Raw genomic sequence first — 121,896 nt, forward strand, 5'->3', positions numbered from 1 at the left:
AAATATATAAAACATATTCAAACTGAAAAGTACCACAAAAGACAGTTTCTGCCAGGATACTCCTCAATTTCTTCCTCTTCCTTCCTGTAAAAAGTTAAGGGCTTGTGGGGTTTGCAAAGTATTGCTATAGACACAATTCTAGAAAGTATTCTTACGTCTACAATTTAGGTGACTGCACCAATCAGGGAGATGAAAAGTTAAAACACTGTCAACAACAGTGAATCACATGGCTGTCATGGGTATCTGCATGAATAAATGAGTAAATGCCAGCTAAATTACATTGCTTTCTGATCACTTTATTGTGCACTTTTTGCACAAAAATGTGCTTATTTTCACTGTGGACATTAAAAAGATGAATGTGTTTTTTCAAGGGTTAAAATCATAGGATAAATTCTTGATTGTCACTTTGAAAAGATTTCTGGACATTTTATGCATATTTTCTGACTCCCATTAAATGCATTTTCTCTGTTTTGAGCCATATTCCTGTGAAATTTTTTTTTGCTTTTTGTTTTTTTGCCATCATTATTTTTTTTAAGGAGATAAAAATATATGGCAACAAAATTCTATAACATAATTTTGGCAGTAAAAATTTTGGGCTGGTTTGGGCTGGAAATCATCAACCCAATCTGGCAAAACTTGAAAAAAAGTTGCTCTGTACATTTGTCCTAGTTTTTGTATGTATATATATATATATATATATATATATATATATATATATATATATATATATATATATATAAAATCTAGGACAAATGTACAGATCTGAATCCTAGAATGTTTCTTTGTTAAATGTGGTTAGATTTGCTTTCAGGCCAAAGCTATTTTTTTGATAGAATTGGGATTCAAAAGATTCAAATAAATGAATATTCAAGGCGCATGTGTATGTATACCTGTAATAGCACATTATTTAAATTGTCATAATCATGTCATCAGAACTAATAATGTGTAGCTATTTCCAATAATAAAAAATATAACCTTTTGGGCATATTTAAAACATTACATATTCATTTTATAAATGGTACTTTTCTTTTAAAACTTAAAAAAACAACCTTGTTTTTCAGAATAGTGTCATGTGTTTGCTGATTATGCTAAAAAAAAGGGTTGTTATTTCTGGGCATATGCATAATGAGACTTTAAACTCAGTTTCTCACATTATAAAATACTAACATTGTCTTCAGAGAGGGTTTGATCTGATGTAGACAAGTGATTTGTTGTTGTGGAAGTTAAGGGATTTGTGCAAATGTGGAAGATGTATTTGAAGAGAATGGGCTTTGGGGAGTGGACAGGTTTAGATCTGGAGATGTAGCCTAATTTTGGGGAAAAGATGGAGATGTTTCAGTAGCCTGGGGATTTGTCTAGACGTCTGAAATGACTTGGTTTGAAATGTCCTTAAAAAACGTAAACAATCCTATCATAATTTCCCCAAGTTAAATGTGAGCCAAATCATCACAATTAAACAAACCAAAGACTTAAACACTGAAATAAACGAACTTTCCCACAACATTCTAATTTAATGAGATGCACCTGTAAAAAGTCGTAGCATTTCTTCAGCCATAGAGTGAATGTATTGTGTTTGTTTATCTAGATTCAACGACAGTGACATTCAAAACTTTCAGCAGCTCCTTGAAAGCTGTGAATGCAGCATCTTTGGAGATAAGGACAGACAAGTTTCCCAAGCAGTTACAGAAGAGTAGGACTTCAATTTGGCATTTGCTGTGAGATCAGCCCTGTGTATCTCATTCAATGTCTTTCAATGTCTCTGTAGATGAAGATCGACCAGTATCTGGAGGACACCTTTTGCCAGATATGTAAACCTCAGCCTGGAATTTTTTTCTGTAGAGCTCAGTTCACTTGGTTTCAGTAAAAAAAAATGTTAGGCTACCATCTCTACCCGAGGAGGACTAGCCCAATTGCTGGTAGGTCCAGCAACACAAAAGTTCTGCATGGCTCCACTTGTGGTCACAGATGAGGCAGTAAAGGCTGCACAAGATGCACTGTGCCCACCCTCAACACCCATTTCTGGCAACAAAGACAACATATACTCAACTTATGGGTGTATAACTCTCACAGGTCAAGTGAAAAAAGTAAGCACCTTTATCATTCTATGTCTCACAATAAATACAAATTCTGTGAAATCATTTTAAACCTAGACATTTCGTACAACATACATTTCATAATTATCACAACAAAATCATATGGTGCTTACCTGTAAAATTTTTGTCACCTTCTCTTTACTTCCACAGCTACAGTAAGTGAAGATGAGAGGATAATAATTTTAACAGTTGTTAATTGTAATTTTTATTTTGTTTATTATTATTATTATTATTATTATTATTTTTTTTTTTTTATTATTACTTTCTGGACTCGGCCGGACTCGACTTGGACTCGGATGTTGAGTACTTGGACTGAGTCCAACTCGGCCCCTTTTGTACTCGGACTCGACTGGTTAAGGACTTGGTCTTGACTTGGACTCGACAAAGATGGACTCAGACCCAACACTAGTGATCTTTATTTCATCTCCCATGTGTATGTCACAGAGAGCTTCATCTCTCCACAGAGAGATATTAAGAAGATCAGGACCAAAGCAGCTTTTTTCTTTATATAAAAGAAGAACAAAAAAAAAAAAATGGTGCGGTGTTGGTGAATTAAGGATGATTGGGACTTTTTTTTTTTATTCTGCGTTATGTAATCATTCTTGCAATGAATTAAAAACATCAGCCCAATGTATGATATATTTCTGAAACCCTACAGATGTTAACTATTTGTGAAAAAAATATAATTATGTTGGAAGAGAAGGTGGTGTGACATACACTTTAGTATAAACTGAGCCAAAAAATTATTTAGGAATGTTTGGGTGATTTGGGACACAGGTTTTGGGTGATTGGGACATCATGTATTATCATTAATCTACACATATTTATTCCTCATGTTAGCTGTTTAATGTGTTATAGGCCAGAATTTCATTTGTTCTGTTCATAATTAAGACTCATTTCTCTTTTCGTAGTTTTTATTATTTAATTTATTAGTCAATATGAAACAAATATGACCCCCTTAACCCCCCACATGAAAACTTTTATGTAAACCTTTGGGTGAACTGTCCCCTGTTTGTCAAACACATTTAACTGAAACAAAAATTTTGAGAGCATGGTCAGAAAGAGGGGTCTCTGACGCTTCCTTCCACCACTCTCTCTGGTGTAGATCCGGCCCTCCTACAAGAATTCCCTGTCAGCTGGATGGAGAATTTGAGTTATATGAGGAGGGAAGCACACAACATGCACACTGTTGTCTCTCATGAGATTAAGGAACTCAATGTTGAATACATGGCTGCTGTGACCATCAAGTAGAAGCACATGTGGACGAGAATCTTCAATAGGCAGGTGAGCTATGAACTGCTTTCCCCAGTCTAAAAACACCTCAGAGTTGATCCATCCATTGTCTAAGATTCTGACAAGGGTGTTGTCTGGTGCCCCAAAACACCATTCTGCCCGAAGCCTTTAGCCTTTAAATATGACGAGCAGTGGCCCATACTCTCCTGCTGCATTGAGACAAGCTAGCAGTGTTGTTAATTCTCCTTTTTCATTAGCCGTGATTTCAAAGCAGGGTGATCCTACTTCAGCCACAACTCTTGAAGACAGGAAGCTTAAATTGAGCAAGGCTGGTTAGGATTGTTATTTATGTTCAAGGCAAAACTTACTGTTAGATTTGGTGTGTTTATTAGGGCTAATTAGCACAGCTAGCTATTGCACAAACTTTTGATACCAACATGAATACGGTGCACTACTGTAAGATATTTGTGGTTGATTAGGGGTTGCACAAATGAGGAGGCATACCGAGCATGTACAATGATTTTTCTATATAAAGCTTTAATCTTTTTCTTGATTAGCATAGCTTTTCAGCACTGTCCCAAACACCCAAAACAATGCTGTCCCATCCACCCAAATTGCGTTTGGGTGAATGGGATAAAATAAAAACAACCTAATACTAAAAATAAAAACATGATATTAACAAACTTTTTACTAATTTTGTTGCAGTAGTACTTCATATTCATGTTTCCATAGTATTTTAGATATAGCAATGTTATTACCTTATTATGAAAACTAGATAAAGCTTGTCATTTTCTTCACCTCATGTGCTGCAGCATGATGTCACACCAATGATGGCATGCAATATTGATTAAATAGTCTCAAAGCAAGGACTTGGCCAAAAAAAAAAAACATATTTTCACTCATTAGGCAAAAAAATAAAATCTGTATGGCTATACTGTCCCAATCACCCTTAATTCACCGTAGTGAATCTCAAGTTCTTAATGCTGATAATGTACAGTGTATCATTCTTAATACGCTTTGAGACAAATCATGTGCAAACTCAGTCAACACCATTGCGGAGTATTTTAACTTAAAACTGCGGAGTACCACAGAAGATGCAGGAAAACATTAAAATTAACCATAGAATTGAGTACATGGGGACTTTTAGATTTATCATTCAAAATTTGCTGATGCTGCTTTCACTCATTCATTAACTATTCAAAAGTGTGTTGCATGTCTTACATGTTTCCCAGATGTCTCAAAACATGTATCTGTACATACTTACCACCAGTGACGGAACAGAAATGTGCTCTGTAACTCCGTGTAGCGTCTCGCCCGGCATTCCTCTGTTGCAATGAGTTCCCCCCTGTATTCAAAGACAAAAGCTCCCGGTTCAACAGGCTGGGTCGCAAACACTCCTCTACCTATAAAGACATTTAATTATAAAGACATTTAATTTGAGGAAAAAGTTGTTGCCTTAATACATTAAAAACATGTAGAGTTACAGTCTATGGTCCAGACTTATAGTGATTCTCGCCCCTCTCTGTGCTCTTTTTGTCATCTATGAAAAAGGACATGAGGCTAGAAATCAACAGCCATAGCTAGGTTTGAGAGAAAGTATGTTTGTGGTATTGCAAGGGTATGCATGCATGCCATACAGTCATATGCTTTATGACAATAATCTTAAGGCACAATTATAAAACATATGTATTTTTAAACCTTTATAACAACTGTAAAATAAAATAAATGTATGGAGTAATGATGCTGAAAATGCAACTTTGATCACATGTATATTAAAATAGAAAAGCTTTATTATGGTAATATCTCACAATATTACATTATTTTCTGTATTTTTGATCAAATACATGCAGTCTTAACAAGCATAAGAAACGTCTTTAAAAAATAAATATATTACTGATCCCAAATTTCTGAATGTCACACATACATTTTCAAGGGATTCATTTTGCACAATTAATGACACTGTCATAAGTTACTTTTTATATATATATATATATATATATAATCCGTCCCTAATAAAGTTGTGATTTCACTGACAAGTCTTGTTTAAATAATATTTTTTTGCTGTGACACTGGGAAACAATAAAGTATAGTTTGTGGAAGAAAAAAGGAAAAATACTTTTTTGCAAACAATATTTAGCCTTTTAGATACAATCTCACGCAATTAGTCAGCATGTTTTTAAACACATTTCACTATCTGTATTAATATTGTTCTTTTAAAATGTATATCTGTATGTACGTATGTAAATTGACATGCATCGAATGGGACTTTTATTTTGGTATAGTGGTGACGTCATGAAGCAGCGCGCGCTCCCGCATCTGTGGTTCAGATCATCGAAGGTTTGTATTTTGAACCATTTGAAATATATAATTAGATATAAACCGTTAAATCTATATTATAGATTTGATTTAAAAGATATGTAAAGTGTATTAACTATTTCTGAATGTAGCATTGTAATATTCTTAACAGTAACTAACATTATTTATGTAAGTAAAGTGCGAATAACAGAAAAGGCACGTCTCATTTCGCTCAATATAATCAACAATTTATTAAATACCAAATATAAAAACAAATAGTAAGTTTCTGTGTAATGTATTCATTATTTTATTAGTTTGTAGTGTTAGTAGTATTAGTAGCAGCATTTGCAAGTGCACTAACTACAGACCTAGGGACCTGATTGAGACACACAGAGAGTTAGTTAGTAGGATTCATTTTTCTTTCTGTTAATTATTTTTATCTTAAACATTGTCCAAACACAGAAAAACTCCTGGTGAAGCAACTGAGATCCACAAGACACTTTTATAAAGATGGAATTAATCAAAGAGGAGAATGAAGACATTAAGATTGAAGAAATATTAAGTCTGAAACAAGAAGATACTGAGGAACAAACAGGTTGGTTTTCATTCTCTAAGTCGTTTAATACTTATTAAAATTTCAGTCTCTACAGAAATGAATGATATTTTAGGAGAGTGTCATTATTAAAGTGGTTTTATTTGAGAGATGTTGAGGTCACATGAGCAGACAAATACTAATACTGCCTTCAAGTGCAGCTGAGAAGATCCTAACACATGATTTTATTATGCAACAGTCCCTGAAAAACATTTTTGCTTCATGCATAAAAATGTTAAATGTGAGAGATTACACATTTGCTCACATATTAGTTTACCTGTAAAAGCGCTTTACTAACATTTTATCATACCCGAACATAAATAGCAATAAATATTAACTAGTCGTGTGTCAAGGAGGAGAGGACAGAAATTGTTTATCACAATATTACTTTTGTACCTTTTGTGTAAAAGCTTTTTAAATGTTCTGACAGTGCACACAGATCTGACCATAAAATCCATCATGATGTGTTTACTGAATAAACCTGCAAATATAAACCGTAAAATTAAAATTTGTAGAGAGATGTTAAAGTGCCCCTATCATGCTATTTGAAATGTTTATAATTTTTGTTTTGGGAGTCCCCAACAACAGGTTCACATACATGCAAGAGATATATATATATATATATATATATATATATATATATATATATATATATATATATAAACACTTTCATTTTCTTATAATGTGCATTTAATATTACATTATTTCGCAAAAAGACTCTTAAACAATTAGTTTAAAGATTAATCTTTCTGGGTTGAGGCTACTCTGCTCTGATTGGTCTGATGACCCAGTCTGTTGTGGTGATTGGTCTACCGCATACAGCGCATGACGTCAAAAATTCCTTCCTCATAATGATAGCGCTCCACTAAAAAAAAGAAAAGAAAAAAAAGATTATTATTCCAAATGAGTAGATGATGATCCACAAATAAATGTGAAGAGATTACCAAAAATAAAACATACTGACAAATAAACAGAAAGAGATCCCGAATAAATCTTAGCATTACACAACCATGAATTAAATTCACAAATACATAAAATGAGACTCGCAAATAAAAAACATTCACCTCACATTCATCTTTTTATGTGACACAACTTTACCAGTCATTCATTTGTGAATGGAATCATGAGCCTTGTTCATAAAACTTAAAGATGCACCGATTGCAACTTTCTTGGCCGACTCAAATTTCCGATTTTTCAGTAAGTGTAATCTGCCGATTTTTTTTCTTCACGTCTCACACACAGCTTTTAACTTAACCGTGTTGGCAAGTAATCATGGTCCAACTCAATGTGAACTGTATACATATTTTTAAGAGCAAGGCCATTTAATGCACAAGGGTCAACCATGTCAATAGTAAAGCAGTCAGTCACCAATAGAATAAGTTTGGGGATGGGGATTAATGTAAACACAGATATCCGATGACAGTTGTGTCTGAAATGCAAACCGAAAAGACAAAAAAAAAAAATGGATATGGTCAAAAGACATGCATTAAGCCTTGCAGTGTAAATAGAGCCAGAACTCCATCCATACACTTTGTGAACATATACAGTCTATGTGAGAAAATAAAAATCCCTCTGATTTACCGCAATATAAATGTTTTGATTTCTGTTGCTTTTTGCCATTAAACTAGAGATAACTTTAATTTGTCTGTTTAAGGCGAGACACGGCAGGCAAAAACATCGTTTTTTTTTTTATTGGTCAATTTTGAGATTTTTGGATATTTGTCTTCAATAACATGTCTTCTTTTAGACTTGTGGTGAAAAAAAGTCCGAAATACACATTTAGGTCTTTATTTTACTGCACTTTGTCTGTTTGCGTCTGTAGATTTCTCATAAATTCAACAAAAGTTGGCGTTCTAAATCAACATGCTGCTCCGCGATCTCTGCCTGTACCCAGTCATCACGTACACTGTTGGAAAGCTCTCTCTCTTCTGTACAATGCTGTCGGATCCAAATATGGTTATTTCCTTTTTATCAGCAACCAATCGTGAAAGTAAAAGAGGGGATTTAACTCTAAATGCGCAATCTCACTGGCTGAAGATAATTTCTGACAACGTGATTCGTTCAGAATCGTCACATGGTATGCTTTGACGCTTCATTGTTTGGTTTAGCTTTCAGCGGTATCTTTTGAGTGAATGAATGAAAATAACTTCGCGTCAGTCATCGAAAAGAGTACAGCAGTTATCACTTGCAAGGGGGAAAAGGAAAATTAGTAATGGATTACTTAGTGAAGTGCCCGCGGGAAGCGCATCTGAACGTAAGCTGTCGATGGGAAACCAGGGTGGTTTAGATATAAGCCAATCTATAAATAAAGTGCACTCTACACAACAATGGCTGCTTGTTCATGTATTTGTGGTTCTCTGTGGTTAGTTGAAGGTCTCATTTGGAAATGTTGTTTTATTCAGTTTACATTGTTATAAATAATGACTTGGCCAGTTGTTTTGCTTGTTAGCAATGTTTTCATATAAAAATGTGTGGAATTTTTACAATATAAATCTTTAAAGCCCATTTTCTCAAAATGACTTTTCTCTCATACTCCAAGTCCGAAATCTCCACTTCAGTAGCACCTATATACACCAAACTTTACAGTCTTGTACCTAGTTATATTATGAAGACTATTACAGAGGGATTTGTAAATATATTATTCCTAGCCTGATTTATATAACATTTTATTCCAAAAAACATGGCGAAAATACATTTTTTAAGGCTATTGACAGTATATTCTGATTTACAGGATAACAAAAGTGGATATCCATAAATCCCTCTGTAATTTTTTTCCCATCTAATATGTGAACACAATGAAAAAAGAATTTTGAACCTGGCTTTATCCAATTCTGAGATTTCGTTTTTTAAAATATAGGCAAATTAGCGCATATTTACTTAGATAATGCCTAATTTGCATATTTAAACATAAAATTACAGAAACTCTGTAATACATTTTTTTCTCATCTTAATGTAGGTAATCAACTGGGAAAGTTTCATGGTGATATCTGCTAGTTAAAAATTTTACCCTATTCACCTGTAGTGTCTCGCCTTAAATCCTAGACCTGATGCAGCTGTAAGAGGAGAGTCAAGAACTGAATAAAAAGGAAGGTGAAAATTTGTATAAAAATTTTGATGCCATAGCTGGAGAAAAAACTCTTGGTTGTTCATCAACTAAAAATACTTCCAGACCAACTAGAAGCCTCTCCTGCGATCAGTGTGGAAAGTGTTTCACTAGATATGGAAACCTTGAATGCCATATGAGAATTCACACTGGAGAGAAGCCTTACACATGCCAACAGTGTGGAAAGGGTTTCACTAGATATGCAAACCTTGAATACCATATGAGAATTCACAGTGGAAAGAAGCCTTTTGCATGCCAACAGTGTGGAAAAAGTTTCACTGGAAAAGCAAGCCTTAACAGACACTTGAGAATGCACACCGGAGAGATGTTCACCTGCCAACAGTGTGGGAAAAGTTTCTTAGATAGGGGAAACCTTAACAACCACATGAGCGTTCACACTACAGAGAGACCTTTCACCTGCTCTCAGTGTGGAAGAAGTTTTGTTCAAAGTCGAATACTTAAAGCACATATGAGAGTTCACAATGAAGAGAAGCCTCATGTATGTCTGCACTGTGGAAAGAGGTTTAAACAAAAAGTAACATGTACCACCCATTTGAGAATTCACACTGGAGAAAACCCGTTCGTTTGTGATCAGTGTGGAAAGGGCTTCAGACGTAAAGAACATCTAATGCTGCACATGAGAGTTCACACTGTCCACAAACCAGACGGACCTCATATGTCAGTTGCAATTCCAATGGTAGCTTACTGTTTTCTATTACAGAAGTAATATACTGTAGAAATAAATGTGTTCTGGGCATTATCCATTCCATTATCTATGATGACACTTTACTGTGAGTTTAAAAGAACCTGTTATTTCCAGTTTGACTAGAAATACCAATTCTGAGTGGTAGCATAAACATGCTATTTTGGTGTTGTTCCCCAACCCCTTTCCAGAATAAGGTTATGCCTTTACAGCTTTACATTTTGGATACTCTGCCAAAATAAATCATATATTTGATATTGATTATCATGAGTCCATTTTTCATCAAATTTCTGTTTAAAATATCCTGCCAGTTCTCATAAGAACTGGACAAAATTTTAAGGAGGCGTAGCAAAAAACAGTACTGTACTTTTCAAAATAGCCACTACTGTAATCGGTGGAGTCTTAATGTAAGCTATTGAATGTGATCAGCATGAGCATCAGCATTTAATTCTTCTAGAACAAAAGGTTCAAAAGATTTAACCATTTGAAAAGTGAATTTTTGAACTGGTTCTGGCCCTATAGAGTTGCTCAGCCCTGGATTATTTTACTGATGGAGCCATCTTCTGTAGATCTATAGATCGCCCAAGTTTAAGAGACGTTCTGTGAGAGTCACCTCACGTAGTCACTGTCTGGACCAAAAAATGCCATGAAAGGCAGCTTGAATCTCGTCAATCCCAATCTACGTCGATCTTCACGAGGGGTGACTTTTTTGTGGAGGGCAAATTCAGACCTTATTATCTTTCATTATGTAACATAAATGCATAGATTCTGAAAGTTTAGATTGTAAGGTTTCAAAAGATACTACATGTGTCTATATTTGTGCAACAATATGTATAACATTTTCATAAAATGACGCAATTCCTATACCGGTACCAGTATTACAAACTTAAGGGGTTACACATTTTTATTAATCAGCCGATCATGCCAAAGATGCAGTTTGCCAACGAATGCACCGACTTTGTGCAAAAACAGCAAGATGTTGGCATCTCACCCTTACATCAATATATTCAGTGAATTTAAATTGTTGAAAATGTCTACAAGGTATGACAACTTCGCTAACCACAGGGTCATCGAGGTATTGCGCAAGGTCGGGCTTCACATTAACAAGAAATGTCTTCATCTCTGAATGCAATCCGTAGAGGCGGTGTAAAACCCGCCCTCTGGATAGTCAGCAAACCCCATTGTGAAAAAGGAGTTCCTCATGTTCAGTTCCCAATTTCTTACAAAGCAAGGAAAACAAGCGTGCTTTCATTGGCTGTGCTTTATTGAAATTGACCATTTGCACTGCCTGCTTTAAAAACTGTCTCAAGACACTCGATGGAGATTTGCGATGAATCATACAGTGGGTCCACATAGCTAAAGGGGCTGAATTCGAGACCACTAACCCTCCTAGTCATTGAACAGGGCCTGTGTAAATCCCAACACATTTATCCCATAACACGCCTGCATCCTGTATATATCCATCCAGGGGCCTCATTTATAAAACTTTCTTACGCACTGATTTGATCTTAGAGTGTTCGTACGATCAAATCCACGTCAAAGTACAGATTTATAAAAACCGTCTTTGACGTGGAAAAGTACTTATCTCCACGTCAGATTCCAGCTTGGCGTACGACCGTTTCCTTGTGGTAATGCCTGGTATTGCAGATAGTTCAGCCTCACTATAATTTGATTTCTTGCGCTCCTTTTTACTTGCCATTGTCACAGAGTTTTGGCTTTAGGAATGAGCTCATTTTATATGTTAATTAATTAAGCAGGGGCGTTTCGACGGCGGAACATTCAGCTGCACACAATTCCACGATCATTTGTGATTTATAACCGAATGACTGGCGTACGCATGGAATTCGTGTGTACGTTCGTTTCTCTGAATCGCTCTTACGATCAAATCAGAAAAGTTCTTAGATAAAATCAAGGATGGTTTCTACGCAAGTCTTTATAAATGAGGCCCCAGAGCTTCAAACAATGCCTTGCCGGTTGTGTGCTCTGGAAGAGACCGACAGAAAACAATGTCCTTCTCAATATTACAGTTTTTTACATATATGACATGGGAAAGCAACTGTGCTAGCCCTGCAACATCAGTTGTCTCATCAAGCTGTAGGGCACAGTACTGGCTTTACATAATGTTAGCTAGCAATTGTTCTTTAACGTTGCTTGCCACGTCAGATATGCAGCGGCTAACGGTGTAATCAGAAATCATGTCACTAATCTGCTGAACGAAAGTATCTCCAAACATAACATGACAGATGTCTTTGGCAGCAGGTAAGATTAGCGCCTTGGCAATTGTGTGAGGTTTTCCTTTTTTAGCAACATGTTTGGATCCATAAACTTCCCAATATCTGTTCTGCTGCTATAGACGTTCTGAATGTGTCTGCACTGACAGCTGGAAAAAAAAAAAAAACAGGTAAATAAGCTCCGCCTCTCCAGACCATTTTTTTACGATTTCAAGGGGCACTCGTCAGGCATGCCTATTGTCCCAGTTACTATTCGCAATAGTTTTAGAGCCTTTGGCTATTATGATTAGGGCAGACCCAAACATGGGAGTAAAGGGGGTAGAGGAGTGGATGGAACACAAATTAGAATAGAATATAGAAGTATCTGCCGTACATAAACTATATAATAACATGGCGATAGAAGAGGGAATTGGTCCATGTCAGTGCATGATTACAGCTCTAGGGAAGAAACTGTCCTTGAATCTTTGTCCATAATTTGATGCATCTGTAGTGCCTGCCAGAGGGCTGCAGTTTCGACAGGTGAGACTGGACTTTTTTTAATATTCTGAGCTCTGCTGAGGCAGCAAGAGTTGTATAGGTCCTTCAGTGAAGGAAGAGAACAGCCAATAATCCTCTGCGTGGTGTTGATGATCCGCTGTATTCTCTTCCTCTCTGCCTCAGTACAGCTGCCATTCCATACTGTGATACAGTATGTCTGCAGGCTCTCCACTGCAGAGTGATAGAGAGTCTCCAGCAGCTTCTCCTTCATGTTGTTGTTCAACACTTTCAGGAAGTGAAGTTGCTGCTGTGCCTTCTTGATGACTGCTGTGGTGTTTGCTGACCATGTAAGGTCATGTAATTAATGCAATTCGCACCTTGCTGGGTTAAGTGTTTCAGGCAAAGACTGCTAATTTGGCAATAAAATTTTAATTTTAGTAAATATTATCTAGGTTTGGTAAGTTTATAGCTACGTTCCACGTGGTCGGGTGATCAGTCCGGCAGCAGAGATGTCTTCCACTGGTGATATAGATTGCGTACAGAGGTGAGGGTCCAGAGTTGCGTTCCAGTGACCGTCGATGCGCTGACCTGGAGGATGCGGAACTTCTGTTGTGCCAATGGGGTCCTTAGAGCATGGACCGGATGCTGAAATTAATTTATCTTTGATTGGTGTAATGTGCAATGTTTTAATGTTGTATTAATATTTACTATTTTCATGACAGAGATGACTTTGGACTGCAGTGAGCCTGGGTCCCCTCTGCCTGAACCTGCTGCTTCTGCTGCCTCTGGCAGCCTTTCCACACCTGCTGCTGTACCCACAGGTGTGTACAGGCAATAATGACCATGTGTACATGCATGTTATATTAATAACTAATAGCCTCATGTAACACTCAAGGTTTATGGATGAGTTTAATCCTTGTCTGCATTCTCATTGTACAAAATGTGTTATCATTTCAGTGACACCAAGAAGAAGGGCTCGGCGAAGGCCCAGAGAGGAGCCATCAGAGGTGGAGCAGCAGCTCCTGGAAGCACTCAGGAGTCGTCCTGTTGCTCCACTGCTGCCTCCACGCTCTGAGGATGAGCTCTTTTTCTTGAGCCTGGTTCCTTCCCTGCAGAGAATGCCGCCTCGGACGAAAGAATTCGTCAAATTTCAAATTCATAAATTAATTTATGAAAGCAGCACAGTTGTGCTTAATTTGGAACATTTGGAACCTGCAAACTAGTTTTAAAAAAGAGGCAGCAATCTCTGCAGGGAACTTTTATTCCTGAATGTAAATAATGTTAAATGTTTAGTGTATATAGTTTTATTGTGCAAATATTTTATATAATTGTAATGTGATTATTTGTTTGATAAAAAATGTGTTTATATAATGACCAAAGGTTTTGATGTTTTACTTTGTGCACAACATAGTAAATCAGACATAATTAATCAGACATTATATTGTTACATAAAAATATTATTATTATTATTATTCTAATTATATCCTATTGCAAATCCACTCAGAGAAGTATAGTCAAAAATTATTTATTTGTGATTGGACCAGTGTTTTGTGTAATGTTCATGGGAATGCAACAATGAGACAGATTACATTCGGAGGCTGGCTCCATTTACTGTTTAAAAATGAGAAAATTATAACAATATAAACTTAAAAAAAAAAAAAAAAAAGATTTAAGGGTGAAAAAACGAATATTTACAAGTGAGGTTCAAAAAATTTGAATATTTACAATATATAAAGGGTATGGTATTATTTATTGCAATGTCAGCAAAAAAAGGCTATCTTCAGGGCAATGTGTGATATTGCATATTTACAAGAGCTAAACATAAAAGACATAAAACAATACAGGATATAATAAACAAAAACAATAATAAACAAAATAACAAAAATAATACTAAAACAATTACCTGGTCAGTTGCCATGGGTTTGCTCCTTCTTCAGAAAAGTGAGCCATGAAATTCTCCCTAACTCGGACAGCCTCTCGTGGACACTATCCAAAAGGAAGTTTCACTGGCCAACCAGAACACAAAAACAAGCACTTCAAGCTCAAGGCCCCAGCCATGATCATAATGGTCATGTAGGAATGTAAAGAGATTTGTCAGTGTCTCTCTTGTAAGCCTGTAGTCTGGTCTTAGATCACTAACTCCATTATAGAAAATGGAAAGAACTGGGATGTGATATGTGATGTGGCAATACCTCAAGGCTGGTGGTCCAACCTAAAAAACTGTGAAAAGATCTCAATAATATGTTACATGCTTCATAATGTTGACCTCAAAACATAGAAAACTTTTTATATTTAAATGTATATAACTCAATGTATATAACTCATTTATTTTTAAATCTAAATGACTTAGTTTAAATGTTTGTAACTTGGTATATGTAACTCATTTATGTTTAAATGTAAATAACTATTTTTGCCCCGTAACTTTTCTGATTTATTTATTGATGTAGTTTTTGCACGTTTTTCTGATCTTGCAGAAAAATTCAGTATTCTGCAGTCTAACTTGTTCCGTTTTTTTGTCATGTATGTCATTTTGTTTGTTTACTTTGTCCTTCCTTTCCAGACTTGTCAGAACCTTCTTTATATGAAAAGTGCTTAATGCAAAATCATGGCTCTATATCCATTTTATACAATTTAATTCTTCCTTATACTTTGCACTCTTTCTCTCGATCAAAACATCAATGGCAGATAGAACTTGGACTTAGTTTGGAACAAGAATGGTGGGATGTGGCTGCTGACAGGGTTAATTCTTCTTCTTCCTGTGCCAGACTAAGTCAGATTCAGGGTATATTCATGGGTACCAAAGACGTCACTTCCGCTATGCTCGCCGCCATATTTGTGTCCGATATGACAACAGACACAGCGCATCTAAATGAGTTTTAATAATAAATTGAAATAAGAAATTACTTTTTACTACTACTTCCCACACTGTGTGTCTGACTTGATTGTATGTTTAGGACAAAAAGTGTACATCATTGTGAACGTAGTCACTCGATGAAGGCTTTAAGACCTTGAAGAATCCTCTGCCGGCTGGTCACTAACTTACTTCACAGCGAACGGGACTCGCGCTGACGGCACTTATCCCCTTACAGACTGCGCTTAGATTTCGGCAAATTAGTTTTGGCAAATGCAGAGAAATGTGATTATTGAGCATAAGACCAACATCCAGCAAGAAAAGAAAACATCAAATTTACCTAATGGAAGACGTCTTTCACGTCTTGTGTATTCCTAAACCTGGATCTCATTATTGAAGCACAAATTCAAGCACCAAAAGCACGAGATTTTTTTATTTAAAATATGCGTTTTTATTCATTCAAGCTATATGGCTGCAAAAACATTTTAGTTTAATTTAGTTTAGTTTATTACACCACTTGTGCAGCCAGTCACAATTCACAATGGTACCATTTACTCGGCAATAATTTTAAGAGTAACTGTACATAAATAGTTTCAGCAAAACAAATATGATTATTTTTGAGAACCTTTTTACATGTATATACTTTACTGCAGGCGTTGCAATGACGAACCCTATGTAGTACAATAGTCTAGCGTTTATTATTTAATTTTCATAATTCACTAAACACCGTATATTCTAAAACACCTTCAACTATAAAACACTCTTGCTCTTAAGCCAAATACACACTGAAACAAATAATTTACTGCATCTGGATATACTGTAAGTCACTATTCTCTGAATTAGCACTGTTTTGAACTTGCTGTTCGAATGCTTTCTTGTTTACTAAATCTTTGGACTTATGAATTGATCGGTTCAAAATTATGTAATTGCAAAAAAATGCTTCTTTTCATTTTAAGGCATTATTTTCATATTAATGTACTGATTCACAATCTTAGTCAATAATTAATTATTATTCCACTACTCTTATTGTGCCGAAAAAAACACCCTTGCTGTGAAAAGCACCTGCGTGAATGACACCAGTAGGCTAAAGACTATATGCATATCGACCCACTTCAAGCACTGCTGAGAACGAATAAAACTGTAGTTCGGTTTTTTTTCTGATGACTGTTGTTACAGCGTACAGAACAACAGATCTTGGGCATATTGAATCCTTGTTGTGAACATTCTGGGACTTTTGTTGATCTTCCTCTGGTAGTTGTGGCTGCTGTGACCATAGACTGAAACAGGTAGCGCGGTCACAAAAATGGCGGCGATAAAGCACAGTGACGTCACATGGTCCCTATGGATACTCATATACTCCCAGTTACTTAAGCCCTGTGTTTCCCTGTGTCTGGCGTCTGCTGTTATACATCCCTGGTGAAAAAAAGCAAACAACTAAAACCAGCCTAGGCTGATTGGCTGGTTTTAGCTGGTCATAGCTGGTCAGCAGGCTGGTTTTAGAGGGGTCACTTTTCCAGCCTGGCCTTAGCTGGTCAGGCTGGGAAACCACCAGCTACTTCCAGCTTAAACCAGCTAAAACCAGCCATCCAGCCTAGGCTGGTTTTAGCAGGGGTTTTTTTCAGCAGGGATGTCATCTTATTCCTTGTTGTTTCCCTTTGGATTATGTTAATAAATATTATTGTATTCTGAAGAACTGCTCATCTCCTTGTTCCCTTGCTCCAGCGTATCGTAACAGAACAGCAGACCTAAAACAAATTAGCAAGCAGCGCCCCTTCAGCTCGCTCTTTTTCCCCCTTGTTTATGAACTCTTTTGTTTAACTAGTTTTTTTCCCCCCAGCATGAAAGTTGCCGCACAATTCTCCTCCAGAGCACCATTTACTGCCTCCTCCGCCTAAGCGCCCTCCAGAGCGCCCTCCAGTGGAGAAGAACCTGGCTGCAGCCTGCAGAACGGGGAGGAGCTGAACCTTGGGCGGGGCCACAAATCATATTATTGGTTAATGAAAATGTGCTGCCGCTAACGCCTCAGCAGGTTTTCATTGTACTTGTTCATCGCTGTACTGGTGAATGGTAAATGAGCTGTGTTTTGTATAATTGTATTAAATTTAATGTTTGATTACAACATTACATTTACTATATGTCATTAAATGAGCGATTATGTAAGGAAATGTGAAATAGTTAAAATAAGATCGCCATCATGTAATGTCATTCACGAGCAGTTTCCAACCTATAGTTTCACTTTATCCTGAGAACACGTATGCTTTGAGACAAAAAATATAGATGTATAAACAACTTTTCTTAGTTTCCATGAATGATTCAAACAATTGGCATCTAATAATCAAGCCATCATTTATTATGAGTTAGTTTAACACTTGTGCTTAAACGCTAATGAAAATTATTCGTGTTTTACTGCGGTAAAGTTGGTTTGACATTCATTAGACATTCGGTTTCATACCAATTAAACTCTTTGTGCCTGTTATGTTCTGAGGCAAAACTAACTCTGATAGACAAATATATGCCCTTTATGTTGCACATAGCTTAATTTCTAGAAAATAATTTCTAGAAAATATGTTTTAAATAATAATAAACAATAACCATATAAATGAATTAAACAAATTTAAATACATAACATTATACTATAAAACAATAGTAAAATATTCAGAAAAAACATCCCTGTCATTGCACAAGGCCCAGTTTTTGGAATTAGGATTTTATGTGTTTTCTAATAATTTTAGAACTTTTAATGTATGCAATAATATAAATCCGTTAAACGGAAATAACATTTGATCTAAAGGTATCAAACCAACTGTAAAAATGATCGAAGTACAGTATGTGTAGATGGTGGTGAGCAATGGTTGGAAATAGTGAGGGCAGATATGCTTCTCCGAATATTAAGGCATGTGGGATGCAGGTTTATTTTACTTTACCTTTCACATTTTGACCTAATTGCATATTGTACATTTGTGTGTTTGTACTGTTCTAGGATTTACAAACCAGGCAACAGAAAGTAGCCAGGAACCTGAGGAAGCTACTGTGATTCTTCATTTAGAGACTTTGGTCAATGCTTCAACAGCAGAACAAGGTGTGTTTGGCCTGGATTTGGCACCTCCACTTTATGTTGTTCCCCTTGAGATCTTTGTGAGAATGTAGTTTAGTGGGGGGTCTCTATTTTCTTTACAGTTATCTAAGCTTTTATGAGAGACAACACAATCTCTCCACTCGTCCTCAGATTCTACAGCCGCAGCGTGTCTGGACCAGGAGGCTAGGACAATGGATGGTCCAGAATTGAATCTTCCCTCCCCTACTACAGGACAAGGTGTTTAACTCTTGCAGCTGTACTGTTTTGTTAATATCCTTGTGAGATGTCCTTCAGCAACTGATCTTTATTTTGACCCAATTTTACATCATGTAATCTACACCGACCAAGCATGGCATTATGACCACCTGGCTAATATTGTGTTGAGTGGGTATATCCCCCTTTTGCTGCCAAATCAGCCCTGACTATGATGCACCATGTATTCTGATACCTTTCTATCAGAACCAGATAGATAGATAAGTAGATAGTTCGTCAGCTTAGAATTATAAGGTTCTATCTGACATTTTTGTCAAAATTGAGTTATTCACATATTCTTATTCTGGGACAATTTATTTACATTATTTGATGTTTCTTTTGTAAGCTGTGTACATTTGGGGCCTTTTTTTAGAAAACAAAAATGGTTCTGTCTACAGAAGTCTATGGAACACAAAAACTTTGAAGCTCAGTATCTCAAAAGTGCTCAGAACGCAGATAGAACCTTATAATTCTAAGGTGACGAGTTGTCTAGCCTTCACAATTTGGCCTTTGTCAAACTCACTCAAATCCTTATGTTTGCCCAATTTTCCTGCTTTTAACCAATCAACTTTGAGGACAAATTCACTTACTGCATAATATTTCCCACCCACTAACAGGTGCTCTGATGAAGAGATAATCATTGTCACAACACAATATTAGGCAGGTGGTGATAATGTTATGCTTAACCAATGTATGTGTGTACACTTCTATGAGACAACACCATCTCTCCACTCATCCTCAGATTTGACAGCCGCTACATGTCCGGACCAGGAGTCTGGGACTATGGATGGTCCAGAAAGCAATATCAGCCCTTCTACAGGACAAGGTGTTGAAGCGTATAGGTCTTCTTACCATAGCCCTGTTATTCCAGTTCACTGTATGCTGTCAGTAGGAAAAAGAACCAGATTATTTGGCGTAAAATAGACCAAATAGTGAACTGGCAGCTAACGTAAAATCTTATAACTGAGTTAGCATAAGCTGCCAGTTTGCTATTCTCTAATTTTTCTTCCAACCAACAACACCTGGTGAGCTTGAACCACAGGGCTCTGGTTTAATCTTTTTTTTTTTCAGATGTCTATTTTGACCTAATTGTGTGTTATGAGACAATGTAATCTCACCTCTCATCCCCAGATTCCACAGCCAACACGGTTATGGACCAGGAGGCTGGGACTACAGTCGATCCAGAACAGGATTTAAACCTTCCTCCTACAGGACAAGGTGTTAAGCTCTTCAGCTTTTTTGTGTTCTTTATCTTTTCAAGAAAATGCTTGAGCATCAAATCTCTATATGCACTGAACCCGAGTCTATTTGTCTATCTAGTGACAAGACGAATTCGGAGGAAGAAAGGTGAATTTAAATGTGACAAAGCTAATATTCTGCCATCTTTTACATTATCAACACAGAGTATAATTGATTCATCATGCAGGTCATCCTAATATTATTGGTTTAGTTAATGCCTACATAAATTGTATGCATAGTGTATAAAGATGCATTTACAGATACCCGAAGTTGTGGAGTTTAGCCACTCCAAAAATACTTATTTTCTCATTTGTGTTTGGTTTTTAATTATTTACTTTTTGGCTACATTTGCATTTGGATTGCCTTCTATCACTACTGTATGTACTTACCCTACACAGTTGGAACAAAACAGAAAGATTGCCCCCACAACAACCGGGAGGTGCACCCATACAAGGGAATAATCCGGACAAGACAGAGAAAGGTAGGACCCCAGCAAACATTGGTCGGACGGCAACGTCGTCTCACCGGCCAAAAGGGGTCGCGGCAGGACGGCACAAATGGTGTACTATTGGTCCGAAATCAACGTCGTCTCCCCGTCCAAAATTAGTCGTGGCTGGATGGCACAAATGCACAACATGTCCTAAAATGGATTTATATATGCTTGTATACATTTGTACATGTCTATATTTGTCTGGGGTTGCGTGTATTCAAAATTTTATGTACGGGTAGTTCAATATATACCATGTCGTGATTATGTCCAGAAGGGACGTCCTTCACACGTCCATTTGTAGTCCTTCATGACCCTCGAAAAAGTCATTAAGTAATAATGAAAAAATGAATGTACTTACACGTGGATATGCCCTACATGATGAATAAACCGCCAAATTACAGTAATAATCCAGAACTTTATTTCTACGATTTTATAATAATAATAATAATTATTATTATTCATTATTATTATTATTATTATTATTATTATTATTATTATTATTATTATTATGTATGCATATACATATAAAATCTAAGTTTCTCGGGTCACCACTTTACGTCTGAGTTGGATCAAAACTGTGCTGCCAAGATCTTTCTCGCCACGATCTTGCGAGAGCGCCAGCATATTTCACTCCAGATCACTAGGTGGCGGAAATTTACCTTTCGGTTTACCTGTTCGCCAAAAAGCACAAGATGAAGACATAACCTCTTTTTTTCAAAACCACGAGGAGACTGGAGAGAAGGAGGCAAAAAGTTGCCATTGCTGTTGCTATTGCGTAAGTACAGTTTCAGTATTATGCTTGAGTTTTTTAAACTTAGATTTACTGGCATAAAACAACTCGAAGGAATTTTGTGCGCATTATTATCGGCAAATTTAGAGTTTTAAAATATTGGTTGGGCTAAATTTTAGCTGTTTGGCTACAAGTCAGCCTTTTGCTTTGTTTTACAAACAAACTACTTTGCCACAGTCTAGCCCTGAATCCTGAATACACTATCTGTTCATTGAATATTTTATTAATAATTGACAGTCTTTTAATAAAAAATGTCGTGTTAATTTCCACACACTTGCACATTAAGGGTCCTTCTGTAGGTACAATACTAATTAAGAGAAAGCTGACTGCTGATTTTACAGCAATCCACATATTTATGACCATCTTAACACAATTATTTTTGTTTTAAATTGCATGTAATGCAGTTATCTTCAAATCCTTAATTCATGAAATGAAAATATAGTTTCATTGTATTTTAAGTTCTAGAATAATATAAAATTATATTGTCATCTTTCAGATGCAGTGAAAAGGTGGAACCCTGATGCCACAGATACGCAAATCGATGCAGCAATGGCAGAGCATCTGAAGCATGCACCTGGAAGAGCTGGAGGGGGGGGGGGGGTATAAAAAATAATTATATATATATATGAATTTCACTACTAGTAAATTATTTTGGTTAACATTGTTGTTTAAAACATTAATACTGTTTGCATTGTTTTTGCACAATATAAAAAAACATTTTTTTATATAAATTTTTTTCACTATTTTAAAATTAGTTTTTATGTTTGTGTTTAGTGGTTACAGTACTGTTTGCATGTGATTTGCACAATAAAAATTATTACAAAAGTGTCATTGTTATAATTACACGTGATTACAACATTATAAAGACGTTCAGGTACGACTGGACCGAATTTGTCTCTTTTAAGAACCTTAATAATTGCCTATTACAACTGTACAAACTAGGCTGTTGTATATGCACGTTTAGGTGAATATAAACCCTGAATTAAGCAGAGACTCATATTAACGTCCAGAAGAGGACATTTTTAGACGTGCACGGACCGTGCAGAAAAGACGTTTTCAACGGTAATCGGACATCCAAATGTTTGCTGGGACAGCAGATGCTTAATTATGTGACGGTTGCTATACTTACAGACAATATTGCCTCCATACAATCAGAATATAGACTGTAATGTTGGGGAATATTCCTGTTAACATCTTTAATCTTTATTTGGAATAAATCTGCAAGTTTAAAGCAATGAGCTTACAAGCAAAAAAAAAAAAAAAAAAATTCTCAGCCTCCTTCACTCTGTCAGAGTACGTGTTGGTTTGATGAGACGGAGAACAGGATTTCAAATAATAATAGTTTTAATGGACTTCTTCAGCAGACCAGGAGACATACACACACACTAGTAAACTTCAATGACCGGAACAAAGGACTGAACTCAAAGACAGACTAATAAAGGCAAACTAATCAAGAAACACAGGTGATACAGATAACACTAACGAAGACTACTGATAGGGTTAAACCAAATCAACACAGAGACAGGGGAAAACCAGAAGGGAGAAACCAAATGACAAACAGTGCAAAACAAAGGCAAAAGACATGGAACATCAGGTGACATGTAACACACACTTTTTGCAGTTCATATAACTCTTTGCAAAACTTTCATGTTCACACTACAAGAACTACTTGGGCCTACTGTATAGATAGTTGCTCTACAGTTCCTAATAAGTGTTTTAGCTCTTACCTTGGGGTATGGTCTTCCCCCTGGGCCTATGAACCATGACTCAGAATATCAATTGATTAGTCAAGCAGCACAATAGCCAACTTGGAGCAGCAGAATTACTATTTTCTAAATCCATGTAGCCCAAAGAAGAATGCTGCCTGTTACTTTATTTTATAACCTATTCAAGTAAAGTAATGTCGTATTTCTATAGCACATGTAAAAACAACAGTAGTTGACCCAACGTGCTTCAAAACACAAGCAATGATTTGACATATATTTAACACAAATTTTATTTAAAAACCTAAATACAATAACCAATGCCTTGGAAGGATACCCTAGTTACAGTTCCATTGTGTAGTCTGGGTAGTTTTGTTGCAATTATTGGAAAACAACACTAAAGTTATTAAGAAACTAGGATGTTTTAGGAGAGGGCAACTAGATTTTATTGGTATAAAATAGGTATCTCTCAAACAATTGTGCATTGCTCACAAAGACACAACAAGTTAAAATGCAAAATAAATAATGGATATAATTACAAAATTGATTACCTATTATTTAATGTTGTCACTCATTCAATGTTGCGATCCAATGCAAAGGTGCGTTGTAAAGGTGTGTGCAGTATTTCTTGTAACGCATTTTCCATGTCTTTTTTTTCCCTTTCACAGGGAAAGACTGAACACATGTATGATTGGATGGTTAGTTAATTATCCTTGGTTATTCAAAATAAAATTGTAGCTTTCCTGCAAGAAAGGGGAAAAAATGTTCCTGCTCTGACCGGGGCTCTCAGAAACCATTTAATGTTATGTTTTTACTAGGGCCGGGACTTTAACGTGTTAATTTAGATTAATTAATTACACAAAAATAACGCGTTAAAATTTTTTAACACATTTTAATCGCACTTAGTTTTGCACCGCAGAACGTTTCTCACTGGATGAGATTCGGCGGACCGATTATACTGGAGCACCAATTAGCGTTCAGACAAGCTGCGTCCGTCCTAAATAGTATTGTATGTCCCAAATCGTAGTATGTTTAAAAAAGTATTCCAAAGATTCCCGGATGGTCTACTACTTAACGATCAATGCACACTCTAACGGCTAATATTGCCCACAACACACTGCGCCATGAACGAGGATTCGATTAGAACTACAAACATGCATAAAAAGTGTTAAAAAACTACAAACATGGAGGATATGCGCGACCAACGGACAGGAAAAGAAAGGGTTTGAGTAATAAATAATCAGTGTGTAACCTGATAAAAAATATTTTTTAAATGTTATCCACGTTATATTCCATGTGCAGTAACATTTATAATGATAGGTTTGGTCATTAACGTTTAAATGCATAATTAAGCAAACACAAGGGCAGAGTTCTCGGCATGAAAGACTCGTTAAAGAACGTGCCTCTTAATTTCTCTCTAATACGGTAGGAAATTAAATTAAACTAAATGTAGATAATGTTAACTGTGATGATTGACAGGGCAGTTTAAACAGTGACAGGATTCAGGTAACTAAGCAACAGAGCGTCCGTTAAAGAAGCAGTTAAGCAGTAAAGAAGCAAGTAGTATGTCCCAAAGCTTGCCTACTATTCTGCTACATACTCAAAAGTATGTACTTTTCTTCACAAAAAGAGTACATACTCATAGGGCATAGTATAAGTAGGCGAATTGGGACGCAGCAAAACAAACCACAGTGAACATGGACAAAAAAGCTGATGGGACCGCTTTGGTTGGCCCTGTGGATGGGAAATTTTGTTATAAAAAACGAATGGATGGAAGCGTCGATAAGAGCATGGTTGTGTGCAAGCTATGCAACAAGGAATTCGCATCTCACCGCAGCACATCGAGCCTATTGCTACACTTAATGGCAATATTGCACTGGTCTGTTGGACTTGGTTGAACAAAAATAAACAATATTTTGTTGCTTAAGCTTATGTATTCAGTCATTATTCAATGGTATACTAAAAATCCATATAAAAAAACTTACTTCTCACTGTTCTCAGGTCAAATATTTATATGCGATTAATTTCGATTAATTAATTACAAAGCCTCTAATTAATTAGATTAATTTTTTAATCGAGTCCCAGCCCTAGTTTTTACATAAAACTTTGCATTGAACAGACAAAAGCTGCCCAACATACAACAGACGCAGTATACCATTTATCATATTGAATGTGCAAAGTATGGGTTTGAGTAAAGTTATAAAATATTGTTGGATCCATATCCTGTACGCCATACCATTATTGACTTTATACAGCTGTTTGGTCCCATTTAATGTGCTTTATGCATTTCCCATTGGACAAATCAGGCCATATTGCATTGCATTATCAGCGTTTTCCAATCTACTGTATATAGTGCTATCACATTTCTACCAGGTTATGAGTAATTGAAACCGTGTCTTTTTCTCAAGAATTCTGAAGTAGTAGTATAGTGACTTGAGATTTTGATGCTCAAACCTTTTGTAAATTCCTTAATTCTGTTTTGAGTTTGATTCTAAAAATGTAGTGTAAATATATTAGCTTTGAATGTGTCAAGAAGCCATTATTCATTACTTTTTCACTAATCATCTACTTCCTTTTTTCTAGTGGGAAAACGTGGCCTCCAACCTGGGAGACTGTTTGATACTTTCATACATGCATTTACTTACTCCAGCTCTCCAGCACTTAATCCTAACATCCTCAGTTAAAGAGAGTGTGTCTCTATCCCACGTTCTCTCTTGCTCTCAGAAAGCTTTCAGACATGCACGCTCATACTGACACAAATACAGTGTTTCATGTTTATTTTAGTTTAAGTATGTCTTTTTTAAAAGATTTGTCTTTACTAAGCTTTCCGATTAGTTTGGCATGCCTGTAACAACACAGTAAACACTCATTAATGTGGATGTTAATTTGCCTGAATCTGTATATAATTGGGGACCTTTGTGTGAACACTGAATGTATTTTATTTTTTTATTTTTATTTTTCAGGGATGCAAACGGCGCGCCTTTTGGCCTTTTTCACGGCTGTGTGGGGGACATGTGTGAATCGTGCAGATCCAAAGAGTTTTTCTTGTTTGGGGGGGGGGGGGGGGGTACGTTGGAGTGTTTTTGCACTAATTAGTTTGTCCACTAGGCGGCAACACTGCCCCGGGCCAGCCAAAAAAGAAAAGCAAGAGAGCCAAGAACAACAACAATCTACCGGAGACCGCAACATCAATAGACGGCAGATTTAACAAGCGCTTGTAAGGCTCCAGACTGCGACCAAATGGTCGCATTTTTTTCTGCCGGTGCGGCGAAATTTTGTGAGCTGTCGCACTGGCGCGACCACCGCGTTATTCAACTCATAAGCGCTGCTATTTCTGTTTCATATGAGAAACATAAAACGGCAAACGAAACGAATGAGAAACCGAAGCGCGTCACGTTTATAAGCTAGGACCGCAACACAAACACGCTTGTCCGAGCTCAGAACAGCCTTTACTCGAGAACCAAAGTTGATTTTGCGACACTGCACAGTGCTGCGAGATCCAGTGAAAAGTGTTTGAATTCGCCCAGAATGAATTAAGTTTGCTGCAAGATCTAGGGAGAATCATTCAAATTCTGCTATAAACAGTGCTGATGTAGGCTATGTCAGACAACCAGAAGTAACACCAACTTAAGCATAGTCGAATGTTATTACTGTATTCAATTCAGGGTTTGTACAACCTTTTGAGAGACAAATTTAAGCACTTTTAAATGACTTTCAAGCTTTTTGCACAACCATTTTCAGCACTTTAAAGCTCTTATGATCCAATTTGAATGTTATTTTGATGGCCAAAATATACTTTGTGGTAAACAAACACTTTTGTCAAATTAAAATACATAAAATCACGATTATAACCAGTATATGGCAATAATAATCTGTATAGTTTATGTATATACAATTTATAGTTTATGTGAAGATCGTTTTAAAATTACCTAAATTAAAAGTTTTTATATATTTCAGAGCCTATTAAATGTTGAAAGTATTGGCTTTCAATTATACTGTAATGTTGAAATGGACATAATTAATATGTAAAACTGAGAGAAAATTCATTTAGTAGAGACACCAGTAGCAGTATTGATATCAATATTTCATTAATAATAGGCTACTTGGTAAAAAGATGACATTGAACACATATTTAAAATATACTTCGTTGTTTCTACCTTAATTTGGAGGTTCAGTGTGAAATCTTGACAATATAAATATATAAATATGCAATTAATCATGATTAATTACAGAAAAATGTGTGATTTTTTTATTTTTATTGATTGAAATACAGCACTAATGTTAACCTTTTGTAGATGCTGGTGTTGGTAATATTAGTTAATTTTAGTGAATATGCATTTCAATGTAATTGTATAAGCCTCCCTAGAAAGAGTTCAGGACGGCCCCCACCCCCTTGGCCCCCTTCAAATTTTCAGTTCGATAATCCGGCCCTCAAATGAATCTAATTGAATAGCCCTGGTATAGGGTATCCAGACGTCCTGATTATATAGATGTCAGGTCGCTTTATGCTACACTGAGGCTAAAATATGCAACTTTTCATTGCAGAATGAGAGAAATTGATGAGAGCCAGGCACTTACAGTGCAGAAATTGGATGAGGGCTGTAAAATTTTTGATGTTACAGAATCTGTGTATTTTCATATAAAGAACTTTGTATGTGTATAGGGGGAGCCCTGGATGGCAGAGGTTGGTGGCAATGTAATTATATGATATTTGCTGTGGGGGCACGGGCTTCGATAATCTCACTCCTTTTTGACCATACCTCTGTTTGCATCCCTGATTTTTGCAAACCCATGTGTTAATAAAAAGGAATGTTTTAATAAAAAGTAGAGTGTTTCATTAAATCTATATAGTACTTTTTAGTTTTTTTTCTTACTGCCAAATATATATTTTATATGCATCAATATATGGCTATACATGCTTCATGAATATATTGCAGAATATTGAAAAATATAAGGACTATAGTCCCATATATCAAAATATATTGTTTTATATATCACATTATTTCTTCCAATATATTCACATACATTTTTGGAAATCTGGAAGGTATAGTCAGTATTGGAACTGTCAAAGACTACACACCCACTATAGGCTATAAGGTATCTTTTGAGTCCCCACCAGTCTTCATTGTGGTAGCAATAGCTACAATTCAGTAGAGTCTGGTATCAGAGGATCACTTCATTTTATCGTCCCAAAGAGGAATTCAGGGTAGATTCTGCTGTCAAGTTAAAAAAGGACAGTGCAATCACACTATAGACATTAATGCTTGACAGAAAATGACACAGATTAACTATTGTACATCAACTTTCTAAGACTGATCCTGTTTCGTAGGACCAGGTATAGAGGTATTGTGAAGGGGGACACTCTTAAGTACCCATCTATTCCGCAGCAACATGGAAACAAGGCAACACACAAGTTGCAAATAAATCTTCTTACTAATAAAACTAACTTTAAGAGACTAAATACAGTTGCTAGAGGTGAATACCTTCTAGATGTGATAATTATGGATTATATTCTAAATCCATACATCTGGTTTCAAATACATAGTTCACGAGTTCGCCCTTACATCTAATCTGCTTGAGCGAGTATTAAGCATATTTTGGCGTGCTGTCCGGGGGAAGGGTTCCAGGCCGGAATACAGGCCGGACCCAGAGAACTCCCCCTGCTAGTGTAGGATAGAAACAGATTAGAAGTGGGGAGTAGGGGTGGAGGAGGGATGCCAAGAAACTATCGCTGGATGGAGGTAAGACGGCTGGTAATATATAGAGGATGTGCTGATTGAATGATTGGTTAAACAGGTTGCACCTGTGCCGAATGGGTTGATTATCTGATCGTGCTCCTCCTGAACCTTGTTTAATCAAACATCATTTCACGAGTTCGCCCTTACATCTAATCTGCTTGAGCGAGTATTAAGCATATTTTGGCGTGCTGTCCGGGGGAAGGGTTCCAGGCCGGAATACAGGCCGGACCCAGAGAACTCCCCAAAGAAGCTTTTATGCATAGGACAGCTGCCACGAAGCAAGAAATTTAGGTAGTCCCCCCCAAAAAATATGCGTAGAACTAAATTTATGTAAGGAAAAGGAGGAGAGTGCCAATTTTTTTTTTTTTTTTTTATTATAAACGATTCGATGGTCGGATGTGGCCCCCTAGCTGCGACCGAAGGGAGCCGCGACTCTGCTGCACTGGGAGGGAAAGCCCATCCGTCGTCGAGTACGCAGCGTAACTCGAGCGACGGATAGGGGGCTCACACTGCGACTGAAGGGAGCCACGACTCTGCTGCACCGGAAGGGGGGGGCCTAGTCCGACCCTGAAATGGCCAAAATATGAGGCGATTGGTGGAGGGACCCTCACTGCTTCCGAAGGGAGCTTCGGCTCTGCTGCACCGGAAGGGAGGGTCTCCCTTGCGAGGTGCCTCGGATGGAGGGCTCCCACTGCGATCGAAGGGAGCCGTGACTCTGCTGCACCGGCGGGGAGAGCCCGTCCGCTGTAGAGTACGCAGCGTAACTCGGCTGACAGACGGAGGGCTCTCACTGCGACCGAAGGGAGCCGCGGCTCTGCTGCACCGGAAGGGGGAGCCCCGTCCGATGCTAAATAAGAAATTGAATTTGACGGCTTGTGGTGACAATGATTAAATTTAACATACAACGGGGTGGTTGGAGTCGACGACAAATTGAGGATACAGTGCAGATTTAGCTTGCGCGTCCCCAAATTGAAAGTAATAAAAGGGGGTGTGATAAGGTTAAATTAGAGAAAGGAGGTTAAATGTCAATGTAGTAGCCTTTTCTTCTTGGTTTGTCTTTGTTTAATCAAATAAGCGATAATTTCATTATCCAGAATGGGTAAATCTGATGCCGTTGAATTTAGACGTTATTGTGGTTTCTGAAAATCTCCAAGCCAAAGAAATTGCTTGGAGGATGAAGTCGAGTGACATGTCAAGGAGCGGTTTCAAGGGATGAGTTATGGGAATATGAGTTGCGAATAGTGAGGTACTGGGGTTGGCGATTGGCCCGCCTCCAGATCCAGTGCTCTGAATTTTTGCAAGAATCTGGAACTTGATGATATTAGGCCCAGGGGGTGGTTCCAGAGCGACAGCATTCAGTGGAGTAAGTAGTGGGACTGCTGTGAATAAAGTGTACCAAGGTTTAGATTGAAAAGAAGGATCAGAATGAAGATAGGGCGGTGCTATAACAGTTTGTGGAGGCAGCCTCACGCATGGATTAGCCCCTGGTTACTGATAGGGAAAAGGAGTAGCAGGAGGGTAAGAGTAAGAGGTCTTGAGCGGCCAGCGGAGGCAGCCTCACTCTAGCGTCTGCTGCAGGAGATAGAAGGAAAGGCATGGGAAATATAGGAGAAAAAGCCATGATAGCGTGCAGTGTGAGGAGTGGCCGAGTCTGGGGCGCGGCCTAGGCTTGCTGATGGCCTGCTTCATCCTGATGCTTAAGAGCCAGAACTTGACCTGGAGAAAGACAACATTATTTTGAATGAAGTAGAAAGCTGTGAGGGAGAGGAGCATGGGCCGCAATTGTCAGGGAGGTAGCCTCATACTTAAATAGTGCTAGTGTCTGCTATGGGAGCTGGATGCCACTGAAAAGAAAGAGGTTATTAGTAACAGGAGGAAAAGTCTGAGATGTGTGGGCCTAAGTTGCAAACACAGACAGCCTCATGCCTCCTTCAATGGGAAGCGAGTACGGTTTGAGACATCTTGAAGAGCCTGTGTAGCCTGCACAGCAAGTGAAGGCGGTCTCGCACTAGCGTCTGCTATGGGAGCTGTAGGCCACTGAAAAGGAAAAGGGATTAGAAGTAACGGGAGGAAAACACTGAGATGTTAAGGCTTGTTGCAAGCGGAAGCAACTTCGCTTTTGTTTCGGCTGCTGTAGCTGTAGGTCACTGAAGCTTGAGATGTGCGGAAGAAAATGCTGGAGAGTCTGTGCAGCCTTCACAGCTTGCGGAGGCAGCCTTATGTTTGTTTTCGCTGTTTTAGCTTTGGGTCACGGGAAAAGGGAGTGGTTTGTGGTGCTATGATACATACCGATGTTTTACTTCTACAAAGAGCAAACATTTCTTCTAAAACTTTGTCGGCTTTGGGTCATCATAGATACTGTGTCTATTAATTCTGAACATGGGTGCTTATAATCCAGTACATTATTTATTTACCGTTCTGTCTATTTGTGCTGGCTGTGCGTTATGACCTTTTTTTTTTATTATTATTATTATAATTATTATAATAATTATTATTATTATTATTATTATTATTATTTAAAAAAATATTGTGTATAGTACGAGCTCTCCTTCGCATTATTAACGTGACAGTGTGAATGTACGTTGAATAATGCGCCCAGGAATAAACATGACAAAATCATAATACAATTTGTTAAGCTTATTTCTTAAATTTATGCATCGACAGGACAAGTATAATTTATTCTTTGAAAAAATGTGCATTTGGATATAAATGCTGTAATAATTTAACAGAGTAAATTGAGAAAACACGCTCAAATTGACCAGAGTTTGAAAACAGAAACCAGCTGGCGCTATTGAGCATATTATTTTGTCAGCGGTCAGCAGCCTGAATGAACATATATATTACAAACTAGTAAAACGTGTCTTTGTTGATAACAACACCTTGAAAAACAGAAAAGGTAAGAAGCATTATTTTAAACGAGGGCATACGACAGGAGCAGACCTGTAGCGGAACAAACTTTACCTTGAGATTGTGTGTGTGTGAAAAAGTCTAAATACCGGTAGGTTGCTATAGTTGAACTCAACAAAAATATTAATGGTTGCCTTATGATGCGCCTTAGTTGTTAGTTTGCCACTTCAAAATTGTTAATTTAAGAACACAGTTTAACGTATTTTCTATAATCTTTATCTTATTTATCTCGGAGTACAATGTGTAATTTAAAAACCCAGCTACAATACTGAAACATCACGCACAGAAAAGTTTAATGATTTCATTTGTGTTCTGGTTACGAAATGACATGAACAAATTATGCATCGCATTGTTTATCGGCTTTTGGCAATAACTGACTGCCTTTAGCGACTTACCAAGTGGTGTAGTAATGCCTGGAGAAGTGGCCATACGCTTTATTTATGAATTTCGTTTTTAACTTTCTATTTGAACGCATTACTGGATCCTTAGACTAAAATGTTTACAGGGGTTCGCTGGTTTAAGAAACTTTTGATCGTAAAAATCGTACTAGTTTTCTTTGTAAGGTGTTGTTTTTGTAGTGATTCAAATGACTAGGTAGCGGGTGTATTAGGCGCAATCATCAAATACATTTCATAGCAAGCCGGCGCCACGGTCCTGGCTGCATTATCACTGTCTTTAGCGAATATTTACATTTATTCACATATGACTGGATGTGGTAGACTGTCATGATTTTGGCTAATGCGGAACACTAACGTTACTGAATAATGCACATCAAAAGGGGTTTTAAATAGTGGGTATACGCCGTATACCGTCCACTAAACTTACCTAAAAATAATTAACAACACGGCCCGTCTCTCGCTAGCGACTGCTACGAGCGCTGGTGGTCTGACTACATGAAGCGCTGCGGCCGGAAAAGGCAGCGGGGAATAGTTGAACCAAAGCGGGAAGCGAGTCGGGTTTGCCTCGGTAAGAAGTAGGGCGCGACCCAGGCTGGTCTGAGGCTTGTCGCTGCGACTCGACGCTCGAAAAGCCGGGTCTCGTGCGGTACTAGTGGTGTCGAGCGAGGCGAAGTCAATCTAAGGCCGACAGATTGCAACGGATGATCCAAAAAACCCGGTACAGGTTTAGTCTTTGACTGTAATATTTTGACCAACGCCAAACCGAATGCCAAGAAACTATCGCTGGATGGAGGTAAGACGGCTGGTAATATATAGAGGATGTGCTGATTGAATGATTGGTTAAAAAGGTTGCACCTGTGCCGAATGGGTTGATTATCTGATCGTGCTCCTCCTGAACCTTGTTTAATCAAACATCATTTAAATTTAAATACTGCATTCATGGGGTGTCAGAATAATCGGAAAAATTATTTCCTGAATGAGAAAACTCACGTGAACGTCGGAAAGCTTTGATATAAATCCAAGACATCATCCAAGAAATACATTTACACATTTCGAATTAAAAGCACAAATCGTCGGGAAATGAAATTATCCGAGAAGCGCGTGAATGCAGCAGCTATCGTTACTCTTGCTCTGACTGCAGCAGCTGGTCTGCCGTTAGCTACATGAAACACGCTTAACTTAAAATGGCAAAAACTAAATGTTCTAAAATGTGGCTATATTTCACGAGAAATGATTCAGACACCGCGACATGCAGCATGTTGTACAACAGTTGTGTGTAAAGGTGAAAACACGTTAAACATTTGAGGGCACATGGAATAAACTTGAAAGCAGAGGGATGGACCGTTTTTGACAGTTTGCAGACATCAGCTGGCTCTATCAGCAGGGCGTGATTTGCTCTAGTCTGTGCAGCCCTGCATTATTTTTATTCTCGGTGGGGATAAAGCATACCATGAAGCTTTCCTGCGTCCTGATCAAATTTTTTGCAATCAGCGCTTTAAAGTCCTGTTCTGAATCAAATGATTCACCGTACTTGCTTTTAAGTTTAGTTTTGAATCAAATGATTTGCGATCTGATTGGAGCGCTTCGAAACAGTGAATCATTTTGCGACGCAGTGGTTTACTAATTCGTAAATAGTTTAAAATAGTTTATACTTTGCTCAATTTCTCTATATAATTTATTCGTTGTTTGAAATGAAATCATTACAATTAATAGGCCTAACTTACAATGTTTTTTATGAAATTGTAATCACATTAGACAGTTCTCATATGAAAAACATTTCATGACGTGACACGTAACAGATTACACAAACAATTTGGTCAACCTCCCACCTATAGGAAGAGAAAAAAGGCTTTCAAAAGCATCCCCCCTCTGCCCCCTGGTTTAGACTGGAAGGGAGACAGATCTGACCACTGGGCATGCGCACATCGATCTAGCGTTATTTTTATCACACTGTGCAACAATAATACTGTTTTTGTATTATAGTAAGGGCTAAGTTTAGGGTTGGGGTAGGTGTAGACAATAAAAAAACACAATAATTTAGGTAGAACAATTAATTTCATTGTTAGTTTCCAGTCGGAGCTGTATCCCTTCTAGCCCCAACCCTGCCCCCTGCCCTAGTCTTACCAGGACATGCAATAAGATAGGAGAGGCGTCCTATTTTTCCAGAGAAGGCAAATATGGTAATATTTCTGCAAAAGAATTGCTGAAATTTGTAGCTGTTAAATTATTGTAGTTGGGTTAGGTTCTTAGGTTTTATTGTTGTTGTGTTTTGTATTTACTTAAATATTAATGTATACTTTAAACTTTTAATACACTTTTTGTTTTAAAGAAATTTTTTGTCCAATAAAAAGATGTTCTTGTGTCATTTTGTGGCTTTTTTAAAAAGTATCAGTTCAGGCACCGTTTTGGCACCGGTACCGTTTTAAAAGTATCGATTTGGCACCGGTATCGAAAAAAAACCCAAACTACACCCAACCGTAAATGACATCTTGTGGTCAAAGGTGGAAAATGTTTCTTTTGCGTCCCAGATGTCCAAGCGATTTTTGGACAGTTTCATAAAATAAATCAATTTGTGCTACGAAAACCATAAGAAATATTTTACTTAAGCAAGGTATAAATTAATTAATCTGTAAATAAACTTATAAAAGTACAAGCATGATTTGTGTAGGCATAGATGATCAAAGTAAATTATGAATATTGTTAAGTTGACTAATATTATTAGTAGAAGTGCTTTTAAAGCAGAGATTACTACAAAATGAACATGCACAAAATTACACATGTACATATTTATTCGTATTATGATGTATTTGTCACGGTACACACATCCGCCGTGTTCTCAGGTCCCGTGATCAGTGTGTGTGTGTGTGTGTGTGTTGTTCGTCATGCTCATCAGCACAGCTGCCGATCATTCCCACCACAGGTGTTCCTCATTATCACGGCTACTTATACTCACCTCATTCTCTCCTTCCCCGTCAGATCGTTCACAGTGGATTCTGTTTCTGTCGTTGTCTTTGGAGTTTCGGTTCGTGTTGGATGTTTGTCTTCGTGTCAACCTTGGATATTCGTTTCTTCACCACCCTGGGACTCATCTGCACGGATCATCACGCCACGTCAGCACGACCATCTTACCTCTGCGCCACGGATCCGAGAGACATTCACCGTCACCATCATCTGTTTGTATCACCTTCACATCTTCAATAAACTGAGTTTTCTGCAATTGCTTCCTCTCTGCCTCATCCTTCCGTTACATTATTCTTAATAAAGAAGTGAATGACACTTCAAACCTGTGGAAGTTGTCAGGGAAACACACGGATTCAGTTGCAGGTACAACTCAAATATTTATTTAACTCCAAAACACAAACACAGCAAGGGTAGAAGGCTGGGAGCCTTAATCAAAGGCTGAGAGGTAAAAAGCGTGGAGAGATTAGAACACAAAATCCTAGCATCAATGCAGATGCGATGAAGGATTGGACAGATAACAGAGTCCTAGTGTTCGTGCTGACGCAGCGTCGGAGCGGGGTGAAACCTGTTGATGCAGCTGAGCATTAAGGTGCGTTCACACCGGACGCGAATGAAGCGGCAAGCATTTACATTTTACATTTACATTTATTCATTTAGCAGACGCTTTTATCCAAAGCGACTTACAATTGGGGATGCAACAAGTGATTCGTCCTAAGGAGGCAGGTCAACCTAGGAAGTGCTCAAAAATACCATATATCGGCATTGTTAGATAAGTACTGGATAGAAAGGGAAGATCAAGAAAAGAGAGGTTTTTTTTTTTTTTTTTTTTTTTTTATTGAGTCAAATAGTGTCGAAAGAGATGGGTTTTCAGTAGTCGCTTGAAGGCAGTTAGGGAATGAGCATTCCGGATATGGGAGGGAAGGTCATTCCACCAGGCAGGACTATTGAACGAGAATGTTCTGGAAAGTGATTTCATGCTTCTCTGTGGTGGTACAACGAGGCGTCTTTCATTAGAGGATCTCAGAGATCTAGAGGGAGTGTAAATTCGTAGTAGTGAACGTAGGTAAGCAGGTGATGAGCCGGTGGCTGTCCTATATGCCAGCATCAGTGTCTTGAACTTAATGCGAGCCGCCACTGGTAGCCAGTGCAGGGATATGAAGAGAGGTGTGACATGGGCCTTTTTTGGTTCATTGAAGACCAGGCGTGCTGCTGCATTCTGAATCATTTGTAGAGGCCTGATTGTACATGCTGGAAGACCAGCTAGTAGAGCATTGCAGTAGTCCAGCCTGGAAATGACCAGGGCCTGGACGAGGAGTTGTGCAGCGTGCTCTGTTAGGAAGGGCCTGATCTTTCTGATGTTGTGCAGTGCAAACCTGCAAGATCGAGCAGTTTTAGCTATGTGGTCTTTAAAAGTCAATTGGTCATCAAACATTACACCAAGATTTCTGGCTGAAATTGAAAGGGTAACTGTTGATGAACCTAACTGGATTGAGAAGTCATGTTGTAGAGTCGGCGTGGCAGGGAAAACAAGGAGCTCAGTGTAACCAGGTCTTACAACGAAGTCTTGGCATAATAATCCCTTGAAATTAATTGAGTCTTGAGATAAATGTTAAAGTTAATTAATCAAACTACATTTTCTATGTACAAAGAGGAAAAATAGTTAAGTGATGACAATGAATAAATGTGTTTTTTTTTTAAAGCAAAAAGGTTGCTTTAAAAAAAACGCCATCTAAAATAAGTGATCAAATGCATAAAAAGATAGAAAAGGAGCGATTTCCCCCTGAAAAAACCATTCGCACTACAATTCCCATGCTCCTTTTTGTGAGGAGCTGACCAATCACTGAGCTCCAAAGCTTCAGGCAGTCAAGCTCCGTCTTTTTTCCTGATTGAAAGATTTCATGGCTGTTTCGTTAACTAGCTGAACTCCGAATGAATTACCATCCTTAGGGTAAGATACATAAATATCATATCAATTATCCACAGTCATTTTATGAACGACATCTCTCAGAACAGGAGATTAAGCCACTCCATGACCTCTTAGAAGTTGAAGGGGCAGCAGGACAGTCTGTCCCCTACTTGGGGTACATTGAACTAGCTGTAACTTTCCTGAAAGAGTTTGTTGGAGCGCCAATTGAAGTAAACACACTTGCATTAGTGGTCCCAAATCTTAACACCATTACAGAACCTCTTGTGCTTATAGGCACCAACACCCTTGATGCCCTTTACAACATCTGTTCTGAATCTGGGGTTAAACATCAGCCTATCCCACACGGCTATCGAGCAGTCCTTAACCCTCTGGGGTCTGAGGGTGTTTTGGGGCCCTGAAAAAGTTTTGACATGCCTTGACATTTGTGCTTTTTTCAGTATGTTAAAAACATATTAATATCCTAAATCTAAATACATTGTATTTAGCACAAATTGGACTACAAAAATATGTAAGCAACATGAATGTACACTTTTAAGTTTTTGAGAAAAAAATGTTTATGCGTGCATATTGAAAAACTAAATTTTTGGAGTCACTGAAATAAGGTCATCTAACACATACAGAATATTTGTTCTCGGGACTTTCGAGAATTGGATGTGGTAGGCTTGGTTTTTTTCTACCAAATGATGTGAAAATCATCTAGTTCACTTGTTTTCACAAAACAGTATATAGATTTACATTTTTGAAGACACTTTTTGTTTCGAATGGCTGTATGCGAGAAGGCGTGAATGATCATGAATAATGCTGTGATTTACACCTGAGAAGACAAAGACCTGCATAATGAGCCGCATAATGAGCCATTCAGTCAGATGTTGACTAAGAGGAAACAACAGAAAGAATAAAGGAAAAATTAAAGGACAAAATGAATATATATTTTGTTTGAAGCGTATTTTGAATATATTTAACTATCACGTAAAACAACTTGAGATTCACTTGTGAGTGCAGTTAAACTTTTTATTAGGAACAAAAGTAATAAACACAGAAGTCAAGATGTCGTGGGTGCAATATCCAAATCACTCGCAGGAAACTTGAACACAGGAAAACGGGGAACAGCAGAAACTGCAAAGAAAACAAGTAGATGTGAGCAACACAATGATCTGACAAAGACAGAGCTAACATGGAGAAAACACATACACTACCAGCCAAACTTTTTTATTAAAAGGTTTTTTTTTTTTTAAGTGAGCAGTTTTTTTACATAGTAAACCTATTTCACAAAATTAGATAATTATTTTTCTTTAAAAAAGTACCTTTGACTGGTAGTGTATAGCATAGGTGTATAACAGTTAGGTGCAAATAAAAACAGTGCAAGATAAATACAGGTGTGAGGTTTGTAATGAAGTGATACAGGAGAAACCACACATCTTCTACCTTTCATACAGATTACTTAAAAAGAGAATATTAGTTTTTTATTTGAATTGGTTTATGTAAAAGTAAACATTTCAAGCTTTCTACAAGTATATGTATTATGTTTGTGAGGCACGTAATCACTGAGATTTAGGTTGTTTCATTTATGTGTCTGTGAAAAGATATAACAGAGACAGTGAAGGCAGAGCGCGTGCCCTGTCTGTTTTCTTATTTTCATAAAAGCACAGTGTATACAAATAAAAATATACCCTCTACAGTTTCGAATGATGTATTGGTTGTATTTGTACGATCAAAACTGACGGAGAATTTTACATTCTTTTCGGCGTTATTACAAAAGCGTGCCTCAAAACGCGCCGGCGCGTTTTTCGACCAAAGTTGAAACATCCTGTCATCATGAGACATTTAGATGCAGTGAAATGAAACATACTTTATAATGTTTCACTTGCTGTAGTCAAGAAATACAGTTGGCAAAAAGTCTTAACTGGTAAAATGTGTGCACATTCTGTCACAGTAACAACTTACAAATATAAAAGAAAAAAACTTACTTGTGTAAATATCTCATCTGCTGGTTCACGCCATGTCTCATTTAATGTTCATCTTCTGAAGTAAGTTTTATTCCTGACAGCCCGTCTTCTTCCAGAAAGGACTAACTTGAAAGAAAAGAAACTGCTTTCTCCTTTGTTTACTGTGATGTGGGCGTCTACTTTTGGCGCGGCGCCCTCACGTGGACGATTTGAATATGAAAAGATTGAATTGCTCTTGGGCGTGATCTAATTAAAACTAATGAACCAGACAAGAGAGAATGGACATCGTGTTGGTTTCATACGGATTACTTTATCATAGAATATTTGATTTCGATAAACATTACTTCATTTGAAAGTATAGATATCAAGCTTTCTCTAGATATATTGCTCATGTCTCTGTGTTGTGTATTGGCTGAGTTATAGTCTATTTTAATGACGCGTTTCTGAATGAAGATCACGGAGATCAACGCGGCAGACAGCACACCCTTTTTGTTTTCTTTATTTTGTAAAATCACAATATTTTTTTGGTTTTGTGAGTATATACAAATAAAAGTAGACCCTTTACAGATTTGATTGGTGTACTGCTTTTATCTGTACAATCAGAAATTCCTTTTGGGAAACTGCCACAAAACGCGTATACGCGTGTTTGGACCCCAGGGGGTTAAAGTACTTGAAGTTAGACACAACCGGACAACCCATCCTGAGCCCCAAGGTGTTGTGAAATTACTAGGGAAGAGTGCTCAAATTGTTCCAGCTGGCAAAACTGTCGTACTTGAGGGGGTTTCCCCCGTTAGTGGATTCCAGAATGAGAAATCTGTCCTGATCGAGCACCCAAACTTACCCTCCTTGCCTGGTGGCTTGCTAGTAAAGGCCATTCTGGTCGATCTTCCCCTCTGGCGACCCTATAAGTTACCAGTCATAATTTGTAATGAGTCTGATCGTGATGTAGTTATTCCCCCGAAGGGCACAATAGCCCAAATGCATACCTACCAAACCATCATGTTAAAGCAGCACAATGCAGAGTCAGCTGAGCCATCCCAAATGATGGCGAAAGCAGAGTCCCCCCAAAAGTCCACTCTGAGCTTTAATTTCGGTGAGTCCCCTATCCCGCCTCTGTGGAAAGAACGCATCACAGAGAAACTAAATAACATGCATGACGTGTTTGCAAAACATGATGCAGATTTTGGGCGAACAGACAAAGTAACACATCATATAAAACTTTCAGACGACACACCTTTCAAACAGCGCGCACGACCAATCCACCCTCAGGATATTGAGGCCGTTCGAAACCACATCCAGGAGCTTCTTGATGCAGGAGTCATCAGAGATTCAGAGTCTCCATTTTCATCACCAATCGTGGTTGTGAGAAAGAAAAATTGCCAAGTCAGCCTGTGTATAGATTATAGACGGTTGAATCTCCAGACCATAAAGGATGCGTATTCTCTCCCAAAGCTAGAGGACACATTCTGTGCACTTAATGGCTCTCAGTGGTTTTCTGTCCTCGATTTAAAATCTGGCTTCTACCAGATAGAGGTTGAAGAGGCAGATAAGCCAAAAACAGCTTTCGTGTGCCCACTCGGCTTCTGGGAGTTTACTAGGATGCCTCAAGGAGTGACTAACGCACCTAGTACGTTCCAAAGGCTAATGGAGAGATGCATGGGGGACATGCACTTGAAAGAAGTACTGGTCTTTCTTGACGACCTGATCATATTCTCCAGGACCCTTGAAGAACACGAGGAGAGGTTGATGAAGGTGCTATCCCGTCTCAAAGAGTTTGGCCTCAAACTTTCCCCAGAAAAGTGTGTCTTCTTTCAGACATCAGTCCGATACCTTGGTCACGTGGTATCTAGAAATGGAGTACAAACTGATCCAGAAAAAACTGCTGCTCTCAAGACTTGGCCCGTCCCTAACAGCCTGCGGGAATTAAGATCTTTCCTCGGGTTCGCTGGGTACTATAGAAGGTTTGTTAAAGGTTATTCCAATATTGTGAAGCCCCTCCATGAGCTAACCTCTGGCTACCCACCTTCCCAGAAGAGAGCTAAAGTGACAAAAAGGGCAGAGTACAGAGACCCAAAAGAGCCCTTTGGGGAGCGATGGACCCCTGCTTGCCAACAAGCATTTGAGGCTGTAATCGAAAAACTTACCACTGCCCCTGTGCTAGGTTTTGCAGATCCTCAGAAACCTTATGTACTGCACACTGACGCCAGCACCACTGGACTTGGTGCAGTTTTGTACCAAGAACAGGAGGGCCAGTTGAGAGCGATTGGATATGCAAGCAGAGGACTATCACGGAGTGAAAGTCGTTACCCGGCGCATAAATTGGAATTCTTAGCGTTGAAGTGGTCAGTCACCGAAAAGTTTGCAGATTATCTATATGGTAATCAGTTCACTGTTGTAACTGACAGTAATCCGCTAACTTACATATTGACCACAGCTAAACTGGATGCGACGAGCTACAGATGGCTGGCAGCACTGTCCACATTCTCGTTCAAGCTTCTCTACCGACCGGGGAAACAGAACAGTGATGCTGATGGTCTGTCACGCAGGCCACACGGAACCTTGGAGGATGACCCTAAGTCACAGAAAGAGAGGGAACGCATTTTCCAGTTCACTAAAGACCATCTCTCTGACCCAGATAATGCCAATGCTGTTAATGAGGAAGTCATACAAGCAATCTGTGAAAGACAACTTATTTACAGCACCCCTGTTGATGACAGTAACACTGGGAACGTTGTTTTAGTCGAATGTCTTGCCGTCTCTGCAGATGCAGTGCCCCAATGCTATCAACAAGCAGACCAGTCTGGTGAACTTCCCGCCGTCCCTCACCTGTCTGAAGCAGAACTGGTGGATAGACAAAGGGCCGACCAGTGTATAAAACACGTCATTTCCCAGATCGAGACAGGTGACACATCGCCCCCTACCTTGCGAAATGAACTTCCTGATCTTCCTCTCTTTTTAAGAGAATTAAGCCGCCTTGAACTTGTGAACAATGTTTTGTACAGACGACGCCAAGAAGGTCCCAAAATAACTTACCAGCTTGTCCTCCCAGCTGAACTTCGTGGCGCAGTTTTGACTAGCCTCCATGACCATATGGGTCATATGGGAGTTGACCGCACATTGGACCTTATTCGGACCAGGTTCTATTGGCCAAGGATGGCTGTGGATGTGGAGAAAAAGGTGAGGACTTGTGGCAGGTGTGTGCGGAGGAAAGCACTTCCAGAGAGAGCTGCACCCCTAATAAATATCAAGACCACAAGACCCCTTGAACTTCTATGCATGGACTTTCTTTCCCTTGAACCTGACAGAAATGGAACTAAAGACATCCCTGTGATCACGGATCACTTCACGAAATTTGCAGTGGCCATTCCCACTCCCAACCAAAAGGCGCGTACAGTGGCAAAGTGTTTGTGGGAGAACTTTATGGTGCACTATGGAATGCCAGAAAAACTACACAGTGACCAGGGACCAGATTTTGAATCCCGCATGATAAAGGAGCTCTGTCAAGTGGCCGGCATTCAAAAGGTGAGGACAACACCCTACCATCCCAGGGGCAACCCTGTGGAGAGATTTAATCGCACCTTACTCAATATGCTTGGAACCCTTCAGAACCAAGAAAAGTCCCATTGGCGTGATTTTGTCAGACCCCTTGTCCACGCCTACGACTGCACTAAAAACGATGTAACGGGGTTCACACCTTATGAGCCCATGTTCGGGCGCCAGCCCCGCCTACCAGTCGATTTGGCATTTGGACTACCGCTGCATGGCAAGCAACACACGTCACACTCCGAATATGTGCAGAACCTTAAATCACGGCTTGAGGAGAGCTACAAGTTAGCCATAAGTAATGCTGCAAAGACTGCACACAAGAACAAAACACGGTTCGACAGACGAGTGATCGCCTCAGACTTGGAGCCTGGAGACCGAGTGCTAGTCCGGAACGTCCGCATCCGAGGGAAGCATAAGATCTCAGACAAGTGGGAGTCTACCGTCCACGTAGTAGTGAACAGGGCAGGTACCCTACCTGTCTATACTGTCAAGCCCGAAGTCAGTGATGGTCCATTAAGAACCCTGCACAGAGACTTACTCCTCCCATGTGGATTCCTACCTATGGAGGAAAGCAGCAAGTCTGCCAAACAACCTACAAAGTGCAGAATAGCAACTCGTGCAAATCCTGTTCTGGATGCTGACCCTTCAGAGGAGGAAGAGGATGAATTCATCCCAATCCAATGGTTCAGTGAGGTCTCAAATGTGTTCATCCCCACAATGCATGAAGGTCTAGCACAGCCCAAAGGATCCTTGTCTAATGAACAACATAGGCAGTATACTGTATCTCCAGGTCCCTGTTCTGTCGGGAGTCCAGTAGATGCCCAGACTGTAGATTGCCCCCCTGAACTGTCTGGTCCATCAGATATATCTACCGATGCCCCAGTCAGTCCTCTGAGGAGCAGTAGACCTACCAACTATTGCAGTAATACAGAACACTTACCTACTGAAAGCACCGCTCCAATCGACCAAGTACCTGAAACAGACCCGATTAAAAGTAACCTACCTGATACCCACTTACCTGAAGTACATCCTGTGGAGAAAGAGACCATACTTGATGCTGTCAATGACATCTGTAATGAACAGCAGTCGGTGTCTTCTGACACGTCAGAGCGTGAGGAGAAAGTAAACAGAACAAAGACTGAGAAATCTGTGGAAGGAGAGAAACCGGAAATGGATGGAACTGAATCCAGAGAGGAAGCAGAGAGAATGACAGTCACAGATGCTCCTGTCAGGAAATCTGAAAGGGAACGTCAACCGCCAAGGCGACTGGATTATCCTGAACTCGGAAACCCATTGGTCACGGTTGTTAAATCATTTCTTCATGGGTTGACCACTGTGTTGTCCGATGTTTTGAATGAAGATCAAGTAGTCTCTGCACCTTCCCTCCCATACCCCCCTCGAATAAAGCACATTTGAGCTCTTCCATGTACAGGGACGTACATGAGTTCAGGAGGGGAGAGTGTAACCAGGTCTTACAACGAAGTCTTGGCATAATAATCCCTTGAAATTAATTGACATAAATATCCCTTCCAACGGGATTCCGTTAAATAATGAGGATGTTAAACATATGATGATCGCTATATTATCATGTTTACACTTTAGGAGAGCGCAATCAGCAGACGGTTGCCGCTGATCAGACAACCAATTTAGAGAGACCCACTCATTGAATCAACGGTGAGTGAAACAATAAAAATAAAAACTCTGAGACCTGTTAGGTTACCTGTAAAGGAACTAATTATGCTGGAAATGTTAACAGTTGATAAGCTGCTGTTTAGAAAGGCTGTTAACGGTTGTAATAGCTACTCAGTGCTGTATCACGATGCTAATGTTGCTAATGTGAGCCTAGCTACCCTGTTAGCTTGGGTGCTTAGTGCTACATGCACTCTTATCCTTGCAAAAAAAATGGATTTATTTCCATTTGAGTTTGCAAAAGATGCAGTTTTCTATATCAATAAGTTTACTATGTGTGAAAAAGGAAAAAGATGCTGTTTTCTATATCAATAAGTTTACTATGTGTGTAAAAGGAAAAAAGTGTTAAATTATATGTATGTGAATTCTTGTCAGTGATTTAAGAGGTCAATATTTAGTGCATTCCTTCACTGTTACCGGTGCAGGGAGGGATGATAAAGCACGCTTAGCCTTACTAGTGCCTCCTAGATCTCTATGAATGTTCTTGCATTATTTGTTTTGCACAAATTGTAGTTCTCATTTGTATTGCATTTGTATTGTGAGTTTGTTACTACTTTGAATAGCAATAACCATTAATACTTGAAATTGGTTTTGTTTAAAATGAATGAACATGGATGTAAAAGCACTTTAGGATATATTTATAGTTCACTACTATAAACACTTGGATCTGATACTTGATATATTATGGTCGTACGACTGAACCTTCTTGAGAACATGATTTGAACCAGTTGATATAAAGTGGAATGTTATTGATTGGTGATAATGCATGAGATAGACAGAATATGAATGTAATGAGCTTTTGGATTTCTTCTGGCCAACCCATAGGTCAGGTTTTTTTGCCAGATTCATTCCAGTGATGCACATGGATCGGAAGTCATGCCCGACCTGGAGCTGAAGCCTTCCGGTTGGATTTGAATTGGATGTTTACACCCTGAAACCCCGAGAGATTCCCAGTGTACGCTGGGTGGCGAGCCACGGACCCACGAGCAAAAGTTTTTGCACAGTCTCACTTTCCCTTCTTCACGGATTTGTGTGGTAGGATCCACGAGCACTGGCATACTGATACTGGAACAGATACTGGTACTGTCATGACACTGATTTAACCAAAAGAAAAAAAGGGCCCCAACGAACAATAGGACTATTTTTGGAACTGAGTTTATTTCTTTTGTTTTAAGGGAAACTTATGCCGGCTTTATTATTTTTTTTATATCTTTATATACATTTTCTGAACTAAATTGTTACACTGTTTGTTATTGTTCCTGTTGTTAAACAAAGAGTGATCACAACAACACAAATTACTGTTTTCTGTCTTTATTGATGTCAAACCACTGGCTCTTAAAGACTTAGCATCTTCTGTTACTGGTCCAAATACTGTTAAAGATAACTAATTGCCTGTTACCTGTTACTCTATCGTAAAAAGGGTTACATCAGTCTTTGCTAGATTGAGCTGGAGATGGTGTTCCTTCATCCATGCAGAGATATCCGCCAGGCAGCCTGAGATTCGTGCAGCTACCGATGGATCATCTGGTTTGAATGAGAGATAGAGCTGTGTGTCATCAGCATAGCAATGGTAGGAGAAGCCATGTGCTTGTATGATGGGGCCTAGAGATGTAGTGTATATGGAGAAGAGGAGGGGTCCAAGAACTGATCCCTGAGGAACCCCAGTAACCAGTTGTTGAGTTTTGGATACCTCACCACCCCAGGCCACCCTGAAAGACCTACCAGTGAGGTAGGATTTGAACCAGTGAAGTGAAGTTCCTGTGATGCCCAGCGATGAGAGGGTGGACAAAAGGATCTGATGATTCACTGTGTCGAAAGCAGCAGATAGGTCCAGCAAAATGAGTACCGATGATTTGGAATCAGCTTTTGCAATCCGTAAGGCTTCAGTGACAGACAGTAGAGTAGTCTCAGTTGAATGGCCACTCCTGAAGCCAGACTGGTTGGTATCCAATAGATTGTTCTGCGCAAGAAATAAAGATAGCTGGTTGAAAACAGCTCGTTCCAGCGTTTTTGCTATGAATGGAAGGAGAGAGACAGGTCTGTAGTTGTCTACAAGTGAAGTGTTTAGAGTAGGTTTTTTGAGCAGCGGGGTTACCCGGGCCTGCTTAAATGTAGTAGGGAAGGTGCCTGTGAGAAGAGATGAGTTGATGATGTGTGTGAGCGCCGGTAGGATTGTGGGAGCGATTGCTTGGAGAAAGTGGACATGTCTAAAGGACATGTCGTCGGATGGCTGGAGAGGAGAAGTTTGCTAACTTCAGCCTCAGAGTGTGGACTGAAGGAGAAGAGGGGAGTTCCAGATGCGGGTGTGATCAATTTTAGTTCCTGTATGTGTGGAGCTGAGAACTGATTGCTGATAGATGCAGTTTTGTCTGTGAAGAATGTGGTGAAGTCCTCAGCTGTTATAGTTGTGGTGGGAGGTGGTGGAGGGGGGCAAAGCAGTGAATTGAAAGTTTTGAAGAGGTTTCGTGTGTCTGGAGCATTGTTGATCTTATTGTGGAAGTATGAAGATTTGGCAGTGTGGACTTGGGTAGAGAATGATGACAGCAGAGACTGATACATACTCCAAGTCAGACGGATCCTTAGATTTGTGCCATTTCCTCTCAGCTGCCCTAAGTTTGGAGCGCTGCTCACGAAGAACCTCGGATAACCAAGGGTTTGAGGGAGCAGCCCGTGCTGGCCTGGAGGAGAGAGGGCAAATATCATCTAGACAAGTCGTGAGAGTCGAGCACAGGGTGTCCGTTGCTGTATTAGTATCCAGGGATGAGAAGTGGGTTTGAGAGGGAAGAGAGGAGGATACTAAAGACGAAAGGCGGGAAGGTGAGAGAGAGCGTAGGTTTCGTCTAAAAGTAACAGGTAGAGGGGTTGGTGGTGCACAGGTAGCTTGATGTAGGTCGAATGTAATGAAGAAGTGGTCAGAGATGTGTAAGGGTTTGACTGCTATGTTATCTGTAGTACAGTTACGTGTATAAATGAGATCAAGTTGGTTTCCAGATTTATGAGTGTGTGTAGTGATAATGCGTTTGAGATCAAATGAAGCTAGGAGTGTATGGAAGTCAGCCGCATAGGGTTTGTCAGGGTGAATGTTAAAGTCTCCAAAGACTAGAAATGGGGTGCCATCCTCTGGAAATGAGGATAGTAGCACATCCAGCTCTTCTAGGAAAATGCCAAGTTGAGTAGGAGGACGATAAATTACCACAACATGGAGTTTGATGGGAGTTGTTATAGTCACTGAATGACATTCGAATGAGTTATAATTGCCAAGAAGAGAATGGGTTGAGTATTTCCAGTTGTTAGAAATGAGCAGTCCAGTACCGCCGCCCTTTCCAGTGTAACGAGGGGTGTGGGAGAAGGAAAAGTTATTAGACAGAGCGGCTGGGGTTGCTGAGTTTTCTGGACGAATCCAGGTCTCAGTCAAACCTAGGATGCTCAGGCCAGATTGCAAAGAAAAGGCAGAAATGAAGTCAGCTTTGTTGACAGCTGACTGACAGTTCCAGAGGCCAACAGTGAAAGAGAAAGTTTCAGTGGAAGAGGTGTGAATAGGATGCAGATTAGAAAGATTGCGTCGACGTGTGCGTTTGATGTTAGAGCGATGTGTAGAGTGCACCGGAATGAATTGGAAACACATGATAGAGGAGGGCAGAAGTAGGAGTGAGATGAAGGAAAAGAATACCGAAGTGCGTTGCTCGGCTAAGTCGCGCAGGACAAGTCGCTGTCTTTACCCTTGTCGGTCTTCACACGAGGAGGCTGAACGCTTCCGCTGCTATGATGCAGTTAAATACACCACCAAATGACTGTTCAGTGAAAACAGCTGGGTACTCCCCCTCTGCTGAGTCAGCCCAAATAGATCGTACGCAAATGGCTCAAATCGAAACTAAGATTGAACGCACTTAGCACATCTAAGCGCGCTCAGGAAAGGGAACCACGTGAGAACAAAAGCTTCCCTTGGCCGTGGCTCAGTAGTCTAATTTGATTAAGTGCAATCAAAACTATACTTTAACACCAAAAAACGCTAGCAATACAAAGCACCAGAACGAATAACTGCTTTCTGAGAGTAATTTAATGTAAATACAATTGAATTAATCCAGATAAATACAATATCTATGTAAACAAACTACAACAGTCCGTCTAGACCCGCGTAAAAATGTACTAACACCAACGAATTAATCCAAGTCTACATATACATATGGACATATATATATATAGGCAGAGATATAGATAACTAGAGAAGTATAAAATAGATATAAGCAAGAACGTCTTATCTAGCAGTAGCAAACGCAACAATTGCCTATTAACATACAGTATTTAAGTACTCACTTGCGCGCTGTCGCTCTGTCCGTGCCCGAGGACTGAGAAATCACTTAACCCGAGTGCGAGTGATTTACATGTTAAGTCAATGCAAAGACGCGAATAGCCATCCTGCGGCGCGAAACACGCGAATGAGGCGGCGCGTAACGCGCGAAAGTGTTTCAAGCGATTGCTGCGCCATTCGCGCGAAACGCGCAAGTTCAAAAATCTGAACTTTGGCGAAAATCCTCGCCGCGTTAACCAATCAGGAGCTTGCTCTAGTAGTGACGGAGGCAGAAATCCGAAACAACAATGGCGGACAAAATCACCGTTGCTGTCACGTTGGTTCCTCAGAGCTGTACGATACATCTTTGGACTTTTGTAGAAACAGGAATAGAAGGGATCTTGCTAGGATTAAAGTGAGAGAAGAGGTCGGACAATCTGGTTAGTTTTAAAAAACGCTCTTTACTCAATTTGACCTACATATACATAAATATTGAGACTACAAGCAAGCTAAAGCTGACAAATTGAGCTCATTCACCTATTTTACAACTACTTTCCCGCTGACGAGTGGCAGAAGCCCCTCCCTTGACGCGAATTTGCGTCTGTTGTGAAGAAAACGTCACGCGCGAATGACGCAAATGTTACCGCGCGAATGGCGTGAGTAAACTCAAATGTTCAAGCGTTCAACTACACGCGAATAGCGCGTTTTTTCCGCGCAAGTCGCCACCGGTGTGAACGCACCATTAGGCTCCGGTGACAACAAGGCAGGAACTGGGGAGCAGGGATCTGGTGTAGCGAAAGGCAGAGAGGGTAGCAAAAGAAAAATCAAACGGTAAAACCTAAATTGTACTTGGAGTCTGAAAAACCACTGCAAGACATAACAGGCCACGAGCAGAGTCTAGCATGATCTCACAACAACGGTCAGACACAAGACTGCAGACGAGAGGAGCTTAAATGGGGGAAGAAATGAGGCCTAACTGGTCACAGGTGTGACAGCAGCTAATGAGATAATGAAGGGGAGGGGAAGCACAAAGAGCACATGGTAAACTGTCAAAACACACATGCTCCAGACAACAAACACACACACACACACACACACACACACACACACACACACACACACACACACAACAAAACCCGCCAATCAGACTGAAGTCATGACAGAAGTGGTATATTGTAGCTCGAACATTCAAACACTTTGTTTCTTTTTGTTAAACTTGAATGTATACATTTTTTCTGCCACTGTCATGTGATGCTATTTTATTTTTATTTTATTTATTTTTTTATGTGTGTGTACTTCTAACATGTTTGGAAGGTAAAATAAATGTAAAATTAAAAAATTAAATAATAAAAGTAATAATAAAATAATAATAAAATAAAAGTCTAATTCAAATTGGAGCATCTTCCATGTCTGGAATGGATGCATTTTTCAGCCTAAAAATAATAATATAATAAGATAGCCTTGTTTGAAATGTGTTTGGCTAAAAGAAAACTTTGATTTCGTCTATACTACTAGGTACTTATACTATATTGACTGGGTTAAATATAATTGCATTACTAAAAATAGACTATACAGTTTTCATTGACTAAAAATAGACTAAATGTCATCAGTTTTCGTCGACTAAAATAGTAATGGGTAATTCTGACTAAAATAAAATGCTCAGACTTTTAGTCGACTTAAATTTGACTAAACTAAAAAGAGTATGAACGTGACTAAAACTAATAAAAACTAAAATCACAGGTTCACACAAAGACTAGACTAAAACTAAAATTAAAATCGGCTGCCAAAGCAACACTAACACCAAGAGATTTCTCAAGGATGTGAAGAAACTGGAGGCCTTTCACAGCCTAATCTTGCAGTTTGCACCCAAGAATGTGAAAGAATTTATGGAATTTATGGGACCCAATTTATGGGAATGTTGCGCAGGTTTGCAATTAATTCAGTAATATCCTAAATCAATAATTATTATTCTCAAGTATTATATTAGTGTGTAAATTGTTTATTAACTGCAGATTATACATGGCGGCGATGCACTACAATGAAAATACAGACAGAGAACAAGCCACAACATCATCTGGACGAGCGGTGTACAAAGTTGTTTTCTCCAAAGTCGAAAAAGCCATCATACGTATGTTGTATGTTGTATAATATTTACTTTAATTTACAAATAAAGTACAAAACATAAATATTAATAAAAGTGTATATATATGACAGTAATGTACTATAAATAAAAGAGGTAGGCTACTGATTATTAAGTTTGAAGGCATTGAATGGAGAACTGCCTAGGACTTTACTGGAATTGGACCGGTGGAAGGCTACAGAACTCAGACAGTTTCTACTTTATACTGGACCAGTGGTTCTGAGAAGAGTGGTTTCACCTGCTGTGAATATTTACTATCTTTCCTTGATGGTTGCAATATCAATGCTGTTGAATTCTGATGATGCATAGCGTGAGAAACACTTGGACTATGTCAGAGAGCCACTCATGAACTATTTGTGGAAGTGTGAGGATATAAATGGAAACACCTTCACTGTATACAATATGCATTCACTACTTCACCTACCAGATGATGTGGAACACTTAATTTCTGGCTTTCCAAGTGAGAACTACCTGCCCAAATTACCAAGCATCTGGCAGAACTAGAGCAATCTACAAAATGTAGGCCCTTGACCAAAGAGGTTTACTCTCATCTTCACAAGGCCACAAGATTGTTGTTTCATTCTTTAGAACAAGGACTATGGCTGCGTTCGAAACCGCATACTTCCATACTATATAGTAGGCAAAAAGCAGTAGGCGAGCAAAAAAGTATGTTTGAATGTTCAGTATTCAGAAAAGAGTAGGCGAGAATTAGTGTTCGAGTGCACTAATTCTCACGAGATTCGGACGAACGTCTACTTAAAGTGCATTCGAATATGCCTACTTACCTACTTTATAGTAGGAAAAAAGAGTACGTGAAGAAAGAAGTACGTTCGAAACCTCAGTATTCATAAAAGAGTAGGCGAGAAATCCCCGGATGTCCTACTGCTTCAGCCCAGATTCTGAAGTGTTCATCTGATGGATACTTTTCAATCCCAGGAGGCCACAGGAGGCCAAAACGTCATCATCGAACGTGATTGAGAACCGCGACAAAGGTGTTTACAAATGTGAGTATTATACTCTTTGGTATTACAAACCAAAACACGGTTCCCTGTCTTAAAATCGTATTTGTTGAGCTGTATCGTAAACTGCTGATTTGCATAAGGTGCCAAGACATTAGACAGTAACGTTAAAGTATATTTGTGATTTCGCTGTAAAACACGTTTTATTACGTATAGCGACCACATACATCTTAAAGATGATTACTAAATGTTTAACAACTGACAGGAACATGTTCTGAGAGAATCAAATGAGCACATCACAACACCAAAGAGACATCTAAATGAGTGATGGACGTTATGTGAGTTAACGTAGAATTCTCTGTTGTCAACACTGCTTTAGATTAATGTAATGTAAATAAACATTAAACATGAGTTATCTACTTCATTTGTCTAATAGTACTGTTGATAAATTCAGGAGCATTTGTATTGGATAAAAAAGCCAATGAACACAACAGCTACCTGATAAATGTAGTATTGAGCACATGAATCAGAGGCAACTGAATCTTGTGTGGATGTTACAGGGACAGATGAGACAAGTATGCTTGTCCGGTGAAGAGTGATTGATGAAGCAGTGCTGCCATCAAAGGCTTTGAGTGAGTACACTACAGACATCTATTTAAACCTTAAGTGCAGTTTATTAATAATAAAAAAATAAACTGTAAGCACTTTTCTGATTCTAGATTTCTGTGCCTTTGTTGCAGATATTTTGCGGTGGAGCAGGACCTGAAAGGAAAGGTGACAGCAGCATTTGTGAGGAAAAAAGTAAAATCTGAAACTTAATATAAAGTTTGGTAATTTTGTTACTTCTAATACAGAGATCTAATGAAATTGTGCTGTTAAAATGACAGCTTTTGTATTGTATTTGTGCATCTTTGTATGATCTGAAATGTCTGCAGACTGGTTTGTGCAGTGAGAAAAGAGAAATCCACAGCAGCATCCTGGAAACAGTCAAGTGCCATCGATGAGACCCTCCATCACTCCACCTGCCCTTTGTCTCATCTGGACCAGATGTTGCTGTGGTCTCTTCATCCTCAGAGACCAAAGAGCCAGCGAGAGCATCTCTAGAGAAAGACTAAAATACCAATATGTCTGAATAAAGCTTTGTTCCATGTGTCTTTATTTATGTTCATGGTTACTTTATTATTTTACTCATTTATCCATGTTGTTGTCAGTAAATAAAATATAAGTTTCATTAACATATGCATTAATTAATTACTTGATTAAAAAAAACATGCTTGTTTTACTAAAAAATATAATTAATTATAGGTCAGCATTTATCATTATTATTGATCAGTGCATTCTGAGGTAATCTTAATTTCTAAATAGTAATACTTACATTTTTTGAGTGTAAAATCCTCAAAAAACACCTCCAAACACAAGATCTTCAAGCAGCTGATCCACGTCTCCTTTGTGCAGATATTGCAAACATGGAGGAAGATGTACTAGGTAGGGTTGTTGTGTTACTGATGCTATGAGGTGTTTGAGCACCTGTTGTGCTTATTTTCATTTTATTACTAATACTACCTAACTTACAATTACATGCTCAGGGTAAGATGGTATTTATCTTTAACAATGAACAATCATAATGAGAAAAACTAAAAACATAACTATTAGGCTTGCTTACATCATAGTATGCAATTATATACACGGGGAAATATGATTAAATATCTCTGAATAATCAAAATATTCACATCATCATTAATCAAAAATTGAATTTGTTTTTGTTATTGATAAGCCTCAGGGATGAAAAGAGAAATTCAACAAGAATTTAAGCTAGCTTTGCGTGTGGATAAACAATTTTGAATACAAAACAAAATAAATAACTTATTTAAAAAATAAAGAATTTGGGTTTTCCTGACAAAAATTATTTCTTTAAGAATTAAAAAATACAAAAACCTAAATGAACCCAAAACGTATCTGTTATACTACAATCACAATAAAAGAACAGCTGTTTCTTCAACATGACCACAAAATGAACAAATTTCATCAATATCAAAATATTTATAGAAAGATGAATTAAACCTGTCGCTATATGTTAAGTTGTTGCACTTGTTATAACGTCGTTGGTCACATGATAACGTCAACATGGCGGAAGACGTGCAGATCACATCCATACTCAACGAGATTTGGCTGTAGAGTACGTACTCTTTTAGCGCTCGTTAAGTAAGTACTTATTGAAATTAAGTACCTACTCATTGAGTATGCGGTTTCGAACGCAGCCAATCATTTTGTGAATCGATTGATTCAGTTGACTCGGAATTTCGAAAAGATCCGTTTCTATCAACACTATACTAACAGTAACCGAATTCTTTAGGAAAAATGATTCACTATATAGGGACTACGTGTCACTAAATAAAGCATTACAGTGGCTAACAATTCATTTCACAATTCTCTAAACAAGTTGTACTGATTTAAACACGTTAAACTGTTAAGAGCACACACCTTTCTCCGTTTGAATCCCAGATGCAGGAGCGTGCCGCAGCCTTGTGACGTCACGTACCCAGAACAAAATAAAAGTCTTGTTCGCAAAAAAATCAATATAATTTAAGATTACAAAAGTATAAAATGGTACAGCTGTATCTATACCTAGAATAAACTGAAGGGATCAACTGTAGATCTATCAAAAGTCCAAAGCTACTAATACTAAGTATCTAATTTTATATCTAATTAACACATCATAACATTTGTGATATTCTCAACCAAAAAGAGAGATTTAACTATTATGAACTGAAATGGAATCCTTATAGCAATGAATTAATCTTATTACATCTTAATTTCTCCCCAGAACATAAAGACAGTAAATCAGACTTAAGCTATTTTTTTTTTTTTAATTAAAGGTCAATGACTGTAAATGATTACATTGACTGGGGTTTAGTACAGTTGATTTTGACTGAATAAAAAAACTTTAATTAAAATGGTTTAAATAATTTATTTCAAATGTTAATGTGATTTACATTTTCACAGAGTATCTTTATTAAAATTGGCAGACAGTATAATACCCTGTTCTAAAATATGATTATAATATAAACAAGTTATCTATTAAGCTGTCAGATTTCACTTACTGCAAACTGATTTACTAACAACTCAATTCCATTAAAGTTTATTTGTATAGTATTGTTTTACGATACAAATCGTTGCAAAAAAAAGCTTTACAGAAAATGTAAGTTTCTACAATATATTTAGTTTGATTATGGACCATAAGGAGTTGTCTTATTTTAAGTGAGATTTGGCCATACAGACCCAGGCCAGTTTAGAGTGCTGGGGGTGACTCTCCTTTTACAATGTGCTAAATTATGTGTAGCAGTGAGCCTTAACCACTTAAACTCTGCAGCATATTTTGAATTTGTTAGAGGATTTGGCATATCTGAGTTTAAAAGAGTGCCCTTCCCACATACATTGGAGTAAATTGATAAAAATGGTCTCATTTTACAGAAAACTCTGAATTTTAACACAGTAGTGGAATATTGCATATATTATATTGTATAAATTCACAATTTTATGATAAACACATATAAAAAGTCCTTTTTTGATACTGTTTTTAATTAATATTTTATTTTAAAAAAATGACCTTTTTTTCTATGTCCCTTTAGAAAGTTTCTTTTGATTCCACTAGGTGGTAGTAAACAGGGACACATTTTTTTTTTTTTTTTGATATCTCCTTCTAAAAAAAGTTATTGAGATTTATCTGAAAGGAGTCACCAGTGTTTTCAAGTCTACTTTTACAGTCTCCATTTTTGATTGCTAAAAGAATTGGGCATACCTAAATTTAATATTGCGTCCTACCCACATACATTGGAGTAAATGGATAAAAATGGTCTCATTTTACAGAAATCACTCAAAATTATAACCCAGTGGTGGAATATTTCATATATTTTAATGCATTTAATCACAATTCTATGATAAACAAGGATAAAAAGTCAGAAATTGATTAATTAAAAAAAAAGTTTTATATGAGAGTCGTTTGGTGTATGTCCCTGCAGAAGGTTTCTTTTGAATCATCTAGGTGGCAGCAAATAGAGAAAAAAAGAATTATCTTTCTATCACCTTCTTAACAAAATTGATTTAGATTTAATTGAAGAAAGGCAATGTCTTCTCTGAAGTCTCCACGTTTACTCCATAAACCCAAATTATTCAAAGTGCAAAAACAGGCTTATTACCTTATTTTACCATGTTACATTTGACAAGAGAATAAACACTTCATCACCTAACTTAACCCATGTCATGTAATATATTAACAAAATGATGAAAAGTACCAGAAAGTAGCAGTTCTTGTATTTTATTATATACAAAGATAATAAACTCCAAGAAAATAAATTAAATGTTTTAGAGATAAATGTGCAAAAAACTGTGCAAAAACACAATATACAAATCTAAGATATAAAATGTAAGATATAAAATAACTATATACAGCACATAGTAACTATAAAAAGTCAACAAGTTACTATACTGGTTTGCTTACTGGCAGTTCAAGTTCTTTGTGGCCTCACAGAATCACCAACAGAAGATGTAGGGGTTCTGGAGGTATGAGGTGGGGAAACAACCTCCTTGCTGCTGGTGCATGGCAAATCTGGCTGCCACTCTTCCTCACTGTCCAGACTGCAAAACAAAACAAAATTTATAAATCCGCATTGCAATTCAGAAATGCATGCTGATATTACATGCACAAAAAAGTATTCACATATGCACATAACAGATACAAGAATATAATTTGCATATCCACATAAGATACACAAATAAACGTGTGCATTCAAATATGAATGCAACAGAAACATGTAGAATGCATTTTATGGATAGATTACAAAAAAAGCTGTATAAAAAAAAAAAAAAAAAAGCTGTACATATGCATTCCATAGTTCAAATAAGCTTGGGAGCATTTGCTTTTGACACATGTGCACATGCATCAATGCAAGTGATGAACAAACGCGTGCAAAACTAAAAATATGCATGTAAAATTATTTTAGCACATGTGGGTGCAAAACAGCACAAAAAGCTTGCAAAAGCTCCCAAGCTTATTTTATCATTGCATGCATATGTTTTTAGGTGAAAAAATTCTCGAATACTCATGCACAAACATGTATGCGACACACAAAAAACAGCAAAACCACCCATGCTATTCTGAATTAGCGCATGCACGGGTTACAATATTTCTCGATGTCTGTTGCATGCATATTTTGTATTGTTGCATGCATTTGTTCATGAAATACACAAATACAACGTTTATAAGTTCGAAATGGGTACTTACTCAAATTCAGGATCTTCGGCCTCATTGTACGCTGCTTGTCTAACAGAGTCAAAACTTCCATCACTGCAAGTTTCAGTATCACTCTGTCGATCAGGCTCTGCCAAAACAGCCTCCAGTCCACACTGAAACATCACACAACAAAACATGAAGATAAACATTTAGGAATTTATTGATTGTACTTAGTATATTAATTATAACAATTGATCAATTTATTAATACAACACAAACAACTGTAATGATAAAATACTATAAATATAATGAAAAAAAAAACAAAAAAAAAACAATGTTGATTAACCACTTTTAAGATAAATAGATTATTCTAAGAGAGAATATTTCAAGTTAAAAGGACTATGTACAATACAAAGATAAAATAAAGAACTATGTACAATACAAAAATAAAATAAAAACAAAATGTTGAAACGGGTCCTTAGTCGCTGTCGTCGAAGAGGCAGGGTGACTGAAGTTCAAATCATTGCAATAAAATCAGTTGTTTATGTCAACCAGTTGTCTCAGTGAAACAATTCATTTGTGAATCAACGTGAAAGTGTACCTGTCCAATTTGGGTCTGTTAAAAAAGAATAAAAAAAGTTTGTCATTGTTATCATCGAGAGCTGTAGTCTTGCTAGATTAGGCCCTAAAAGTGTTTGGTCTCATTCAATAGCACTAATTTGTGTGTCAAATCTCAGCCTGATCTCACAGCAGTTCCTACATGAGATAGTGTTGAAAATTCAGCACGCTGCAAACGAACGTTTTAACGAACAAATCTGATTCTCCAAAAATCTTGTTCTGAAAATGTCTTCTAAATTGAAAATAAATATAAGAACAACTGAAACAAAAAAATAAAAATAAAAAAATAAATAATAATAAAAAAAAACACTTTCTTAGTGCAGTAATAAATTAATATTTCATCTGACGTAAATTTTATAGTGAAAGTTTATCAAACCATGCCCATAGCCAGCGAGGTCACCGAGGTCCAGACTTCGGTATTTTTTATGTTCAAAAATAAAAATAATAAAATAAAAATAAAATAAATATTTTTCTCCAGACTAGTTAGCGAAAACATTATAAATACGTTTTTTTAACGTTGTGAAAACATTGTGATAACGTTTTTGTCCGCCGTATTTAATACAAATGTTGTTTTTTTAGACGTTATTAATACGTAATTTCACAACGTTGCAGAAACGTTTTTTTTTTATGTTGCTTTAACGTTATGCAACGTTCTAAAAACTTAAATATCGCGTCCTGTGTGGTACTTTCTGGACATTGCCTAGGCTTAAAACGAAATAGAACATTACTTAATATCAAATCACTGTAATTTCCTCCATTTGTTTAAAAAACTGTCATATATACTTAAAGGTGTAGATTTTTGCGGCATCTAGAGCTGAGATTGTGAATTGCAACCAACGGCTCCCGTCCACCGCTCACCCCTCCCTTTACAGAAGCTACGGTGGCCCACACGGGATTGAGATGTCGTCGTTTTAGACAGCAAAGAGTAATGAGGTTTCTTTTAAAACGTAAATTAAGTAATTATATTTACTTAATAATTAAATAAAACGATGTCATTGTGAATATTACAGTTACTTGTTTATCATTGTGTCAGTGTTTTTCCGCTAGAACAACAGTGATGAAACGCGATCTGTAGAGCAGTTTGTCCGTTCAGGTCTACTGTAGAAACAATACGGCGACTTCCATGTGAGGGGACGCGCGGTGTATGTAGATATAAACTGATAATTCTAAGGTAATGAAAACATAATGGTTCATTAAGTAAGGTCTTTATACATCCCTGAAAACATAGTTATGTATACTATATTGCATTTCTGTCTAGAGATCCTCTTAAATATTACACATTGCACCTTTAATATATACAGAATAATTTTATTTCCTCATATAATGTGTTAATATCACAACAGGTCATCAGAAGTGCTCTTTTTCAAACATGTTAGCATATTTTCGGTTGTGTTATTAAACTATTTGTAATATACAGATCCTTCTCAGAAAATTATTATTCTGTCATGTCATTATCATTATTTTCTGTAATGTACTGATAAGCATTAGACTTTCATATATTTTAGATTCATTACACACAGCTGAAATATTCAAGCCTTTTATTGTTTTAATATTGATGATTTTGGCATACAGCTCATGAAAACCCCAAATTCCTATCTCAAAAAATTAGCATATCATGAAAAGGTTCTCTAAACGAGCCATTAACCTAATCATCTGAATCAACTAATTAACTCTAAACACCTGCAAAAGATTCCTGAGGCTTTTAAAAACTCCCAGCCTGGTTCATTACTCAAAACCGCAATCATGGGTAAAACTGCTGACCTGACTGCTGTCCAGAAGGCCATCATTGACAACCTCAAGCAAGAGGGTAAGACACAGAAAGAAATTTCTGAACGAATAGGCTGTTCCCAGAGTGCTGTATCAAGGCACCTCAGTGAGAAGTCTGTGGGAAGGAAAAAGTGTGGCAGAAAACGCTGCACAACGAGAAGAGGTGACCGGACCCTGAGGAAGATTGTGGAGAAGGACCGATTCCAGACCTTGGGGGACCTGCAGAAGCAGTGGACTGAGTCTGGAGAAGAAACATCCAGAGCCACCGTGTACACCGTGTTGGAGCACTTCATGCTTCCATCTGCTGAAAAGCTTTATGGAGATGAAGATTTCATTTTTCAGCACGACCTGGCACCTGCTCACAGTGCCAAAACCACTGGTAAATGGTTTACTGACCATGGTATTACTGTGCTCAACTGGCCTGCCAACTCTCCTGACCTGAACCCCATAGAGAATCTGTGGGATATTGTGAAGAGAAAGTTGAGAGACGCAAGACCCAACACTCTGAATGAGCTTAAGGCCGCTATCGAAGCATCCTGGGCCTCCATAACACCTCAGCAGTGCCACAGGCTGATTGCCTCCATGCCACGCCGCATTGAAGCAGTCATTTCTGCAAAAGGATTCCCGACCAAGTATTGAGTGCATAACTGAACATAATTATTTGAAGGTTGACTTTTTTTGTATTAAAACACTTTTGTTTTATTGGTTGGATAAAATATGCTTATTTTTTGAGATAGGAATTTTGCGCTTTCATGAGCTGTATGCCAAAATCATCAATATTAAAACAATAAAAGGCTTGAACTACTTCAGTTGTGTGTAATGAATCTAAAATATATGAAAGTCTAATGTTTATCAGTACATTACAGAAAATATTGAACTTTATCACAATATGCTAATTTTTTGAGAAGGACCTGTACATTCATACTCAAATGTGTTTTTTTGAAAACAATTTATATTGAAAATCTCGTTTTTTGTGAGCACAACTGCAGGTGGAGTTAGCACATAGCACGGGAATAAAAATCATCAGTGGACTTCAGCCCTGCAGGCCCAAACAGCCACTTCAACAGCAAGTGTTCTTTTAATGGCCCTTTTTTCACTGGAGGTGCTGATCCACAGCAATTGAATGAAAGGTAAACAGTTTTGAAGATCAGGTCAAATTGTTTGATATGTCAAATAAAGTATTTTAAAATGGCTAATTCTACTTCTCTTTCTTTGGTTTTACTGTCCAAAAGATACCAATAAAAATCTCTCTCAATAGCATATATTTTTTAATCCTAATGTTAAGATGAACAAAACCTTTTGGAAATCTAAAACTAGTCAGAAGACTGTTGCATATCCACTGTACTGTATTCAAATGTTCATGTATTGTGTTGTCTTTTGCAGGAGGACAGAGCAAAACTGACCGTGGTGCCAAGTGAAGGACTGCGCTTGACAAGAAAACCATGACAGCTTTATATAGTAAGTGAAATAAAAAATACAAGTATCGGACACGTTCTGCAAAAAGTAGTCTTCTTGCATCCCTACATATGAGATAAGTATTTGGTTTCGGACGCAGAGTTGTTGAAAGTAAAATTTACTACAAAAATACCAGCAAGAACTTCATTTGTTTTAAATCACAAAAGAAGATATTTTAACGAAATCTGAGAGATTTCTGTCTCTCCACTGAAAGTCTACACAGCTACCACACTGATGTTGCAGAAAGTTTATAAAGATATAATAAAGCGAATTCATATTCATCAAGCAGTTTAGACCTAATTTTCAGAAGAGACTCAATCACTTTGTATTGTGAGCAGATTTAATTTACCTATAACATAAACTTTGTTCAGCAAACAAACAGAAGCTTAACCATACTTGCTTGATGTGCAAAACAAACTTAGTTTTTTATGGAAGCTCAAACATGATGTGTAATAGCAAGGAATGAACCCCATTGGTCCTCATACATCAAGCAAGCTTGCTTGAGCTTCTATTTGCCATTACTGATGTGTGCGTTGATTTGTTTCTATGTGGATATGTGATGGACCACCCCTTTAAAATATAGCTGTGATTTTTGTCTGTTACAGAGGCAGTGAACTGGTTTTCCAATGTGTTCAAGAAGGCTTTGGGGATTGGAGTGAATTCTAAGCTGGGGGAACTGAGACTGCTTGAAAGCTGTACATGTTTTAGACATCAAATAAAGAGTTTCTTAAAAAAATGTTAGATGTGAATGTATTTTTTTGGACTGAAATATATGGAGGGCAAAATATTTTTTTTTATGATTTTAAAATATATTTTTAAAAACATATCCCTGGTGAAAAAACCAGCTAAAACCAGCCTAGGCTGGTTGGCTGGTTTTAGCTGGTCAACCAGCCTGGTTTTAGCTGGTCATAGCTGGGAGGCAAGCTGGTTTTTAGAGGGGTTTTGGCCATTTTTCCAGCCTGGCCAGGCTGGTCTTAGCTGGTCAGGCTGGGAAACCACCAGCTAAAACCAGCCTGACCAGCCTAGCCAGGCTGGGAGACCAGCTAAAATCAGCCATTTCCAGCTTAAACCAGCTAAGACCAGCCAACCAGCCTAGGCTGGTTTTAGCTGGTTTTTTCTCAAAAATATACAAAAAATGGCCAAAAAATTTATTTGTAGAAAATATATTTATGTAAATATATTTTTGGCCAATTTTTGTATATTTTGAAATATATTTCAAAGTACATTTTAAAATTTATTTTTTTATCGTATGGGAACATTCAGTGAAGAACAGTGTTAGGAATCAAGTGGAACTTTTCAACGGAGTTATTTATTTTTTTATAAATTCAACTATAATTTTCTCTTGTGGACTATTTTATGTGAAATATCTTAATCAGGTCAGTGTGTTTTTCTCCTCTTATATTCACTTTCAAAGACTGTTGATGCTCAATACCATGATGCGAGTCAATAACTTTAAGTCTTTTTCATTTTTTTGTGCAGATCGGCTTTTTAAAGAAAAACAACAGCGCACCTTATAACAAAGTCATTTCACCCGCATTATTTTCCTCCTTTCGGCGCTTCTCACTCCAGTCCAGCGGGTGGCACTAAGACACTAACTTCTGTTTGACAAACACCATTAAACCTAAGAGCAAGAAGATTAGATTCGCTGTGCTCTCTGTTGTTTTGTAGTGATTCTGTTTTAGTACAATCTGTGACAAATGTAGTGTCTGTAAACAGAAAAGTACAGTTTTGAATCAGATCAGTAAATACCTTTAATCCTTATATCTGTGACTAGGTTTTGAAGCAAGCAGGAATATCTGGAGAAGTATGAGCTGAACTGAGATCTGCTGCTGTGAAGATGCTTATTAAAGTGGAGAGTGAGGAGAACACGAGTGAACTAGAAACCTGGAGAATAAAACAAGAGGAACCAGAACCTTTTAGAATAAAACAGGAGGAGCCAGAGCCTTTGAAAATAAAACATGAGGAACCAGAACTTTTGAAAATAAAACTTGTGGAACCAGAACATTTTAGAATAAATCAGGAGGAACCAGTGCCTTTGAAAATAAAACATGAGGAACCAGAACTTTTGAGAATAAAACTTGTGGAACCAGAACATTTTAGAATAAAACAGGAGGAACCAGAACCTTTGAGAGTAAATCAAGACGAACCAGAACCTTTGAGAATAAAACAGGAGGAATCAGAACCTTTGAAAATAAAACAGGAGGAACCAGAAGCTTTGAGAATAAAACAGGAGGAACATGGAGGTTGGTGTTTTATCTTCATTCATCTTTAGTTTGTGGTACATCAGGCTTTCATAATACTTCATAATAAGCTTTATTTTAGCTAGATTTAGTTAACTGTGATAGAAACAATCTTTAAAGCGGATCAGTTTGTTGAAAAGTATATATGGGGGCAGTAACAGTTTCGATGAAGCCCCATTCATAATACATTACAATGGTATTTTTAAAGCATTATAATGAACACATAATGCATTATATAAAAAAAACCTAAGTTATATCATCTCATGAATAATCAACAATTTTAATACATTATAATATTTGAGTATTTGTGGTTCTAACCTAAGATTGTGATTATTTATAAGACACAATGGACGGCACATTAAATCTACGTAATTTATAGTGTATTATATCATATCACATGTATTTTTTACATTATATTTTACAGTTTTATTTTGATGGTCCCCTGGTCTATTAACTATAAGCAACTTTCCAACTACATGTCAACTAACACTCCTTTATTATTATAATTATTATTAGTACTAATAGTAATAATAATTACTGCTAGCTGTCATGTAGTTGCAGAGTTACTTATCAAAAGCTGTCTAAAGGGTCCAATCAAAATAATCAAACTGATAATACAAATGTGTCATGTTACACATTCATCTGAAACATGATGATACGAGACGATACAACATACTATAAGATTTTTATAATGCATCATTAATTCATTATAATTCCTCAAGAATACTCTTATAAAGTATTATAAATGCAGGCTTCACTGAAAGTGAATTATGTTTTTAACTGATCAAACAAGGCTGATACAGAAACAGTAGTGTTAACTAAAGTCGTGGTAATGCGGCAGAAATACTCCAGTGCTATTACATCATTAGTTTCAGGGTTTGTACAACATTTTGGGAGAGAAATTCAAGAACTTTTCAATGACTTTTAAGTATTTCATACAACTTTTTACAGCTCTTTAAAGCTCTAAAATAATCCAGTTTAACCGAGGTGTTCTCTGATTGGCCAGCTATCCGTGGTTTGTGATTGGCCGAAAACCTCAAGTGTGTGTTGGAAATGTAACACCCCTAACCATGTCGTGATGCCATTTCTTGGTGCATCGAGACAGAAATGATAAAACCCATTATAAATTAGGAATTTGATGCATACATTATTGTTTATATTGATTCTTGATTTTGATGATTGATTATAATGACTCATACTGTCTTTTTATGCATTTTGTCACGGCGTGTAAACATAACAGCATGTCTGCATTTGCAAACGTAGAACGTGAAACAAGCACTACCCTACACTGCTCAAAAGTCGCATTCAATAGTCAGTACTGAATTCTTTAATGTACTTACAGGCCGTCAGTCGGAAGCACCGACCCACTTTATAGCCTTAATTTTATATTTAAAACATTAATCTCAGCTCTAAAACTTTTAGTTTAGTTACTTTTTTATATTATCTGTTTTATATATTTAATACTTAGTCAGTTTGGTTAACTTTGGTTAAATATTATGTTAATACTGTGCAGTGCACAAAACTTGAGATCTGAGAGATGGTTAAAGTCAGTGTTCATGATGTTAGGTTTAGAGATGTTGTGCATCCACTTATTATTAGTGTGACATTTTAGCATGCAAATAAAGGGGAGAACTTTAAGATATCGACCCTAAAAGTCGGCCAAAAAATCGGTAGCACATATCGGCAATCGACTGACGCTGACCTCTAAACATCGGCATCGTTTATAGAAAAATCCTAATCGGTCGATATCTACTTTAAATGATCATTATTTTTGATATCCCACACACCAGCTCGACCAAATCTGCTTCTGGCGCCATTGGCACTGCTGTCAAATGTTAGTTTGTTCATGTTTTTCAGCTTATAACAAGTTCCTAAATATTAATCATTTTATTTTAATTTCAGAGTTGATTAAAGAAAAAGAGGAGAATGAAGAATCAAGTCAAGTTGAGGAGAAAAATCATTTCAAAACAGGAAAACCTTTGTGTTGCTCTCAAGTCAAACAGAAAGATTTAAAGAAATGTTGCACCTGTACTCAGTGTGGACAGAGTTTCACAAGAAAAACAGATCTTGAGCGTCACATGAAAACTCATACTGGAGAGAAACCATTCACTTGTGATCAATGTGGGAAGAGTTTTTCAAGCTCATCAAACCTTAAGGAGCACATGAACATCCACACTAGAGAGAAGCAGCACACATGTGATCAATGTGGTAAAGTGTATTTAGCAGCTTCAGGTCTGAGGTATCACTTGAAAGTTCATACAAAGGTGAAGCCACATTCATGCCATTTGTGTGGAAAGAGATTTTGCCGTCTACAAAGTTTGAAAGTATATGAGAATATAAATACTGGTGTGAGAGAATGCATGTGTTCAAAGTGTGAAAAGATTTCTATTTCAGTAACTTATTTAAAACTGCATAAAAGGATCCACACTAGAGAGAAATCTTATGAATGCTCACACTGCAACAAGAGATTTAGTCGGTCAGGAGACCTGAAAACACATGAGAGGATCCACACTGGAGAGAAACCTTTTAAGTGTTCAAACTGCAACAAGAGATTTAGTCAGTCAGTACATTTGAAAAGGCATGAGAGGATCCACACTGGAGAGAAACCTTATAAGTGTTCACACTGCAACAAAAGTTTTAACCAGTCATCATATCTGAAAATACATGAGAGGATTCACACTGGAGAGAAACCTTATAAATGCTCACACTGCAACAAGAAATTTAACCAGTCATCATATCTAAAAATACATGAGATGAACCACACTGGAGAGAAACCTTATGAGTGTTCACAGTGCAACAAGAGATTTAACCACTCATCATATCTAAAAATACATGAGAGGATCCACACTGGAGAGAAATCTTATGAATGCTCACACTGCAACAGGCGATTTAGTCAATCAGGAGACCTGAAAACACATGAGAGGATCCACACTGGAGAGAAACCTTTTAAGTGTTCAAACTGCAACAAGAGATTTAGTCAGTCAGAACATTTGAAAAGGCATGAGAGGATCCACACTGGAGAGAAATCTTATGAATGCTCACACTGCAACAAGCGATTTAGTCAGACAGGAGACCTGAAAATACATGAGATGAACCACAGAGAAACCTTATAAGTGTTCACACTGCAACAAAAGTTTTAACCAGTCATCATATCTGAAAATACATGAGAGGATTCACACTGGAGAGAAACCTTATAAATGCTCACACTGCAACAAGAAATATAACCAGTCATCATATCTAAAAACACATGAGATGAACCACACTGGAGAGAAAACTTTAGTGTTCACACTTCAACAAGACATTTCATCAACCAGTACATTTGGATCCACACTGGACAATAACCGTATCATTTAACTGCATGTGGGAAGCGTTTTATTCGTCATCTGCTATACACAGTCATGCAGAAACAATCTTTTTTTTTTTTTTTTTCTCAATCTTGTGTGTATCTCTGGCAGATTTACACATACTAGTCTGGCATGTATATGTATACCCATCCCTACTTGTAAATTAGTAGGAGAGAGATCAGTCTCATTAGTTTCTCTTTTACTTTCGGTAATGATCATTTTGCTTGAGTCATTATTAAATGTTACTTTTTTTATTAATACATTATCTTTACATTTCATATTTTATTAACAACATTGCGGTCAACTGATTGTATTTGCATAAGAAAAAATTATTTTAGCTTTAATAGTTGAAAGCCATGATGTTTTAGGTTTTGTTCGAAATATCTAAATAATATCAATGGGATTGAATTAAAAGCCTTTATTGTCTTTGTATTTTTTTGCATACAGTGAAATTAGGAGCATTACTGCTGACTGGTGTTAGAAAACATGTACCACAGGCAATATATGAGACTAGAGACTGCAGACTGTACTGTATCATTATAAAAGTAGATACAACAACCGATGTGTTTTCCCTGTGGGCCACTGTACAATGTGGGTTGGCCCATTGCTTCTTGTTACTCACCTGTGCTGTTTTGGAAAGCGCAATATTTAAATCCAATGGGGATGGTCGTGCAGTAGTAATATTGTTTCGTTTGGCTTCAGTCGGTTTTGTCCAGAGCTCTGGTTTTTGATTCTATTTATTAAATGATGAGCTGTTTCCCGACAAAAGCTGTTTATTTAGCATAATGAGTCCATCACCTCTGTTGACATTTAATCAAACTAAACAGCCTCTGGTCTCCTTCCCTGCATACTGCCGAAGCAGCAGCATTAGCAATTTAACTTTTTTGGCTAAAGGCTGAAGACCTTACCCCTTGAGTCAAAAGCAACGTCTTTACTAATAATCCACAGACAGGAATAAAGACAGGTTAACCAGCCAAAGAAAGATGATGGGAATAACTATATGACAGGAAAACCAAATATGGGTATATGGGAGAAATCAAGACAGAGAGAATGATGGGGGTGTAACATTATCCCCCCCTCCCGGAAGGCGCAACTTGCCGTAGACAAGGAATGAAGAAAAAAGTGGACTGGTAGGAAGAACAAAAGAATGGAGAGGGCTGGGAAACAAAGTCTATTCGGCAGGGGATGATCTACAGAGTCCAGGCCGGATCCGACAGAAGGGTCCAAGGTGGATCAGACGGAGAGAGGAGCCAGGTCGCAACCATGATTGTAGCCCCTGGCAGAGCCGACAGATAGAGGAGCCATGGTGGAGGAAGGGCTGACTACTCCAGGGGGTCGCTTGACAGAGGCTGAGCAAGTGGCGATGGAGACGGAGAGCCGAAGATCCTGGGCGACACCGAGGATAAGCAGGGCCAAGGGTCTGGGAACCGAGGCAGAGATAAAAAAAAATCACATTTAAACTACTATTACTTCAAATGTATAATTGAGAAAGTTAATTTCTGAGGAAAAATAAAAAAGGCGGCAAGTAAGGAGGAGAGGACCCTGGCGGCAGGTGAGCTGGAGAGGACCCGGGTGGCAAGTAAGGAGGAGAGGCTGCAATGTGGTGGGAATGTAAGTAGTACAATTCCCTGGCCTTTGCAAAAATCCACAGCTCTCACAGAGATGTGGGAAGAGTGGTTGTCAAGCATGAGCAACACCTTTCTTTTGTATGCTTCACAAAGTGAACAAGGAATGATAGGAAATCCTCTTCCTGCATCCAGTCTGATGCATAAGCACTTCCTGCACTCCCCAAGTTGAGTTTGCATGAAAGGTCCTATAGAAATTAAATCTTGAATCTTGCCTTTTCTACCCTGTTCTGAAGACGCTTATCCATTGTGCTCACCTCACGTGGATTTAGCCCATAGTATATATCGGCTGCCTGGCTTATATACTGTGACAAAGTCTCCTCCTGCTCCCTGTTGAAGACCTGTGAGGACTGCAGTATCCTACATGAGGAAAGTCCCTTGATCCCTAGTCTTTCAGTTCCTTATATTTCCTCCAATATCTGTTCAAGGTGACATGGCAGATTCCTTTGGATTTTGCCTCTGCCCTGACAGACATTCCTAACTTCCTCTGCTGCTCTTTTTATAACATTGGCATCGACTCCTCGATTTGTTTTTCTCACCCATTTTCTAGGCATTCTGTAGAATTAACTTAATCACAAAAATGTTCTAAGTTGTGTATAAGGGGGATGGTTGTAACACTTTCAAAACATGTGTTTCAACCTACCCCGCCACTGTCACCCATTGTTTAGCTAGCTGTATTAGCATGGTGCTTTGAAATTAGCAGGAGGTTGATACACCATTCTTTACTAGAGAAACTACAGTTTGACCTGATATAACTCATACAACATCATCTACAACGGTAGAGGTACTAAACAAAATATTATCTTTTAATTTTTTTTTAACTTTCTTACCTCAGAATTCGATTTTATGTTGTAGCTTCTGGAGAGGTTGCAAGACTGACTGGAAAATCTCCACGTGTGATTGTTAAGGAAGCCTGAGGAAACTGAAAATGTCACATAACCCCTATCTTATCCCTGATTCGTGGAATTGGTAGTGTTACAACTCTCCCTTTGTTTCAACTATACCCGGTCTCCCCCACTTCAAACACTTCTGTTTCGAGACCGGCGAAACAGCCTCCTTGTAGCTGTAAGCAAGTTGTCGTTGGATGAACTTTGTATAAGTTCCATTCTCGCTCTATTTGCTATGTTAAAAATCCTATCAAAAGCAGAAACTGCAGCATCTACTGTTACCTGCTCTAATGAAGCAGTTTCTTCTTCCATCTTAGACAAAGTTTCTTTATATACATTTCAATATGTATTTCACCAAAAATAAAACTCTGAATATTACTGTCATGATTTATTATTCGAATATGTTTCCTTTTTGTAAATATCTATGCACGTCTTGGATTGTAGACACAGAAGCGCGTGAACAGGACTTTTATTTTGATCTGGTGTATGACGCCATAAGGATGCACCGCGCTCCTGCATCAGTGTTTCAGCTGAAGAAAGGTTTGTAGTCTTTACTGTTTAAATTCATACCAAGCGTTCAGTCTGATTTATATGGCTTACAAGCGATGTAAACGTAATAATTATTGAATGCAACATGGTAATATTTTATATAATGATGAACGTTATTAAAGCGCATCCACACAGCGTCTGATTTCTCTCTCTGTAGTGATTCAGATCAGAAACACGAATTACAAACTCCGAGTCAATTGAATCGGTTGACTCACAAAATGATTCACTGTTTCGAATCGCCGCTCGCTGAGAGACCTGTTGCTCAAAACAGTGAAAATACAACGAAAACAAACTCAAACAATGAGTAATGACAACTTTTACAAACAACTGCAATTGTTTTGTTGTAATGACAACCTTAAAATACAATAGCATTTTGAACAATTAATGTAATATAATATAATACTTAATGTTATATACTAATAATTAAATACCTGACTGAATAGTAACTTAAAGTTTTGAGTGTTTCTCTAATCAGATCTTTTAAGTCCATTAACTATCACTCTGACTCCATTACAAGTGCACTGACTACTGAACTAGAGATGATTGAGATTTATTTATTCTCATCTCAAACAGGAAAAAGTTTCCAAACACAGAAAAAAAAAAATGGTGGAGCAACTAAAATCCTTGTGACACGCTATTATATAGATGGCGTTAATTAAAGAGGAGAGTGAAGACATGAGGATTGAAGAAACATTCAGAGTCAAACATGAAGATACTGAGGAACAAACAGGTTGGTTTTTATTCTCAAAGCTGAACTATCCTATGAACTGTCCTCTACATCTTCTCAATTCATTTGTCTTTGGCAGGTATTTTTTTACTTTGTTTGCCCTCCTTCTCTAAAAGGTTATTTTCTACTCTTATAGTGCTTTGGTTTAAAAACAGAAGAACTGTGTCTTATTTAACATAAATGTTAATATTCACTGCTAGGATTAAGTAACATTTTTCATTTGAAATGGGTAAATAAGGGCTGTGTGCATGTGGTCTAACTTGCTCTGATGTAATGATGAAGTATGTGAAATAAAGTCTGGCGACAGCCGTCACTTTCCCTCGACTAGGGCTGCCCCCTTAATAGTTTACTGAATGTTAGTCTCCGAGAAGAGGCTTAGTCGACTAAAATTTTATTAGATGGTCAGTCACAGAAAAAATGGTCCATGTCAAAGATAAACAGATCATCAATAGCTGGTCCTTGAGGTAGGCCTAATTCCAGTATATCGGGCAGGAAATAAAAACATTCACTTATCATTCATCAAGCTCATATCTGGATTATCATTTGAAAGTGAAGTATGTAAATAAGCAGCGGACCGCTTCATCTGGTGACTCAAGCTGGACTGAGACACACACCAGTTTATCAGCCGCCTCAGTATATAAGGTGCTTTTCCTAATGCTCTTTACAAGTTTTGCCACTTGTATGATAACTTTGTCTACATCAGCATTTATTATTTATTGCATCATTTATGGCAAGTCTGCTTTCTGTCTCGCTAAGAGCATTTGGCATCATAGTATAACATACTGTACTGTAGGAGTGTGAATCGTGACATGTTTCTCGATTAAATTTGATTACGATTATCAATAAATGATTTGATTTGATATCATGATACATCATGTATTTTTTGCATTTTTAATAAATAATGTAAGCAAGCTACTTTTTTTAAATAATTACAAATTTTAAGGAAGATTGTAAATGAGATATTGGATTAATACAGTTAAATAAGCAAGATGTTATTTAGTGACTTACATTGTCTGACTATAACACTATTGCCTGATTTTGCAAGTTATAACTGACCCGCTGCACATCTCTATCCAAACAGTGTTTAGTTTATGAATGAACGTGCGTTTTTAAATGAATCTAGTAAAATGAATTACTTTCACATTCAGAAAGAATGTCATTTGCTTTATTCCTGAATGAATGCCGTTTCGAATAAATCAATTAAATGATATGATTCAGTAATAAAATCTGTGTCTTGCTGCTACCTGCTGGCAGATTTTTTCAGTTATTTAAATCATTTAATATTTCTGTATCCAATATGTTATATTTAAAACATTAATCTCAACATAAATGTATGAATTTGATCGCAGTCATGCCACCTCTTAACCTCATTAAACATGAAAGAATTTAAAACAAAGGTAAAAATATAAATTATTTTATGAAGTAAAAAATAACCATTGTAATGGAAAGGCTAGGTTTTTAATCCGATTTTTTGATTATTGTTTAGAGTGTGCTCATAAAATGTTAAAAGTTGAGACAGATGCTCCTAACAAGAAACGTAAGTGTAGAGCCCTGATTACTAGTGATAAACAAAAGTACTTATCTGAGAGAGCTTGCAGACAATCATAGTTTTTTTTCCCTCAGCCTAATTGCCTGTGCAATAAAATTCACTTCTACGATTTACTTTCATTCATAAAGCTGCCATTTCAACTCCCTTGTTTTTTTAAGATGTCTTGCTTTTATTACTGTCAATCACAGCAATGACTCGCGCATATTTATCTGATTTAATGCATATTTTTGTAAACTCGCATTTGTCATTCTTAAAATGGTATGCATGGATGTTTGGTCCTGTTAGACAAACAACTTTTCGTCAATTGTGAATGGATTGTGTAGAGAAAATAAGCAAAATCCACTCATATTAAGGCACAGCTCAGTTGACCAGAAATTACTTAGCTGGCTTGTCTAAACAAGGATGTAATCCGTGAATATGGTCAATTGCCTTCAATTAATTGTTCAGCCCTGTTTTTTACTACATGCAACATCTCTTGTAGTTGATTAGTGCATATAGAATGTAGTTGTATGTTAGTTCTAACACTTTACATGTTTGAATGTTTTCATGTCTGATATTTTGTGCCATTAAACTGGGGTTAACTTGTTTTTTTTCCACCATAGACCTTATGACACTAAAAGAGGAGAGTGAAGTATTGAATGAAATTAAAGAGTATTAGATTCCATAAATAGAGAAAAATATTTTAGTTGTTCACAGATTAAAAAGACTTCCTCAATAAAAAGGGCTCAAAAGACAGGAGAGAAGCCATACACATGCCAACAGTGTGGAAAGAGTTTCACTCAACCTGGACAGCTTAGAGTCCACATGTGAGTTCACACAGGAGAGAAACCTTTTACCTGCCAACAGTGTGGAAGAAGTTTCAACCAGAAAGGAAGCCTTAATTTCCACATGACAGTTCACACCAGAGAGGGCCTGTTCACCTGCCAACAGTGTGGAGTAAGTTTCACTCAAAAAGGAAGCTTTAACAGACACATGAAAATTCACAATGGAGAGCAGCCTTACACGTGTGATCAGTGCAGAAAGAGTTTCAATTATAAACGGCACTTTGAAGATCACATGAGATTTCACTCTGGAGAGCAACCCTACACATGCCCTCAGTGCGGAAAGTGTTTCAATTATAAACAACACATTGAAGACCACACAATGGTACCCGGGTACCCTAGCAACCACTCCAGGCACAATAGCAACCGCATAGCAACACCTTAGCAACCACCCAGAGTACCCTAGCAACCACATAGCAACACCCTAGCAACCACCCCTGGTACCCTAGCAACCGCATAGCAACACCTTAGCAACCACCCCGGGTACCTTAGCAACCGCATTGCAACACCTTAGCAACCACCCTGAGCACCCTAGCAACCTGAGAGAAGCCTTTCACCTGCCAGCAATGTGGAAGAAGTTTTAACCAAAAAGGAACTCTTAAACAGACACATGAACCGTCACACTGGAGAGAAGCCATTTATATGTGGTCACTGTGGAAAAAGTTCAAAAAATAAAGCAGAACTTAAATACCACATGAGATTTCACCGATGAGAAACTAGTTTTACGTCATCATTGTGACATGAGTTATGTAATAACACCAGAGAGAAGCCTTTGCTGTGCCAAAACTGTGGAAAGACTTTCAGAAACAAGACAATCTTGAGGTTCACAGCAGGTTTGTGCTTTGTTTACACCTGGATTTAAAATGGGTTTTGGTTGATCAGATCACAAATACAATAAACTGTCTCTGTATCACACTCTCTTTTGTCCACTTTTGGCACTTCTATCCTCATTTTGTCAAGGGGAGGGTAAATGCATGGGATCTTTCAGATCTTCCAATCAAATATGTTTGCTAAATTTACATAATATAATCATAAGTAAGTCTGGGTAAAACTACTAAAGAGAGAAAAAAAAGGACTTAGGACACCCAGAGGGAACGGTGTTGATACACTGCCCATTCATAGCTATTGGTGCTGACAAGAGAGCATTTTGACTATCATGTACATTGATTTTTTTTTTTTTTTTTTTTTTTGTAGATACTTAAAAATTTTTTGAAAATGTTTCAATAGGAAAGACTCTGAACTCACAAAATCTTTTCTTTCAGATAAAACATCAGACATAACCTTCCAATATTGCTATCGAATTGTGGTCTAATTATATGTATACTGATCAATTGCAACTCATATCACCAATCTCTGCCAAAAAAAAAAAAAAAAAAAAATTTTTGGCTTTGATTATCATGTATATCAGAGGTCTAAAAACTCAATTCCTGGAGGGCCACAGCTGAGTTTAGCTCCAACCATCACCAACTCACACCTGCTTGGAAGTTTCTAGTAATCCTGAAGACCTTGATTAGCTGGATCAGGTGTGTTTGATTAGGGTTGGAGCTAAACTGTGCAGAGCTGTGGCCCCTCAGTAATTGAGTTTGAGACCAGTGATATCATGCTGCAATTATGAGTTTTAAAGCCATTTCAGTTTCAATTTCTGATACATTTTTCTGGACGCACACGTCCAAAGCACGCAGAAAAAAGTGTCTGTCACATGGCTTGAATACTAAACTAAGTAGTCTTTCACACTGCAAAAAATGTTTTTCTAGCTTTGCTTTTTTTCTTGTTTCCAGCCAAAATATCAAAAAATTCTTGAATCAAGAAGGATCTTCTAGACAAGTAAAAATTATTTTCTTGTTTCAAGAAAAAACAAGTCAAAATTAAGTGCATTTTTGCTTAGAACAAGCAAAAATTCTGCCAATGAGGTAAGCAAAATTATCTTATTTAAAACAGAAAACAAGATTATTTTTCTTACCCCATTGGCAGATTATTTTGCTTGTTTCAACCAAAAATGCACTTAATTTTGACTTTTTTGCTGAAAACAACACAATTTTTACTCATCTAAAAAATCTTTCTTGATTTAAGAATTTTTTAGATATTTTGGCTGGAAACAAGACAAAAAATCTAAGCTAGAAAAGCATTTTTTGCAGTGCACTAATAAGTTTGTTAAGTCGGTTATGTCTGTGTAGTTAAACAGCTGGGAAAGAAATCATGTTTATATTAGACTGGTGTATTAAGTGACAGCAGCATAATATACTGTACTGATACTGCTGTTTGGGTCTATGCTGTTAATATGCAGAAAATCACCCACTGCACTTGACTGAACGACTTCTGTAGCTGTAATAAGATGACATTTCTTTTAGGGTTGGGTCGATAGACGATGCCATCGTCCATCGCCGATGGCCAATTGACATCACGATGCTGAGCCGGCATCGCGATCCTCCGCCCCGCCGCAGCAGCAACCCGCTCACGAAAAACACACACTTAAATATAGCCAAATGAAATGCATGCTTTCAATTTCTGCATCTTTACTTATTTTATTATTATTATTATTATGAGGAAATAATAACAAGGAAGTTATTAGTGATCACAATACAAATTACAGTGAACTCCTAACGAATTACATGAAAGTTCGTTTACATTAATAAATGAGGCATACAAAAACAGCAGAAAAAAAATCAAAATAATTTTAATTAAATTAGATTAAATAAACTACACCAAATATGCCCTTTTCATGGTTTTACTATAATGAACAGAGCTCGGAACAAAAACAAGAGTAGGCTATATCTTTTTTTCCATCGAAATACGAATGTACAATACAAAGCCTAGTATACATTATAAATAACACTTTATCATTCAAATACATTGGGAATATGGAAACACTTGGATTTGTACCGAAAAACAGAGGTGCGTGAGCCCAACGCGCTATTTTTAGTTTCGCTTTGTTTTAGTTTCTTAACTTTATATATTTTGTTTCATTTCTGTTCTGTTCTAAATACCTCTACATTTAAATCATTCGTTTTGGAGTCAGGGTAACTAACTTATAGCTATGTTTATAGTGTTTATAATGTTAATACATAATATTTCGCTTGATTTGGTATCATTTCTGATATTACACTTTCTCTCTAAACATTCCGCTGCTCATTAAATGCGTTTGGAGAGAGTGGGTTAAGCAGTAAGCAAACAATGAGAGCTTTATTGAACTTAAAAAAGCTGACTGGTCGAAAATATGTTAAGGACCAACACACATCCTCCAAATGCATCTATATAAACCCGCGCTTGCTCTTGTCTCGTCTGCACGCACGCACTGTCATGATCTAATGCACTTGTTAATGCCGAATCATTAAAAACAAATACTGGAACGCAAAAATCCAAAATCGGACATTTTCCAGAACAGGATCAGGCTCAAATTAAGCACTGGTGGACACGGTAGGCTACAATTAATTAATTCGTTATGAATAAATTATTTAACAACAACCATCCCTAACCCCCGCCCCCCGCAGACGATGCCATCGTCCATCGCGATGTTTCACATTAGACATCGTACGATGCCAAATTGGTCGACATCGCCCAACCCTAATTTCTTTCTTGAATGCTGTTTTTAAATGCTCTAGTGTGAAGTTAAACATAGTGGATTGTGTGCAGCTGTAACAGAGGGGTCTGAAGTGTGGGTCCAAACGCAAGCTTTATTGAGTAAGAACAGACGTAGTCAAAATGGGCAGGGTCAGAGACGGCAAACAGAAGCATCCAAGATCATCCAAAGAGTAATATGAATAAACAGGTGAAGGTGTCAGGGCAAGCAGCAAGGTTCAACAAATACAAAACAGTCCAGGATCAAACACAAAGGCAAGGCTAGGAAACCTAACAATAAAAAACAAAGGGAAAAAATAAAGGCTAACAACAATCGGCAAAACAGGGGTGCGAGGGAGTGACTTAAATAAAAAAACACATGGGGGCACATGACAAAAACAACTGATGGGAAGTGAACACATGGAACAGAGGAATCAAACAGAATAAGACACACAAACAAAGGTGAAACATGGTAGATTGAATGAACAAAACATATTTAGAGTCCGTACTGGAGTGCCCTCTAGTGGAGTCCATAGGCACTCCAGCTGGTGACCATAACATAGAAGCCCTCCAGGGCGGCACAGACAGAGCAGGAGCCCACCAGAGCAGAGCAGACGAAGCAGGAGCCAACTAGGGTGGCGCAAATGGTGCAGAAGCCCACCAGAGCGGAGCTGATAGAGCAGGAGTCCTCCAGGGCAGAGCAGACGCAGCTGGAGTCCACCAGAGCAGAGTCGACAGAGCAGACAATTCTGAAACACACAACACCGAGACAATATGGGACATTCTGGGAAGACATTATTGGCTTCCTTCACTGTGACTTGGCAGGCAGAGTGTTCATATGCGGCCTCCATGGCCATAACAGGAAAGGCAGAGAGTTCAACAATGGCCTCCATAGCCGTGACAGGACAGGCAGAGAGTTCATGGGCTGAGTATGTGTCACAGGACGCTATCACCGTGCAAGAAGCAGATGCAGCCATCCCCATTTTATGAGGTTCTGCGGCCTCAGGCGCCGCCTCTGGATAAACTGCGATGACCTCTGTAGCCATGGAGGACGCTGCAGTAGACGAGGCTGCCTCCAGAGGTTCTGCAGCGTGAGCTGCTCCCTCTGGAGACTTGATGGTGGTGTACATGGCCCAGACACACTGGAGAGCAAATCCCATTATGGGAAGTGTTGTGGACAGGGGAGTCAGTTCGTGGGTAGGAAACGTGAGGTGAATTGGCTTGGGGATTCCAGCAGAGTGTACGGAATGACAGCGTTGGTTCCTCCAAGCTAGATGCCAGACTAGGATGACGAAGGACTGATTTTAAATCAGGTTGGACGGCTGAGATGTGACTTGGCTTTACTGGAACAACTGCGATTTGACTTGGCTTTGCTGGATCAGTTGTGACTTGACTTGACCTTGCTGGAACAGCTGTGGTTTGACTTTACTGAAGCAGATGGGGCATGGCTTGACTTAACTGGAACAGCTGGGACTTCATGTGATTCAGGAAGTGCTGTAGTGTCTTGACTCGACTTAGGATGTAAAACTGTGTCTTTACTTGAATCAGGATGTGAGGCTGAATCTTGACTCTAAAGGAACAGCTGCGACAGAACTTGACCTTGAAAGAACAACTTGACTTGGCACAGGAACCGCAGCTGTGATGTGACTTGACTTTGCAGGAACAGTAGTTGGTGCAGGCTCAGGAGAAGCAGACATGACGTTAACAGGCTGTGGCTTGGCAGGCCTGATGCTAGCAGGCACTGGCTTGGCTGATGCCATGACTTAAGGTGGCTGTGGCTTGACAGACATGGCGTAATCTGGTTCTGGAACAGCAGACTTGATGTGGGCTAGTTCTGGCATCAGGACCGTGGCTTGGCATACCTACATTGTTTTTTCCAAGCAAGACATAGGCAACAAAGAATGTTGGATTGTAGAGTAATTTACAACAGCTTCAGATGTGGCTCAACCAATCAGAATCAAGGACCGAAACTGTTTTATACATTTTGGTTGGTTTGGCCTTCTCTATTGTGACTTTTAATGTGCCTGTTAAGATTTTCTTTTACAGTGAAACTCTTTCCACACTGTTGGCAGGTAAAAAGGCTCTCTCTATTGTGGATTTTCATGTGCTTGTCAAGGCTTCCTCGTTGACTGAAACTGTTTCCACATTGACTGCATGTGTAAGGCTTCTCTCCAGTGTGAATTCTCAGGTGGACTCTAAGGTTTACAGGATTAATGAAACTTCTTCCACACTGATGGCACGTGAAAGAGTTATCTCCAGTGTGAATTCTCATGTGACTTTCAAGGGTTGCTTTTCGAGTGAAACTCTTTCCACACTGTTGGCAGATGAAACGCTTCTCTCCAGTGTGAATTTTCATGTGGACTTTAAGGTTTATATTTTGAATGAAACTCTTTCCACACTGACGGCACGTGAAAGACTTCTCTCCTGTGTGAATTTTCATGTGGTCTTTAAGGGTTCCTTTTTGTCTGAAACTCTTTCCACACTGTTGGCAGATGAAAGATTTCTCTCCTCTGTGAATTTTCATGTGGACTTTAAGGTTTGTATTTTGACTGAAACTCTTTCCACACTGTTGGCAGATGAAAGACTTCTCTCCTGTGTGAATTTTCACGTGGATTTTAAGGGTTCCTTTTTGTCTGAAACTCTTTCCACACTGTTGGCAGATGAAGGATTTCTCTCCTGTGTGAATTTTCATGTGGACTTTAAGGTTTGAATTTTGACTGAAACTCTTTCCACACTGTTGACAGAGGAAACAATTCTCTCCGGTGTGAATTTTCTTGTGGACTTTAAATTCTCCTTGTTCGTTGAAACTGTTTCCACGCTGAAAGCTAGTGAAAAAACTCGTAGTTCTTGCCTTTTGAGCTCTTTTTTTTGTAGAAGTATTTTCTGACTGTAAGGAACAAAATGATTTTTTTCCAGTTATGAAAACATGAAGATTCTCAAACTGATCTTTCTCTTCAGTTTCATTCAGTTCTTCCCTCTCCTCTTTCAGTGCTGTTGGGCCTAAAGTGGGAAAACAAAGAAATAAAATTTAACCCCAGTTTAATGCCACAAAGCAGGTTACACCAATCATGTAGATTTGTAATGCATGTATGCTAGATCTCATATCATGGTGTCCAAACCTGATCATAGTCTGGTGTCCTGTAGAGTTTAAGCTGGCTGCTATACAATTTATTCAGTCTAATAATAGTTTAGGAAACCTAGATAAAGACTGATCTCAATTATGATGTAGCATTTTTTATGTCTTTTAGGGGATCAAATGCAACAAATATAAGAAAGGCAAGGAAAATTGACAAACTCCCCACTCAACCATCAGATGAACAATTCATCACACAATAACTTTTTATTAAGGGGCAATGATGTTAGCCAATCATAAAAATGGGCTGTTACGACGAGTCCCAACCATGTTCCTGGAGGCCCCTAAGCACTGCATGTTTTTCATGTTTCTCCAATTAAGTCATTAATTAACTGGTTGTGTGTTTGATCTGAGTTAGAGCTAATCTTTGAAACCCCTGCACTAAGACTTAAAATGGAGGACAAATGGTCAGACAATGGAGAGTTGCAAAATATGCAGTGTTGGGGCCTCAAAGAACGTGGTTGGGAACCACTGGTCTGTTACACTGACCTTTTAAATGGAAAATGCCCAAAAACATACTGTAAAAAAATGAGTAAATGTGTTTCCAGTTAAATTGTAAGCTGATTTCATTTTTAATTTAGTGCCTTAAAGGTTGTCTCAGCGATTTCTAGCCTAAAACATATAGTGTCAAATTCAGCTGACCTTTCTTCACGATCCGCTCGCTGCCTGCCCCATAAATTGTCTGTGAAAAAAAACGCGTCTCTCTGGTCAGCCTAGGGTCCGAGATATGCCAAAAAAACCATCGGTGCTACCAACCTTTCCACAGATAAACAAACAGTGTTCCAACCAATCAGCGTCAGGGGTTTGGTGTTGTGGACTTTCACTCCGCCTCCCTCACATCCCTGCACCAGTAGGAAAGTCCACAACACCAAAGAGAGACCAGAGAGACGCGTTTTTTTCAGACAATTTATGGGGCAGGCTGCAAGCGGATCGTGAAGAAAGGTCAGCTGAAATTGACACTTTATGTTCATTTTACAACGCGCTGGTCCATTGTTAAACAGCAAGCAATTTATGGAACCACTTTAACCCAGATTGATTTGTTATTTAATCTCAAATCAGGTTTTGGACTTTAATGCCAGCTTCTCTTAGAGTCTTTTTGATACAGCCCCAAGAGCTTGACATAACATGACATAAAATGAGTTAAGGTTAGGAGACACTGCCAACTAAACCATAAGGGCAGTCATGATTGGAGCTCCAGGGAGAAGCTTGCATACAGAAGCATAATACACCTGGTATGTTTGCCTCGCGAAGCTCCATGGAGCAGAGGACTTCATTCTCAGAGATAAGAGGTGGACCCAGATGTTTTCTTTGGGAGCGGTGTGCTAATAGGAGACCCTCGAGAGCAGGGGGGTGAAACATCTGTCCTGGAGAGCCACAGACCTGCAGAGTTTTGCTTCAACCCTTAATCAAACACACCTGTACAACATAATCAAGGTCTGAAGGGTTACTAGAAAGCTACAGGCAGGTGAGTTTTAATTTGGGCTGGAGCTGAAATCTGCAGGACGGTGGCTCTCCAGGACCAGAGTTTGTTCCCCCTGCTCTAGAGTGAATGGAGCACTGCCAAGCTCAAAGACAGGAGCAGCCTAACAGGGAGGGAAAAAAGACTAAGAACCTGATATGACTGCACACAGAGCTCATAGACAAGTCCTTAGCTCTCAGATCGAGAGAACAATGCTCCATCCCAGACTGGTAGCTTTATCAGGCTTTACATGCAGACTAAATGAAAATTACATTGAAATTTGAAAGCTGCAGATTCATTCACTGATGAAATGCTGCCATTTCTTAGAGACTCACACCAGTTCTGTTGTGGATTTTCGTTGGATCTATTATTGCTTTGTTGTAAAATCTGATAATATTGTGTTTAAAATGTAGGCTACATTTAAAATGTTAAATGTTCCCTTAATATTACCTTTTTGTTTAACTTACAAAATCAACATTTGAAATCATTTGGATATTCAGAGAAAATTGCACTCTTGCTCATATTTTAAAGATGAAAAGCAGTAAGTCACACTGTATGTTTCTGTATCGAAGAGTTTCTTAAATCAATATCTATGTACAGTCTGTCAACATTTGATCTTCATAATAATAATAATTCATTACATTTATATAGCGCTTTTCTAGACACTCAAAGCGCTTCACAGTGTCAGGGGTATCTCCTCATCCACCACCAGTGTGCAGCATCCACCTCGAAAGACATCCTGGGATTTTTAATGACCACAGAGAGTCAGGGTTTAACGTCTCATCCAAAAGACGGTGCTTTTTGGCAGTATAGTGTCCCCGTCACTATACTGGGGTGCTAGGACCCACACAGACCACAGGGTGAGCACCCCCTGCTGGCCTCACTAGCACCTCTTCCGGCAGCAACCTAGTTTTCCCAGGAGGTCTCCCATCCAGGTACTGACCAGGCTCAACCCTGCTTAGCTTCAGTGGGCGACCAAGCTTGGGCTACAGGGTGATATGGCTGCCGTACAATGCTTCATGCTATTAAGTGCTTCAAATCTACTTTAAAGACACAATGAACAGCAGCATGATTTGCTGAAGCAGCACTCTGTGGGCATTCAATCATACGTACGCTGCTGGTGTGAATGCAGTCAGGTTTCACCGCAAAAATTAGGTAAGTTAACGTCATTTGACCATTTACTCCCATTTAACTGTTTTTATAATAAAAGTGAAATTTTGCTTGTCAGAAATACTTGCTTTAATGTTACTTTAAGTTGGGGCACTTTAAGCTCAGCATTTTGTTCACGTTCTCCTCCATCAGTTGAGAAGCACTGGTTTATACCGTTCTCATGGTAAAATACAGAACCTTCTTCATAAATGTGACCTACTGCTCCACTCTGATGCTTCTGAACAGCGCTCATCTGTTTATTTACTTAATCGTATATTATTTTAATTATTTTCTTAATTTCTTCTCTTTATATATATATATATATATATATATATATCAGGCCCGTAGCCAGCCTAGCAGAAGGGGGGGTTCTTTTTTTCAAAAAGTGGACCTTTTTCAGTCCCCACCCATTTTGTATTTAATTATGAGGTGCAAATAGCCTAGTTCATTTTGGTGACTTCTCATGCACGTTTGTCTTGGATTAGCATGTCTGTTGGTATCTTAATAATCATGATTTTTGATGCACCAAACATATACAATGAGGTCAAACTGCTTACCAAGATCATGTATGTTTAGAATTTAAATAAAAAACTTGTCCGGAGCCCAAATATCAAGGGGTAATGGTGGTGGTTGAGGGCTCACCATCATGGTAATGTAAGATTTAGTGAGACAGTTAGGTGGATGTGTAGCCCTCTAGGGGGGTCCGGGGGCATGCCCCCCTGGAGAAAATTTTATACGTTTTAAAGTTAAATTCATTAATTTGGTGCACTTTGAGAGTTCACAACTATGTTCACTGTGCAAATTAAACAACAAAAATAAAAAAGTGGATGACAATCTAAAAAGGGTCCAGAACTGCCTCTAGTCAGAAAGTACTGTGTTCTTCCTTGACACATGCTACACCCCTGCACTGAGTTTTCTGGGCCCCTTTCAACCTCTGGGCCCTACGCAGTGTCCTCCTTTTCAAAACATAAATATCAAGAAAGGAATTTTAGGCCCACATGGTATTTGCAGGATTTTTAAATCAAAATGAAGGTTTTTTACTACCTTTTTTAAAGACCTACAGAAATAGAATTAATATTGAATGAGCAGGATAAAGTAATGTCTAGTACATATTAAACCTCTATCATGATTTACAGCTCAGATAATGTTCATCAAAAACAATAACATCTGTAAAAATTGTAACAAGCTCATTTTTGTATAGTGAAATTTAAATTTGACTGTTTGAGTTATTAAAATAAAACCTTGCTAGTAGCATACATGATGACTAGTAAAAACACACACATAGGCCTATAGCACCTCAACACCATGGTATAAAAATTAACTACAAAATTTCTATGTATTTTTATAAAGAACAGTGGTCTAAATACATTTAGTATAAATGCACAAACGCTATAGATACTATAATTAGATTACATTACTTCTTTACAGTTAATACATGTTTACATTAATATTATATAATATTCCGCATTTCTGCCACAATACCATGGTGCAGTTAGTGTAAAATAAATCCATGGAAAATGATTCTGACTGTCTCGTCGCGCACAGTGTTTTTCTCCTGTTTGTCAGCGCTGTTTCGCCTGTTTAAGTCGCAAAGTCATTTGTGTCCTTTACTAAATTTAAGCGCTTCACTGTGGATCTCACAGCGCTGTTTAGTGCACTCTAGTAAACGCGTCTACTCTAGTGAATTTGCGCTCCGCTGCTGTTTGAACTGTGATCCGAGCGGATAAACGGTCCAAGTGGCAGGCTTTAAATGACTAGCGCATTTAATCCATAATGCGATTCTTGTCTTTCCTTGCCCAAATTTATGACATCTTTAATAATTAAGGCTTTTATACTAATTAAGGTATGTAATACTCTTCATGGCTTTAAATGTCGTTGTTATTTAAAAGAACACTTGTTTAAATAATAAAAAAAAAAACGTATTTAAATTATGGACCTTTGTCAGTATGGGGTGGTTTGTTCGAACCACCCGAACCCCCCCCTGGCTACGGGCCTGTATATATATATATATTGTTCCTTCTTCTTTCCCCCTTTTCCCCCCTTATTCCCTCCTTTTTTATATTTTTATATATACAAGATATAGAAGTGTACAACTAATACATTACAATCTTACACCTCACATAATTACAACTAAATGCAACTTGTTTGTGGTTTGTTTAGGCTTTTTTATTGTCAGACTTGCTTTTTATTACCACACTGTTTGTAGACAGCATGCAGTTGCCAAATACTATTACTCACATTTCAAGCTTTGTGCAAAATTATATATATATAGACTAATTCCATACTATTGTTACAACTGAACCAGATGCATGATGTCTACACACATTATTCATTAATATCTTTCATTTCAATTTTGAGAATAAAATCCAAGATACCTGATGATGTTTGTTTGTCAGTGTCTTCATGTTTGACTCTGAATTCAATCTTCATGTCTTCACTCTCCTCTTTAATAAACGCCATCTTTATAATAGTGTGTCACATGGATCTCTGTTGATTCTCCAGGAGTTTTTCTGTGTTTGAACACTTTGTCCTGTTTAAGATGAGAATAAATAATAGAAAGAAAAATCAAGCAGTTCAGTTGTCAGTGCACTAGTAAGACAGTCAGAGTTAATAGACTTATATATAAAAATTTATAAAACGTACATATTACCAAGAAGGTTCATAATTAGATAAGCTTTTTTAAATTATATTTGGTATTCGATTATTCATTCACTCGTTTGTGTTTGTTGTTGTCGTTTGTAGTCCGCGTGCCGGTGAATCGAATCACTGAATCATTTCACAAATGATTCGATTCAAATGATTCGGATTCTCAGTTTCATCATCACTTGTTATCATCACACGATTGATTCATGACAAAGAGAGAGAAATGAGACGCATCTTCTCTGTTACTACAGGCTAACGTCTTCAGTAACACTAAAACATTACAACGTTATATTTAATAATTATGATTTATTTTCCATAGCTTGTAAAAACGCTTTATTTATGCAACAATATCCATTGGTTTAAAAACTTTAAAACCACAAACCTTTCTTTAGGTGACTCACAACAGATGAGGAGCGCAGCGCATCTTTATGACGTCACACCACCAGACCAAAATAAAAGTCCCATTCGTGCACTCATAGATATATATACGGGTGCACTGCTCTCTAGAATCACATATACATAATATAAATGTTGATTATAGAATAGAATTTCGTACCCATATGATGATGCTTTTCTAAAGTTACTAACATTCACTTTAAAATCCTTCTGTTTGTGTATAAATCGCTACATAACCTAGCTCCAGTCTATCTCTCTGAACTTCTTCATCTGTATTCTCCTTCTAGATTACTAAGATCTTGTGACCAGGCTCTATTAGTAGTGCCTCATACGAGGCTCAAGCGTAGAGGGGCACGTGCATTTGCGGTAGCAGGGCCTCAACTTTGGAACTCTTTGCCTTTAGAGATCAGAATGGCACCTTCTCTGTCTTCTTTTAAGTCCCTGCTCAAAACCCATTTTTTCTCTTTAGTGTTTTAATTCTGATATATAGTTGTTTTAAATGGGGTGTGTGAATCTGCTTGGTGGTTTGTTTTATGATTATGTTTTCTGTGAAGCACTTTGGTCAGCCTGAACGGCTGTTGTAAATGTGCTATACAAATAAACTGAACTTGAACTTGAACATCGTGAATCTATTAATATTATTCTCTATTTTTTATGTACATTTATAACACTTTGTTTCATGTTGATATACCTTGTCAATAAACCCTTACAAAAATGTCCAGTGGTAATCCTGTGGTACTGCAACAGTACAACATAAATTTACCACACAACAAATGAGCATAGCTAAATATGACAGGATTACCACAGCATTTTCTGTTGTACAGTATCACAAGAATTTACCATTAAATGCTATATGTGGTTTTTCTGTTGTTCTTTTTGTGGTAATACAACACAAGCGAAATATGACAGGATTACCATAGCACTTTTCTGCGGTACAGTATCACAAGAATTTACCATCAGATGGCATATGTTGTTTTTCTTCTTCTTTTTTTTTCTTTTTTTGTAGGGTAAAACCAAATTTTTGAAGTAGATATAATTATGATAGAATTATTACAGCACTTTCTGTTGTACAGTATCACAAGAATTTACCATTAAATGCTATATGTGTTTTTTCTGTTGTTCTTTTGTGGTAATACTTACACAAGCTAAATACAATTTATTACCATAGCACTTTTCTGCTGTACAGTATCACAAGAATTTACCATTAGATGGTATATGTGGTTTTTCTTTTCTTTTCTTTTTTTGTATTCTAAAACCAAAGTTTTGAAGCAGAGATAATTATGATAGGATTACTACAGCACTTTTTGTTGTTGTGCACTATCACAGGAGTACTTCGTCTTAAAGTCGTTTATCGATTTATAGATTAAAACACACTTAACTTAATTACAAAATTATTATTATTATTATTTTTATTAAATGCTTTAGAGATGTAAAACCTTTTCCCTGTCATTGTTATTTATTTAGTTGTATTACTATTTTAAATAATATTTATATTCTTTTTTTAGGCCAACCATGGACTTTGTTTATAATTTAAAAATGTTCCCTTCCTCTAAATTATATGACAATTTCTGACTGTGTGTTTGTTCTGCACCCCAAAAATAGAATGGTATCTGTCTGTAACAGAGGTAATAAAATGCTTTCAACAGATTTAGGGTTTAGGAATTATGTGGCAATTGCAAAAACTGATACCTCAGTATGACATGGTAAACTTTTGGCAAAATATGATTTTTAATGTTATAATCGTGATTTTATGTCCAAATACAAATCCAGAAGCAAAATTTTGTGTGTAGAACTATTGATCTTCTGCTGACATCTGGTTCTGAAATAAGTGAGTTACACTTTTGTGATATTTTATTAACTGATATGTTATATTTTTAAAAATAATTTTACATACATTAAATATGTATGTATGTATATTTATTTATTTATTTATTTATTGGGGGCCTTGGAAATATAACAAGGTATAATTACCTAAATGTACATCTCAGATGATAAAAATTAAATGAATAAAACTGTTATAAATATAACTTTGACTATTTTACACCTCACGTGCGAAGCCCGCGTAAGAACCAGAGGCTATTTAAGTCGCGATCAGTTGGTTCACGTCATGCGCACAGCCGGACTTGATTGAGTGGACATCGCTCGACGGAAGAGCTTTCCTCAGGTAAAGTATTTTTGTGTACGTAAGTGTAAAATCAACGGACTGTTATTTGAATGTACAATATCTAAAACTACTGTTCACATAAACAAGTCTCTTTCCGTCTTTATTTTTATGGCCCGCTCTCCAGCACCGTTGATTACCGTTAATGCCGTTATCTGTTTGACGTCATTGGCGCAGATCTGCTAGAATGGAGAAAACCTCACATTCATGTCGGTCAAGGTAACGTTAGTTAAAAAATATATTAATTTTACAATTATCAACAGTAACATTTTCACATTTAAATTGTGTTTGAGAGAGCGCGCGACACTGAGGCACACACACTCTCTCCATGCGTTTGAGATAGAGCGAGCAAGAGACGGAAAGACTCACAAACCAGTGTACAGAGATAATAATAATAATTCTTGTTTTTTTTTATAACAAAGAATTACAATAAAAGTCAACCTTTAGACCTGCATATACAGGGAAGAAAAAAGTCATATACAAGTAAAATAATTAATTTTAATAATGAAAATATTATATATTTTTTGTTCTTTTTTATCAGATTGTCATCCGATTGTTGTAAGTGATCAATCTAGTCATTCTGCATCTTGGATTTGCCATGTTCAACACACTGATGAGTAAATAATCACCTATTAAAAATCAATACATTTTAATTTGTACAGATATATACATTGTCTGACTCTTTTCTTTGTTTTTGTGTCAGTAGCAGCTGAACCCCAAAGGCTCCAGACCATTGAGCGTCTTTGGCTTTGTAGGTATGTGGTGAAGGCGTTGGCGGGAATCGACTCTTGAGGAAGGTTGGATCTGTGCTCTTAACTTTTCAACGACAGTCATCACTGGTTTCAAAGTAAGTGTTTTATATATATTTTAAATGTGTTTTAAGAAGGCTTTTGAAAGAAATGTGGTTGTTTCTAGTCTTCTTATGGAATAATTGTAAGACTGGAGTTCCATTACTGGAGCGTTGCAGTTTTACTGTACTATACTGCATTACAATTTGTGGTAGGTTTACATAGTAATGAACTGTAATGTTTTTGATGGAGGATTAAACTTTGACATTTTCTTTTCTTTCAGGTTAGGTACCAGCATGATTTGGCAGTGTAAGTTGTGTCACATGACCCTTCAGAAATCATTCTAATATACTTATTTTTTTTAATGTTAATTAAGTTTCAGCTTTGCTCCACAGCAATAAATTACGCTTTAAAATGTATTTTACAAACAGTTTAAACAGTTATTTTAACATTTGTTGACACTGTTAGTGTTTTTACTGTATTTTTGAGCACATAAATGCAGCCTTGGTGAGCTGAAGAGTCTTCCTTTTGAACATTTACAAATTGTAATGTCTACAAACTAGACAAGTACTGTATGTCATTATGTGAGTAATGTTGTAAATAATGTTTAGTTTCTTACACAGACCAATTGTTTTATTTCATTTCAGAAGACCTCACTACATCGAAAAAGCACAAGTGGACCACCAAGGATGTTAGTGACCAAGGGATCATGGGTCTTTAGTGTTCTACTAAAGAAAGTAAGTTTCTAACTTTTATTTAAGGAACTAGGCTTTTTTTAGGCTTTGAGTTTGTATTATTGGTTCCTGCTTTCTGGGTGTTTAAGTTTAATGTACAATGACAAAATATTAGTTTTATAAAAATGTAGTTTTATAAAATGTTATAAAAAGTAATAGGGATCATGAAAATTGCATGTTATTTTTTATTTATTTAGTACTGACCTGAATATTTCACAAAACAGATGTTTATTTAAATTCCACAGGACTGAATTTATAAAAATGACTCCATTAATATGCAAACAAGAAAAATGTACTGACTTTGCTGCAACATGGAACCTTTGCATTATTGACACACTATTGCCCTATTTATTACTGTAAAGTTACTTTGACACAACCTGTTGTGTAAATACCATGATGTTAGACTTGATATTGGTTAGTTGGTTATTAATTTCTGTTTGTATCTCTCTCTTTTTTTTATTCAGGAGGAGTCAGATGAACCAGATCTTGGAGATGTTCCGGGGATAGTTTGCTAGATCTCTTTCACTAGCATGCTATTATTACAGCTTTAAGTGAGAGTGCTTTTGCTCAGACCCCTGTAGAATCAGGCCTGGGCTTGGCCAACCGCTTCAAACTGCAACACAGCTGACTTCAGGGATTCTCATCTTTTGAATGGGTGACACTTGTTTGCACAATTACTGTCTGCTCTAATTTTTTGGCATTATATATGCACCCAGCCTTATCACTAACAGCTGTTATTGAATGTAAACATGTAACAAGAAATCATTTTGTAAAGTGTTTGTATTTTGTTATTTTATTGTTGCTGCTGTCTTGTCCTTTTCAGTTTGAAGCCAGATATCCTTGTGCACATTGCCTTTACAGGTTTGCCTTGATAAAACACATTTACTTGACTCTTGTTAGTGATGAGGCTGGGCAATTGAGGGCAAAAACGCTTTTGTTTTAAAAGGTTAAAACGACTTGTATTTAATTTATCAAGGTGTATTAAATTAAATCTACATTTGATATTTGTTAATGAAAGGCTTTTGCATTTTGAGGTTGTAAAAGTTTTGTGGTATTGTGGAAAATGTTTAAACTCTACAGTGTGTAGAAACTGATTTTCCACAATTAACAATATATTGTTGTATTTTAAATATTAATTTTCACTGTGTTAAATGGCGAAGAAGCGGTTAAGAAAATTCTGTTCAATAAAAGTCATTAAGTTTGAGTTAATTGTACTCAATGTTTTCAGGGTTTACAGTGTACCCTCACTTGAAAGGTTGAAGGAATACCACAGAGTACTCCAAAAATATAACAATTAAAGGCCGCAGGTTTATTACAAGAAATTCCTATTATTACTGCAGAAATATGGCTATATAACACAAGAATATTACAGCAATATTACATACTGTACAACACAGAATCCTGTGGTAAATACTATAGAAATGTTAAAGTAATACCACACATTACCACAAGAATATTACAGGAATATTACATGCGGTACAACAAAATCATGTGGTAAGTACTACAAAAAATGTGAAAGTAATACCACACATTACCACAAGAATATTACAGGAATATTACATGCGGTACAACAAAATCATGTGGTAAGTACTACAAAAAATGTGAAAATAATACCACACAGTACCACAAGAATATTACAGGAATATTACATACTGTACAACAAAATTCTGTGGTAAAATGTCCCAAAAAACAACACAATACTACACAATTACCACACAAATCGTATGTGGTACTTTTGATGTGTTATCATATGGAATACCACAGGACATTTTTGTAAGGGGAGTATCACCGAGAAGCAGCTGAACTTGTGTGGTAAGAAGAGCTCCCTCTGCATTATAACTTTACACAGAGCACATGGATCACAGTAATGACACTAAAATGTCTGCGATTCAAAACGTCAGATTCAACAAACCACATATTAAAAGCGGCTAGAGCTCCTAATTAAATATATATTTTTTATCAATGTGCCAGCTATAGAGATGAGCAGCTCTGTGAAACAGCCAATCGGAGCAGAGCTCATTAATATTCATGAAGCTTCCAAAAAAGGCAATAACAGAGCATTTCATTCTAGGGACAAATCCTAGGGAAACCTAACAACAGAGATGAGAAAAGTTACATCTGAAACATCATTAGAGTCCTAATTTTTTTTTTTTGTAATTTTATCCTCTTCATTTGATGATTTAGCACCACTGAGAGCCCACCGGAACAGACAGGCCCAACCTGTTTACGATGGGTAGCGGTGAGCTGTAATTGTGCTGTACTTTAATGATACCTGCAGCGAGGTCTTGAGAACATATTGACAAAACAACAAATCTTCTGGCTCCGGCACGCTATGATCTGTAGACACCTCTTTGACGAGGACCAACAACCAGCCACTCCAACAAAAGGAAACAAAACGAAGCAAAACTATCTTTTTCAAGAAGCGTCCAGAGAGACCGGCAAAAACTGTCGAAGCTGACTGTATTTCAAATCATCCCGATGGGATATCGGGGAAAGTTTTCAACCAGCAATGATCACACCTCAGATAAACCACACAAGCTACAACATTGCCTCTGCGATAGAACACCGGTGATGGTCGTGACCTTTTCGTGCACCTACGTGGATGTGAACCGACAAGGTGGTAGCAAGCTGGATGAGCCCCAGAGACAGATCATCAGTGAAGACCTCTTCACCTAGACGGCCATCGACGCAAGACTGTGAAAACCAGATCCTCTCCAATCTGACACTGTGGCAACATGGAACTTTTGCATCTACATTAATATTAGTCTGTTTCTTCTTATTCTGAGGTCACCGTAGCCGCCAGATCCATTCTGTATTCCGATCAGATGGTCACTGCAGTCCCCCGGATCCAGTCCGTACCAAGAGCAGATGGTGGATCAGCACCTTCAGCCGAATGTCAGCGGATACCATGTCAACTAGATGAGCCCCAGAGACAGATCATCAGTAAAGAATGAATCCACATGCCACAGCAAACTCGAGCTGGTGAAAATGTTCATCAAACACCCGCCGCTGACTTCTTTTAAAACAAGCCAGCTTATTGAAGGTGCACAGGATAAACGCCCTGAGAAAGCTGTGCCTCGCAACCCTAAGAACGGCATAGGCGTTAGTGGACACCTGACGCGCGTGCGTGCAAAACACCGGCATTTCACACGTCCCTGGGTGGGCTCGAACCACCAACCTTTCGGTTAACAGCCGAACACGCTAACCGATTGCGCCAAAGCTGGGGAACAATAGTCTGTTAAGGGGGGGGAAGAAAAGGAAGGAGGGGGGAGAAGAGGGGGAAAAGAGAAAAAGAAAGAAAAGAGAGAGAGAAAAGGAAAAAATGAGGAGAAAAGAAGTGAAAGGGAATTTTATCTCTTTGTCCTTTATAGCAATGTTTTTGGAGTGTATATTTACAATAAATTATCTGAAAAAAAAAATGTTTTCTCTATTTTCCTGTACATTTATATGGGGGTAAGGATGATCACAAGCTTCCCAGTTCATATTACAGTGTTGGCAAAGATTGAAGTGTTTACTGAATGTTTTATTTATCAGTAATTATCACATAAATAATGTCCAAATGAATGAAATCATTTTTGAAACGACAAATTAATATTTTATTAGATTTATATTACTGATTATTGATATTTTATTCAAAGTTTTTGCACTTTAAATATATTTTCGGCTGTAGTTATGTTCTAAAACTTATAGTACAAAAAATTGTACATTTATGTATTAAATCATCCCCAAATTTATCAACATTTTTAAAAGGGCGTATAACTGTTTAATGATACTGTAACAATGACAAACAAAAAGAGTTATTTGATCATGACCAAACTTTTATTTTTCAATCAGTCAAAGCCAATTATTCATTATTCTTTTTTTTTTTTTACATTTTTATTCTTGTAGTTATGTTGCATGTGCAGAAAACAGAATATTACCTCTTAATAATAATTTGCAAGTGCAAAAGAACAGAAAACAGAACTATACATATAAACAAAACCGTCCAATGTCCATGGCTCTTGTGCATTAACTGCAAGTGAAAAGAACAGACAGCACAAAACAATACAAATGAATAAAACTTTAAAATATTAATGACTCCTGTCCTGTGCATGTTTTGCAAGTACTAAAGAACAGAAAACCAAACTATACTATTAAATAAAACTGTCTTAATGTCCATGGCACTAGTGCATTCATTGCAAGTTCAAAAGAACAGAAAGCACAAAACAATACACATAAATAAAACTTTATCCCCTTTCTTTTTTGGACTCTTATGGATGGCACAGAGCTTGAAATGGTCTCTATCAGCAACTGGGCAAGTGGGGCAGCGGTGGTGAATGTATGCCTCTTCACGCTCTCCACCCCTGGAGTGAACCTGTGTCCAGCCTGCTCTGGTGTCTGGCAGCAAACATCACTCTCTTCTTATCGTAATCCAGCAGGTTCTGCCAACTATATTGCTCACCTAAGCAGAGAGAGCATATAATACAAGGCAAATGAGAAAACAAAACAAGTGGTAGTGTTAACATATGACAGGTCAAGTAGAGAAACTGACCTGATGGTTGGGGAGAGCCAGAGATGGCTGATTCCTGAGCTCCACAAGATACTCCGCAAGGCTGTCCACTTTGTCCAGCACACCAGCACTATGCAAAGCCTGTGAGAAAAATACAAACAAAAAGAAAGAAATGAAATGAACAACATTATGAGTTCAGTGAAGTGGGACAAAAAACCCCAAACAAATAAATATATATATATTTTTTTCTAGATGTTTTTTTTTTGTCAACTTCAGTCAAAAAGCTCGTCTTCTTCATCCTCGCCTTCATCCACATCCTCCAGCATGTTCTCTGTCTCTTCTGAGTCATGGGTCCACTACCAGGGGCTGTCCAGTCTGACCCAGGAGGTAGTCAACACCAAGCAGCTCTCCTATGAAAAAATAATAATAAATAAAACACACAAATACAGGATTAGTCAAAAGTTTGGACACATTACTATGTTTAATGTTTTTGAAAGAAGTGTCTTATGCTCATCAGTCCTGCATTTATTAAATAAAAAATATAAAAAACATTAATAATATTATACAATGTTAATACAGTTTAAATTTACAGTTACATGTACTTTAAATTTAATTTATTCCTGTCATCAACGCTGAATATATTTAGCAATCATTTTAGAAATCATTAAAAAGTTATATAAAGAACAGCATTAGAAATCAAATAGAAAATCTTCTGTAACGATATACAGTCCTGTTCCAAAAAATTTTTTAAGAAATTAATTCTGTTGTTTTTAACTTTTTCATCATCAATGAATTCTGCAAAACGTATCACAGTTTTCATTAAAAAATAAATACAAATATGCAGTACAAATTAATTATATTGCTGTTGTTCTGTATTTTGTATCAAATAAATGCAGGCTGAATGAGCAAAAGGCACTTCTTTCAAAAACATTAAACACAGTCACGTGTAAAAATGTTTGACAAATAATGTACACATACATATTCTACAATGAGAGACAGGTAACTTTACCTTCTGGTAGAGGTTGTACCACTTCCGCTGCCGTGGTGCTGGTCTGTTGCCTCCAGACGGACGAACCCCAGAGCTGGCAAAAGTCCTCAACCTGGCCATCCACTCGCCATCACCCATGACCTTGTGGCTCTTTGGCTTAGTACTCATCTAAATATAATAGGAAAATAATAGTCAGTAATGTGCATTTTGCAGGTATTGGACAACTACACAAATGTTTTTAATTTTTTTATAATGATACAACGATATATATTCAAGCTGACTAAATAATGGCATCCATTACAACAATTAAACATTATTTTATTGCTAATAAAGCAAAACAAGGTTACACATTTATTTAAACTTTTTAACATTTTAACTACAATTATACATATAAGTATGTGATTGCGTTAAGCCAACTCACTAGCCTAGGACTTCCGAGTTCTTTCGTACTCAAAGCAAAAAAGTCAGTGAATAAAAGTCTTGAATCCAAAGTTCTTCGTTTGACTGTTTAATTATAAATCTTAAAACAAAAACTTAGGATATTTACTTTTCTAACAAATTAACTTTCAGTTTTGCATAGGTCAAAAGACTGTGTTGCTCAAAGTCCAGTGGCTTCTGCCTGATTCGCGGGGTTCTATTTCTTTCATACTAAATCTAACATCCAGTCAAATTACGTTATGCTACATCACTGGTTAATTGTTTACATTCCAATTTATATGTCTCATTTGCAACACAGGCTTTTTCTCAGATTTTACTAAATAAACTCAAAATATTATTACTTCCATAGAAATGGCTTCAACATATCCCGGTCCCTAATTGACTAGGCCTTAACATATCAATTATCAACTTAAATTTAAACAGAAGTCATTTACATGCTTGCATTTAACACTTTCTTAATTTTTTTTTTTTTTTAGCAAGAACCTTCTTCTCTTCACAGGAAAGTATTTAAAGGTAAACATTAACTGGTAAGTATTAACACTTAAATACTTCTCACAGACTATTCAACTGATAGTCTCTATTCTATTAAAATCTTTCTCTTCTATCTTCAGTCTTCTCCCTGCAATAAACAAAGTTTATTTATGGGTCTTTGAATGATGCTGGTCTTCGTCCGAACTTCAGCACTTCTGACAATGCCTTTGGAGTCGGGCATCACCCTCATAATTCTGCCTAACATCCAGGAGTTTCTTGGCAGGAACGAATCTGCGACGAGGACAACATCTCCAACCTTGAAACTTCTCTTTAAGCCGAGCCATTTTTGTCGTTCTTGAAGAAGCGGTAGGTATTCGTGAGTCCACCTTCGCCAGAACAGATCCGCCATATATTGTATTTGTCTCCAGCGCCGGCGGGCATAGACATCATCCTTAGTGAACACACCAGGTGGAAAACTAGGCTGTGTTTTCAACGCAAGCAGATGGTTCGGCGTCAGCGGCTCGAGGTCATTGGGGTGATCTGTGTTCGTGGTTAAAGGTCTCCCATTGATGATGCTCTCAACTTCGCATAAGAGAGTGTGTAGTCCTTCATCTTCTAAGAGCTGTTGCTTCAGAACAGAGTTCAGCACTTTTCTCACTGTACGGATCTGACGCTCCCAGATACCGCCGTGGTGAGATGCAGCAGGTGGGTTAAAGATCCATTGCACACCCTTTCTCATCATGACTTCATTGATGCGAGACTGATCCAGTTTTGCCAATGCCTCACGCAGCTCTCGTTCAGCGCCGACAAAGTTGGTGCCATTGTTGGAACGAATAATTGACACTTGACCTCTTCTGGCTTGAAAGCGCCGTATGGCATTAATACATGAATCAGTGTCAAGAGAATGGGCTACTTCTATATGCACTGCCCTGACAGTTAAACATGTGAAGAGCACTCCATAACGCTTAACCTTTGCACGTCCTCTTCTGACCTCGAAAGGTCCAAAATAATCTACACCCGTGTTGGTGAAGGGTGGTTTGTCAGGGAGCAGACGGTCTTGAGGCAAATCTGCCATTTTCTGTTCTCCTGCCTTGGCATGCAGTCTTCTGCAGAGGTTGCACTCTGAAATCACTTTTCTTGCTGCTGCATTGGCTCTTGGTATCCAGTACCGTTGTCGCAATATGGCTAAGACGTGGTTCCTACCTCCATGTCCACACTCTTGATGAATGTGGTGGAGAATGAGGTGAGCTATTCTGTGCTGTTTATGCAGAATGGCAGGATGCTTAGCCTCTTCAGGCATCGCCGATCTGTTCAAACGTCCTCCTACTCTCAACACATCCTCTTGCAAGTATGGATCCAGTTTGAAGATAGAACTGTTCTTTTTCACACGGGAGCCTGCCAACTGCAAGGCTTGTATCTCTTCCTTGTAAGTTTGTTTCTGACTGTATTTAACCAGTTCAATTTCAGCTCTGGATAGATCTTTCACGGTAAGTATTCTTTTTTCTAGGGTTTTCTTGTACATCACCATTTGCTGCTCAACTATAGATCTGCATTTTTCTGGATCATTCTCATTCTGCTGCATGTTCTCCTCAAATTCTTTTCTTTTCTCGCTCAGGTGCCTCAATGTCCTTCTCAATTGCAAAATCCAGGCTGCCGCCTTTTTTAACTTATGCCAACTGGAGTAATATTCAAAGAGCTGATTCAGTGGATCTGTGCACTCGTTTGAGTTTGTGCATGTCACTGCAGCAGAGGTCTTCACCTCAACATCTTCTTCAGTCAGGTAAGGCCACTGTTCAGGTTGTTTCGGCCATTCAACTTCTTTTTGCAGGAAACTAGGCCCCTGAAACCAGCTCTGGCTTTCCATGAAGCTCTGGATCTTCAAACCTCTGGAAGCCTGATCTGCTGGGTTTTGTGAGGTGTTGACATACTTCCACTGAGAAGAGGTAGTCGCTTCTCTAATGAAAGAGACACGGTTGGCTACAAACGTCTTGAAACGAAGGGCATCATTTACAATGTACTTTAGTACTGTTGTACTATCCGTCCAGAAGACCGACTCCAACAGGGGAATTTCAAGTTCTTCTTTCAACATCCGATCAATCTTGACTGCAACCATTGCTGCTGTCAACTCCATTCTCGGGATCGTGATCTGTTTGAGTGGAGCGACTCTGGACTTTCCCATCAAGAATGATACATGTTTCTCACCCCGGTCATTTGTCAGCAAGAGATATGACACAACACCATATCCATCTTGACTAGCGTCTGAGAAAGTGTGAATTTGAGCAGCATTTGTGGGCCCAAATTCAAGGGGTTTAAAACATCTGCTAAGACGGAGTTCTGAAAGCTTGTCTAAGTCTGTCAACCACTTCCTCCATGTCCGACATTCCTTTTCATGGATCTCTTCGTCCCAACCTTTCTTCTCTTGACAGAGATCTCTTAAGATGAGCTTGATGGGTAGTAGGAGTGGTGCCAAAAAACCCATTGGGTCATACACCGAACTGACTACAGATAAAATACCCCGTCTTGTGCATGGCTTGTCCGGCAGATTTATTTTGTACCTGAAGCTGTCAGAACTTGTGCACCACTGCATACCTAATGCCCGTTCCACTGGTAACTCATCATGCTCCAAAACAAGATCTTTGACTTTAGCTGCTCGTTCGTGGTCAGGAATGGAGCCCAGCAGGGCTCTGCTGTTGCTGACCCACTTGGTTAAATGGAAGCCACCACTGGCGCACAACGTCATCAGCTCCCTCACAAGAGCAACGGCTTTATCTTCTGTGGCTACTGACTTTAAGCAGTCATCCACATAGAAGTTCTTGAGGACTGTCTGTGTGGCTTCTGGGGTACTATTTGATGCTGCATCTTCCGCTGTTCTTCTTAATGCATATGACGCACAACTAGGAGATGATGTAGCACCGAACAAATGCACACACATTCTGTACTCTTCTGCTTCCACATTCAGATTACCACCTGGCCACCAGAGAAAGCGTAACATATCCGCGTCAGTGTCTGGAATCCGCACCTGGTAAAACATGGACTCTATATCCGCCATCATGGCTACAGGCTCCTGTCTGAATCTCAACAATACTCCGATAAGAGTGTTAGTTAAGTCAGGCCCCTGCAACAACTGGTCATTTAGCGACACACCTTGGTAAGTTGCCGCACAGTCAAAGACGACTCTGAGTTTCCTCTTTTTTGGATGGTAAACTCCATGGTGTGGAATGAACCATACTCTTCCATCACTGCGAATCAATTGTTCTTTTGGAATCCTTACTGCGTAGCCCTTTTCCAGTATGTTGTCCATAAAAGCCTTGTACTCTTGAAAGAAATCTGTATTCTTACTGAACTTCCTCTTCAAAGAGTTAAGCCTCTGTTCAGCAATACCACGGTTGCATGGCATCTTCACCTTGTCCTCCTTCAAAGGCAACTTAATGCAGAAGTGACCATCAATGAGCTGAGCTGATGTTGTCACCGTATGCATGAACTGTTTGTCATGTTGCGACTGTTCTCGTCTGTCTTCGCATCTTCTTTCTGGAAAATCTGCATTGTAGTGCTTCATCAGCATGTCTTCAACGCTTATAACCGAGATACGATTGACAAGGAAACTTTGTCTTTTGTCATCATCTAATTCCTTTTCTTGGCATCTGCTGATTGGCCCATTGACAACCCAGCCAAGAGCTGTCTTAACAGCATATGGCCCGTTGTTCTGGCTATTAATAATCTCCCATGGCTCCATGGCTTTGTATGCGTTGACACCGATGAGCAGACCAACTTCTGATTCAAATGTTGGGAGATGGACTCGACTCAGGTAAGACCACTTCTCCAAATCTTTTTTCTGTGGGATGTTGGCCTTTTTTGCAGGTATATCTGGCTGAGTATACACAGTGGGAAGCTGAATGTAATCTTGCTCCTCTAAGCCACACACCTCCAGATCTGTAAGTTCATAGCTATTCACTTTCTGTTCTTGTGATAGAGTACGAAGCAGGAGCTCTGTCTTTCTGCCCCGTATATTCAACTTCTTCGCCAACTCTTCAGTGCAGAAAGTCGCTGTACTTCCTTGATCCAGGAAAGCATAGGTCTTGATTATCTTTGTGTCTTTCTTGTGTTTTATCTGCACAGGTACAATGGGAAGAATACGCTCACTGTTCCCGGCCCCAGTATGGTCACCTTTTCTGCATCCTGCAGACACAAGAGCACTTGTGACTTCACTCGTGCTTTGTGACCTGTCGTCTGCACTGTTGTTCTTCGATGAAGCATCTTCCTTAACAACATGCAAGATAGCTGGGTGCTTGAATGAACAATCTGGATAAGATGTCTTTTTTCTACAGTCCTTGGACATATGACCTGCTGTCAGACACCCAAAACAAAGGCCGTTCTTTTTCAAGAACTGAATTCTTTCTTTCAGAGGCTGCTCTCGAATCTTGTTGCACGCACTCAGTGCATGGTTCTTCTGACAGTAAAGACAAGGACTTTGAAATACACTTGTTGACTTGGCTGCAAAAGGTTTCTTTTCAGGTTGGCTTTTACTGACATTATTTTCGGTAGTAGACACATTCACAGCAAAGCTACTTCTTTTAAACTCACTTTTTCTAATGCTTGGTTGCTTTTTTAAGCTGTTCCGACTACTTGAAGTGGAGTCCAGGATATCTCCAAACAGCGGGTCATTGGCCACCTTTGCTTGTCGGTACACATATTCCACTAAATCAGGAAACCTGGCTCTTTTTCTTGTTCTTTCTTGAATGTCATAAGCATAACTTCTCCATCTTTCTTTCAGTTTGAATGGAAGTTTGGATAAAATGGACTTCATATTGGTAGGATTGTTCATTTCGTCCATGTAATCCACATCATTTATTGTGTTACAACATCCAACCAAGAACAAAGCAAAAGCATTCAATCCTTTTCTGTCTTCCGGCTTAATCTGAGGCCATTCCATAGCCTTCTTGATGTAAGCTGTAGCGATGGTCATTTCATCTCCATAGTGATGATCAAGCAGTTCCCTGGCTTCTTTATAAGCTCTGTCGGGTTTCATATGCTCACAGCTCCGAATGAGATCAAGTGGCTCTCCACTCGTGAACTGTTCAAGATAGTACAGTCGGTCCTGATGACTGTCTGTCTTACTGTCGATAGCATGCTCGAAAGCCCTTATAAAAGATCTGTAAGTCAGAGGATCTCCTGTAAATGTGGATATGTCTCTTTGAGGGAGTTGAGACAAATTCTGTTGTTTAATGAGCATCTCAGTGACTTCATTTTGACGCTGTAGCACTTCGTGCAGGCTATCTGTAGAAAAATCAGTGTGATCATGCTGATTAAGATGTGGCGTGCTGCTGACAGCATCAAACCTTGACGATGACTTTCTTCTATCTGAAGCGCCAACTTCAGTGGCTGGCTCTGGATTGAATGTAAGGGATGTCTTACCAGCTCCACGACACACATGATCATCTACCTCGTGTTTTTCTTGTCTACAGATAAGGGGTTCAAATCTGGGTCCTGAAGGTAGCTCTGATAAATCACGTTTAGATTCATGAAAATCTTCAAATTCTTCGTACACCTTCAGTTTGGCGTCTGAAGCAGCAAGCTCAGTTTCAAGCTCCAATTGCTCTTTTCTAATTCTCAAGCGAGTTTCTTCCTGTTCTATTGCTTCTCTCTTTTTTATTGCTGCAGCTTTTGCTAACAGTGCTTCACGTTCAGCTTTAATTCTCAGTATTGCAGAAGTAGTACTGGAAGTCCGGCTTACCACGGAGTTAGCTCTGGATACACTTTCATGTGGCCTAATATCATCTTCCTCATCTTTTAGGACATCTGCAATCCATTTGTTTGTGTCTTCTATAAACTGCTGAAATTCCGAAAATCTGTTCTCATAAGCCTCTTGATCCGCTTTCTTATCATCTTCATCTATTAACTCACACAACTCTTCATTAATCCGTTCGTACTGTTTTAAGAATCTTTCGAACCGTAGCAATTCTTCATCTTTAATGAAATTAACATTGTGTTCATTTTCCTTCAATTTGGCTAAATCATTCTTCTGTTTGGTTATTTGTGCCAACTTTCCCTTGCGTTCTCCTTTGAGCCTGCGTATTTTCTCCTCTACAGCCTTTTCTGTGGGCTTTGGCGCCCTCTTTTGGTCAACACACGCAGCTGCGCTTTCATCTGCCATGTTACTTTATACTCTTTACGGAAAACTATCACAATTCTCAGCTTCTAATCTTCTTATAAACACTCGTTTAAAAGAGTCACTGATGTGCAGGATTTATCTATGTCAAGTTCTATTACTTTCAGGATGCAATATCCAGTGACACTATCACTTTTAGACGATGGCTAATAGAGTCATGAAGAAAATATCAGACCTGTTCCAGGGAATGTCTCATTTAGCCGACGACTCTCTCTCGAGGTCAGCTACCTCTGGCTTTCTTTTGCTGCCACGTAGTCTCTGTCCGTATTTGTTAGCAGCCGCAAGCAGGTTTCCCTCAGATCGGCCCGTTCGATCAACGCTCCCTCGCCGACATAACGAGCGTCTCTTTTCTTCAGCGATCTTCTCACGCGGCTCTTCTTTCGACTTCGTCGAACAATCTTCCGAATTCACTCGATATTTGACAATGTCGAGCAGTCTTTTGACTTTAATGTGATTGCGTTAAGCCAACTCACTAGCCTAGGACTTCCGAGTTCTTTCGTACTCAAAGCAAAAAAGTCAGTGAATAAAAGTCTTGAATCCAAAGTTCTTCGTTTGACTGTTTAATTATAAATCTTAAAACAAAAACTTAGGATATTTACTTTTCTAACAAATTAACTTTCAGTTTTGCATAGGTCAAAAGACTGTGTTGCTCAAAGTCCAGTGGCTTCTGCCTGATTCGCGGGGTTCTATTTCTTTCATACTAAATCTAACATCCAATCAAATTACGTTATGCTACATCACTGGTTAATTGTTTACATTCCAATTTATATGTCTCATTTGCAACACAGGCTTTTTCTCAGATTTTACTAAATAAACTCAAAATATTATTACTTCCATAGAAATGGCTTCAACAAAGTATTTGAATATGAAATTACTACATGCAGTTACGATAGGGATAAGATTATTGTTTTGTTTGGTTTACAGTTAGTTGCATCCAATTATGCATAATTTACTGTTATTACTATAGTAACTACATATAGCATGTATTAATGACAATGTGAAATAAAGTACATTGTTAGTTAAAAGCTGTGGTTATACATTTGATAATCAATCTGAGAAAAACAAAAACAAAGAACATAGTAAGTACACTTTACTTAAACCATGGTTAATTTTTGTAAGGGATGTCTATATAACATTACATTTTCATTTAAATTATTATTTGCATCTGTGTTTATATAAATAGTAATCCATCTGCAAACACAAAACTTGATTACTACATTCACACATAGCAAAATCACATTAAATGTTAATTGGAAATGACAATGTCTACAACTAAACATATTTTTTAAATCCAAATCAAACTTTAAATAGAATAGATGTGTTTACTATGCAAAACTACAGGCAAATGGTGTTTTATATGTGAGATTATAGGCAAATCATGGAAACAAAACATGATTACTACACTTTCACCATAGTAAAAGCATGGTAAATTACTTGTTTATTTATAGTAAGACTGTGTTTACACTTAAAGAACGAGAAAACTGAGTTTAATAAGTACGATTACAGGCACAATTATGTTTAATATGTGAGATTTTAGGCAAATCATGGAAACAAAACATGATTACTACACTTTCACCATAGTAAAAGCATGGTAAATTACTTGTTTATTTATAGTAAGACTGTGTTTACACTTAAAGAACGAGAAAACTGAGTTTAATAAGTACGATTACAGGCACAATTATGTTTAATATGTGAGATTTTAGGCAAATCATGGAAACAAAACATGATTACTACACTTTCACTATAGTAAAAGCATGGTAAATTACTTGTTTATTAGTAAGACTGTGTTTACACTTAAAGAACGAGTAAACTGAGTTTAATAACGATTACAGGCACAATTATGTTTAATATGTGAGATTTTAGGCAAGTCGTGAAAAGGAAACATGATTACTACACTTTCACTATAGTAAAGCCATGGTAAATGACGACAAACACAAACGCAACGGTTTTTGTTGTTGCTGTTCATTCAGATTTTCATTTATAGTAAGACTGTGTTCATACAGTTGTAATCGATCAGCCAAAAACACAACATGGTTACTACGATTCACTATAGTAAAAACAAGGTAAATTGTTATAAGAAATGACTGCACTTACAGTTGAAACGCGTTTTTCCCCCATTTAAATCGAACGTAAGAACGTGTAAATAGACTTTAGAAAGTTAGATTACATTTAAAAGGTGTTTCATTATGGGCAATTCGCGAGTCAAAAGTTTGTGAACACAAAACACGGATGAACGACGGACGAAAACGTAACGAGTTACCAATTGAGAACATTGTAAACAGAGTGAAAGAAAGAAGAAAACATGTATTACTTACTTTGAAAAGTTATCCTATATTCCGTTCGTCTGATTTTTGAACCTGACTTAGAATGAAACTAAGCACGGTGAGTGGCTCTCAACAATGGAGCTCGAGCGATGCGATTGGCGCCTCGTCCATTCTCACAATGGACGGCGAGATCGGCGATTGGACGAGGAGACGGCCGCGGAAACCGACGATCCTGCTCCAGAGACACTGGGGCTGTCATGCAGCTGTTTACTTTTTCTTTTAGTTCTTCATCTCATTCAGCTTCTGGATGAATAACTTTTGTGAGAGGACCAAGTGACTTTAGGTTTTCACAAACAGGCTCTGAACATTTCTCTTTTTTGGGGGCTCTGTCATATATACAAGCTCAGAAGTCTTAGCAGAGTATGGTTTCGATCCATCGACCTCTGGGTTATGGGCCCAGCACGCTTCCGCTGCACCACTCTGCTCGCCTTGATGTAGAGCCCGTACACTGGTCTTTTCAACATAACTTGAATCTTGCACACATTTCTAACTTGTCTTGCAGCACCTGAGCACATATAAAAGTGACACAAGCTTAGCAGAGGATGGTTTCGATCCATCGACCTCTGGGTTATGGGCCCAGCACGCTTTCGCTGCACCACACTGCTCGTCTTGATGTAGAGCCCGTACACTGGTCTTTTCAACATCACTTGATTCTGGCACACATTTCTAACTTGTCTTGCAGCACCTGAGCACATATAGAAGTGACACAAGCTTAGCAGAGGATGGTTTCGATCCATCGACCTCTGGGTTATGGGCCCAGCACGCTTTCGCTGCACCACACTGCTCGCCTTGACGTAGAGCCCGTACACTGGTCTTTTCAACATCACTTGATTCTGGCACACATTTCTAACTTGTCTTGCAGCACCTGAGCACATATAAAAGTGAAATAGTCTTAGCAGAGGATGGTTTCAATCCATCGACCTCTGGGTTATGGGCCCAGCACGCTTCCGCTGCGCCACTCTGCTTGACTTGATGTGGAGCTCGTGCACTGGTCTTTTCAACATAACATGATTCTTGCACAAATTTCTAACTTGTCTTGAAGCACTTGGGCACAAATAAAAGTGAAACAAGCTTAGCAGAGGATGGTTTCGATCCATCGACCTCTGGGTTATGGGCCCAGCACGCTTTCGCTGCGCCACTCTGCTTGTCTTGATGTAGAGTCTGTGCACTGGTCTTTTCAACATAACGAATCTTGCACACATTTCTAACTTGTCTTGCAGCACCCGGGCCAATATAAAAGTGACACAAGCTTAGCAGAGAATGGTTTCGATCCATCGACCTCTGGGTTATGGGCACAGCACGCTTCCGCTGCGCCACTCTGCTTGACTCGATGTAGAGCTCGTGCACTGGTCTTTTCAAAACAACATGATTCTTGCACAAATTTCCAAATTGTCTTAAAGCACTTGGGCACGAATAAAAGTGAAACAAGCTCAACAGAGGATGGTTTCGATCCACCGACCTCTGGGTTATGGGTCCAGCATGCTTCCGCTGCGCCACTCTGCTTGTCTTGATGTAGAGCCTGTGCACTGGTCTTTTCAACATAACTTGAATCTTGCACACATTTCTAACTTCTCTTGCAGCACCTGGGCACATATAAAAGTGAAACAAGTTTAGCAGAGGATGGTTTCAATCCATCGACCTCTGGGTTATGGGCCCAGCACGCTTCCGCTGCACCACTCTGATTGACTTGATGTGGAACTCGTGCACTGGTCTTTTCAACATAACATGATTCTTGCACAAATTTCTAACTTGTCTTGAAGCACTTGGGCACAAATAAAAGAGAAACAAGCTTAGCAGAGGATGGTTTCGATCCATCGACCTCTGGGTTATGGGCCCAGCACGCTTCCGCTGCGCCACTCTGCTTGTCTTGATGTAGAGTCTGAGCACTGGTCTTTTCAACATAACGAATCTTGCACACATTTCTAAATTGTCTTGCAGCACCTGGGCACAAATAAAAGTGAAACAAGCTTAGCAGAGGATGGTTTCGATCCATCGACCTCTGGGTTATGGGCCCAGCACGCTTCCGCTGCGCCACTCTGCTTGTCTTGATGTAGAGCCTGTCCACTGGTCTTTTCAACATAACGAATCTTGCAAACATTTCTAACTTGTCTTGCAGCACCTGGGCACAAATAAAAGTGAAACAAGCTTAGCAGAGGATGGTTTCGATCCATCGACCTCTGGGTTATGGGCCCAGCACGCTTCCGCTGCGCCACTCTGCTTGTCTTGATGTAGAGCCTGTCCACTGGTCTTTTCAACATAACGAATCTTGCAAACATTTCTAACTTGTCTTGCAGCACCTGGGCACATATAAAAGTGACACAAGCTTAGCAGAGGATGGTTTCGATCCAACGACCTCTGGGTTACGGGAACAGCACGCTCCCGCTGTGCCACTCTGCTTGACTTGATGTATAGCCCGTACACTGGTCTTTTCAACATCACTTGATTCTGGCACACATTTCTAACTTGTCTTGCAGCACCTGAGCACATATAAAAGTGAAACAATCTTAGCAGAGGATGGTTTCAATCCATCGACTTCTAGGCCCAGCACACTTTTGCTGCGCCACTCTGCTGAAAGTCACCCCAGATGGGACTCGGACCCACAATCCCTGGCTTAGGAGGCCAGTGCCTTATCCATTAGGCCACTGGGGCTGTCAGGCAGCTGTTAACTTTTTCTTTTAGTTCTTCATCTCATTCAGCTTCTGGATGAACAACTTTTGTGAGAGGACCAAGTGACTTCAGGTTTTCACGAACAGGCTCTGAACATTTCTCTTTTTTGGGGGCTCTGTCATATATACAAGCTCAGAAGTCTTAGCAGAGGATGGTTTCAATCCATCGACCTCTGGGTTATGGGCCCAGCACGCATCCGCTGCGCCACACTGCTTTTCTTGATGTAGAGTCTGTGCACTGGTCTTTTCAACATAACGAATCTTGCACACATTTCTAAATTGTCTTGCAGCACCTGGGCACAAATAAAAGTGACACAAGCTCAGCAGAGGATGGTTTCGATCCTCCGACCTCTGGGTTATGGGCCCAGCACGCTTCCGCTGCACCACTCTGCTTGTCTTGATGTAGAGCCTGTGCACTGGTCTTTTCAACATAACTTGAATCTTGCACACATTTCTTACTTCTCTTGCAGCACCTGGGCACATATAAAAGTGACACAAGCTTAGCAGAGGATGGTTTCGATCCATCGAGCTCTGGATTATGGGTCCAGCACGCTTCCGCTGCGCCACTCTGCTTGACTTGATGTGGAGCTCGTGCACTGGTCTTTTCAACATAACATGATTCTTGCACACATTTCTAACTTGTCTTGAAGCACTTGGGCACAAATGAAAGTGAAACAGGCTTAGCAGAGGATGGTTTCGATCCATCGACCTCTGGGTTATGGGCCCCTCACGCTTCCGCTGCGCCACTCTGCTTGTCTTGATGTAGAGTCTGTGCACTGGTCTTTTCAACATAACGAATCTTCCACACATTTCTAACTTGTCTTGTAGCACCTGGGCACATATAAAAGTGAAACAAGCTTAGTAGAGGATGGTTTCGATCCATCAAGCTCTGGGTTATAGGCCCAGCACGCTTCCGCTGCGCCACTCTGCTTGACTTGATGTAGAGCCTGTGCACTGGTCTTTTCAACATAACTTGAATCTTGCACACATTTCTAACTTCTCTTGCAGCACCTGGGCACATGTAAAAGTGAAACAAGCTTAGCAGAGGATGGTTTCGATCCATCGACCTCTGGGTTATGGGAACAGCACGCTTCCACTGTGCCACTCTGCTTGACTTGATGTAGAGCTTGTGCACTGGTCTTTTCAACACAACATGATTCTTGCACAAATTTCCAACTTGTCTTGAAGCACTTGGGCACATATAAAAGTGACACAAGATTAGCAGAGGATGGTTTCGATCCATCGAGCTCTGGGTTATAGGCCCAGCACGCTTCTGCTGCGCCACTCTGCTTGTCTTGATGTAGAGCCTGTGCACTGGTCTTTTCAACATAACTTGAATCTTGCACACATTTCTAACTTCTCTTGCAGCACCTGGGCACAAATAAAAGTGAAACAAGCTTAACAGAGGATGGTTTCGATCCATCGACCTCTGGGTTATGGGAACAGCACGCTTCCGCTGCGCCACTCTGCTTGACTTGATGTAGAGCTTGTGCACTGGTCTTTTCAACATAACTTGAATCTTGCACACATTTCTAACTTGTCTTGCAGCACCTGGGCACATATAAAAGTGACACAAGATTAGCAGAGGATGGTTTCGATCCATGGACCTCTGGGTTATGGGTCCAGCACGCTTCCGCAGCGCCACTCTGCTTGACTTGATGTAGAGCTTGTGCACTGGTCTTTTCAACATAACATGATTCTTGCACAAATTTCTAACTTGTCTTGAAGCACTTGGGCACAAAAAAAAGTGAAACAAGCTTAGCAGAGGATGGTTTCGATCCATCCACCTCTGGGTTATGGGCCCAGCACGCTTCCGCTGCGCCACTCTGCTTGCCTTGATGTAGAGCCTGTGCACTGGTCTTTTCAACATAACGAATCTTGCACACATTTCTAACTTGTCTTGCAGCACCTGGGCACATATACAAGTGAAACAAGCTTAGCAGAGGATGGTTTCGATCCATCGACCTCTGGGTTATGGGCCCAGCACGCTTCCGCTGCGCCACTCTGCTTGTCTTGATGTAGAGTCTGTGCACTGGTCTTTTCAACATAACGAATCTTGCACACATTTCTAAATTGTCTTGCAGCACCTGGGCACAAATAAAAGTGAAACAAGCTTAGCAGAGGATGGTTTCGATCCATCGACCTCTGGGTTATGGGCCCAGCACGCTTCCGCTGCGCCACTCTGCTTGTCTTGATGTAGAGCCTGTGCACTGGTCTTTTCAACATAACGAATCTTGCACACATTTCTTACTTCTCTTGCAGCACCTGGGCACATATAAAAGTGACACAAGCTTAGCAGAGGATGGTTTCGATCCATCGAGCTCTGGATTATGGGTCCAGCACGCTCCCGCTGTGCCACTCTGCTTGACTTGATGTATAGCCCGTACACTGGTCTTTTCAACATCACTTGATTCTGGCACACATTTCTAACTTGTCTTGCAGCACCTGAGCACATATAAAAGTGAAACAATCTTAGCAGAGGATGGTTTCAATCCATCGACTTCTAGGCCCAGCACACTTTTGCTGCGCCACTCTGCTGAAAGTCACCCCAGATGGGACTCGGACCCACAATCCCTGGCTTAGGAGGCCAGTGCCTTATCCATTAGGCCACTGGGGCTGTCATGCAGCTGTTTACTTTTTCTTTTAGTTCTTCATCTCATTCACCTTCTGGATGAACAACTTTTGTGAGAGGACCAAGTGACTTCAGGTTTTCACGAACAGGCTCTGAACATTTCTCTTTTTTGGGGGCTCTGTCATATATACAAGCTCAGAAGTCTTAACAGAGGATGGTTTCAATCCATCGACCTCTGGGTTATGGGCCCAGCACGCATCCGCTGCGCCACACTGCTTTTCTTGATGTAGAGTCTGTGCACTGGTCTTTTCAACATAACGAGTCTTGCACACATTTCTAAATTGTCTTGCAGCACCTGGGCACAAATAAAAGTGACACAAGCTCAGCAGAGGATGGTTTCGATCCACCGACCTCTGGGTTATGGGCCCAGCACGCTTCCGCTGCGACCACTCTGCTTGTCTTGATGTAGAGCCTGTGCACTGGTCTTTTCAACATAACTTGAATCTTGCACACATTTCTTACTTCTCTTGCAGCACCTGGGCACATATAAAAGTGACACAAGCTTAGCAGAGGATGGTTTTGATCCATCGAGCTCTGGATTATGGGTCCAGCACGCTTCCGCTGCGCCACGCTGCTTGACTTGATGTGGAGCTCGTGCACTGGTCTTTTCAACATAACATGATTCTTGCACACATTTCTAACTTGTCTTGAAGCACTTGGGCACAAATAAAAGTGAAACAAGCTTAGCAGAGGATGGTTTCGATCCATCGACCTCTGGGTTATGGGCCCAGCACGCTTCCGCTGCGCCACTCTGCTTGTCTTGATGTAGAGTCTGTGCACTGGTCTTTTCAACATAACGAATCTTCCACACATTTCTAACTTGTCTTGTAGCACCTGGGCACATATAAAAGTGAAACAAGCTTAGCAGAGGATGGTTTCGATCCATCGAGCTCTGGGTTATAGGCCCAGCACGCTTCCGCTGCGCCACTCTGCTTGTCTTGATGTAGAGTCTGTGCACTGGTCTTTTCAACATAACTTGAATCTTGCACACATTTCTAACTTCTCTTGCAGCACCTGTAAAAGTGAAACAAGCTTAGCAGAGGATGGTTTCGATCCATCGACCTCTGGGTTATGGGAACAGCACGCTTCCGCTGCGCCACTCTGCTTGACTTGATGTAGAGCTTGTGCACTGGTCTTTTCAACATAACTTGAATCTTGCACACATTTCTAACTTGTCTTGCAGCACCTGGGCACATATAAAAGTGACACAAGATTAGCAGAGGATGGTTTCGATCCATGGACCTCTGGGTTATGGGAACAGCACGCTTCCGCTGCGCCACTCTGCTTGACTTGATGTAGAGCTTGTGCACTGGTCTTTTCAACATAACATGATTCTTGCACACATTTCTAACTTGTCTTGCAGCACCTGGGCACATATACAAGTGAAAGAAGCTTAGCAGAGGATGGTTTCGATCCATCGACCTCTGGGTTATGGGCCCAGCACGCTTCCGCTGCGCCACTCTGCTTGTCTTGATGTAGAGCCTGTGCACTGGTCTTTTCAACATAACTTGAATCTTGCACACATTTCTAACTTGTCTTGCAGCACCTGGGCACAAATAAAAGTGAAACAAGCTTAGCAGAGGATGGTTTCGATCCATCGACCTCTGGGTTATGGGCCCAGCACGCTTCCGCAGATGGCTAAAAGCTGGAGTCGGGAACTTGCGTTGGTGGTATAGTGGTGAGTGTAGCTGCCTTACAAGCAGTCGACCCAGGTTCGATTCCCGGCCAACGCATTTGTTTTGGCTCTGGCTGACGTTGAAGCAGAACTCCTTCTGTGACCTCTGTCAGCACCAAAATCTTTTGGATGAGTCGTTCAGCAGCAGCAAAGAGCTGGGTCTCCCCATCGGGGAATCGAACCCCGGTCTTCCGCGTGACAGGCGGAGATACTGTCCACTATACTAACGAGGACTAACGAGCTGTACCCGCTGGTCTTCAGCCCCCAGCCGACTTGACTTCACCGACATCAGCATAAGGAGCCACTACTCCATGAAAAAAAACAAATCAACCTGCCTTGATCTTATTGAGTCTCCCAATATCTTGAATGCTACACATTACAGGGGGTCCTCATTTGGACCACTTTACTATTATTACTATTTTTTTTTTTTACTTTTCATAATGGGAACATGAAAAAAAGGATGGGAAATCATGTGGCAGTAACATCGCATTTACGTGGATCATATCGCCCACTGCTAGAATTCTACCACTGAATCACCAATGCTCGGAAAGGAGGGAGAACGTTTGGAATTAACACCGCATTTACGAGTATATTGCCCACTGCTAAACTTCGTCAACCTATAGATAAAGTGAACAAGTTTTATAGGCATTTGACGAATATAGACGGACTAATGAGTTTCTGAAAAGATTCGGCAGGGAACGGGGGTTGGTCGGTATGCAAAGGTTGGAGCTCCTTCAAGTAAATCAGGATTCAATTTAAAGAACCTTACACACATGCAAGCACACACACAACTTAATTAAAAGGACTCCGTTCCTGCATTGGCCGGGAATCGGACCCGGGTCTCCCGCGTGGCAGGCGAGAATTCTACCACTGAACCACCAATGCTCGGCTGGGAGAACTTCGGCCTTCACATTGCCCTGGATTTAGTAATGGTGCGTAATTGTTACACGTCAAATCCAGGGAAAGGGGGGTTGGGTCAATATGCAAAGTTTGGAGCTCCTTCTAGCAAATCAGGCTTGGCCTTCAAGGCTCATTTTAAAGAATCCCACACACATGCAAACACACACCCCTTACTTAAAAGAACTCTGTTCCTCCATTTGCCCGGGAATCAGAGCCAGGCCTCCTGTGTGGCAGGCGAGAATGGATGATGGAAGAGACTTTTTAACTTTTACTCCTCCCATTTGGAGTGAGGGGGAGATGAAAATCTTATCGGCACCCTAGATTACCCTTTGTGAGTATAGTGGTTTACCACAGGGAGCGCACATGCTCCAGCGCATGGGCACACAACTCGAGTTTCTCTTCATAGACGCATACATTTTTCGCCTTTTATTAAAGGTTTCCGTGGAGGGGAACCTTTCCGAGTGACCTGTATTTTTGGGTGCTCTGCTCACAGAAGAGCTGCACTGCAGTTTCAATAGCTGACTAAATCTGACCACACACCAATGTGCATTGGAGCAGAGCGTGCTTTCTCGTGGACCGTGTTTGCAGCCTTTGCGCTTCCTGTGTCGCAACTTCACGTTTTTTTTCAGCCAGCATGGAAAGACGGCACTCTCATGACATGATGGGATCCAAACCTTGGGCTTCAGCTACTTTGGCCCTTTCAGTGACTCATGTACTTCCAGCATTCTTTTCTGCTCACAACAGAGCTGTATTGGAGTGTCAAGAGTAAAACTGGCCACCAGCCAATGGGCGGTGGAACGAAGCGCGCCTCACCACGTTCTGTACTTGCGGCCTTTGCGCTTTCTGCGTCGCAGCTGCAGATTTCTTTAGCCCGCATGGAAAGACAGCACTCTCTCGTACATGACGGGATACAAACAAAGATGGCTTCAGCTCCTTTTGCCCTATCAGTGACTTGTGCATTTCAAGCATTCTTTTCAGATGGCTAAAAGCTGGGGTCGGGAACTTGCGTTGGTGGTATAGTGGTGAGCATAGCTGCCTTACAAGCAGTCGACCCAGGTTCGATTCCCGGCCAACGCATTTGTTTTGGCTCTGGCTGACGTTGAAGCAGAACTCCTTCTGTGACCTCTGTCAGCACCAAAATCTTTTGGATGAGTCTTTCAGCAGCAGCAAAGAGCTGGGTCTCCCCGTCGGGGAATCGAACCCCGGTCTGCCGCGTGACAGGCGGAGATACTGTCCACTATACTAACGAGGAACTGTACCCGCTGTGCGTCGCCCCCAGCCGACTTGACTTCACCGAAATCAGCATAAGGAGCCACTACTCCATGAAAAAAACAAATCAACCTGCCTTGACCTTATTGAGTCTCCCAATATCTTGAATGCTACACATTACAGGGGGTCCTCATTTGGACCACTTTACTATTATTACAATTTTTTTTTTTTACTTTTCATAATGGGAACATGAAAAAAAGGATGGGAAATCATGTGGCAGTAACATCGCATTTACGTGGATCATATCACCCACTGCTAGAATTCTACCACTGAACCACCAATGCTCGGAAAGGAGGGAGAACGTTTGGAATTAACACCGCATTTACGAGTATATTGCCCACTGCTAAACTTCGTCAATCTATAGATAAAGTGAACAAGTTTTATAGGCATTTGACGAATATAGACGGACTAATGAGTTTCTGAAAAGATTCGGCAGGGAACGGGGGTTGGTCGGTATGCAAAGGTTGGAGCTCCTTCAAGTAAATCAGGCTTCATTTTAAAGAACCTTACACACATGCAAGCACACACACACACACAACTTAATTAAAATACCTCCTTTCCTGCATTGGCCGCGGCAGCCGAGAATAGTTTAGCTAAACAGCCCTAAACCGTTTCCCATTCATTCTCAATGGTAGTGTTAAACCAATACGGATGCAATATTCTTTTGTCCACTGACGCTCTAGTGTCGCTCTTCCGTGTTTCGTCACCCCGGGAAGTTTGAAGTATAAATTTAATAAACAATTTGTGCCTCAAGTGTAGTTTTGTTTGCTATTACTGTGTTAATTACCGAGGTTTCTTTAATGACACATGATGAAGTTCAATAGCTTTTAAAAGGCTTGATGGACTGTTCCTGAACACATAAGAAAATGTTAACTTGACCCTAATAAACACTACAACTCTTTATTGTTTAATAATTGTCTGTATGTGGTCAGTTTCTACTATTTCATTATGTGTTATTTTGGTTTCTTGAATAAAACACAATTTAGTTCTAAAGTTTTTAAAGGGCTCAATGTACTATTCTAGAATAAGCAGGAAAACTTTTATTTAACATAAAGAACATACTACAAGTCTTTAAAGTATTATTACTGTTTTTGGGAGAAGGTGCTCTGTGACAATGCTCACCATAAATAATACTGATAATAATTATTATAATTATTATTTTAATTTGTAGACTAAATAAATGAGTGCACTTAAGACAGTAAACTGTTTACCTTTTACAGTTTTGGAAATGTCATTCTTAACATAACTCGTGGTAAGCTTTTCACCCAGAGTGAGATGCATGCTGCACTATTAATTTATTATTAAATAAAGCCTACACTGTAAATTTTTTCCAGGATTTCACAAGATATAACTGTAATATTTCACAGTTAATTACATTATTACCACTTCACAGGTTTTAACTGTGATAATTCACAAAATAATACCGTATTTAGACTTTTACTGTGAAAATAATGCAGGCACGGGGCTTTTACAAGAAACTACTGTGAATTCCGTCTTTTTCGAGTGGCACTGGCAACTGTGGCAGCATCATCAGAGCTGTCTGACGTGCGTGGTCTCATTCGGTGGATTCAGCGGTAAGTGTTTAAATGTGAAACTTTATCAATTTGATGACTGTTTTTTATATGATAGTGCATGTTATTTAAAAGTATATAAAAATTATAAGTATTTAAAAGCAGACTCGCGTCAAGGTTTAAGCGCGCAAATTTGAATGAATTCAAGCTTCACTTGCACGTTTTGCTTTGTTCTCTTAGTTATGTTGTGTTGCTTTTTGTTTTTTCATTTATTTAGTTAATTCTGTCACTGCTTGGATTGTGCGCACTTACTGGCCAGCTGCTTGCCCTCCTCTCGTTCTGGACTGCGATTGATGTTTGGTTCTCCATCCTGTTCTGCCTGCCTGCATGGACTGTACACGATGACGAACAGTGCATTATGATTGACTCTCGTCTGTTCCTGACCATCGTGTGCTACTTCCAGTGGTGCAACCGCTCGTCTGCTGCTTGATCTCCGTCTGACGGAATGTGTTGCGGCTTTCCTGGAATGTGCCGCTCGGATCGCTCTCTCGCTTGCTGATCCCGGCTTGATTATTCATAGTCCTCTCATCGTCCTGCTGACCTGCGGCTGGCGGCTCGTCTTCAGTTTATATTTTATAATAAATATTGTTTAAGCATCTAACTGCATTTGGGTCCTTTTCTATAGAAAATCGTGACAGTTTGCTGCCAGTTCAGGACCATGTTGATGTCTGACCTCTGCCTCATTGCTGTGTTCTACCTGTAAATAATTATATGAATTATGTGTATTGGTCACCCCTATACAACAACGTTTCACTTGAACGCTTGACAACTGGACAATGTTATGTTTATTACTGTATTTACTGATTTAGGAAATGCTCAACATTGAAGACATGTCAGAACTGCCTAGAAACCTTGTTATTTAACACATATTGCTAATACATTTAGATAATTTAATACATTGATGAAAAACTATTAGTAGCTAAGTTTGACTGTAATGCATGGTTGTCTGTTGTTGATTTGATGGTCATCACTTCCACTGCTGCTCTGAGCTCTGGATCGGCTCTGTCCGTGGTGCCGAAGCTCCACAGCTTCACAAATCAAGAATTAAGCCAGACCTGTAGCCTAATTAGCCTGATCACTGTCTGTATCTGATGATTTTCAATTAGGCTGGTTTGCAGAGATATGTACTATTTTCTCTGGGTTTTGGTGCAGCAAAGTCACAAGTCAAAAGTGAACAATAAGACACTAACATTCTGTTTTTGCACTTTATGCAATAGACACAGTAAGAATGGTACATACAAGGCAGAGGAAGTTAAGAGCAAAGAATTATCATCAAAGTGTTAAGCCAAACATAAAAAAATAAATAAAGATCAAGATTAAAACTTGTGCACAAGGAACATTAATTTGTGGGGGAGATTTTAATACAATCCTCAATTCAAAAATAGATACTTCTAAAGTGACAGAGAACTATGTAACTCCTATAGCAAGAAAACTTAAAGCTTTATTAAGAAATCTAGGACTGATAGACCTGTGGAGAAATTTTTTTCCCTAAAGGACACGATTATACCCATTACTCACACCCACATTCAAAATACTCAAGAATAGACTATTTATTTATATTTAATAAAGATCGACATAAGATAATTAAATGCAAAAAAAGGAACAATGGACCTATCTGACCATGATGACTAGTGGTTAAAAGAATGAGACATAAAAGAAGATTGGTTTAAATAGATTTGGTTTATTTACAAGGTTCACATAAAAGACTTTAAAACAACACGATAAAACGAGGTAAACGCTGTTAAAAGAATACAGTTCATTTGTCCATACCCTAAAAACAGTCCAAGAATCCCAGTGTGTTGATAAGTCCAATGTGAGTGTCCACCAGTGTATATACAATCCACAGAAAGTGTAATCCAAAGTTTGCAGGTGGTGAATGGAAAGGTGAGCTCTAAAATTAGCAACTCCTCAATCCAACAGTTTGGTGACTGTCCTTTGTTTGTCATGCTGCTCTCTTATACAGTTGTACTTCCTGCTTCCTGTCATGTGTCTAGTCACATGGCAGGCCAACCATCCATTTTTTAAAGACACACACTCACTTAAAATGTTAAGAGTAATAAAATGGCCTAAAAAACATGTAAAACACTTAAAACTCTATAATACATTTAAATGATTGTAATAAATCGAGCGGTAAAACACGTCTTTCTAAAAGCCAGCATATTATATAAATAGTGAAGAAAAGGCAAAAGCTTACCGCACCTGGTATTCCCAGGCGGTCTCTCATCCAAGTACTAACCAGGCCCGACGCTGCTTAGCTTCCGAGATCAGACGAGATCGGGCGCTCTCAGCACGGTATGGCCGTAAGCGAAGACTGTTCCAAAAAGTGGGCTATTTAAAGATCAGCCTCCGTAAAAGCCAGCATATTATATAAATAGTGAAAAAAAGGCAAAAGCTTACAGCACCTGGTATTCCCAGGCGGTCTCCCATCCAAGTGTAACAATCGGCCTTATCAGCCGAGTTACAAGACTAAAATGCGGTTAGATTTAACTGTGAGAGATGACTAGTGGTTAAAAGAATGAGACATAAAAGAAGATTGGTTGAAATAGATTTGGTTTATTTACAAGGTTCACCAGTGTGTTGATAAGTCCAATGTGAGTGTCCACCAGTGTACATAGAATCCACAGAAAGTGTAATCCAAAGTTTGCAGGTTGTGAATGGAAAGGTGAGCTCTAAAATTAGCAACTCCTCAATCCAACAGTTTGGTGACTGTCCTTTGTTTTTCATGCTGCTCTCTTATACAGTTGTACTTCCTGCTTCCTGTCATGTGTCTAGTCACATGGCAGGCCAACAATCCATTTATTAAAGACACACACACACTTAAAATGTTAAGAGTAATAAAATGGCCTAAAAAACATGTAAAACACTTAAAACTCTATAATACATTTAAATGATTGTAATAAATAGAGCGGTAAAACACGTCTTTCTAAAAGCCAGCATATTATATAAATAGTGAAGAAAAGGCAAAAGCTTACAGCACCTGGTATTCCCAGGCGGTCTCCCATCCAAGTACTAATCAGGCCCGACGCTGCTTAGCTTCCGAGATCAGACGAGATCGGGCGCTGTCAGCGCGGTATGGCCGTAAGCAAGGGATGCTCCAAAAAGTGGGCTATTTAAAGATCAGCCTCCGTAAAAGCCAGCATATTATATAAATAGTGCAGTTTTAGCTATGTGTTCTTTAAAAGTCAATTGGTCATCAAAGATTACACCAAGATTTCTGGCTGAAGTCGATGGGGTAATTGTTGATGAACCTAACTGGATGGAGAAGTCATGTTGTAAAGTTGGAGTGGCGGGAAAGACAAGGAGCTCAGTTTTAGCTAGATTGAGCTGAAGATGGTGTTCCTTCATCCATGCAGAGATATCCGCCAGGCAGCCAGAGATCCTTGCAGCTACTGATGGATCATCTGGTTTGAAAGAAAGATAGAGCTGTGTGTCATCAGCATAGCAATGGTAGGAGAAGCCATGTGCCTGTATGACGGGGCCCAGAGATGTAGTGTATATGGAGAAGAGGAGGGGTCCAAGAACTGATCCCTGAGGAACCCCAGTGACCAGTTGATGAGTTTTGGAAACCTCCCCTCCCCAGGCCACTCTGAAAGACCTACCAGAGAGATAGGACTTGAACCAGCGAAGTGAAGTCCCTGTGATGCCCAACGATGAGAGGGTAGACAGAAGGATCTGGTGATTTACCGTGTCAAATGCTGCAGAAAGGTCCAGTAAGATGAGTACTGATGATTTGGAATCAGCTTTTGCAATCCGCAGGGCTTCAGTGACAGACAGTAGTGCCGTCTCAGTTGAATGGCCACTCTTGAACCCTGACTGGTTAGCATCCAATAGGTTGTTCTGTGAGAGAAATAAAGATAGCTGGTTGAAAACAGCTCGTTCCAATGTTTTTGCTATGAACGGAAGGAGAGAGACAGGTCTATAGTTGTCTATGAGTGAAGTGTTAAGTGTAGGTTTTTTGAGCAGTGGGGTTACCCGGGCCTGCTTAAATGTAGTGGGGAAAGTGCCTGTGAGAAGAGATGTGTTGATGATGTGTGTGAGCGCTGGTAGGATTGTAGGGGAGATTGCTTGGATAAGGTGTGAGGGGATGGGGTCTAAAGGACATGTCGTCGGATGGCTGGAGAGGAGAAGTTTGGTTACTTCTGCCTCAGAATGGGGATGGAAGGAGAAGAGGGGAGTTTCAGCCGTGGGTGTGGTCAGTTTTAGTTCCTGTATGTGTGGAGCTGAGAACTTATTACTGATAGATGTAGTTTTGTCTGTAAAAAATGTGGCAAAATCATCAGCTGTTATAGAAGTGGTGGGAGGTGGTGGAGGGGGACAGAGCAGTGAATTAAAAGTTTTGAAAAGGTTGCGTGTGTCCGGAGCATTGTTGATCTTGTTGTGGAAGTATGAAGATTTGGCAGTATGGACATGGGTAGAGAAAGATGACAGCAGAGACTGATACATACTCAAGTCAGATGGATCCTTAGATTTGTGCCATTTTCTCTCAGCTGCCCTAAGTTTGGACCGATGCTCACAAAGAACATCGGATAGCCAAGGGTTGGAAGGAGCAGCCCGTGCTGGCCTGGAGGAGAGAGGGCATATTTCATCTAGGCAAGAAGTAAGAGTGGAACATAACGTGTCGGTTGCTGCATTAGTATCCAGAAATGTGAAGTGGGTAGGAGAGGGAAGAGAGGAGGATATTGATGAAGAAAGAAGGGAGGGTGAGAGAGAGCGTAGGTTTCGTCTAAAAGTAACGGGTAGGGGGTGTGGGGGTGCACAAGTAGCAAGATGTAGGTTTAGTGTAATGAAGAAATGGTCAGAGATGTGAAGGGGTTTGACCACAATGTCGTCAGAAGTACAGTTTCGTGTGTAGATGAGATCAAGTTGGTTGCCGGATTTATGAGTGTATGCAGTGGTAGTGCGTTTTAGGTCAAATGAAGCAAGAAGTGAATGGAAGTCTGCAGCATAGGGTTTGTCCAGATGCATGTTAAAATCTCCAAAGACTAGAAGTGGGCTGCCATCTTCTGGAAAAGAGGATAGCAGCCCATCCAGTTCTTCTAAGAAGATGCCAAGTTGACTAGGAGGGCGGTAAATGACCACAACATGGAGTTTGATAGGAGATGTTATAGTGATTGTATGAGATTCACTTAAAACTCTATAATACATTTAAATGATTGTAATAAATCGAGCGGTAAAACACGTCTTTCTAAAAGCCAGCATATTATATAAATAGTGAAGAAAAGGCAAAAGCTTACAGCACCTGGTATTCCCAGGCAGTCTCCCATCCAAGTACTAAGCAGGCCCGACGCTGCTTAGCTTCCGAGATCAGACGAGATCGGGCGCTCTCAGCGCGGTATGGCCGTAAGCGAAGGCTGCTCCAAAAAGTGGGCTATTTAAAGATCAGCCTCCGTAAAAGCCAACATATTATATAAATAGTGAAGAAAAGGCAAAAGCTTACAGCACCTGGTATTCCCAGGCGGTCTCCCATCCAAGTGTAACAATCGGCCTTATCAGCCGAGTTACAAGACTAAAATGGGGTCAGATTTAACTGTGAGACATGACTAGTGGTTAAAAGAATGAGACATAAAAGAAGATTGGTTTAAATAGATTTGGTTTATTTACAAGGTTCACCAGTGTGTTGATAAGTCCAATGTGAGTGTCCACCAGTGTATATACAATCCACAGAAAGTGTAATCCAAAGTTTGCAGGTGGTGAATGGAAAGGTGAGCTCTAAAATTAGCAACTCCTCAATCCAACAGTTTGGTGACTGTCCTTTGTTTGTCATGCTGCTCTCTTATACAGTTGTACTTCCTGCTTCCTGTCATGTGTCTAGTCACATGGCAGGCCAACCATCCATTTATTAAAGACACACACACACTTAAAATGTTAAGAGTAATAAAATGGCCTAAAAAACATGTAAAACACTTAAAACTCTATAATACATTTAAATGATTGTAATAAATAGAGCGGTAAAACACGTCTTTCTAAAAGCCAGCATATTATATAAATAGTGAAGAAAAGGCAAAAGCTTACAGCACCTGGTATTCCCAGGCGGTCTCCCATCCAAGTACTAACCAGGCCCGACGCTGCTTAGCTTCCGAGATCAGACGAGATCGGGCGCTCTTTTTTTTTATTTTATTTATTTATTTTTTTTTATTGAAAATTTAAAACAATACAGGTTACTGTACAATCATTGGTTTTGCTTCAAGAATTACAGAAACTCTCTGCATTTGATTGAAATACACAAATACATTCAATAAAAGTAATACATTCTATCAGGGTTCTAAAAAAGACATCTCCAGTCCCATGTCCTCCAAGACCTTTAAAACCCCTTGTGTAAAAGTTTTAGAAAAAACATTCGGCTTTTCTTCAGTTTTGAAATAATAAAACAAACATTGTACATATTTCTCAAGTTTTCTTTTAAAAACATACCACACATCCATTACATAATTCTCTTTCTTTGCCATTAACCTTCTTTCCCATATTGCACTCTTCATTAACATCACCAGTAAATTTATACATTTCTTGTTTTTACATTGCTTTTCAAATCCCAACATAAAAACTCTCAACCAATCAAAATTTTCATTCCCCTCTCCACTTAAATTTAAAATCATATTCTCACATTTCTTCCTAAAATCTTCTAATTTACTGCAATAGAAAAACAAGTGTAAGAAATTTTCTTCCCCGTCTTTACACACTTGGCATACAACACTTTCTTCCATTCCGATCTTGTTTAAAATAACATCAGTAAAAACCACTTTGTGTCGTATAAAATACTCCAAGTTTTCCAATTTAGCTTGTACTAATTTGCCATTTATATTTCCCCAAATACCTTTTTCTTCTACATTGTCAAATTTTTTACACCAATATTCATTGGCAACAGGTTTCTTAAAAACAACATCTCTAAAAAAACAATAAAAATTCTTGACAGTACATTCTTTCAAACCATACAAATTTTCTCCCACTCTCAAATATATATCTTTCTCTTGTTTCTCTTCTTCCATATTCTCTATTCTTCTTATCCATTCTTTAGGTATAGCAGTCTTGAGCATTTCATACTTGGTTCTAATATCATGCCTATTAAAATCTTCCTTTGCTTCTTGCATTGCATCTACTATAAATTGTTCTGGTAAAAAACCTTCTTTGAATTCATACAACACATCCCTCACCTTAGTAATTCCCACCTCCCACCATTTCTTAAAAAATATTTCTCTTCGCTGGTTTAAAATGCGGTTGTTTTGGAACAAAGGCTGATTTAAAATGCTTTCTCTTCCTTGAAGGTTATAATGTACATTGGTTAAAATTTTGCCCCATGCTCTCAACAATTCTTTATAGAATTCCGGCATCCCTTCCATCATCCAATTTTTGGTCCTCATCCATAAAATGCTATCTCCCAGATTAAAATTGCTACACTTATTTAAAAAATATCCCATTGTTCTTTTCCATGCCACATTGTTCCCCACGTCTAAGTATTTTTTTTATCATTTTTACTCTTAAACTGTTTTTTCTTTGTTCTACATCCATTACTCCTAAACCTCCTTTATCCACTTGTCCTATTAGAGTGTTAAAAGCAATTCTTGATGGCTTCCCCTCCCATAAAAAACCTAAAAAGCATTTTTTCAGCCTTCCTTCCATCCACATCGGCATTGAAGATGTATATAAAACATACCACAACTTTGAAACCATTAAAACATTCAAAACTAAAACCTTCCCTTTTATAGTTAAACCCATCCTTCTCCAAAAAATAAGTCTCCTTTCAATCTCTCCTAAAATATTCTCCCACATAGTTTCTTCTGCCTTCCTCTCATCCTTCCCCATTAGAACCCCCAGAATTTTTGTTTCCTTTGTTTCCTTAAAATTAAAATGCTCTG

The 121,896-nt window shown here is 38.7% G+C and overlaps 2 protein-coding genes and 10 non-coding genes across 12 annotated transcripts; 4 read left to right on the plus strand and 8 right to left on the minus strand.

Moving 5' to 3' along the window:
- Positions 1 to 62,359: 62,359 nt before the first annotated feature.
- Positions 62,360 to 66,802, plus strand: LOC141340459 (uncharacterized). The gene is made up of 2 exons (XM_073845439.1): positions 62,360 to 62,940; positions 64,840 to 66,802. The coding sequence occupies exons 1-2, from the start codon at positions 62,535 to 62,537 to the stop codon at positions 66,048 to 66,050; spliced, it is 1,617 nt and encodes a 538-aa protein (XP_073701540.1). The 5' UTR covers positions 62,360 to 62,534; the 3' UTR covers positions 66,051 to 66,802.
- Positions 66,803 to 77,968: 11,166 nt separating this feature from the next.
- On the minus strand, positions 77,969 to 84,261 carry LOC141340468 (uncharacterized). Its single transcript, XM_073845451.1, has 2 exons — positions 84,111 to 84,261; positions 77,969 to 78,994 (listed from the first exon to the last, which is right to left on the minus strand). Exons 1-2 carry the CDS (start codon positions 84,193 to 84,195, stop codon positions 77,970 to 77,972), a joined length of 1,110 nt encoding a protein of 369 aa, XP_073701552.1. The 5' UTR covers positions 84,196 to 84,261; the 3' UTR covers position 77,969.
- A 6,620-nt stretch (positions 84,262 to 90,881) lies between these two features.
- LOC141285757 (U4 spliceosomal RNA) lies at positions 90,882 to 91,021 on the minus strand. The gene has a single exon (XR_012338886.1). It is a non-coding gene; the product is annotated as a U4 spliceosomal RNA (small nuclear RNA).
- Positions 91,022 to 105,909: 14,888 nt separating this feature from the next.
- trnar-ccu (transfer RNA arginine (anticodon CCU)) lies at positions 105,910 to 105,982 on the minus strand. Its single transcript has one exon. It is a non-coding gene; the product is annotated as a tRNA-Arg (tRNA).
- A 2,561-nt stretch (positions 105,983 to 108,543) lies between these two features.
- trnar-ccu (transfer RNA arginine (anticodon CCU)) lies at positions 108,544 to 108,616 on the minus strand. Its single transcript has one exon. It is a non-coding gene; the product is annotated as a tRNA-Arg (tRNA).
- A 1,676-nt stretch (positions 108,617 to 110,292) lies between these two features.
- On the plus strand, positions 110,293 to 110,364 carry trnav-uac (transfer RNA valine (anticodon UAC)). The gene has a single exon. It is a non-coding gene; the product is annotated as a tRNA-Val (tRNA).
- A 756-nt stretch (positions 110,365 to 111,120) lies between these two features.
- On the minus strand, positions 111,121 to 111,191 carry trnag-gcc (transfer RNA glycine (anticodon GCC)). Its single transcript has one exon. It is a non-coding gene; the product is annotated as a tRNA-Gly (tRNA).
- Positions 111,192 to 111,590: 399 nt separating this feature from the next.
- On the plus strand, positions 111,591 to 111,706 carry LOC141291215 (U5 spliceosomal RNA). Its single transcript, XR_012340298.1, has one exon. It is a non-coding gene; the product is annotated as a U5 spliceosomal RNA (small nuclear RNA).
- Positions 111,707 to 112,211: 505 nt separating this feature from the next.
- trnav-uac (transfer RNA valine (anticodon UAC)) lies at positions 112,212 to 112,283 on the plus strand. Its single transcript has one exon. It is a non-coding gene; the product is annotated as a tRNA-Val (tRNA).
- Positions 112,284 to 116,233: 3,950 nt separating this feature from the next.
- Positions 116,234 to 116,352, minus strand: LOC141319045 (5S ribosomal RNA). The gene has a single exon (XR_012353323.1). It is a non-coding gene; the product is annotated as a 5S ribosomal RNA (ribosomal RNA).
- A 659-nt stretch (positions 116,353 to 117,011) lies between these two features.
- On the minus strand, positions 117,012 to 117,130 carry LOC141292228 (5S ribosomal RNA). The gene has a single exon (XR_012340470.1). It is a non-coding gene; the product is annotated as a 5S ribosomal RNA (ribosomal RNA).
- A 2,143-nt stretch (positions 117,131 to 119,273) lies between these two features.
- On the minus strand, positions 119,274 to 119,392 carry LOC141317868 (5S ribosomal RNA). The gene has a single exon (XR_012352220.1). It is a non-coding gene; the product is annotated as a 5S ribosomal RNA (ribosomal RNA).
- Positions 119,393 to 121,896: the final 2,504 nt, after the last annotated feature.

Source organism: Garra rufa, chromosome 1 (assembly GCF_049309525.1).
Source record: "Garra rufa chromosome 1, GarRuf1.0, whole genome shotgun sequence".
In the NCBI taxonomy this organism is placed as follows: Eukaryota; Metazoa; Chordata; class Actinopteri; order Cypriniformes; family Cyprinidae; genus Garra; species Garra rufa.

Excerpts from the sequence above, each read along its gene's own strand:
- LOC141340459 (XM_073845439.1), top strand. The coding sequence starts at position 62,535 with ATGCTTATTAAAGTGGAGAGTGAGGAGAACACGAGTGAACTAGAAACC. Across the intron at positions 62,941-64,839 it reads AAAACAGGAGGAACATGGAG|AGTTGATTAAAGAAAAAGAG; the intron begins GTTGGTGTTTTA and ends TTTTAATTTCAG.
- LOC141340468 (XM_073845451.1), bottom strand. The coding sequence starts at position 84,195 with ATGGCGTTTATTAAAGAGGAGAGTGAAGACATGAAGATTGAATTCAGA. Across the intron at positions 78,995-84,110 it reads TGACAAACAAACATCATCAG|GCCCAACAGCACTGAAAGAG; the intron begins GTATCTTGGATT and ends TTCCCACTTTAG.